The sequence below is a fragment of the Rhodnius prolixus genome, unplaced genomic scaffold (genome assembly GCF_049639745.1).
Source record: "Rhodnius prolixus isolate KJV_2025 unplaced genomic scaffold, Rpr scaffold_4, whole genome shotgun sequence".
Classification (NCBI taxonomy): Eukaryota; Metazoa; Arthropoda; class Insecta; order Hemiptera; family Reduviidae; genus Rhodnius; species Rhodnius prolixus.
Window position 1 is genome coordinate 23,459,372 of NW_027411614.1, and position 121,896 is coordinate 23,581,267.

The 121,896-nt window shown below is 32.3% G+C and overlaps 3 protein-coding genes across 9 annotated transcripts; 1 reads left to right on the plus strand and 2 right to left on the minus strand.

Annotated features, from left to right (window-relative positions):
* The first annotated feature begins 3,494 nt into the window (after nucleotides 1-3,494).
* Nucleotides 3,495-81,545, plus strand: kkv (hyaluronan synthase-like protein kkv). 3 transcript variants are annotated; one of them, XM_074132681.1, is made up of 23 exons: nucleotides 3,495-3,651; nucleotides 54,464-54,582; nucleotides 68,530-68,774; nucleotides 68,963-69,256; nucleotides 70,162-70,389; nucleotides 70,498-70,697; nucleotides 70,775-70,922; nucleotides 72,433-72,635; nucleotides 72,709-72,897; nucleotides 73,254-73,518; nucleotides 73,882-74,144; nucleotides 74,419-74,629; nucleotides 75,116-75,316; nucleotides 75,390-75,616; nucleotides 76,006-76,173; nucleotides 76,252-76,557; nucleotides 76,633-76,883; nucleotides 76,958-77,106; nucleotides 77,377-77,540; nucleotides 77,992-78,168; nucleotides 80,196-80,363; nucleotides 80,604-80,859; nucleotides 80,990-81,545. In XM_074132681.1, the coding sequence occupies exons 2-23, from the start codon at nucleotides 54,473-54,475 to the stop codon at nucleotides 81,283-81,285; spliced, it is 4,719 nt and encodes a 1,572-aa protein (XP_073988782.1). In that variant the 5' UTR covers nucleotides 3,495-3,651; nucleotides 54,464-54,472; the 3' UTR covers nucleotides 81,286-81,545. The 3 variants fall into 3 exon arrangements, with proteins under 3 accessions (XP_073988782.1, XP_073988783.1, XP_073988781.1); XM_074132682.1 differs by lacking the exons at nucleotides 3,495-3,651; nucleotides 77,992-78,168 and adding exons at nucleotides 39,295-39,454; nucleotides 78,321-78,497; XM_074132680.1 differs by lacking the exon at nucleotides 3,495-3,651 and adding an exon at nucleotides 39,297-39,454.
* A 2,908-nt stretch (nucleotides 81,546-84,453) lies between these two features.
* On the minus strand, nucleotides 84,454-93,274 carry rec (minichromosome maintenance 8 factor recombination-defective). Of its 2 annotated transcripts, XM_074132501.1 has the most exons (14): nucleotides 92,348-92,681; nucleotides 92,174-92,281; nucleotides 91,873-92,105; nucleotides 91,690-91,804; nucleotides 91,319-91,581; nucleotides 90,235-90,339; nucleotides 90,010-90,162; nucleotides 89,707-89,923; nucleotides 89,474-89,634; nucleotides 89,130-89,342; nucleotides 88,033-88,175; nucleotides 87,044-87,269; nucleotides 86,447-86,608; nucleotides 84,454-84,761 (listed from the first exon to the last, which is right to left on the minus strand). In XM_074132501.1, the coding sequence occupies exons 1-14, from the start codon at nucleotides 92,412-92,414 to the stop codon at nucleotides 84,564-84,566; spliced, it is 2,364 nt and encodes a 787-aa protein (XP_073988602.1). In that variant the 5' UTR covers nucleotides 92,415-92,681; the 3' UTR covers nucleotides 84,454-84,563. The 2 variants fall into 2 exon arrangements, with proteins under 2 accessions (XP_073988602.1, XP_073988603.1); XM_074132502.1 differs by lacking the exon at nucleotides 89,130-89,342 and having other exon boundaries at nucleotides 92,348-93,274.
* Nucleotides 93,275-95,086: 1,812 nt separating this feature from the next.
* mxt (Eukaryotic translation initiation factor mextil) lies at nucleotides 95,087-119,927 on the minus strand. Of its 4 annotated transcripts, XR_012459792.1 has the most exons (15): nucleotides 119,773-119,927; nucleotides 119,178-119,302; nucleotides 118,959-119,102; nucleotides 118,705-118,871; nucleotides 118,465-118,627; nucleotides 117,616-117,687; nucleotides 114,036-114,096; nucleotides 111,815-111,954; nucleotides 104,276-104,385; nucleotides 103,937-104,013; nucleotides 99,991-100,037; nucleotides 99,588-99,710; nucleotides 98,320-98,438; nucleotides 95,837-97,280; nucleotides 95,087-95,732 (listed from the first exon to the last, which is right to left on the minus strand). XR_012459792.1 is itself a non-coding variant. In XM_074132504.1 (14 exons), the coding sequence occupies exons 2-14, from the start codon at nucleotides 119,290-119,292 to the stop codon at nucleotides 95,625-95,627; spliced, it is 1,446 nt and encodes a 481-aa protein (XP_073988605.1). In that variant the 5' UTR covers nucleotides 119,293-119,302; nucleotides 119,773-119,927; the 3' UTR covers nucleotides 95,087-95,624. The 4 variants fall into 4 exon arrangements, 3 of the variants coding, with proteins under 3 accessions (XP_073988605.1, XP_073988606.1, XP_073988607.1); XM_074132504.1 differs by lacking the exon at nucleotides 95,837-97,280; XM_074132505.1 differs by lacking the exons at nucleotides 95,837-97,280; nucleotides 117,616-117,687.
* Nucleotides 119,928-121,896: the final 1,969 nt, after the last annotated feature.

A 121,896-nucleotide genomic window follows, 5' to 3' on the forward strand; every position in this document is an offset into this window, starting at 1 on the left:
ATCAGAAGTAGTAGAACGTGAAAATGTAATTTAATTTTGCCTAGTATTTAGATGAAAGTTAGCATTAAGGGATTGAGAACCAAATTAAATGTAGCAAAAATTACCTGAATTCTCCATTAACTACTAATTGTTAATTAATTTAAACTATTAATTATTAAAAACTATTGTAGCTTCACAAATACTATGGCCCCACAGAGGTTTCTTTAAACAAACAACCAATAATGTATCAATATCCATAACCTTTGAAAAATAACCTTTACAAATTGAGCGCGATGAGAGCGAAGAAATCAAACATGTCATAACGCTTCGCTCTACTCTTTATAGATAGCGTTGCTCTATCTTTGCTTTGCTCGCCACTATGCGCGGTCCCATATGTTTACTTGTGTTTGATTTCGCCGCTTTGCTCTTCGCTATCATCGCCGCTTTGCTCGCCGCTCCACTATGTTTCCAGCCTAAGGCGGCCATGACAGTTAATCCTAGATTCCAAAAATACTCAAGCTCAAGTGGGTGTAGGTATGTAACTGCAGCGAAGTCACTCGTCAAAAAAGGAAGATCAATATGCCGTACTATCGTGAACTATCTTGAAACTTGACAGAATGTATCTCAAAACCTAAGTTGGCAATCACTATTCGTGAATGTAGGTATTAGCTGTAGTTAATGAAACACGCATAAATGATGACGAATTCATCGATTGCTTTAATGATCACTTACGCGTTTAGTTTTCTGTGAGAGATGTCATTTCTGAAGGATTGAGTGAAGGAAATGGTAACTGTGCCGTTCTGTTCAGCCAAAATTCCCATGTTTTGACTGAGCTCTGTGACCCCATTTCGTACAGATCTGTCAGCAGCATGGACGGCACAAATAAAAGACTTCTTTCTTTTATTGAATCGTACAGATCCATTTTCAAACTAAAGAATTTGGACAACAAAAACTTCAGTAATAGTTAAAAATCTTTCCTTGAAGTTGAAGAGAATAATATTGAAAAAATCCGGATCTTCTGCCGAGAATGAGGGTTGCTGTAAGTCATATTTTGGCGGTTACTCACGCGTATGACTTATTTTTAATCATTGAAACTTTGGTGAACAATAATTTCAATTAAGTGATGTCCACCCGCGGAGATGGTAACTAAAGACATTTTCTTCTGTAATGCGCTATTCTTCAAACAGACATAGATCACCAGATATTCTCCTCAACCACCACTCTTTGGACTATATCTTGATTTTTCCCGCTCTTCCAGAACTAAAGCAATTGCCAACAATCGATGCCAATTAACAATCGATTGGTAAGGACAAAGAGACCCAAAGAGTCTATTTACTGGACGCACACCTTGCAGCGAATGAAATCGCATTTCTTAGAGAAAAAGCAAAGATATGAGTTCAAATGACGAAATCTCTATTCAAACCTATGCATTTTTTCGTTAGTTTCTTTGATTTACTTTATCGGAATATTTAATGGTTCAAAATTATTTCGTTACCTAAAATGAATGAATGAATTGTAATTCTGCAACAAAATTAAAATCTAGAATTAACTGAATTGTGTAGACTGCTATAACGCTAATGCAAAAACAACATTAAGTTAAAAAAATTATCAGGCACAATAACTTTTTATTTAATTTTTTGGAAATGTTCCTGTTGCACAAGATTTTCGCTCAAGTAATGCTTCACTTAACTTAGAACGCCTTCAGTATTTACACTCTATTTCTTACGTACAACCCATTTAGTTTATATAATATAATATAATATACTGTGAATATATTAGTTCATTAATTTAAATGTGAATATGTTCGTCCGTTTTGTCTGATATATTTTTTTCAAATAAAATTTCATGACTTCTTTTGCTTTATTGCTAGTAATTCTGAGGCAAATCACTGGTATCTGATTAAAAAGGCACAATTTGAAAGCTGCATACTTCAACAGTGTTCATCAAAAGTGTTATTATTATAGGTATACCCAATATCTCAATCAAATAATCCCCTTATGAATAATTATGAAATCAAAGCACTTGTAAATGTAACTCTTTGCGATTTGCCAGAAAAACTCCGGAAGTATAATCATTTTGGGTATGGCCAAAGATTTCTGCACAATACAACATTAAAAAAGATTTGAGACAGGAAAACCCTGTACATGCACTATATGCTATCTCTTCGTAACCGTAACATAAGAACTAACCCCAACTGTTCAATCTGTAACAGACTGACGCGATACTTGGATACGAACTGTAATAGACTACACTGGCAGGGGGGAAAACGGCCCTAGAGGGGTTTTTTCATGAACTGAAAGAAAAGTCTGAGGAGATTAATGAATAAAAAACAAAGAATATACCTACTTTTAAAGGACAAGTTCAATTTAGACATCCCACAGCTTCCCAACTTGTTCCATCTTTAAGTATCCTGGTACTTTCTTGATAGAAATGATAATGATGTGACTCCAGACTTAAGTGCCAGTAAACTGCTACAGGTATTGTAAACGCTATTTTCTAACAATTGTGCGGTTCAAAAATATGTCACAAGAAAGTTAAACTGTTTAAGAAAAACCTGTAATCAGATCTTTGGTGACATATTCTATTAGATTTGGGTGTTAATCAAAGAGAATATGAAGATTCTCCGGATAAGGGAAAGAAAATTACCAAGGAAGATACCCTCTCTGATTAAACTAGCAGCCAATCGAGATCACGGTTCCTCATGCCAGGATAATAAGAAATAATCAAACAAAAACGATAAATAATCAATAATGTGTGCTAATAACCTCGAATTCCAGGCACACAAAATAAAATAAAACATTGCAAAACTAGCTGAAATTAAATTCGAAATTGGCAAGCAAGTATGCATTCAAAATTCATTTTACAGACGTACGCATCGCGTTATGCAATAATAAAACGGAACATTACTTAAAATATTAATTGAAACTAGTCGAATTCAGGGATATAGTTCGTTTCAACGTTTCAATTATTGCTTATTCGAACCACTTCGTCAATAGTGTCCATAAAAGTAGTATAAAACTGCTCTGATTCCTTTGTGAAATCATAATTAAGAGATATTAATACAGTATGAACTACGAGTTGTTGATTTCAAAATGAAATTTTGACGAACTTCCGAAAGAGTTTCTCCTTTTAGAATTTTAGTTTAATAATCATAAAAAGACCAAATGTTATTAAAATACCAAAGTTGAATATTTTACTATCTAAAAATAATAATAACGTTATTATCTTTAGAAAGTTGTGGATGATAGTTATTGCGGTGATATTTTCTCGAAAATAACCTTGAAAGGAGCCAACGACTGGTCAAGCCTACCATTTGATTCATCACTCTGCTAAGAGATGTAGGATGTTTTTTTTTTTTATGACCACATCACAGAAGGCATCTGATGTCTGTCTGCCTTAAGGGGAAAGTACGTACTGAAGATAGGTGGGAGAGTTAAACTTCTTTTGTTAGAGTGGGACGTCCTCTCACTTGGTTAAGAAATCTCATTCTAGTCTTTGGTTGACTTTTGTCTAGTGACTTTGAATTTGTTCTCTTGTGGACCACGGGGAGGTTCTCAGTGTTTGGAGCCGCGGTGCGTGCTGATGTGCGACCATCAACATGATACTATTCGTTTAATTCTTCCAGTTATCAACACCTTAATATACCCGAGAGGCTGCAGACATATAACATAGGTATGTCGTGAATTGAATTTTTATTTTTATTGTATTCATTCATTTTACATCAGTAGTCGAAATTAAAAGTTAACTATTCTTTTTATTTTTTTATTAATTTTGTTTTAGTTATACTTGTATTTTAACTTTACTGAAGTTTTTAACTTCAATTATTAGTTTGCGAAAACTTCAAAAAAATTTGAATTACCTTTTATCTGAAGAACTATATGCATAAAAGTTCATTACAAATGTTTGTTCAAAAATTTATTCATAAAAAGTTTCATGAAAAAGAAAAATTTAGGTATAAGGTAAAAGAACAAGATACTAGATTAAACCTGATACCTCATAACTCTGTATTCAAAAGATAAAAATTGTATTCACATTATAAAGAAAAAAAGGTTTTATAAAACTTATATTAAACTTTTACTGTGAAAAAGCTTAGATTAAAGTTTGTGAAGAACCTAAAGTTTATTATAATAAAAGTATTAGAAGAACTCATATCAAAAAATCGTTTGAATACACCAAAATCTTTTAAAATGAACTTTTTCCAATACTTAAAAGACTTCTTCGTCTTCTAATATATATTTACACCACAATCTAGTAATACTAGGTAAGATTTCGTTTGAAAACTTTACATTCCTTGAATTTTAAACGAACAAGTTTTGATTTCTAATTTCCTATTTTATTTGGAGCAAAGATATACTACGTCCTGTACTAAATGAATGCATATGCATTTCTTAAATTTGATATAACTAAAAGTACGAGTATCTTCATTCCAACAACACAAAATCTACATACAAAAATAACAATAATACGAAAGGGAAATTGCGGTTAGCGAATTGGATTCCCACGCGGAAATCCCGGGTTCGAATCCAGCTGCTAACCCTTAGATTTTCTCTTCCTAGGCGCTTCTTACAGCTCATTGTCCGATGATGGACAGCAAGAGATTAGACTTTTTATTGTTCAAACGAAAATTATTCAACTTTACAAAGAAGTTAGGTATAAAAATAAAGAAACAAAATCTTACCTTTCTATAGTTAATGTTGCCCAATCATCTGTAGATATTACACAGAATAAAGCGACCTGTTTATCTCCCCACTTCCTCGCGTGAGAGAGCTTTTACCGTCATTCAATAAATAAAAATTATTATATTAAATATGTTACATTTAGTCAAAATATCTTTTTTAAGTAAGTTTAAACAAATATTTACCCAACTAAATAACTCTGTTAATACGTTAAAAGTTATTTAAAATACATTTAAAAACTTTTATTCAAATTTGGGTCGAATTCTTGGTGAAATAGAATTATCATTTTGATAAGTGGACTCGATGTTCTCTGGAGCTATTGATTGTTTGCTGATGATAAGTGAAAAAAAGTTACTCGGCATGAAAACAACATGGTTTATAAAAAAAAAAAAGCAGTATAAATTAAAAAATTAGTACTAATACGGCTAAGAAACGGTTACGAACTATAAATGTGGTACGTCATTAACATACATTTCCTGTAACGAAAAGAAAAGGCTGACCTCATTTCTCGTACCAGATGTTGCCGTCCGGAATCTTCTGGTATTTAAACACTTTCAGTTTCACTGCTCGCATCGCTCTTTATTAACAGTGAAATTACTTGTAAGTTGTTGCCCCACTCCAAAAAAGAAGTTTATTTGATCTAATTTATGTTAAAATTCTCATTTTTATGTTAGAGGCAACTTTATAAACTTTTTAAAACCTATAGGTTATCTCCCGAAGTATACGCTATTGGATTCCCCTTATTACCAAAAAATATTTTTTTAAAAAGTTCATATTGTATGCTTTTTATGGAATATGTCTTAAAAACAAAAATTAAGTATGCTTCTTTTAGTTTGTATTAAATATAATACACTCTTTAGAGCAGTGGTTCCCAACCTGTGGTCCGCGGACCACCAGTAGACCGCAAGAACTAAAATATGGTCCGCGAAAGACAACATTTTTAAAGTAATAACATATTTATTTGACATTCGGCCGCGTGTGCGGCGACGGCGCGGTGAGAGGGACGTAGAGCGCCTAAAAACAAATCCAGGAGTCGACTAAAAAGCAAATGATGATGTGCATATCGCTTTGAGTAATCTCATCAATTCCAGGATTATACTCAACATGTTAAGAAAATGCAAGCTCAAAAAGCACATTAATATAGCTGAAAACTTTCGCATTGTTTATTCTTCAAATCTAAAAGTAGTCTATTGTGATATTGAACCTTGTGGTCCTTGCTAACAACAAAAATATTAAAATGGTCCCTGTTCATAAAAAGGTTGGGAACCACAGCTTTAGAGTCCAAAATTCTTCTCGGATAACCGATGCTTTACATTATGATTGAATCATTTAGTACGAGCTAAACGATCAGCAACGATTCAACTAATATCTCATTTCATTTTGTTAACAATAATTTCATTCTTATCTCTTCTCAGGAATTCCTACAGGGCAAAACAATTCCTCTTTCAAATAAACGGCTACATATACTCGCACTCACAAATAATAATAATGTATCAAAAAATGATGTACCTGTGCCAACTGAATATCGGCTATTTTCACGATTACTTTCCAGTAGAGAGAGTAAAAACGAGCCATATTGTTTTTAAACAAAATTTAACCTTATAAACAAAAAATATACTTACAGCAAACGAAATCAGTACTTCATATCCTGGATTTGAATTTTACTTTCAGGGTGTCGACTTTCTTCAAGTTGGTACTGGTCAGGTTGGTTTTTTTTTTAAGAAGGCCCAAGGCCAGCTAACCAGCTGGGCTTTTAAAGAGAACAAGTTAGTTCTCATTTTCAAGTTAGTTTTTTTTTTTAAACCGTGCATTTCACTGAAATGTAGACTTTCAGAGAAGCCTATTCGAACCCATGCGAAGTTAACGGAAAAGGCCAGGAGCTAGTGGACGATCAATTGAATAATGAGGTACTTCCGGCTGATAAATTTCCTCGAAACTCTATTTTGAACCAAACATTTAACTCCTCTTAAGAATGGGATCGAACCTTACAGAAAAATGGCACTTTGAAAGGAATCTAACCGCGTTGTCTTTCAGAAATAAATTGGTTAGAGCAGTTTTTGAGGAAATCTTAAATCTTTTTCCTTTCGTTTCTTTGTGGCGTAATAAGTGACACTGATAACAGTGAACAGTAGAAGTAAACGAATGGACAAGTTATGCAGTGTTAGTCCAAAACATGGAACTATTAGTCACTCACTTCATTAGAGAGAAGATCACGAGGTCACTGTCCTGTAATACGTCTTGTTGGGTTACCAGGAAGGGTTCTAGAAGAAATATTTTGAGCTAAAGGATTTGTGTATGATTGCAGATTGAAGTGGAATTTCCTGTAACGTGTTTTGGCGGCTTGGATGATAAAAGAAATGTTAAGATCTGTATATATAGTCCGGTTTGAAACATAAAATGGAGCTTTTCCGTCTCAAAAAAATAAAAATTCAATTTGACCAAAACTTAATTTTCACGTACTCTGTTAGCAATTGAGCAAATTTGGAATTTCAACTCTACGATTGTTCTTTTTTTACATAATGAATACACATTCAGACACATCATATTCTGGCATCCATTTAATCCAATTGGAAGACTTCAAAGTGTGTATTTCTTTTCAAAATAAATACTTTATTGTAAAAACTGAATTTAAAAAATTTGAGATACTATAGTGCCACAGTTTGGTAAATACAAATCTATTTTTGTTGGGAAAAAAAGAAGCCGATCGTCTTGCTGATATGGTCTGTTTAATGTCCATTTTATTAAATACAGTTGCGCTGTTTGTAAGACACTTTCCCTGAGAAATGTGAACACTAATTATGTGCTCCATTACAGAACCATTGTTATATTCACTTTATATGAGAATCTAGCTGAGCTCTATCCAGTGCCCTCCTTTTATAACTTCAAATGCCGTTTTCTACTTTCCCCGATGAATCTCACAACTTCTAGCCATTATAATCAACTACTATTATCAAAATTCTTCACCGTTTTATTGTTTTCCATTGACTTCAGATGTATTAACCAGTCAATAACTATAATCCACAGGTTAACCATTAGGCTATTCCTAAAAGTTCATTTTGTTTGTATATTTTTTTATTTTCTCTTACATTTAGAAATATTTATTTAACAAGTGCGGAAAGTAGTACTTTTCCTCACACAAGGCAGGGTTTGCACGCACGAGCGAGCGAAGCGATGCGAGTGCAAGTGCAAATTGCCGAGTGTGAGGAAAATACTTTAAACTCGAGATAAATATTATATTTTTTCTGCAACCATTAGGGTTATTAACTATAAAAAAAAAAACTAAACAGGAATCACTAGAATCCATTTTAAATTTCTATAAGGTAACACTGTAACCTTTTTATCTGTTATAATTAAAAATATCTAATTATTTATTAAAATATTATTTTTATTTCTATATTCCTTTCAATTTTTATTTTATTTTTTAATATTCGTTTTTTAATTATTTAAATAAAATAAATTTAAATAAGCTTATTAAAGTTTTATAGAAAATATTTAATAACAAAACCTCTTATATCAAGGAAGCACAATAAAGTTTTTTCACTCACTAGTGAGGAAAGTGACACTAATGGGAATTTTTCCCCACTAGTGAGGTAAAGTTGGGCATTACACAGCTGATTTTAATTGAGTAATGAGAACATTCCTACATGGTTGCAGAAAAAGGTAATTTTTCTGTAAATATTTGTGTTTAGACCAAACCATTAAGAAAGAACATGTTTTAGCTAATGGTCTTTGTGTTTATAGACTTTCTTAGTGTGAACAGAATATCTGGAAAAAACAGGAAATTGCGAAAATTCAAACCCTCTCTCTAAGTGATCCTCTTTATCTGCCCATAATATCGTAAGATATCCATGTGCACTAAATCTTCTAAGCATTCCTCTCTCGAAATACACTAAACCTCGTATAGCTGAAAAATGCACACTGACCTAGGTATTATCTATTTTTGCAGCACCTTCATCACAATTCTTGCTCATCAAATTCTGTATAAATGACAGCCATTCAAAAATACTTGGCCAGCAATCCTACCAAAACATTTAGTTGCATCCTGTTCTAGGAAAGAAGAAAGTTAACGTCCCTCTGCCTGATACTCGCCATGAACTTTTCATCCTGGAAAAGAGCCATCGTACTTAGTAAATGCTGCACCACAACTCCTTCATCGTCTACTTCTTATAGTTGTCACAGATATTTTTTTTTTTGCGACGGAGACTGTTCGTTCAGGAGCACTGAACTTTTTCAATAATCGGGTAAAACCTAGTTGTACTAGTTTCCACAATTCCGCTCTTATAGTAGGCTGTTATTTCCCGCTACCAAAGATCATGGGTCTTGTATATTTTCGTATGAAAAGTCAATTGTGATTTTGCTACTGTTTTTACCTCGTATTTTCCAAGAAAAATAGAATTTCTAAAAAAGAAACGGTGAAAGTAAAATGTTTCGAAGACGGAATTGGAAATTGTGGTTATGAAAACCTCATCCTTCTTTTCAAGTTTGCATAGGATTTTGGTGCTAATCAAATCAAAAAGTGGCACTTTAAATTTCATTTTTCATACTTAACATTGCATTCACCTCTGTGAAGTCTGCGAAGTGAATGGCCTTACCAAACTGTGCTGTGCGGTGTCATCCTGCCGTATTCAAACAGCCATTACTTTTTTTCTAACCACTTACTGGAGAATCACCATTTATTTTGGGATAATTTTCCATTTTCCATGGTTTTCTTTAGGTTTTTAATCTTTATTTCTAAACTAAAATTACTCTGAAATCCACGACAAAATTCTCTCTTTCCTATCGCTTTTGTTAGAATCAGTTCAACGTTAACATCTAAATTTACGAAAATATTAAGGATTTTCAAAAAGTTCTGATCGCCATTATCTTAAAAGTAACTGTGAAGCAACAATGAATATAAATAGAAACACAATGCTATCATCACTTTTATTTGAAACTGTTTCACAGAAAAGTACATCTATTGCACTGCTACGATCTGAAAGAAGACGCTTAACCCAAATTTACAAATCCTCTAATAAACTATTACGGAACAAAAAAATTTTTGCTAGGATTTCTCGCAGAAAGCCTAAATATAAAAACGGAAATTTGTGAAAAAAATGTTCGATAATAGCTGCGTTTCTTATTAATCTTCTCCTCATTTTTATTGAACATTTAACTGCACCAGAACCACCAGAGCGTAAGCACATATAGAATGCTAATTGCTTATTACAATATATTATAAGAATCACTTTAAACATTCACGAAAAACTGGTACTGGGGAATACAATTATAAATTATATATCAGTAATTTATATTATATCAGAGCTAAAAATTGATTGGCAGGTAATTTTAAAGAAACTGCACCAACAATGGAAGTTTGAAATGTCGTAATCTATCGATGTGTAACGTATATATATCAGTGCAGAAGAAATAAAACTGGGCGTGTTATTGGGCTAGCCAGATCTTGTTTTGACTCGTGTAGGAGGAAGTAATATCTACAGAAGGTCTTACCAAAATAATTTAGGTTGTTGAATGTAATTTTAGACATTCACTACAGTTTGCATATCGATTTCACTGTATTACGATTACATATCGACCAAAATATTCAATCCTTTCAGAAGCTTTAAATGTAATTAAAATAAATAGTACTTAAAATGTAAATAAACTTCTCTCCAATGCAAATCAGTCGTTCAAATGAAGAACTATCTTAAAAATAATTCTTAAAAAAGACAACCTCAATTACAAATATAGCTAACTGTTTTAGGAATTCATGATTTTACTTGAAGTTAAGTTAAATGTGACTCCTACAGTCAACGCTACCATCAAATTCGTAGCTCTGTAATATCTGAATTCTACCAACGCATCCTGCAGAACTCTGTTGTTTCTTCTCAGAAATGATTCAAGTATTTATTAAAGTAGCTGTTATTTGAATAAAAGATGTTTATTGAACATTAATGGAGACTTCATGAGAAAATTCAGAAACTAATCTAGAAATACTCTCGACTTTTTATCCATATTTGCAGAAGGAGAACTTTAAACTGCAGGAATATAATTCTCAATACCTTCTAAACAGCACAAATTCAAAATTGAAAAGTAGATACATACATATAGCAAATTTTTATAATCAAAGTTCGACGCTACAACTTGGACTAGTGAAGTTTTAGAAAAAAAAGAACATGATTAAATTTGAGCAAAGAATTTATAACTTCGAAACTAGGAAAAGGCTATCTGGAGTATGGAACGAGAGCGAGTAACCGGCTCCCTTACAAGGACCATACCAGCCTAATCTATCCTAATAGACTCCTTAGTTTATTTAGTTATTGTAATGTTCTATCGTTTAAAAACTAGTGATTAATTCAAGTTATTTCATCCTAATGTTATTTCTACTAGCTCGATTTCTTATCCATCGATTAAATGTGAAGAATAATTTGAGAATCGTTTGGTTACAATAACACATCAAGCCAACAAATCATTAAATCGCCATGGATATTAGATGTTACATTTGTCCACTGTATGGAGGAAACGATTAAATTTTAGTCCCCAGATCGAGGGTTTAACAGAGTAGTTACTGAGTTCAGTTGTGTTGCAATCACTGTACTCGGAAACTTTAGCTGCTGTTGGATGTAAAGATGGGATTTCCCAGTTTTTCCGCGTAGAAAGTGGCGTCCGGCAGGGTTGCCTGCTAAGCCCACTGAATTTCTCGATTTTCTTGGATGAGTTGCCCATTTGTCTTGAAAGTGGTGTTCGTTTTTCAAATACTGTAATAAAGGTATTAATGTACGCAGACGATATCGTTTTGATCAGTGACAACCCGATTAAACTCCAAAGAAATATAAACATTCTAGATGCCTATTGTATGCAGTGGGGTTTAACAGTTAATTTAGAGAAATCCAAGATATTGGTATTCAGAAAAGGAGGGAGACTATCTTCTCGTGAGAAATGGTTTTACAGAGGGCAGAGGATAGATACTGTCAACAGATATAAGTATTTAGGTGTAGTTCTCACTCCTCGCCTCTGTTTTAATACTCATATCAGGGAAAAAGTGTCTTCTGCTAAAATGGCTCTTAACTCTGTTTGGTCGGGATTGCTCTCCCAAAACTTAGTTCCTGTTTCGCAAAAGTTCCAGCTTTTTAACTCTGTTTCTAGGTCAATTGCTTGCTATGCTGTACAGGTCTGGGGTTTCCTACGCTACGATGAATTAGAAAAATTATTACGTTTTTTTATAAAAAAAACTTTTTTGCTTACCGTCAATAACCCCAAATTTTATATTGTATTTAGAGACTGGTGTGGACTTGTTGGAGGTGTTTACCCTGAGACTGCATTTCAAATATTGTCTAAAAGTTTTGAATCTACCTGAGTACCGTCTTCCTAGAATACTTGCATTGGAAGTAATTAAACGTAAAGTATTCTGGTTTGAACACTGGATTAATCTTTTTGACAAATATACTGGTTTCTTCCCCTCAGTTGAGAATATGCATCTATGGAGTGGTCAGTTGCCTGTTCTGTTGGATACTGTTAGGCTGGCGCATCGGGAAGAGTGTGTAGAAAAAGCCAGATCGTCGTCAAAGTTTTTGTTCTATAAAAAACTAAACTTCTCGTTAAATCTTTTTTCTTTTGAGCGGGATTCCCAAGCCAACTCTTACCCATTAAAAGATCTTTGCTGGTTTTTTAAATTGAGAGGAGAGTTGTTGTTTTTAAACTGTACTCCTTGGGTCGAAAGGCAAATTGAACTCTGCTCTTTATGTAATTTGAAAGTCAGGGAGGATATTATGCATTTTTTGGCAGTGTGTCCCATACTGTCAGAATTTCGTACAAGGTATCTGGGTGCGTCTACCTTTTCTGAGGCTGAGATGGTCACTTTACTAAACTCTTTTAATAAAAATTTAATTATATTTGCTAGTGGTGCATGGCAGTACCGATATTTCCTTGTCCAAGAATTTAATTATTGAATTGCTGGAATATTGCATATTTCTGTTTTTTCTTGTTTTATTTTATATCACTTCATTGTAGTTAAATTATTTTGTTTTATTTTTTTGGCACTTTTTGATTTTAAGTATTCTTATCTTGTTTTATTTGTTAATAAGTATATATATACTGTGGCTACAAAAAGTATTTGCACACCTACGATTTTTGTTATTTCCAAAAGGCAAATGAAATAAATTATATCGTACTGTCTTATATCTTTTTATTAATCATTTTTGATACATATTTTATAGAAAAAATTATTTAATTATATTTATGTTTGCCAAAAAAAATTAAAAACTACATTTTAAAACACAAAAAGTATTTGCACACATCTTGATTCTATATAAAATTTAATAAAAAAATTAATTTTAATATTTAGTATTTAATCCCTGGGCTTCTATTATAGCCTTGAGTCTGTTAGGCATCGAACAAATTAATGGTTTAATATCATCAAGGCTTATTTTATCCCATTCCTCTAGTAAAGCCTTTTTCAGTGAATCTTTATTAGAAATTGTATGTTTTCGTATTCTAACGTGTAGCATTTGCCAAATATGTTCAATGATGTTCACATCTGGAGATTGAGGAGGTGTGTGAAGTCTCCTTGGCACATTATAGAGCATCCACTCCTCTGTAACTCTCGCTGTGTGTTTCGGATCATTGTCGTGTTGGAATAAAAATGAATTTTCCATACCCAACTTACGAACACTTTGGCCCAAATTTTGGCGCAGAATATCTACATACATTCGAGCATTCATATTTTTTTCAATAAACACAAGTTTACCCACACCTTTTGCAGAAACACAGCCCCAAACCATCACGTTGCCTCCCCCATGTTTCACTGTCGGAATTATATTTTGATTTTTAAATTCCTCATTTACCTTTCGCCAAACATATTGCCGGCCATCACTTCCAAAAATGTTATATTTACTTTCGTCAGTGAAGAGCACATTCTCCCAAAATTCTATTGACTTGCCTGAATATTTCTTTGCGAACTCTAGTCTTTTTTTTCTATTCTTCTCACTAATGAATGGCTTTTTCCTAGCAGTTCTACCGTAATAATTTGTCAAGTGCAAAACATTCCTTATAGTGCTTTCACTCACTCGCTGAGATGTTGTCGCGACCATATTCGCCAACTCGCCCGCACTTGTGAATGGATTGGCCCTTACCTGACGAACAATGCCTCTTCTTTGTCTTTCATTTAACACTTTAGGTCTACCGGTTCTTCGTTTATTTTCAATAGTTCCCCTATCTTCGTACCTTTTAATGATGTATCGCACCGTGGACATGTTCATATTTAAGATACTAGCGATTTGCCGATAACTTTTTTTGTTATTCCGCAATTTAATTACCTTAAAGCGAATTGTGTTTGAAATTTCTGCTGTTTTTGCCATGTTAATCTTGCTAACAACTGAATTGGAACCAAAACATAATTATTTCTAATTTAAAATTTTAAATCAACCTTTGAACGGATTTATTAATTAAACAAACAAGAATATTGTTTGGTGTGCAAATACTTTTTGTGTTTTAAAATGTAGTTTTTAATTTTTTTTGGCAAACATAAATATAATTAAATAATTTTTTCTATAAAATATGTATCTAAAATGACTAACAAAAAAATATAAGACAGTACGATATAATTTATTTCATTTGCCTTTTGGAAATAACAAAAATCGTAGGTGTGCAAATACTTTTTGTAGCCACTGTATTTGATATTTTGTGTAACCCCAACCTCCGGCTGACGGAATTTATTCCAAGCCGTACTTTGTATTCAAGAATTTTTGTTCATTTTCTTTTCTATCTCAATAAAAGTATATTATTATTATTATTATTATTATTATTATTACTGAGTTCAGTTTGGAAGGGAAATCGTCCGCTTTATTTTTACAAATAGCGAGCGTTAGCTAGACATCAGTGGCAACATGTTTGCAATAATTAGTTACAAAAAGAAATACTTTATTTATAAAAAACATGTGATAAATCTAGGGTATCCGGATATTATAACAATAAAATAAAAAAATAGTAAAATATAATAGAGATAAGATCGTAAAAAGGTAAAGTTGGTAGAACTTGTACAATCCAAATCCTTGTTCCTGTGTTAACTTAGCCGTATAATTGGACCTCACTTCTTGTTTTATCCCTTAAACATATCTTCACAATTCTTCAAAAATAATAAATAAAGTAATATACTTTATAATGTACTTATAAAGTATTTTACTTTATTAATTTAAAAAAAATAAGTTTATTTACTTATAATATAATATACTTCTACTGGACTTGATTGTTTGATTGTATTTTTGAAATGTTTTGTTTGTTCTCATTCATAATTATCTTCATCATTTCCGTTTTATTCACTAAAACTAAATTTTGGATTTTAAGGAAATAAACATCTTTTCTATCCATTCCATTTTGTATTCCATACGTACCAGTTTGGTTTTTAATTTTTTCTATTTAACCAAAAATTAAATAAATTTTTAAAAGTATAGCAACATTTGGATTAAAGTAATGCGAAATTAATTCTTTCCTTACAATTTTTAAGAAATTTTTATGAAAAATAGTTTTTTCAATTTTAGTTGCATCAGAACTTCCTTTTTGCACTTTCATATAATTTTACAGATTTTAAACGAATTCCCATCAGAAAAATATGTAGAATCAAAACTGCATTAATTTTAATACCATGATTAAATTTCATACTCATTGAATTTTCAGTATTGATTTCCGTAGTTATGCCCACACTTTAGAAATATAATAGCATTGAGAAGGAAGTTTATCCCACCTCACCCTAGTTGCTCAACCACAGGAATGGTTACAAAAATTATTAATTTAACAATATATAAAACAGTTATTTTGTTACAAATGTATAAATCAGAAATGAGTATATTATTGGTACAACATTCCCACTTCCTGGTGAATGGGTCCTTGAACTATCAGCTGGTAAAAGTGCTAGAAAACGGGTAATAAGTAAGCGCTGATATTTCACAATGTCTACTCCAAACTGTTCTGTGTACATTTCGTTTTTAATTCAGATGTTAAATGGTGTCTCAGAATTAAATTGAAAATAGCAAAGAAATATTTTTTGACTTGCGAATTATTGAAAAAAAGTAACATTGAAACAATAGAAAATAGATTAATTATTGCATTAAAATGAAGAAAAATCGTTTGAACCGTGTATTCGAAAAATTGCGGTAAAATGAAGAGAACATTTATACGTTCAATATCATTGAACTGTTCCCAAAATGAGTACCCTTGAGGTGATTTTTCAACTTCGGGAAGAGAAAAAAGTCATAAGGACTCAAGTCAGGCGAATAAGGAGGCTGAGGAGCCACAGGAATGTTTTTACTGGCCAAAAACTCGTTTATTGAAATTGCTGTGTGACAAGGTCCAAAAAAGCAAGGACGGCGAAGTCGAAGATCAAATTCATGCTGATTTGTTTCTTTGATATCAACGGAATCGTCCACAAAGAGTTTCTACTTCAAGGTCAAACGGTCAATCAACACTTTTACCGAGAGGTTCTTGAAAAACTTTGAAAAAGGATCATTCGTGTGAGACCAAACATGAAGAACAAGTGGGTGTAGCATCACGATAATGCTCCTTGTCACACAGCAATTTCAATAAACGAGTTTTTGGCCAGTGAAAACATTCCTGTGGCTCCTCAGCCTCCTTATTCGCCTGACTTGAGTCCTTGTGACTTTTTTCTCTTCCTGAAGTTGAAAAATCACCTCAAGGGAACTCATTCTGGAACAGTCGAAAACATTCAAACGGCTGTAACCAACCAGCTGAAGGCTATTCCAGTATCGGAGTTCGAGCACTGCTATGAGGAGTGGAAGAAACGTCTCCAGCGCTGTGTGGCTTCAGAAGGAAGTTATTTTGAAGGTGACAATATAGAATTGTAATTCTTCTTGAACAAAAAAATTTTTAAAAATCACTCATTACTTAATTTACAGACCTCGTATTGTCTCTAAATCCCACTGCTAAGAGCTGGAGAAGGATTTTCAATGTTGATGATGTCTTCTGTCAGGTTTTACACTAATTCAGTGAATTTATTATCTTCAGCTCCAGAGTTGGGCTGACAAGGATTCGTACATAACTGTATCCTTTCGATATCTGTGTGTGTATATGTAAAAGAAAGAGAGGCGTTTTTTTTAAAGATAGGCAACGTGGGCGTTTTACATTCCGTACATGGACAGCCTGTAGTTCACTAACCTCTGCATACGAATCACTTCTCAAGCAATGTAATGCGAGACATACCCCAGGCGATGTCTCTCTTAGCAATGCACAGAACGTACAATTCTTCATATTATAAGACACAAAGCATTTATTCAAGTCGATCGAATCTAAAAGAAAATTCTATTAATTTAAACAAAGTGTTTATTATTGATCTTCTTTGTTCTTTCAATTCGAACTATTGTGAACTTTATTTTAAATTAATTTAAATGGTTATTCAAATTAATGTTTAAACTTTGTCTATTGAAAGTTAAAACATTAATTGATTACTAGAGACGAGCAATGCATACCCAATGAGCATTCATTGATCCACTTTTAAAGATGGATGAAGTATACATCCGGTTCAGTTAGCATACTGTAAAGTTTTTCCCAAAAAAACTTTACTTACACAACTAATGCCTGCCACTAGTTATTAAATATGTGGGTTTGATTAAATAATAAAACTCGCTAAAGTTGTAAGTAATTACCTGATTTATTAACACGTTAACATTACTCACATTAACATTTACAAGCAACTAACGCTATTCATTACAGTCAGCATTTACAACAGTCACAACAGTTTACTGTTACTCACTTCGTAACGCCACAAAACTGTTCCACGACTGACCCCTGGTCCGCACTGCACCGAATTGCACTAGTCTCAGCTGCACTAACACAGCTCTACTCATCAACTGACTAATTGCCCAACTAGCTACCACTGAAGCACTCCGCAACACTGACTCTCTCAAAGACTTCACTAACAACTGATTAAAACTGCTTAAAAACTCTAAAAACTCCCTTCTCCAGCTGTGTCGGCCTCCTTTTAACTGCGTGCCTCCCTCCAACTGGGACTGCCCTCCTCCAACTCTCTGAGCATAAGTTTCCACGCCCTCCTGACGTTCATTGGCTGGAGAAAACATACTGCCACCACCCCAGCTGTGAGCCGCCTCCTCCCATTCTCTGTCTCTCTCCAACTCCGGCTGTCTCACTCTCACCTGTCAATCACTGGCTGGGAAACACATATGCCACCACCCCAACTGAGGCCTTTCTCTTAGCTGGCTTTTACACAGGTCACTAACTCCTTGAACAATCTAGCCCTTTCCTTTCTAGTTCAGGTATAGACCGGCCCTTTTGTCTACACAGTGGTGGCCTGTTACCGGCTTTAGTCACTTAACCCCTAGAACAATCTAGGCCTTTCTTTTCTGCCACAAGTAGATACCGCCCCTTTTGTTTATGCAGTGGCGGCCTGTCACTGACTTTGGTCGTTCAACCTCTAGAATAATCTAGGCCTTTCTTCTCCGCCCAGGTCAACTTCGTTACAATACTTTGAGAATTTGACACAGAATATACCTGTAGATTGATTTCTGAAAATAAAAATTTGAATTAAGATTTTTTTTAAAGATGTAATTTAAAATTTTTGAGATCTCTAACGTGAGAACTCACGCAAAAATTAACATAACGATAGGTTCTGTCAATAGAATAATCCAGCTTTCCCAAACTTAGGAGCAGGTTTAACCGTACTCTCTGCAGACAAGCTATGCAGGAGATAGCTAACAAGAAGGCTAGAGATGGAGGATTTTGGGAGGAAAAAGGATATTTTCTCTAATCTGTAGCTCTAAACTACAATCTTAGCTCTGTTTGCTATCATTTATTTGGGTTCGTCATCTTTCACCTAGTTCAGTATTGTTATTTAATTAAACTTATGTCCAGTTTAGTATATTTGTGTTTTCTTTAATTTATCTTAATATACAATAGTTTTAACTCCTGATTACCCAAATCATATCTTTATTTGTTCTTCTCTTTAACATTGGTTTTAGGCGGTAGTCCTGCTGGAATGGTTTTTTCACCTGGTGAAATCTCGTCTGAGCGCGCTTATAATACGTTTGAACACGGACCTAAGACTTGGATAGCGGTAAAACTGTAAGGTTAGAACCTTTTCACTCCCTAGAAAGTTCTACATCGGTTCTGCCGTTTCAGCTGAATCCAGAAACTTTGTCCTTGGATTAATGATATTCTTTGTAAACATTCCAGGTTTCTTTTTTGGCAATAGAGGCTGCTGCTTCTTCCCAAGTAAGTCTTCTGTTTTCTTTCCTCTTCATAATCTCAATGGAGCCTCTTGATCGTGCGCTCTAAAGAACTAAAACTTCAGTAACAGGTCACAGTTCAATTCCAGACAGATTCTTTCCCTCTTGGACTTGTTGAAAATATTCCTCCAGAGAAAACACTAATCTTCCAAAGTATTTAATTCTTGAGCCTTAATTAAATTCAAAATCCTACAGAAAATGTAAGTTGGAGGTAATTTTTTGTTTTCATTCTAATTTTTACAGACTTCTTTTTATCCTTCCTTTTGTTTGGAGGAATCCCGTCTTGAGACTTTTAGACATTCTTCTGGTTCTGAAAGCCTCTCCATTTAATTTTGAATTTATGCCACCATGTTCTAAAAGAACTTAAAAGCATTAATCTTGTCCAACCTTTCGCCGGCGACACTGTCTCTACTCTTCTATTCCTCTCCTACCATTCCTAAAGTTGTTAGTTGATTAAAGTCTTATTCTCTTGAATCTTTCAAAGATTTTCTCACATTTTAAAACATGAAATGACGTAGCTAATAGATTTAGCAGGATTATCTCAGCGAGGAAAAGTGTTTTTTCGTCCAGGAACATAAAACTTGTGGGAAAGAGGAGTAGAGGAAATAAAACTACTTAAATTTAACGAGTTATTAAATTCGAATTTCCTTAGCTATTTTTTTTATCAAGATTTTATTTGACTGCAATCATTTTGTACCGCTACAATTGTCAATTAGGTGTATTAAGTTTAACTATATTTTTATTACAAATTGTCCTTAAGCAGTTTGTCGAATAGAAACATGTAATTATCTTTAGCAAGACATTTATGATTAAGGCCTTGCAAAGGTCACATTTATAGTAGAATTTGTACATTTACTTCCGCCGTGTTGAAAGCTTAATTCAACTTAATTTTTGTCTCATTTCCTCTAATAATAACCAATAGCCCACCTGAATAGAAATGACTTTAGTATAACTTATCTGCAAATACAAGATCGCAACCCCATCACCTTCATAATTAATGAGATTTATGGTATATTTTAGAATGTATTGACTACTACAGAATCTAAAGCTGTTTGATAAACGTTTCAATGAATCTCGCACGCACCGCCGATTCGTCACTATAATTCATAGTTTTTAATCAAAACTTTTTCCAAATTTAAAATGAAAGCAAACCATTTAACAAGTCAATAAACTTCAAATTAAAATATTCAACCAGCCGCAACATTTTTCAAACCTTGTAAAGAAAAGTTAGCTCTATAAATAATGTAAATTACAATGTTCCAATTATAATAGGTAGCTAAATATAGAAAGTAAAGTAAAGCCGGTTTTCGAATTCCTTCTAATTTCAAACCTCTATATCACTCTTCGTATTGTTCAGAATTCAATTGTAGAGAAATGTCTGCTCTATAACTGGTATGAATAGCAATGTTTTAGTCATAATAGTTACTGAGATATAGAATGTTAAATTTTGGTAGTTTTTCAAGTCGATCAAATTTCAAACCTCTACATCTCTCTTTGTTTTACTCCGATCTTAATGAACTCTTTACCGAATTGAAGAGAGAAGTCTGCTGTATAACTGGTATGAATAGCAATGTTTTAGTCATAATAGTTACTGAGATATAGAATGTTAAATTTTGGTAGTTTTTCAAGTCGATCAAATTTCAAACCTCTACATCTCTCTTTGTTTTACTCCGATCTTAATGAACTCTTTACCGAATTGAAGAGAGAAGTCTGCTGTACAACTGGTATGAATAGCAATGTTTTAGTCATAATAGTTACTGAGATATAGAATGTTAAATTTTGGTAGTTTTTCAAGTCGATCAAATTTCAAACCTCTACATCTTTCTTCGTATTGTTCAGAATTCAATTGTAGAGAAATGTCTGCTCTATAACTGGTATGAATAGCAATGTTTTAGTCATAATAGTTACTGAGATATAGAATGTTAAATTTTGGTAGTTTTTCAAGTCGATCAAATTTCAAACCTCTACATCTCTCTTTGTTTTACTCCGATCTTAATGAACTCTTTACCGAATTGAAGAGAGAAGTCTGCTGTATAACTGGTATGAATAGCAATGTTTTAGTCATAATAGTTACTGAGATATAGAATGTTAAATTTTGGTAGTTTTTCAAGTCGATCAAATTTCAAACCTCTACATCTCTCTTTGTTTTACTCCGATCTTAATGAACTCTTTACCGAATTGAAGAGAGAAGTCTGCTGTACAACTGGTATGAATAGCAATGTTTTAGTCATAATAGTTACTGAGATATAGAATGTTAAATTTTGGTAGTTTTTCAAGTCGATCAAATTTCAAACCTCTACATCTCTCTTCGTATTGTTCAGAATTCAATTGTAGAGAAATGTCTGCTCTATAACTGGTATGAATAGCAATGTTTTAGTCATAATAGTTCCTGAGATATAGAATGTTAAATTTTGGTAGTTTTTCAAGTCGATCAAATTTCAAACCTCTACATCTCTCTTTGTTTTACTCCGATCTTAATGAACTCTTTACCGAATTGAAGAGAGAAGTCTGCTGTATAACTGGTATGAATAGCAATGTTTTAGTCATAATAGTTACTGAGATATAGAATGTTAAATTTTGGTAGTTTTTCAAGTCGATCAAATTTCAAACCTCTACATCTCTCTTTGTTTTACTCCGATCTTAATGAACTCTTTACCGAATTGAAGAGAGAAGTCTGCTGTATAACTGGTATGAATAGCAATGTTTTAGTCATAATAGTTACTGAGATATAGAATGTTAAATTTTGGTAGTTTTTCAAGTCGATCAAATTTCAAACCTCTACATCTCTCTTTGTTTTACTCCGATCTTAATGAACTCTTTACCGAATTGAAGAGAGAAGTCTGCTGTATAACTGGTATGAATAGCAATGTTTTAGTCATAATAGTTACTGAGATATAGAATGTTAAATTTTGGTAGTTTTTCAAGTCGATCAAATTTCAAACCTCTACATCTCTCTTTGTTTTACTCCGATCTTAATGAACTCTTTACCGAATTGAAGAGAGAAGTCTGCTGTATAACTGGTATGAATAGCAATGTTTTAGTCATAATAGTTACTGAGATATAGAATGTTAAATTTTGGTAGTTTTTCAAGTCGATCAAATTTCAAACCTCTACATCTCTCTTTGTTTTACTCCGATCTTAATGAACTCTTTACCGAATTGAAGAGAGAAGTCTGCTGTATAACTGGTATAAATAGCAATGTTTTGGCGATAACAGGTATTGAGATATTGAAAATTAAATTTTAGAGGTTTTGTAAATCGGTCAAATTTCAAACTTCTATATCTCTCTTTGTATTGTTCCGATTTTAATGAATTCTTCATCAAACTGGAGAGAAAAGTCTGCTATATAACTGGTATAAATAGCAATGTTTTATTGTTAATAGTTATTGAGATATAGAAGGTTTAATTTTAGAGGTTTTATAAGTCGTCAAATTTCAGTTCCAGTTCAATGCAAAACATAAAAACTGAAGTAGGTAAATTCAATATATTTTTAAATAATTATCTCTGGTACAATAAGAATGATGTATTTCTGAATTGTAGGCTTACATCATGTTGTGGATGTTGTGCAACTTAGTTTATCACTTAGAAAATATAAATGGCAACCATGACTTTACCAGTTGAAATGTTAAATGTTCAAACTATATGTAAATAATATTCTTGGTAATTAAAAAGCTATTTGCGCTTTAAAAAAAAAACTAAATTTGTCTAAATTAAGCTAATTAAGATCTAATAATTGCAGAAAGTGAAAGTGACGCAGTTTTATAACAATTTTGTTTACTACTGAATAGCATTGGAAGAACTTGAAAATGAACAGTGAACAGTAACTGTTTAACAGTCTTAACTCTAACTAAATTACAGTAATATTATATTGCGGCGAAAGAGGTGTAAAAAAAATGAAGCTTTTTAAGCCGAACGCTTTTGTTTATAAAACTTATTTTGTTTTGACATTTTTTAAGAAACTAGGTAGAATACGGTAATTTGTTTTATTTGAGGTCGGCAATCTTCTAAGTATATAATTAAGAATAAAATATAAACAATGTCCTTTCATTAAGGTGTTTCTGGGTAAGGTAGTGTATTGTTTACATAGGTGATCAGGTCGAACCGAGAGAGATGTAGGAAGGTCGTTCTTCCATTGTGTCAACCAAGAAAGGACAAGATACTGCTTCTGACACAAACAAACTTTCTCCAATTCATCGTCTTGCTCTAGACTTTCCCAACGGTCTACTACTTTCGTACAGGTATAAAAGGAAAAAAAGAGAGATAAAATTATTGGAATCTAGCTGAGATTGTTAGCTCATAATATTCACTTCCTTTTAACACGTTGACTACCAACTATGAGATATTTCGTAGGTTGTTTACTTGCCTACAACGCCAATTTAAGTTTTTGGTAATATAATATGATTAAATTAAATTGGCTTCTTAGACCGGAATCCTGAAAAGTTCCGTGGCAGTCTACGTGTTAAAAATATTTTTTGTTCCTCAATCTGATTGTAATGGAAGAAGTGAGTAGTTCAGTGCTTAGAGATGGCGACTCCAAACCAGAGATCCTGGGTTTAATTCAGCTGCCTGTCTGCAAAGTTTCTTTGTCTAGGAGCCTGCTACAGCTAGCTCACTGTCCGAGAAACGAGAGAACATTTTACGGAGTCAATGGTACTCTCAAATGTCGGCGCCGCGCTAATAACATTAGATGGCGCGCCTTAAATTTAAAGAAGACAAAACAACAACGCAAATACCTTTTTCCGGCCTCAAGATCTCATACATAATTGTTTTTTTTAAAACTCTATTCAATTTACAACTGACTATTGGCAACAAGTAAATATGGTAGCGTATAATATATAAACAAAATTAATTGAAGGAATTGAATGAGGGCCATCCAACGATCATGAATCGGCTAACATAGTATACCGGTTGAAGTGAATTCGAAGAAAAAAAGGTATTTTTAGGTCAGTGTGGATAGTTTGATTGCTAACTTAGAAAGGAGCGTTGACGATGGTGCGTAGTGTTCTCGATTGAAGGGATAGGGTACGGTTGTGATTGGAGCGTTTTGCAGTACTGTCCAGTTTTCCGCGATATATATAAATGAAAAAATAATAACTAGGGTGCAGTTTAATATTAATTACGACCAAAAAATTGAAATAAAAATTAAAAATGTCAGCACTTCCTGTTGAAGAAATGTTGCAGGAAGCGACCTAAGTTTATGAATAATTAAATCATTAACAGCAACAAAAGCGGTTTGCCTTTTGTACAGGGATTTACTCCACCAATCTGTAATTATAAATTTGATTAACTCATTCAAATATTTTTTTGTTTAATAAAAAGTTATCACTTAGCTATAAAACAGATCAATTCTTACAGGAATAACCCAATAGTTAATGTTATGAGATCATTGCTATTTAGTTAGTACATGACTACGAAAAATGGGTCTCAAGCAGACGGTTTTTATTGTCATAATTTAATTTATTGTTGTATTTGTCTTGCTTAATAAATCTAAAGTATAACACTATATTAAGTAATCTATATTATTACAGGTCTGAAATGTTAGTATTTATGTTGATATTATTGGACGAAAATCCATAACTAGAAGTAAGATTTTGCAGTTTGGATTTCTCATATTTTCACGAATTCCTCAAAAGAACTCTTGGACCGATTTTATTTTAAATTCATTTACTATTTACTCTCTCAAATTCATTTATTAATTTTATAAAAACATTTTTTTCAGAAATGAGTTCAATTACATTATTTATTCTAAAGTATCTAAAAAAAAACTTGCCAGTTTCCTCATAACTTACAAAAAAGTAAAAACTGTCTTATTTTATTTAAATTAATCTAAATATTTCATAATGTTACCAATAAAAGATTCTTCTATGTTTAATTTATAAGCGGAATCAGTTAACTTAAAATTGTTATTGATTCTCTTCCGCTTTAAATGAAAAGGAAGTACTACGAGGTGTGTTCAAAAAGTAACGGGAATTTTCGTTTTTTGAAAAAAATATTTATTTATTCATCTACATTAATATTGTCGCCTTCAAAGTAGTCCCCTTCGCATACAATACACTTGTGCCAGCGCTTTTTCCAATCCTCGAAACACTTCTGAAACTCGATCTTTGTGATAGCTTTCAGCTCTTTCAGCGATTCGCTTTTAATGTCATCTATGCTTGTAAAACGACGGCCTTTTAATGTTCTCTTTATGTTTGGAAATAGAAAAAAGTCACATGAAGCCATGTCTGGCGAATATGGAGGCTGGGGCATCGTTAAAGTTTACGAATTCACGAACAAGCAATGAAGTGTGAGCAGGTGCATTATCGTGGTGCAAAATCCATGAATTGTTTTGCCACAAATCCGGGCGTTTTTTTCGGATTGCTTCACGCAAACGGCGTTGAACTTGTAGGTAGTACTCCTTATTGATTGTTTGACCTTGTGGCAAGAATTCATGATGCACTATGCCATTAAAATTGAAGAACACAGTGAGCATAACCTTCACATTCGACCGCACTTGTCGAGCCTTTTTCGGTCTTGGCGATCCAGAATGCCTCCACTGGGACGATTGAGCCTTAGTTTCGACATCATATCCGTAAACCCATGTTTCGTCACCTGTTATAACACGTTTCAGTAGATCCGCATCGTTGTCGACTTCATTGAGTGACTCTTGAGCAACTTCCATTCTCCGCTGTTTTTGTTCGAAATTCAACAATTTTGGAACAAATTTTGCTGCCACACGTTTCATACCCAAAACATCCGAAAAAATTTCATGGCATGAGCCAATTGATATGGCAACATCATCAGCGACTTCTCTGATTGTGATTCGGCGATCGTTCATAACCATTTCTTTCACTTTTTTCACGTTTTCATCGGTTGTTGATGTGCTTGGACGTCCAGGTCGTTCGTCATCTTCAACGTTTTCGCGGCCATCTTGGAAACGCTTATACCACTCGTAAATCCTTGTTTTACTCATAGCAGACTCACCATATGCCTTTATTAACATTTCACACACTTTATTTCATTTTTTACGCAAAATTTAATACAAATTCTTTGATCCATTTTTTTTAACAAACAAAAATCGCCAAGCTCGAAAAACACGTCTAACCTTAACGGCTGCCACTTAAGAAGTAAACAATGAATATTACTGAAAATTTTATCGTACTTCAGGGGCATGTGTACCAACATAATAAAAAAAAAAATTTACAATCAGACTCTCCAAACCCGCGAAATTTAAAAATTCCCGTTACTTTTTGAACACACCTCGTATTTACACTCAAGTAAGAAACGCTACAAATCACTCAAACCTAATTACTGTTTAGATCTTTTTATCAAAGTCTGTTGAATTTTAAGAATATTTACAATTAAAAGAAAGGAAATCTAACAAATCTGATTTTAAAACACATACATGCACACGTGCATAAAAATATAAGAAAAGATTAGAATATTTATCATAAAAATTTGATCATATCTTTATCTTTTGTAACAATCTCCTGAATGTTTCTGAGAAAACTTAAAAAGTAATAAAACTTTGACTTTGGACATTTCTTAAAATCAATAAATACAATCTGAAATCTTGTTTATCTTTTCTAATTAGGTATTATCTAACTTTTAAATATTTACATCTAAACAGGTTTTTCTTTAATGTTAGATAAGGAGATGTACTTTTGTTTTTTTCCTAGGTCAAGTGTGAACTATTAGGCAACTCTATTGTCTAGAACAATTGCATACCTTTGTGTTGTCTGTAAATTCGGCAATAAGATACCATAAGATATGTAACTGTACCTAATTTGAAGTGATGGTGAAGTGAGATTATATTTCAAGATATTTCCGAAATGTTTAAACATAATCTAGAAGCCAAGAGAAATATGGACACCTGGAGCGAACAGTTATATGACTTTTTCGTTTTGCAAATTAAATAAGAATATCTTTCTAACTTTGAATTTGTGACGAGGAAAAAAAAAACCATAAAAAACCTTGCATTACCGCTATTATAACTTCTGGTAATATTAAATTGCTTTTAGGAACAATTCACAAGTAATGTGACCGTGTATTACACTTGAAAAACTCGAAAAGGAAGGTTATTCTACCTCTCATGAAAGACTGCCGTAAGGAGTGCTATAAGCATTCTAAGATTCGAGAACATTTTGAGTCATTTTCCAAAAAGTCCAAAAAGAAAAAAGAAAACCATTTCAGTGAAGTAACACTACCGGTTACTAATTTTTTTCCTTACGACCATTACTGGCTTCCATGTTGACCTCAATATGAAATAATAAATTTGAACTTTGTTTACATGTTAAACATAGAAAAATTTTCCTCGCTACACAAAAACCATTCCAGGTAACCACAAAACTAATATTTCTGTTTAAAAGTTGAAAAATCCCTACTAACTTCTTTTTATTTTCTACAAAAATTCCTTGTGGATACAATGGTTCCCTTATTGGATGGTAAATGTTTACACTATAATAACAACCGTTCCATTAGAGAAACACAATCACACCAACAATTACTCTACTCCTATTATGTAGATCCACTCAATCTAAGAATTAAATATTAAAAATAAAACCTTCAAATATGATCATGGCCTCCTAATTTTAAATTTAACCACTTACAGAGTGAAAGAAAGTAACAAATTTTCAATAATTTTTGAGATCAAAATAAATTTATAGAATTTACAAAAAAAAAAATACACTTTGATCTTAGCCAAAAGGCCGAGAAGTGAAAAAAAAAAAATTGGTTAGGTCGAACTTATGGGTGGAGTCGGACAGTAGGGTGTAGTTTACAGAGCATTTTTGTCAGTCAGGGGTGAGTAATTATTACTCTCTCGGGGTGATGCATATAAGTACTTGGTACTCCATGCAATATCCGTCTCTGGTATCTTGAGTATACTGTTCGTTTCGATAATACAACCAACCGAAGTACGTAATTACTTACGGTTGTAGAGCCTGCCTTTCCACCAGGACCTAACAATTTGTAAGCATGAACCTTAATCTATATAAATGATACAATTTAGAAAATTATCTTCTCGGGAAGGTAGAATTTGAAATCATAATATATATTTTGAAATTTACAATAGAATTTTCTGTAAATCATAAAAGTTAAAATTTATAATAAATACCATCTTACCATAAATGTTTTAAACCTTATTTCACACAGTTGTGTCACTTACAAAACAAAATTAATATTTGTCTATATTTTATCGATTATTAAAGTTAGTTTATTTGAAATAGATTCAAGCAAAAGATATTTTATAATTAATCAATTCATTTCTATTTTGGCTTCTTCCACAGAAATTTACGCTTCACCCCCTGAAATAGCTTTAGAGCACCCAGTATAGTAATAATAGCCCATTTGTAATAGCTCTAAGCGGATTATCAGGAAAAAAAAAATACTAATATATAGACAAAATAGGTAAGAAATTAATTTTTAAAAAAAAATTCAATTTTTTTAAATTGGTATTTATTTGTGGTATTTATTACTTCCTTTATCGGACTTTACCTAGAATAATAACTTTTAAATACTCAATAATGTTTTTGCTATTTAACATGAGAAGTCGAAGTATTAAGTATTTCTTAACCCATGATTACCGAGCTATTTAGTACCTCGTTTCGCCACTGCGGGGTGTTCTAGACCTTTGCTCTGTTGAATAACTACTACAGACATAAAAATACAAATATTAATATTAAAGCGAATACAAAAATTGCTTAAATCCACTCGATGGGTTACTTTCGTACACCACATTTAAATATTTAATAGTATACTGTGATTTCATAGAAAAATTAAGCAGTTACGTTGGACATACACAGAAATTAAATTCTTTTTATTTCAGTGCGAATTGTGGTGTAATTACAATATTTTTTTTATGTAAAACTTGCTTAATTGTTAATCAATTGTAATATCATTCACTACGTGAGATTTGAAAATGAAGATTGTCCACTTCAATCCACTGAAGATCGTCTAGTTACCCAAGTGTTTTTGGTTCTAATAACTCAAGTCCAAAGACAATTCTTATTAGAAAAAAAAAAATCACTCGATAATCACTCTTTTGTCCACCAATTTTGTAAATTCGGATTTATTAGGGATGTAATATTTGTCTAGCATTTTGTCCAAAGGAGATAGGAGGATTCATGACATTTGTCCGATTTTGGCGGAATATAGGTTCAAGTGTTTTAGGACAAATAAACTGGTTAAATCAGTACCTGAATCGTATCTGAAAAAGGGCTAAACTAACGTGAGTTGTAAATATTATTATAGTATAACTATGTCAGGTCCGTCAGGTAGATACAGATTGTTTTTAATAAACGTGTTCAACTACTGATTAAATTAACGTTAAAATGTAATTTTAATTTTGTTTTTCTTTTATTTATTTTTTCTTATTCCTATATTTCTTTCGTTTTAATTAAATATTACGGACAGGTAACTAGAACTCTTGGCAGGCAGTGTATCACCATTCCTCATATTATTATTTTTTTTTTTTGCGCATCAACAGCTGAGGTTATTAGCGCTCGGAGCTTTTTTCAGTGCACTGCCGGCCCCGGACAGTGTTCTCTCGTTACAGACAACACTGTCCATCACCGGACAGTGAGCTGTAAGAAGCTTCTAGGAAGAGAAAATCTAAGGGTTAGCAGCTGGATTCGAACCCGGGACCTCCGCGTGGGAATCGAGTACGCTAACCACATAGCTAATCCCTCCCCTCATTCCTCATATTGTTTTTTAAAATATTAGTGTGCATTTTATCTACGTATATTATTCTAACTAAAACATTTTCTATTCCATTAATCTTCCTAGCATAGCTTTGGTGTTGCAATCGCCTGCAGAAATGCGATTTCTCTGCCAAATAGAGATAATTTACTGGAACCTAGATGAAAAAGATAAAACTAAAAGTTCAGAGGACTTTTTATCAAATAGAGGAACAAATCTTGTTTTATTGAGGGTAACAAAGTTCACATACACTGGCTTTTTACCAATGAAGAAGAGCAACTAGCTGAAGATCTTTCTTGATTTGAGTAAACTAATGAATATTTTTAAATATTGAGATATTTGGCTGAACGGAAGTGATTTTACTAGAAATATTTAACAATGTTTTCAAAAATGTTACTTTAACATGTTGAAGTCAATTATTTATTAGTACAATATGTAAGTTTTAAGAAAAGGTTATAACTTAACCTGGGTAAGAGAAAGATTCACACCAGATTTGTGTTCTGCAAACGGCTTCAGCGCATTCTGGTGATTTGAAGTACAAGTAAGCGGATTTAACATCATTTGAAACATGAATATATGTATAGATGTATAGATGTTTAAAATAAAACTTATAGATTTTCTTATAAGCCATTAGGAAACAAAGTTTAAAGGGAATCTTTAAAAAGATTAATATTTATTGAGTAATGTGGTAATTTCGATAGACGATTCTGGCTAAAACCATTTGTGCCATCCTCAGTTGGTTTTTAAAGTAAATATCAAATTTCAACTTAATGTTAATTTTCGTTTTTGAGTGTCTGGACTCAGCAGAAACCAGAACAGTTATTTGGCTTTAAGAAAATTAAATATAACATTACTAAGGTTGTAGCAATAATTGAGTTAAATTGAGTTTGATGGCGCTGAAAATTAAAAGCTCTCCTCCTGGGTGGTCCTCAAGTATTGAAGATGTTCATTCGTTTTCCCTCGATCCTGAGTGATTGTTTGATACAGGAGATGCTTCTCCCAACAATGCCTTACAAACAGATAAAAAAAAAAGAAAAAAAAAAACTGAATGTAAGGTCATCCGTCCAATGATTCTATTATTTTGTCCATTTCAACGTGTACATCCACCTTTTGTGTGTAGGTTCCATCGATGGTAAAGTGATCAAGCTATTGTTCTTATTTCATTTCATTGTCCAGCCAGAGACCGTCTAGCCTCCCAGCTAGAGATATTAGGAGCAATAGAAGAAAGGCTATTATGGATTTGCTAATGATGACGAAATGGATATTCTAGTTATAAAAATGACATTTCTGGGTGAATATAAAGTTTTATTCATTTTAATGAATGCGTGTTCCATGTTTAATGAAGTATATCAAACGTAAAATTCGGCAAAGTTAAATAGAGAAAACTGGTGACTTCAAATTCGGTGTCCATGGCGAGGACATTTTCTCTTCCTTAAAAGACAATTATTGAATTCGATTTGCACTCTCTGACCTAAAAGTTCACCGCCTTTTTCAAGAAATTTCACTTTCTGCACATTTCAAATAGCTTTCATCCTATATTCTTCTTGACCAACCCAACCTTCTACTACGTCGGCGACGGCTTTATAATTTACTTGAGACGGAAGTGGAATAATTCATTGAATAAATTTGATTTGATTTATTGAAGAATCACCTTCAATGAATCCACTCGCGATAGAGATACCATTCTTTTTCCAAGGTGTTTCCCTAACCAGGGTTCCTTGCGCCACCCACCTTTAGTCCACCCTTCTCTATTCTGAGCGTCGCTTTTGCATAGACTTCGCGCTATCATTTACCTGCGCGAGCCAGGTATTCATAGGCCTTCCACTTCTTTGTCTGCCAGCAGGTTGCCAACAGAGAGCCTTTTTTTTGGGAGGCGCGTATCGCTCATACGAAGAACATGTCCAAACCACAACACCCTTCTTTCATCCACCCTATTCAGTATGGTTTTATCTATACCGACGGCTTCCCTTACAACCATATTTGGGACTCTATCGAAGATTGTTTTCCTTAAACATCTCCTCCAGAATCCCATTTCTGTCGAAATTAAGGGTGTTGCGCTCTTTAGTTGTCAATGTCCACGCCTCGGATCCATACAGTATTAGGCTTTCTACGAGGGAAGTGTAGATTTGGTGCTTAGTGGGAATGCTCAAAGCGCGGTTCCAGATGAAGCATCCGCGTCGCTGATCTTCCCTTTATCACCTTATCTTTAACGTCCTCAGAACACCTACCATCTTTACTCAGAATGGATCCAAGGTACCTGACACTAGAGCTATCCTTAATTTTCTCACCACCGTCTAACACTAAACTAGGTGTATGTGGTTGGCCTATCACAGGATATTCGCATTTATTTATATTTATTTCTAGGCCCCATTTTGGACATTCTTCCATAAGCTTGCTAATCATATAACTGGCATCCTCCTCGTCTTGCGCGACAATGACCAAGTCATCCGCGTAGCTCAATGAAAAGTTTTTAAATGAAAGTAACAGATCCACATATAACTTATGCAACTAACAAACCATCTTTAAAAGAGCCGTTTTTGAGAAAATAAAACAAAATAAAAAATACGGAAGTATGTTTAGTATAATGGTTCTATCGCTGGACCAAATTTGACCAAAACGTATTGAGGCATTTAAAAGATATATAAATTGTTAACTTACTACAAATTTTCTATTTTTAATAAAGGTGGAGACGTACGTATAGTCAACACACACCAGACTAACTTGTAAAAAAAACAAACCTTTTTTGGACAAAGCGAATTTCAAAATGGATATTTTCACTGTAATCTCAAACTCTAAAGTCTGCACGATTACAATATCTTTTTTTTTTTTGAGAAATTCTTCTTCCTGTTTTATAAATTCTATAAATTATTCTTTAATATTTATCGATTAAAAAAGTGTGGTCAGGTTTGAAGTGCTGGATAATATTTCTGTTTTCAACGCATGTTTTTTTGATATGAAGCCTGAATTGGAAAATGAGCTAAAGTCAAATTGTTTACAACAAACTGATTAACCTTCCTCCGATTGTTGACAGTCTAAAACCGGTCAGTGATACAAAAATAAAGTCTCACTGATTACGATCTGTAAAAATACAATTCCTTGTTTTGTAAGATGTTATAGAAAGTCAAAGCCTAAGGTTTTTTGTTAAATTAGATCCCTTCATTTAATTAATTTCTCTTATTTAGGATTAATTTTCACCCTTTTTATAATTGTTAGTTAGGCGGAGGTTATCATATAAATTGAAATTCCAGAAGTGTAAAGCTGTAAGCTTTTGAATAAAGTGTCTTTGTTTTATAACAAAAAAGTATAAATTAATATTTACACCTTTTCTTGTTTTTAAATTCATTTTAGTTTAGACCAATTTTTTTTTTTTTTTTAATCTTCTATTGGAATTTACTACTGCAACGGTTGTTGAAACAAGCAAATATGGTACCTGATGAAAAAATAAAAGAAAATACGTGAAAATCACGAGTGGAGAAGGCACCCAGTGGTGTCACTCCAGTAACGTGCTTTACTATACTGCTCTCACGATAAGAGTAGATCACGAGGCCATCTTCTCTTCAATCTCCTTACTAAGGATTATCTGGTAATGTGGAGGAAGATAGGTGTTCTATGAGAGGGTTAGGATGAGCTGCTGTAGAGGAATGAAATTTGAGAAAACGAGTTAGTTAGCAAGATCTGTAATGAAAGGGATTTTGAGGTCATTATGGATAGTGAGATTAGATACATAGAACGGAGCGTTAAGAAGTTTTGCGAAGTATTTTTAACTGTAATATCTGGAGGTGTAGAGAGTTGGAACGCTTGCTTAGTCGATCCCCATAATTCGATGCCATATGACCAAATAGGTCGCAGGAACAGTAGATATAAGAGTCTTTTGTTACAACAAATTTAACGCAGTTAGTTTATACATTTCTTGCTAGTTTACTGCCTGGAACTAGTAAGAAAAGTTAGTTGTGAATTCTCATTCAATTATCACACTTGTTGGTGCAATAACTGAACCAGAGTAAATTTAACAATTGTTTTATAAACAAAACAATTGTTAATAAACTGTTTAAGAACAATATCTTAGTTATAAACATGCGTAACAGTTTTTTCCTGCTAATGCTTTGTGCGAATTGAGGAAATTGGCCAGAAAGCAAGAAATAGATGTTTCCTATTTTCAAAATAGTTGATTTATCTTATTATACATTAACTTACAATTCGTTGTAAACACAATCAATGGTGAAATTAGTTGTTTTTTATATATAAAAGAAAGAATGAAATGTCGGAAGTGCTCTTACTATTTCTTTAGTTTTCTGTCCATCAAATGATTGTTCAAGAGCTATTTGTAGCGAAGTAGTTTCTGCCATCTTATTTGTAAGTTGTATAACCATGTTTTCACCTAGAGTTAGCTCTATAAATCTGTGTGTCTATCTCTTACATCTGGATAAACTCGTGATGTTTGCACGCACATTCAGACTTCATGCATTCTCGCACGTGTACTTTTTGTCTAGATTTAGTTCTCACGCGCGTTCATCTCTCCAGCCATCGCACACATAATAACAGAAACTTGCCACACACCACACTGTGTTTGTACATTAATTCGTAATTGTCTACTTTCCCCACATTATCCTTATTATCTTCATTATTTGTAATTCGTACAGATAATGGCAATAAAACAATAAATTAATAGCTTTGATGCTGAACAGCTAGGAATAATGAGATCTACAATTCCAGGCGAATGAATTGTAATAACTAGAGATTGAACATAATTGTTATATTGTGGGCACAATCTTTCTTTAAATTCAAATATCTTTTCCACAGAATAATTCTACTTTCTAATCGTTGACCACGATTCTCTGGACGTTCTTCTAACCACGAAAAAGAAGATTTTTCCAATCTTTATTGAATTTCCACTGTGAAAAGAGGACTACCAAGACTATAATATTCAGCCCTGCCCTAAAGAATGTATATTTGTGATTGAAAACCAGTTCATTCGCTGAATTTAGGCCAGAATTCCGATTTTTTTTTCTACTGTTTTTTGAACTTACACTTCGAAAAATGGACGACCTAGTTTGTTACATCTAGTCCTGCCCCAGTAAATGTAAATGTCTTTATCTAAATCTTCCCAGCCGAATGAGGTGCATTTATGAAATGAGTATAAATAGAAAAGTTGTGCTAACACAAAAAACATATTGTATACTTGCACATTTCACACTAGTGTACCTTATACTTATAAATTTGGTCAAAGAGACATTAACCACCCTCATGTTTTTTTAGAGAACTTAAAGACAACAATCTAAGCGAACAGATCAAAATGCATTCAAGAGTGCCTTCATCTTCTGACTGCACAGGAGAAAGGAGAAATAGAAGAGGCTGAAGATCTATAAAAGATGAATAAAGCCAAAAAGATTGGGCATTTTCTTTTTTTACCCAAATATTGTTAACTGCAAGCCAACACTAGTTAGAAATATCCATTATGTTGTTATTTTTCCAATCCTCAGAAAAGAATGATTAATGTATAAACTAAAATAAACCAACACATACACAAATAAACTTTTCCTTCATCATAGCGTGGTTTTTCATGAACACTCGGATCTATTTCGGCTTTCTATCCGCCATTGAGATAGTGTATCAGTTTTGAGCTGAAAATGTTGAGTTTTACTCGCAGGTTTTTGTTACAATTAGGTATACAGGGTGTATACGGAGGAGTGGTCGAAACTTCGGGAGGTGATTCAGCAGCTCAAATGCAACAAAAAATATTCTCTTTACTTTGGCCCGACTCTCAATAGTGTCCAAGATATTTGAATTTTTAACTTTTCCGACCATACTCGCGTTTATCACCATAAAAACGGCCGTAACTTTTCTATCCTTTATCCTACAACAAATCTGCTTATTCCAAACGAAAGAGCATTAAATTTCCTATAAATTTGCTTGGAACAGAGCCTCAAAACGATTCTTATAACAATGAAATTTTTACTTAAATATCTAAAAATTTCGTTCTCGATGATTTCTGTTAAAATTTTCATCTGCATTTTCTCAATGATTAATGAATCAAGGAATCACATAATTTCAGAAAAAGTGGCGCATTTATTGAGCTTCAAGATCATATGGAGTTTTTTGGTTTTTAATAAAACCCTACCCCGAACAGAGGGGTGTAAATGCAGAAAACTGGGATTTTGCGTAACCGACTTTTCACTACTAATTTACTCGAATGTCAATTTTTGGAGAAGGAACAAAAAGAAAAGTAACCATTTTAGTTTTTAACCATTATTATTTAATAAAACGGAAGTAAAAAATAAAGTAGCAATAAAACGCAGTAGTTGACTACAATTGTTTCTGCAACTTATTTGAATGACCTAATGGAGGTTTTTTTAATCAAAATTAATTAATAATCATTCAAAAATAAAATGGTTATTTTCTTTTTGTTCCTTCTCCAAAAATTGATTAGTTTTGAATTACTATTAATTAACTTTGATGTAAAAAAAATCTCCATTATGTCGTTAAAATATGTTGCACAAACAATTGTAGTCAAGAAACTAAAAATTTGCCACAATTCTTTCCCACTTCTTTGTTTGAATAGTTCGAACGATTTTTGTAGCAATTTTAACTAGGCACCTGCCTATTGTACTTTTTCACTTCTGTGTTTTATTGCTACTTTATTTTTTACTTCCGTTTTATAAAATAATAATTGTTCTAAACTAAAATGGTTACTAAAATGGTAAAAATTGATATTTGAGTAAATTAGTAATGAAAAGTCAGTTCGCAAAATCCCAGTTTTCTGCATTTATACCCCTCTGTTCGGGGTAGGGTTTTATTAAAAACCAAAAAACTCCATATGATCTTGAAGCTCAATAAATGCGCAACTATTTCTGAAATTATGTGATTCCTTGATTCATTAACCATTGAGAAAATGCAGTTGAAAATTTTAACAGAAATCATCGAGAACGAATTTTTTAGATATTCAAGTAAAAATTTCATTGTTATAAGAATCGTTTTGAGGCTCTGTACCAAGCATATTTATAGAAAATTTAATGCTCTTTCGTTTGAAATAAGCAGATTTGTTGTAGGGTAAAGGATAAAAATGTTACGGCCGTTTTTATGGCGAAAAACGCGAATATCGACGGAAAAGTTAAAAATGCAAATATCTTGGACACTATTGAGAATCGGGCCAAAGTGAAGAGAATATTTTTTGTTGCATTTGAGCTGCTAAATCACCTCCCGAAGTTTCGACCACTCCTCCGTATACACCCTGTATACCTAATTGTAACAAAAACCTGAGAGTGGAACTCAACATTTTCAGCTCAAAACTGATACACTATCTCAATGGCGGATAGAAAGCCGAAATAGATCCGAGTGTTCATGAAAAACCACGCTATGATGAAGGAAAAGTTTATTTGTGTATGTGTTGGTTTATTTTAGTTTATACATTAATCAAGTTTCGACCACTCCTTCGTATACACCCTGTATAGTGACAAAATAGTCCAAGGATGGCATTTAATAATAAATAATGTGGTATTAATGCAATTAGTTGAACGTATACCTAATATAAACTGTTATCCCGAAAATTAGATATACTTAATAGATAATAGGTAGTAATAAAGTAATTATCTGCATGTGCAAAATACTAGAACTAAGATCTAAGATCAATCTGTGGACAACTATCACTCAGAAAATTTACATTAATTAAGAGTTAATAGTAGATAAAACAATTTTGTTTAAAAAATATATATACATTTTTTAATAAATATTTAACTTAAACAAATTCTGAAAAAATGTAGATTCTACAAAAATTTTCCCGTTACGTTTTTATTATTCACGTGTATCTTTCTTAACCACGCATTAAAGTTCCTTTTTTTACAGATGAAATGAACGAAATCTATCTGACGATAAATAATTTGAAGAAGTATGCAAGAGCATGAGTTTAAGCCCATATTATTTTTAAATAGGTATTGATTTTTGGATCTGATTAAAGATAAGGTTCTATTTCTTAAATAAGTTTGCAAAAAGAAAAATCCATATCCTAAAATACGAGGTGTGGCTATTAAATAACAAGACTATTGCTGTAAAACATTTTATTTTAAATTTATACATAATTAGTTATGATCACCTTTAATATACACCCCACTCCTATCCCACAACGCTCCATGCGAATTTACCATCGTTCGAAACAGTGCTGGAAGTCGCGTGCATGACGCGTGCCGCTTTTTCTTTCACAGCTTCAGTGGACTGAAATCGTGCTCCTTTTAATGCAGATTTGACTTTGGGGAACAGATAAAAGTCACATGGGGCCAGGTCAGGCGAATAAGGCGGATGGCCTAAAACTGGGATGTTGTACTTGGCTAGAATCGACAGACAATGCAGTGTGTGCCGGCGCGTTGTCTTGTTGGTGAACCCATGACTTGTTCTTCCACAAAACGGGTAGTTTTTTCCTTACTCTTTCACGAAGTTGAGCAAGCACATCACGGTAGTAATGTTGATTAATTATAATCGATATTTTCATCCGTTTTAGACGTGGAAGGGCGACCCGGGCGCTCATCATCTCCGACGTCTTCTCGGCCATCTTGGAAACGTTTGAACCGCTCAAAAACTCACGCACGTGATTAATATTCATCGCCATAAACTTCTTTTAATAAAAGATAAGTTTCAGTAGCGGTTTTACCAAGTTTCATGTGAAATTTCACGAGAATTCGTTGCTCTACTACATGTGTAGTATCATGTTTTCGGCAAAACGAAACTAACACCTCTTACACAAACGACGGTTCCGGTCAAACAGATTTCTCTACAAACACTTGAGACGGCTGCAATCGAAAGAGAAGGCTTTACGCTGCACAGCTGTCGGTCGTTAGGATATGGCACATGCATAGTTCTTCTGTAGCAACATCAGTCTCGTTATTTAATAGCCACACCTCATATTAGTAACCTCAATTGCGTCTTTAATAAAAAGTCTTACTTTTCTATACTTTTTTGTGGAAAAAAGCTTCAAGGGACTTTATTTTAAAAAAATGTGGTTGTTGAAGATATCTTTCATTTTATCCACCAGTGCGTGCGAGTTTATCTTTAACCTATTTCGGATTATCAACCATCATTCAAGATTGATTCATCCTTAGTTAGAACCACTAATAATGTTAGTGTCATACGCTATTCTTGCATACATCACATGCCTACATCATACACACTTCCTTCAATTAATTAGTGAAAATGAGGATCTGGTACATCGTCACCTATCGCTAAATCATTACTTCTCCCTATATCATCCGTCCAATCCTCTGTTTTGTTCAAAAAATTGATACGATCCCAATAATTCCACTCACTGGGAGTAAGAGAAAGTAACTAGATACTAAGTAGTAATTCTAAGGTGAAAGACAAGGGGTAATTGTTATTAACTATTTCCCAGTTTACTGCGTTAATTATTTAAATTATTTTTTCCTAGCACGTGAACTTTCACCTTTTACAGAAATATTCGTGTGGGGTATTTGGTTTAGCTAACACGTGATGTCAAGGTCGTCTTTGAGAAATAAAGGATCTTTCCAGGAAGAAGGAAGTAGTACTAATTCAACAACTTAATAATAATTAAAACTATACCTCCCACCCTTTTTCCCCAATACTAAACGCAAGTTGCCCAAACTATTGTCTATCAGTATACGACAAGAAACAATTCTGGAGTTGAACAACACCCTGTTGCCTCAGTGGTCCAGTTTCCCCACCTAGCAACCACCTTGGGCCCCTCCCCGCTAGCCTATTTGTGGATTAGTGGTACGGCCGATGGTGAAAGGGGTCTTTCAGTTAACTCCAGTCGTGTACGTGACATGTGAAAGTGACCATGGACTGATACCCCACAGCAAATACTCATTTTAGTATACACATTCAGGATTTGTACCGTGGATGAAGATGTCCTAATAGTTAGGTATTATTAAATCAGGTAATTGGCCGACATCTATATTTCAAATTTCTTTATTTAATAAGTTAAGACTAACTTTTATTCTGCATTGAATGATTCCATCTGGTACAAGGTATCAATATTTCTCTTGTAAGGTATTAAAGTATTAGCCAGAAGAAATTAAATAAAATTAAGATAACATTTGAATAAATTGTCCGAGGGTACCCACAAATCTAATCTTGATTAGTTACAAGATAAAGATCCAAATTGTCGAAAACTAAAGATCTCTATTTAGAAGATTTGGTATTTAACTGGTTTTGAAAATTAACCATTGTGAGTATAGTTACTTTAGAGACTAATAAAAAATACTTTTTGAAGCCTGGGGGAGCATTAGCCGAGAACTCCCCGGCCATAGGCTAGTTTACTGGTTACTGGAACGCTGAAATGGATAAAACTTGAAATGAAATACTTACATTTGGACAGCTTTTTCATCGATGGACTATTTTTTAAAGACAGTTTCTAAGGCATAATTAATCAGTGGTAATTTAAATTTATTAATTGAATTTTTAAATCGTGCAAATATTTAATTAGTTTGCATTCTACATTCCTTATGCAGTCAATTCGTAATATCCATTGTGGCACTGTTCTTAACATGTGACAGAATGGCTTTACTTTCCTAGTAGCTCATTATACAAAATTATTGACTCTGTCTGTTATTGATACAAGACTGGTTAATTTTTCCTTACAGATTGAATTATAGTAGAACATTTTTCTGTTTTTTTACAATTACTTCTCCTGTAGGCTGATATTAAGTATAATTGTTTTGATAAAATGCAACCATCTTCACTTTAAAAAAACCTTTATTTTCTAAAACGTTTCAGATTAACCCAGTCCATACTCAGTTTTTTCATAATTTATAACTGTTAGTCAAGAATAACTACACATTTAAATTAACCTGAAACATTTACAACTCAAAGAAAATGCACCCACATTATCTCCTCTTATGTTCCGTTTGGTTGAGCGGTTATCCTACAAGTGGAAAATGTAAAAGCGATATTTCAAGTTGAATGTATAATTAAACCGGATGTCCAACAGACTTCTGTAAGTTCTTAGGCAGTTGCCAAAGAGATTCCTTAGAACTTGGACCTATATTAGAGATATTACCTTGATTAGAAATTTTTGCTCAGGAAATGTGACATAGCTCTTCCAAAATTTTTTGTAATGAACAATTATAGGTAATTTGAAGTTATGTTTTTAAAAATAATTCTGTGTTTTAAGACTTGAGTGATCTTTCTTTAGTTTATATCATTTGAATTTTAGACACAGTTAACTTCAGAAATCGATTCCTTGGGTCTCAGGTCCGCTAAACGTTTATCTCCGATAAAAATCCAAGAAAAACAAATCTTTAAAATTGTAATACTCTCGCTAAGAAGATTAAGATAGTCTATATATTTTGTTCTCACCAGGTTTTGTGGGCACATTGATCTCAATCAGAATATTCTGTCAGACAGCCACTAGTCTATTTGATCTTGATATAAATAAAAATATAACCGAACGTCAGTAATAATTATTGGTAAGGTTCGATATGCTAACTTTTCGATATTTTATATCTTCTCCAAGCATATAGATGTCGGGCGTGTTCAAAATGTGTTCGTTGGAGCTACAACAAATATAATCTAGTGGCTTTTAACATGCATAGATTCAATTCGCACAATATCTACGATATGTGCTTTGTAAAATATTTATTTTATTTTTACTTATTTATAGCAGAACCTCTCAAATAATTTTCAAATAAATATACCAAACTTAAATTTATTGTAATTTAATGAGGCACATACACAACTTGTATGACATGACGTAATACATATTTCTAATTTGTAATTATGAGAAATAAACACAAATATAATTTAAATCGTATTACTATTTGAAATTGGTTTTATTGTTAATAATCTGAATAAAGAACAATTATTAAAATAAATAGCACAAAGAAGAAAAAGAACAAGTTGGATGATGACATTTAATCCGCTATTCTCTGTTGTTCACTAGAGTGGGGAAATACTCTTTTATTTGGTTTATTTTGTATCAGTACGGTTACATGTGGCCAAGGTTGATCACTTCTCCAAGTGGCTTGGTAACAGGATATCGCTTTATATCTGTCTTTTCTACAACAATATATCCAAAGGGTTGCAGCTTACCTTGAAATAAAGTAACTGTCGCCAGTTCTGAACGAGTATTAACGTTTCTAAAAATCAATTCTATCCTCTATTTACCAGTAAAGATTATTTTTTATTAAGTGTATCTATCTGTTATCTGTTGTTGGGTTTATTTCTATTTTAAGAAAAAGAGAATCTGATTACGTTTTGATTAAAATAACAATTACTGGTCAAGAAACAAAAATCTCAGCTACTCAAACGTGATTGCGTTCAGTACCACTCACGACAGTGAGATTTCTATCAAAACCGTAAGAACGACCAGCTGAAGAAAAACAGAAACTTAAATTGCAACTGAAAAAATAAAAAACAGTTAAGCCTATGAACTATTTTATTTTAAAATATCACATACATAAAAAATATGAGCTGGATAATATCTTTGATTTTATCTATCATAGCTCGCATTTTTATTGTTTACTTGATCGAATTCAGTCTTTCATTCATTATTAGAGGGTAGATTTATCACTTTGGTAATTGATTTCGACTTCACTTAAGTTTCCGTCTCGCACTACACTCGCTGATCGATCGTGATGTAGGTGATGTTGATAACAGCCGCCTTGATATAGAATAAAGGTAGCTAACAATTAAAACCTCAGGAGGGTTTAATTTTGTATTTAATTAATAAGACTTAAGGGATAAATAGAATGAAGGAATAGAATATTTAAAGAAATTGGTATTTTTTTTAGGTATTTTGTATAATTACTTAAACAATTACGAAAATAGTATTATTACTTCAAAATCCTAACATACTTTACAATTTTCACCATTCTATTGTACCTAATAAAGTTCTTTGATGTGAATATTTAACCAGCAAATTTATACTAGTTATTTTAGGAGTTGTCGTGTAGATATCATTTCTCCGTAATTTTTTTGTTTAAGCTTTCTCTATTTTTCAGATTTTTGTGGTATGAAAATGGGTACATCATTACAAATTAAAGAGTTTTCATTAATTTTATTATTTCATTTTTTACATTATTGGTGATTCTCAACATTTCCCAGCTCGAATCTTAGAGATAACACGCACAATTATAAATTCTGGATTGCCCAAATTGTATCGAGTTCCAGTACTTCCCGTTAGACATATTTTCAGCTCTTCTTGAATTGTCTGATAAAGTATTTTCTTCATGAAACACAGGAAGTATAATTTCAATGACAAAACTCATAAGAAGTTAGTTTTTGTACTTTCAACTTGTAAAATAATTTAGATACTTTTTATTTTGTATTAAAAAATTAGTTTTTTAAGAGAAAAAAAAGAGAAAATATTAAAAGAGAGGCACAAGAGGGAGGAATGCAGTAACGGGGCGAGGCGACCTTGGGGTACCGCTTGCAAGGTCGATAACTGTAATAGCCTTCGCATTTAGAATTGTCTGGGAGCTAAACTCTTTGTTTCCTTCAGAAACCGCGCCAATTACACAGAATGGATAGAAAGCGCAAGAGTTATTATGGAGAATAGCAAAGAATGAATGAGTTGTGGAGATTAGAACGAGCAAAGAATATCACTCGAGACTACAAAAAATTAGCATGGAATTGATTAGTACTGAAATCCAGCATCAAAAGACGAATAACAGCATTTAGAAGACTCGGAATAATCTCTTTCTAGTATCGCTTTTTCACGTAACCGGAAATGACGAAAAGTTTTATTGATTATTGATAAAATAAATGTAGTATAAATAACTCTAGGTTATGGATGACCAAACATTTCGGTTAGATTACAATAATTAATTTAATTGTGCGTATTTAGAAAGCAGAACCGGATCAATACCCGAACAATTCCGGTAAATGATATATAACCACAGTTATTTGTGCATTTTAAAATTATGAATATCCTTCTAAACAATGACTACCTTACATAGTCCTGTTGAGAAGGCGCAGGTGTTGGGGTAGTGGTTAACAAGCGTGGATTTGAAAGTGGGAGGTGCCCAGTTCGAATACCGCGTCTAGTTACATTTTATTTAATTTGTAAAATTTTAATAGCAAAGAATGTGCTTCCGATCTGTCCACGCACTCCTAATTTGGTAGATCGACCAAAAGCCTTGTCAGAAAAATAGACGATTACTTTACTTACTTACTACTTCTGCTAGGAATTTTTAAAGTTCTTCATTGCAAATTTTTGAACTACGAGGGTCGTTTGAAAAGTCCGTGCAAAGTCAGAGAGATAGCACCACTGGCGCGTATCGAGGTTATGTTTAGTTAGTAGCATCTCTTGGAAGAACACACACCAAGTTTCAGCCAGATCGGTCTATTTCTTTGTGTTTGGCATTCGTTTGAATCGAGGAAGTCGAGTGATTTTCAAAAAATGGACGAAAAAGAATTTCGTGTGTTGATTAAACACTACTTTATGAAAGGCAAAACGCCTCAGGAGACTAAAGAGAAGCTTGATAAACATTATGGTGACTCTGCACCTTCGATTAGAACAGTTTATAAGTGGTTTCAAAATTTTCGGAGTGGCCATATGGGCACAAGTGACGCTGAACGTTCTGGACGCCCTGTTGAGGTTACTACTCCAGAAATCATTGATAAAATCCATGATATGGTGATGGATGACAGAAGAGTGAAGGTGCGTGAAATTGCTAGTGCTGTGGGCATCTCGAATGAACGGGTACATAATATTTTGCATCAACATTTGGACATGACAAAGCTATCCGCAAGATGGGTGCCGCGATTGCTCACGCTTGACCAAAAACGAAATCGTGTGAAGTGTTGCAAGGACAGTTTGCAGCTGTTCCAGAAGAATCCGCAGGACTTTAAGTGTCGTTTCGTCACTGTGGATGAAACATGGATACATCACTACACTCCTGAGACCAAAGAACAATCTAAACAATGGGTTACCAAGGGGGAATCTGCGCCAAAAAAGGCGAAGACCGTTCCTTCGGCCGGAAAGATTATGGCGACTGTCTTTTGGGATTCGCAAGGAATAATCCTCATCGACTATCTGGAAAAGGGTAAAACTATTACAGGTGCATATTATTCATCGTTATTGGACCGTTTGAAAACCGAACTGCAAGAAAAACGCCCACGATTGGCCCAGAAAAAAGTCCTTTTCCATCACGACAACGCATCAGCTCACACCTCAGCAGTTGTGGTCGCAAAATTAATGGAAATAGGGTTCCAACTCGTTTCACATCCCCCCTATTCTCCAGACTTGGCTCCCTCGGACTACTATTTGATCCCCAATATGAAGAAATGGCTGGCGGGAAAAAGATTTTATTCAAACGAGGAGGTGATTGCAGAAACGAATGGCTATTTTTCAGACTTGGACAAATCCTATTATTCGGAAGGGATCAACAAACTAGAGCAGCGTTGGACGAAGTGTATAAGCCTAAAAGGAGACTATGTTGAAAAATAAAAAAGGTTTACCCCAAAAAATTAAGTAGTTTTTATTTTTGCACGGACTTTTCAAACGACCCTCGTATTCTTTGCTAAACCAAAGTGTGAAAGTAAATAAAGTCGAAGTATCTTCATCCCATATTCATTGTTTTACCTCCGACGATGGCCGGAATTGCGAAATCGGCCAGGGATAGAATAAAAGTGCTTGCTTAGACGGATAAAATGAAAGACAAAGATAGGCTTTCTTTTTGAGTTGAGGTGAATACAAGCTCATACACGCACTCACATACAAATTTTGAAAAACTTTTTATTCAAATTGCGGGGGATTTAAAAGCAGATATTTTCGGCGAGAACGCAAATCAGAATATCTGCACGTTCGTAATACCTTTAGAGTAACAGAAAGTACAAAATATTTACTTACACAACAGAATAAAAAAATGTGCACTATTTTTTAAACAAATTCTTATACCATAAAATCATGTTTTTTTAGGTTTCTTTGTCAAAATTCGTAGGCCTGGAAATCATTGGGGGTAATTCCGAGTTATTATTCTCTTTTTAACGTTGATTTAAACATAATTGTGAAATAATCAATTATTTTACTGGTTACTGTCGAAATGTGCGTATGTTTATTTCTGTTTCTGTCATTTCCTGTCTTATTACACCACATCTCAGGATAGTTCACTAATTATAAATTCCAAATCACGATAATTTTTACATAAAATTGCAGCAATATGTTTGTCTTAAAGCTGTACAAGCAACAATTATCACTTCTATTTATCATGAACAATATATTTGTTTACATATTTCTGTTTAATGTTAGATCCATCTCCAGGAAAAATGACGACCAGCTAATCTCTTACTAAAATCTTACAAGGAAGTTCTAGTTGCGTTATCTTTCTAGAGTTGGGCATTCCTTGAGTGGCTTGACCACAGAAGTTCATGACTCATACAAATGAGTTTAAAGGTTTCCTACCTACGTATTTTCAAGGTGACGCTTAGCTCATAACTTTCCGTTGTGATATTCCTTTGTTGATTTCATTAATCTGAAATAGTTTCAACCACCTGTATGTGATTAATAAGATCGAATGTAGGACTGAATTTCTATTTGAAGGTGATTAGCTGACTGAAAGATAATACTTTATGAAATAGATTATTCCGTATTTTGTAATTCTCTTGTAAGCATGCAAATTTAGTCTACAACTTATAAGGGAAACATATTTCCCCCTAAAATTAGATTTTTGTTTTACTTATTTGTTTAGTAATTTACCATCTGTATACATGTACACAATGAGTAAATATGAGATATGATGAGCTGGTGCGGGAAGAGCAGGAGGAGAGAAACTACCCAATGGTAGCACTCTCTATAAGAGAGAGGAGAATGTGAGGAGGAGAGATGAGTGATAGGAGAATAATGGCGTTTAGTTCTTTAGACTACAAGGAAGTCGCGGGGCCACTGGCGATTCAGTCGGCGAGGAGTATTAGGAATGTCAGAGGAAGCGAGAGACAGTACAAGAGGATTAGAGCTAGTCGAGAGAGTAGTATGAAATTTTTAGTATTTAGTCTTGGCGAGTTGGTCTATAAAGAGAATGTTGAGGTCGTTGTGAAGAGTGAGGTTAGTCACCGTAGAAAGGAGCGTCAGCTATCTGTCGGAGGAGTTTTGACTGAAATGTTTGTACTGTCCGTATGTTTGTTGGTTTGGCTGAACCCCACAGCTCTAGTCCGTAGGTCCACATAGGTTTGAGAATAGTGTTGTATTCATTCTAAAATTAGATTAAGAGTTCTTCTGTCAGATGAGGTGGTAATAAGTGATAGTAATTAAATGTAACTCAGAATGTTTGGAGGTTCAAAAAATTTTTTTCATATCCAACGCCTTTATCAGTGAATAGTAGTAAAGATAGTCTGTGTGTGTGTTCATACGAGATTTTCGCTACATTCACTAATTCAACTGCAATTGCATAATAAATTTGCAACGTGCCCCTAAGATAGTAGAAATAAACTGCAACAAAAAGAACAGAAAAAATATTTTTAGAAAAAAATTTGAAGCGAACATTCATAAGGAGCATTCTCTTATTGCAATTAGCGAAATGCAGTTTGCCTTGAAACTTAAAATTTGAAGGGAAAATAAATTGCAAATAACTATAGCACTGAACAGAAAAGCGACAATTCCACTCAAGCAATTCCCTTCAAAATACATAAGAAACACTTAAAAGGAGAGTAATTTTCTCCTCCCCAACAAGGAGAATTTTTCTCGGAATAAAAAATGCAATAGGGGACAGATTTTTTAAAGAAAATTGTTGAAGAAATTTTCCAAAAAATATCTCACCCCACACTAGACTAAAAAAAACAGAACTAAACAGACGCTATCGACTACTTAAAAGACTCTTAGACGACAGATCAAAACTCTCTCTGGACAACAAAAGACTGATTTATACTTCTATTTTGAAACCCATCTGGGCATATGGAATAGAGCTGTGGGGTTCAACCAAATGCACAAATCTCAAAGGATTCAATCTCTACAATCTAAAATACTTCGAACTATTGTACACGCTCCATTTTATGTCTCCAACCTGACCTTACACACTGACCTTAACATTCCTTTTGTCACATATGTTGCTAAAAACTCTACTTCAGCCTGCAATGCCATATAAATCCTCTAGCTCAAAATCTTTCTTCAAGAACTCTTCCTCTGACAACCCGACAAGAGACAGTGAAAAGACACAGCGTTAAGAGACAGTGGCCTCACTTCTCAAGTGAAGAGATTGACTAACAGTCTAATGTTTTGGAGTGTTACCACTGGGTAACTTCTCCACTTGTTTGCTTCATTTGTTACTCTGTTATCATTGTTACTTATAGCGCCAACGCGCTGATTGTAGCAAAAATAAACGCAAAAAATAAAATATCTCAAAAACTCAAAAAACCCTCTCAGTAATGTGGCATTTCTGGTTGATTGATTTTGATGGAGATTTCCCACGTTGCATTACCAACCGTAAGAAATAACAGTACTGACGTTTGAACGTCAGTGTCAGAAATAACATTGTGATGAGTTTTACTGTAAAAATCCTATTGCCAAAGCCATTATTAAAATAAAAGAATGACCTAATTACAAAAAAAAAGAAAAGTTCAAGGTTAGAGAAGTGAGAAGAGGGTCACATGTTAGCCAATGTTACACCTGGAGCCATGAATGTTCTTTGCTTTTGTGATGGTTTTCGGGAAGGATTACCTGGATACGGCTGCCTAAGCTAATTGCTACCGTGTGCAAGGATAAATTCCTTGTTTGTTTCTCGCAGATTTTACTTAATTTGATGATATAAAAAAATAAAATGTACAGAAATAAATAAACCGCATAACCTGCTCAGTTGTTGGACGTGAAACCTCCCTGAAAAGATGAACATTAATTTACTTTTTATTTACGTGTATCCAGCAAAAATAAATTTTAGACAGTTCGTCATGTTACTAAACTATTTTGAAACTATTTTTCAGGGGATCTCCAAAAAGTTTATTTACAGCAATAAATTAATTAATTTCAAATTTCAAAAATTTTGACAATCTATCTTAATATTACAGTCGAGCCTCTTATAAAGGATACTCTCACTAGCGACCACCTCCATTTACAGACAGTTTTTGGATTTCCCCGTTTTACTCCTATACACTTTCTATATAAAAGAACCTCCGTCTAACGGACACTCTACATAGCGACCTCGGACATTGATTTTGGGGAACGGATTATATGTTTCACCTCCCACCAACGACCACCTTATTCTTAAAAGTTCGTTTGATGCGGCGATAGAAAGAATTATCCCCCTCTCAAGTTTTTGTTTTTTTCTAGTTTTTCCTAAAGTTTCCTATATAAACCCATACTTCTTGTACCATTTTAATCATTTTTCAATATAACTTTGGACGAACAATATTATTTTTTCCGATATGTCTCTCAAACGAAAGTGGTTAACTTTAGAAGAGAAAATAAATGTGTTGGAAGATTTTGCAAAAAACAAATCGAGCAATCGTCAACTTGCCGTAAGGTTTGTTTATTTTTCTAATAATAGATGTTAGTATGATGATAATTTTACCATAAATTATTATTGTTGTGAATAAATGTGATGATTATTATAAAAATTATTAAATAAGTCAATAATATGTAGTTTTTTGATAAATTTTTTGGATAATTAAGAAAAATTTGATGCATATCATGTAGCTAAATAATTATACAATTATGCACGTTTTTAAATCTATTAATAACAAACAATTTTTAAATAGATGTTTGGAAAAAAAACCCATATTTTTTCATCATGAAACTTGCCTAACTCCTCCAAACAGCGGCCACTTTGCTTTCCCCCGCCAGTGTCCGATATTGAGAGGTTCGACTGTATTTCGCCTTAGAAACTAAATGAGAATTTAGAATTAAGTAAAAATAAATACGACTACATTATATCGACGAATAAGATCAATATCATGACTTACATTGAAATCAACGCGGTCAATACGTTTACTTTTAATGTCTCACGTTAGCTTTATTGAGTTCATGAGAAACTATAGCCGCAATTCACAGCTACCTCCCATCTATTAGTTACTGTTTTTCCTTTGGTTATTTTGGATCTTTAATGCTCACAATACCAGCACCGCATGTGCTGGGAAAATTGCAACATTATTCTTTTTCGGTGTTTCCTTTTAAAACATTATTTTGTCCATGTACTAATCAGTATAAACTCAAGGCCATAACATTTATTTCTTTACAATTTTCTGTCAATTTTAGTGCTGTGTTAATCACTAGTGAATGTAAATATAACGCCACAATTACACATATTTCCGTTAAACTACGAAAACACGCTGAAGATGGATGACTCATTCAGTGGTTAAACTTACTAGTTCGGTCATAGAATTAATTTTCTTTCTTTTCACTTTTGGTAGAAGGCTTTTCAAATTGTTTTATTACTTTAATGAAAGCCTTTTCAATTTCCAAACTTCTGCTATTCCTTAATTACCATTTTGCAAATTATTTCTTTTTAAACAGTAGTTTGAATGATGGTTATGGTTTTTTCGACCGTTGTTGATAGATGATTTTTGGTGAATATCGAGGTGCGGTCTTAAATAAAACAACTTTTTTTGCTTTATACCAACGTTTCGGTAATTTTTACTACCTTCTTCAGGGTATTATAAAAAAAAAGTTTGTGAAGTTTAATGTAGAGCTACGAGTATATCATCATTACTGTTGATGATATACTCGTAGCTCTACATTAAACTTCACAAACTTTTTTTATAATACCCTGAAGAAGGTAGTCAAAATTACCGAAACGTTGGTATAAAGCCAAAAAGTTGTTTTTTATTTAAGACCGCACCTCGATATTCACAAAAAATAGTTTGAATCTTATTCTATTCAGTAATACCTCTGCTCGTTTAGTGTTCTTTTCACTAATCAATAGAATAGTAGTGGCTCCTAGAAAGATTACTACTTCTGGATTTGAATCCAGGACCTCCTGCATACTAGTCTACATCACACTAACTGAATAGTCCCTTCCAAAGAATGAAATTAATGATTCCCAACTGTTTGGGTTTTGCAAAACAGGTAATTCTAGCTCATCTTACACTCCTATACACTAATAATCCAAACTTGCTAACGTCTTGTCGCATTAGTAAAAGCTGTATAAGCCTATTTAGATCTGGGAAAGTGTAAGGCTTCGCCTCTCCCTACACACGAATAAAAATAACAATACTACGCAGGCGAGGATGTCTACCTGGACAATGTCATAATATTCACTCCTGCAATGAATTCTTTTGTCTTTCTAATCACCATACCTTTCCCTCAGGTTCTCACATCTTACAGACAGCGAAGTATGACATTCCAAAAAAAAAATAAAAAGTTCAAGGTACAATAGTGTCCTTCATTAGTAGGACCACGTCACTAGTATACTCTACGTCATAACTCAGTCTTTCACTCTCTGCTATTCGAATAGAATTCACTAGTTAATAGAGCTTGAAGCCAATAGAACTTGTTGATATTTTGAGTGTGAATAACGGAATTTTAAAAATATATCAGTAAACAATGAAATTTAACAATTGAGTGTAAATTTTGAACTATATTTGTTAAGATCTCCGCTCTTGTGTGCGCTTTTCCTTCTTTTACTTCTAGTAAGAGCAATTATGGTGAGCGAGTCAAATTGTTGAAATAAAGTATTCTCTAGATCAGGGATGGCGAACCTTTTTGAGACGTGGGTCAAATTTTGTTCATTTTTTTTTTTTTTTAGTACTAGCTCTTGGATCACTAATGCCCATTTGTACAAGAGTTAAGTTTAAAAATTTTAAACTGAATATTTGCAAAACTAAACATCTTTAAAATTCAGTTGGCTTAACGGGTAAAACGGGATGAAACAAGTGCTATGGAAGTCTCTTTTTACAAACATAACTGAACAAAATCTTACAAAAGTGTATTTTATCTGAAGAAAAATCTAAATACGGTTATTTGCTTTGGGTTGTCGATTTTTTTAACAAACAAAATATGAGTAAAATTATATATTTTATTTGATATTTTGTAAACACTTTTGCTTTATTTCAAATTCTACAAAAGCATTTGTCGTCATTTGCGTTTTAGAACTGTAATGAACAAACTAAAGGTTATAGATAGCATTTAAATTGCTTTTGTGTTTGAAAAAATAAAGGTAGAATATAAATTATCCACATAATTAGAAAATTTAAATCAACCCGCTTAAAGAAACAAATGGTTGCCTAGTAATTGGGGGTCAGTGAAAAAGCTTGCGCGGGCCATCACTGCTCTAAATCCTACGTATTGTGGCCCCAAAATTCAATCAAAAGTGCGATTTACTGATGCGATTCTTTGGTTTTGATTGATTCTTTTTCTGGGCAAATTAAAATTACAAAATTTCAGAGAGTTCTTAGCACTGAGCAACAATGGGAACGTCTTTTGGAGTTTGCCCTCCAATTGTAACAAGCTGTTTATACTCGTAAAGCACATTTAAGCCATTTGTAACGTAAGATACTGAGACAAAATCAAAGAAGCAACAAATCCAAAACCGCAACAAATTCAATGTCTCCCTTCTGAATTTTAGATAATCAATTGAATAAAAAATAATGATAATAGCAGTAAACTATTACTGTTCAGGTTAGAGCCCCCATAAACCATCAGTTTAATAACAGAATAAGAGATTGCCATTCCCAGAGTTTGATTTACATAGAGTAAAAACTCTGTAAGTACGTTGACTTCCAATTTGCGAATTTCAGTCCTATACCGAGCAATCGGAACTAGATGGATTGTAGGAAATAGTTTCGCACCATTTAATTATATACACTTAAGTCCTCTTTCAAATAAATTTAAGTGGGGGAAGCTCAGCTTTCTAAACAATTAAATCAAACCAACTCTAAACTTGTGTTCTAGTCAAAACCATGGACAAGTAGACAGTCATTTTAGTTGTTCTCCATTACGATCAATGTTAGTATTAAGTATTAACTATTATGCCTATAAATAATATGTATATTATTGGTGTCAAATCTGGGCGATATTCTACCTCTTACCGTTTAGATCATTTAAGATTGTGGTCTAAACAGCTTTCCCTGAATTATTTTCCTCATTTTAACCACAAAGGTTTTGTTATTGCTTGCTCAGACATTTTATTTACTCTTGAGTATTGTTTTATTTTAACGTGGGGACAATATGCCCACGGACCCACACAAAAAAAATAGTATTTTATGTTGGGCTGCCAGACGTCGTATGGCCGAAGTAGCCATTGACCGTGAAGGCGAGGGTAAAAAAAAAAATTTTAACAAATTATTTAAGAATGCTTGGATCCAAAATGCTAGATAAAATCCAAGGATTTGCTTGTTTATTCTGAAAAATTCAGGGGGATTTTCATCTTTCTTCTAGAGATAAAATATTATTTTTTGAGTAGAAAATCCTGATGCCCATTGACATTGTTCTAGATCAGGGGTCGGCAACCCGCGGCTCGCGAGCCGCATGCGGCTCTTTTATCCAAATTTTGTGGCTCTTCAGCCTGCCCAAAATATATTGTATTTTTCAATTTTATTGAAACAAATGAAAATTTCATTTATTAAAGTAAAGATATTTTTTCAAAAAGAATTTTAAATGTGATAGGTTAGAAATTGAATAGAATTATATTAAAATACAGTACGTAATATACAGGACTGCCGCCATTTTCATTCAAACACAGGTTTAGTTATTATTTATTTGTTTATTTACTTTGCAATATGTGAAAATAAATATATAAAAACATTTAAATGTTATTGAATGTCATAAAACAATAATTTGTGAATACAAAATGATCTACAGAGTTGTTCACACTACCATCCCTGCGGCTCTTGGTAAGATTTATTAAAATTATTTAAGGAGAAATGGCTCTCTACTTAAAATAGGTTGCCGATCCCTGTTCTAGATGATTCATTTTCATTAGGTGTTCTTTCAGTTTTGTTGACTTCACACTGCCGTAAATTTTTTTTTTGCGTTCATTTATGCTACAATCAGCGCGTTAGCGCTATAAGTAACAATGATACAATAGATTAGTAAATGATAAGGTAACGAGTGGAGAAGTTACCCAGTGGTAACACACCAAAACATTGTATGGTTAATCACTCTCTTCTCTTGAGAGGAGATCACGAGGCCACCACTGTCTTTTAAGACGTCTTGTCGGGTTGTCAAGAAAAGTTCTAGAAGATTTATATGTCAACAAGATTTTGAGCTAGAGGATTTATATGAGATTGCAGGCTGAAGTGGAATTTTCTGTATCGTGTTTTAGCAACTTGGGTGACAAAAGGAATGTTAAGGTCAGTGTGTATAGTCAGGTTGGATACATAAAATGGAGCGTTTACGATAGTTCGAAGTATTTTAGATTGTAGCGATTGAATCCTTTGGAGATTGGAGCGTTTGGTTGGAGCTCTATTCCATACGCCCAGATGGGTTTCAAAATAGAAGTATAAATCAGCCTTTTGTTGTCCAGAGAGAGTTTTGATCTGTCGTCTAAGAGTCTTTTAAGTAGTCGATAGCGTCTGTTTAGTTCTGTTCTTTTAAGTCTAGTGTAGGGGTTAAAAAAAAAAAAAAAACATATATATGTAAAAAAAATAAATAAATCAACACAATTCCTCAACGTTTCACCAATCAGAGAAATCAGAAATTACCTATAACTGAGAATAAACATTTTTATATAGCAAATAAATGATTTGCAACAAGCGAATATGTTAACTTGAAATTGAAATGGTAGGGAAGTGAAGTCTCGCAGTGATGGCTGTTACACTGCAGCAAGTGATAGTACGGCCGCTGATGTACCAAACATACCATCACTTAACAAAGTAAAACTGTAGGATGCAAACATCCATGCCGAAAGAAAGGCGATTGTAAAAACGATACTTCACTTAAAAATCTATATCCAAAAAAGGCATTTTGAAACTATAAATGAGGATTATATTAATCGGATATTCATCTGGTTCATGAAAATTAACTTGAATCTAACGTAATAACAGATTCGTTAGAGTATTAAAGCCCTTTTTTCTGCTGCAGGCTCCCGTGATGACGTCAATGAGGCCGCATTTCAACGTCCCTCAGCCGACGAACGATGCTAGCGATGACAACACGGACGATGAAAGCACCCCACTTACACACGATCTCTATGGCGGCAGGTAAGTTCGACTGCCCTTTTATTTTATCGTTTTATTCTATCATTATTAATTAAATCATGCATTTACTGATGAATGCGTTTTTTAATTCGGATTTCCGGCTTTTTTAAGGAAACTTCCAAGTTTTCCTCGGTATCTTATAGCAAATTAGTTTCTCTTTTCTCATACTTCTTTTTGTAGAATTCTGTCAGAGAAGAAACAGTGAATCAATCGTGAATTTCTTTGATTTTCTACAGATCAGATGCCATTCCTCAAAGAGCTTATTGCCATATTTTATTATTATTTAAGGCGCAACATCTTAAGACAATGGCGCCACCAGCCTGCTCATAACAGAGCCCAAATGGGACAGCGCTCTCGAGCTTGCCGCAAACAGCATGATTCGATTCATGATATTGATTAGATTTATTGAGTTAAGCGAACAATTTTGTTGAGCCAAATACAGTTCACTAAGTTATCACGAGAAGAACTCTGAAACTCCTTCTGGCGATAAACTTATACAAACAGCAAAAAACCGCGACATAACGGTGAAACATGAAACTAATGTTTTTTAACAAAAAAAATAACAATAACCTGTTCTCTATTATGGCATGTCCCATAGCATCAAAATTCGACTATTAACCCCATAAACTGCAATAAAACCTCGAAGCGTTGATAAAATATTGCCACTTCCTTCAAGAAGTCCCCTTTTTGTTCAATTATAGGTCGTGCTCACAAAGAAATAAGTTTTAATTTATACTTAAAGTTTGGAAAACAAAATACTCTAAAAGCGGTGACATCATTAATGCAAACTGAACGCTTGTTAGAAGTTAAATGCTAATTTATTAATTTCATTTTTTGGGTTCCAGAGAGTTATTAAACAGTAATTTTTCATCTACTGTTCCGAGAGGTGCATCTATATTCATCAATAGGTGCATTAAAATAATAGCGAAACAGTTAAATTTGCACTTATTCCTTAATCTGGTATAGAAACTTCATTTTGAGTTTGACGGAATACAACCTTAATGGAGAGTCTTCCAAGTGGTATTCAACGCCGATATAAAACTTTCTGTACTGCATCAGAAAGAATTATTGGTTGCCCAATAGGTGTAGCATTTCACCTCGATTTCCTCAAAGATGGCGCAAACTGCCCAATTGATGGTAGTGCCAACAGCTTCTTAAACATCGATTTTAAAACATTTTGAGAAGACACTGAGATTAAAAGCTTAATAAATAGTACCATATATGGTATTCTATTGTTTTAAATTAAATCATATATTTACTAATGAATGCGTTTTTTAATTCGGTTTTCCGGCTTTTTTAAGGAAACTTCCAAGTTTTCCTCGGTATCTTACAGCAAATTAGTTTCTCTTCTTCTTTATGGATTGCTGTCAATCGAGAAGAAACAGTGGATCAATCGTGAATTTCTTTGATTTTCCACAGAACAGATGCCATTCCTCAAAGAGCTTATTGCCACCTGAGTGGAATGTACCCCTCAATTTGTCATAAAACAACCCAGCTTCTTGCGTTGGATGGTAGCCAAAATGAAGGCCATCTGCCCGTGCCTCCAATACAGGGGCTTTGGCCCCAGTCCGACCAAGCAATCTGCAATTTCGGCCTTATTAGGTTGTCCATCCAACTAATGTTACTTTCTTGTGGATACCTTCACTAATTCCTATAACTTCTTTTTTTGTTCGGCAATTTTCCACCGTCTTAGCGGTCTTCCTCAGCTGCGCATATTTCAGTAACGTGACTCATCTGCTCTGCCATATCTTCTGAACGGCTTTCAGAACGTGCTGTTCTCTTTGAATGGTTTTTTATAAATTGGTTGACCAATATAACTCAAAATGTGAAATTGCAGAACGTTCGAATTTGACACTTTAAATTGTGCCATCATGGGAACAGGAGCTTTTGGAAAAAATAAACTATCCAAAAGTGCCACTTAACTAAATTAAGTTTTAATTAGTAAAAGTAGTAGTAAAGTAATCGCCTATTTTTTTAGGCGGGGCTTAACGTCCAACTACCAATTAGGTGTCGTGGACGGAGGCGACTAGTAAACATACTTTACTGTAAATTTCTTTTATTAACCATTAAATAAAATCCAAGGCCTAAAGACCGGGAATCGTACCCAGTACCACAATTTAAGTTTTAATTATTAGGAGAATATTATCTTGAATAGGACTCCAAAGATTGGTAGAATAAGTAACTAATTCAGTTTCACATAATTTGGTCTGCAATAAGCAAAATTGTTATTCACAAAAATAGCTGTAAATAAAATTTATGTAAAGAAATATTCAACTAGAATTGTGTTCGTGTTTGTGTAGAGTAGATAAGAAATGCACAGCCTGGTTGATCAGGACCAGTTTACCTTGATATTAACTTCATACTGGACACATGACTCCCACTCTACTAACATGAACTTTAAAACAGTATTCTGGACTACCAAAAACGTTACAGCCGCATTTACTTTCTTCACTCAGTTTTTAAGTTTTATAAATATTAAAAAGTAATCCAGAATAAAAATCTGGCTTGGTCACTCACACGACTTTCTCTTACAAGAATCCATGGCCGTAAGTTCCATCGAATCTTGATTTTTTTTATAATCTCGAAACCTTTTTTTACGTGTTACCTTCCGTGTAACGGCCGTCCAATAAAATTTCTTGAAAACAATTCAAAAGTTCTTTATCTGACTGTGGGAAGGCAATAAGAGTTTCAAAAATTCAAATTTTAGCAAAGAATATTAAGAAAATCTTACTGATGAGGTATAGAAACTGAAATGGAACAGTAGAGAGAAGTCCACTGATCGCCTCCTCGGAAAGTATCGAATAGAAAGGTTCCTTCTACAAGAGTTGTAACTAAATTCCAAATTTAATATACATAATCAGGTGAAAACTAAAAAAGCGGCTCACAATATTCGCCCTTTCTTGCAAAATTGGAATTTTATAGCTCAAGTAATCCTGTGCTCTACAGAAAATGGCGCTTTAGAACCGGAATCTCTAAGTACTAAAAGTGCTTAAATTTTACCACCTCCAAAAAAAATGTTACACTTAAAAGTTTTTAATCTCCGTGCTCATTATCGACTTCAGAGCCACGTAGTGTCGTTACCAAAGTGCCAGTTAACGGAAGTCATATCTATGAAAGCATTATGATTCAATATCTGAGACTAAGACCGATATGAAGTGTACAAAATTGCGAAACCTGCGCTACAAAAATGGCAGACAGATTACAGTAATGGTAATAAAGGGAGATTCTATAAAACTATGGCAGATCAGTTACCTAGACAACCATGGTTTAAGGTAACTGACACTAATAAATGGGTTGTTGTAGACAATAAGCAGGCTGAGAGAGCGAACCACGCGGTGTGTGGATCTTATCTTCACAGGATCAACAAAAGGTCCTCTACTCTTTGCGTAGATTGCAATGAGGAGAAGGATTTCAAACGTATAATAATGATATGTCCACGTTATGTGGTAGAAAGGAAACGAATGTTTGACGACATATACAGGTATTTAGATGCACCATTTCGCTAAGAAGACATAATATTCTCCACCAACATCTGTGTGCTTAAATCTATAGCAGAGCTAGTAAAGAAATATAAATGTATGTAAAAGTTATAGCCGATTAGAATGAAGAAATGGAAGAATGGAAGAAAATGATTAGAGAAGGATTACGTGATTTTAATTTCGGTTAAGCTATAAGGATGGCAGGAATATAGAGTACTGATCTATCCATTAGCTGCAGTTTATGTAAATAGTTGTATATAGTAGAGGGATGAATGAGTGAAGCGATTGTATTTATAAGTAAGAATGGAGAGTGAGTGATGTTCTAGTGATGAGCACCTAGACGATGCTGGCTGTATGGCGAAAGCCAATGCCAAAAAATAACCAAAAAAAAAAAAAAAATCTGAGACTAGATGAAAATCCACACAGTTTTAAATGAAAGAAAACAATCTTGCTAACAATCAATGATCTGTCTAATGCATTAACAATGCGTTAAACAAAATATTTTTCTAAAAGTGAACGGCACAACTCGATTGAAATAAGCAACACAGAAAATCGCCACCGCATAAATAGCAAGAGAAACAATAGCCCCAAGCAGTTCAGTTTAATAAAGAAAACTTAAATTACATTATTACTACTTTCTATATTTGTCAAGGCTTTATCCATAATGAAAATTTGCTGTCACAAATACAGTTTATGATTTTAAAAAATATCTAAATATTAACATATTAATTTGTGAATCTATATTCAATTCAAGAGTTTATTTTATGCAAAGAAAGGTCAGGCCTATTTTATGTATGTTTATAATGCCATCTTTGTTTATACCTACCAAAATCTGTTCAGGTGACATTTTAAAAGTTGAAATTTGAGTGTATAATTATGTGAGTTGTTTGGAAATATTATTAAAATTAATTGTATATTTCTCGATTGAGAATGGAAAGTTTTTGTGTACAGGTTACTCACTGGGCTCTCCTTTCTACGGTCCTTCTCTTAGTGAGAGATAGCAGTAATTCAATTAAATTTCCAAAAGTGAAATGTGAAGATCAGGCGAAGAGCAACGAATCTAAAACTAGAATTCAAAAATAAAAATATATAAATTATATACATATATAAAAAAAAATCAACGTAGACGGAGTTATGATGCGGTTGTCGAGGTCGAAATGTTAAAAGAGATTTTCCTAACAATTTCTAAGTTTTTCATAGAGTTTGTACACAAATATAAGATAATGAAAACCAGTTCTTATAAATTCGAGGGCTTTGCCTTCAGAAGAGAGAATTTAAATTCAACCTTTATTTATTAACGCTGTGTCAATCTGTCTAGCCATCATAATTGTTATCTAGCTTTATGTTTCTATGTTTGAATTGCTCGTACTACACTAGTCATTAAATAGTTATTTTAAAGTGTTATTAAAGTTTATACTTCTAATTCCTTAGTAAATAATTGATTTCCATATTTCAATTATAGAAAATCAACCAAACATCAAACTACAAATAATAATAATAATATAGTTTAAAGAATTCAACTTTTTCTAAAGACAAACCAAAAAATTAAACAAGCTACCAACTTTCGATATGTTTAGGCAATAATGCAATTTAAAACTAATAACCAATTATTCTTTGAATTAAATTAGAATTCAAAGTAAAACAAGTAATAAGTTTCAGAAAGAAAAGATAAACAAAATTATTTTAAAAAAAGGTATACAATAATTTCTAAACAAAAGATAGTAAAGAAAAAACTACAACAGACTGAGCTTAAAAACATAGTACACACTTGAACTTATTAACAGAAAAACAAAAAAATAATGCTTATTATTATTCAATGTTGTTGCTGGCAATAACGTTTGGTTGAAATTTATCTCCAGAATTTCCGTTCAGCGAATTATAACCTGCACAATTAAACTGCTGTGGATTCTTTGTTTATATTTTGTATCTTCCGCTTCCACGTACAACAATTTTTTCTTAAAGTGTTTACAAGTGTGTTGTAAAGTGTGTTGCCGTTAAATCAAGATGGATTAATAAATATTATTAATTTTATTATATTATATTATTATTTTAAATGAATACTTTGAAGTATATCACTTATAAATAATTTCGCCATAATTTTATTTCTTCACATCATACCATAAGCCGTTAGTATATTTTTTTGATATTTATTATTTTATTATTAGCTCTGAATCCTGTTATTCTACGTTTTCTCTATTGTCCATCTGTACATTCTGTATTGTAAATCTACAATATAGTCTGTATCAATTATTTTCTTAAATTTGATGCGTTAACGTAACCAGCTCCTTTCAGACGGATTTTCGCTAACCGTATCCTTCATTTGTAACATTTTCACCTGTGTATTAATACTTTGTATAACTAAATAACGGTAAATTAACTCATTAAATTCTAGAATGAATTGCCGAATGCCAAAATGAATTTATGTTAACCTTTCTTGTGCATTTATATTCGTTAGAGGTGTTTGTATAGTGGTTATCAATCATGGCTTATCCTCAAGTGGAAGATTCCCAGTTGGGATTCCGCTTGTAGCCTATTGGTTAACAACAACAAAAAATTAATAATTATGTACTTGCCCTTGTCCACGACACCTAATTTGTTAGTAGGGCGTTAAACCCAGCCTTACAAGCGACTTCTTTACGTAACTTATTCATCAAGATAGACGGTTGAAAAGCGGAACAATTTTTAAGTATTTCAACATTACAAGTCAGTTCATCAAGATAAAAAAAAAAAAAAATACTAAACATTGTTCTGTTAAGTTGGAATTATTTATTCAAGGTATTTGTACTTATTTATTACCTTTCAAAACTATGTTCTCTTTAAGTAGAATCGTTATAACACTGTACAGATATTAAGCGAACTAACCGACACATTACAGTATACAAGCAAGAAACCGTGGCAGAGAAATGACACTATAAATCTGTTCTTGTGGTTGTGAAATCGAAACAGTGAAATGACCTCCATCCTTTCAACTATTACAAACTTTCTGACTAGTAATATTATTTTGTTGAAATATTTCAGATACTTCATATCTTAAATCTTAATAAATATTTGAATGCTATATTTCTAAAATAATCTAGGAGTTTAATGTGTGGTAAGTTGTTGCAATTAATTTCCTATGTTTTTTGGTTTTTAAATAACCTCTACGGATTCACTTTATGTCCTGCACATAAGTGTAATTTTCGTTACATCTATTTTTCAAAATATGGATCATAATCAACATCTCAGAATCACATTAGTAAATTTCGAGTTATAATTTTAAATATATTTGTTTGTAAAAACTAGCATTCAACATCAATATAATTGTGTACAATTTTAATTAAATTTGACACTAGATGTTTGTCGTTTGTTTTTGATGGAGTTTTGGAAGAGCTTAGAGTAAAATACCAATCAAAACACTAATATCTTTTCGAATGTTTATGGTTTTTTGGAGTTTCGTCAAGCTTTAAAGCTCACCTTTAGGACGTTATAAAGTAGGTACAAAATACAATGAGAAAAAACAAAAAATAATGTTTATAACCATACTCAGTGTCTTCAAAGAACAAGATTATTCTCATTTTTTTCTCCATCCGAATGGTAGCTGACCAATCTATCAAATAAACTGACTCTTTAGCACGCCAGACCCATTGTCCACTTACCAGATCCACGTATTTATACTTTCTGTTTTGAAAAACTATCGACATTGACCCAGTTTAAGAAAAAAAATGCCATGGTACATTCTGAAAATTATGGTTCTTAAGGAAGAATCACCAACTCTTTATAGAAATGAATAATAAATAATTAAATTGGATACAACACTAGACAGCACTTTTACAAAAATATTCTTGCATTTCTAATCTCTCAAGTTCTGTTTTAGATTATTGTAACGAAAATCGTCTAGCCTAGCGTGCGTCTGGCTTGCCTCGCTTTTAATGACACTGTTCTCCCGTTTTTGGACGACAACTGCCTACCAACAAAACCTTCCTTACTAAAATGGAACTCATGCCCAGAAAAGAGAGACTAATCAATATGGCAGTGATATTTTCTCGCAGCTGGAAAAGCTACAAGAAAGATGAGTCAGATAAGAAAGGATAACGACTGAAGGTCGTTAGTGAAAGTAACATATGAGGTCAGAAGACCCGTTCACATTTTTATTAGTTACTATACTAACACGAAGAACATGGTTCCCCCACCCAATGGCGTAGTCTGGTAGTAAACCTCGCCTTTTCATTTTCATAGATTATTTCATAGTGTTCGGCGATTTAAAAAGTTCAACATAAATACTGAGATTACAGACTAGCCCAGGTCAACAATTGCACAAGCGAACTATGCTTATACCTTTAACTCGCCAGCTAATACCGTGTATGTTTGATTTTATGTAAGACTATTTCTCAACACCTAAAGAAAGGCAATGTTTTCTTATGCTCTCCTAATAGTGTAAATATAGGTAGAATTAAAACGGAAAGCTTACTATGGAACACATACTTAATTCATTGTAACATTGTTCACAGTCTAATTCAGTAGTGTAGAAATTGTTTATTATAATTGTTTGACCTAATTAATTAATCTTTGCTCTGGCGCTTTTCAGCTCCAGCAATGAGGAATATTGTTTATTTAAATTGGAATATTTCAATCGTTTCAAGTTGAACTTATCAATATTTTTAGATTTTTTTTAGATTTAAAAAGACGGGGCGGGACCCTATCCCCACGGCACCGCAGCCACAAGAGGCTTATTGTGCCTTTCCCTTAAGTCTAATAGGTGAAACCTCCTGTTCTAAAAAGGTCGAGAGCTTTCCCTACTAGTTCCTTCCCAGACCAGGGAAGAGGTAATTCTGAAGGAAGAGAGGGCCTTCAGTGCCGCTTGACTGTCCGAAAAAGATGTTTCTAAGATCCATACGCAGATTTTCCCCAGCGCAAGCTTTAATGGCAAAAACCTCGACCTGAAAGACGGTGGCATATCTCCCAAGAGCACTCTCAATGAGTACCTTAGGTTTAGCCCCATACACTCCAGCTCCGGTCCCGCAGGCCATCTTGGAGCCATCCGTAAACCACATGACCCCTCCACTCAGTCCTCGATCTAAGGATCACCTGAAACGGAGTCTAGAAACTGTATCTAGGACAGACACTGTCACCAACCATGCCTAAGACCGGCAAAGGGTCAACCTTTTCTGTAATATTCATAGGCCCAATGGAGGAGCTAATGGGCGTCCATTGTCCATTTCTCACTAGTCTGTGCGCACCATCCCTTGCCTCCGCTTTATGAAAATCCACAAGTTTGTATTAAATCAGTGAGTTAACTGTCGTAAACAAAACAATACCTTATTAGAGCGAAACATTCTGTTCAATCAGTGAATTAATAATTACCTTTCACTTATCGATAGATAATTTCTTAATAAAAATAATATTTAATGCAAAGGCGTTCTTATATTTTCATGTCAAACTCATCCTAACGAGATCAAGTATAAACAGAAACGGATTAACTGTCCTTTCTCTGAAACAGAAAACGAATGACCAAATGGAACAGAGATAAGTTAGTTATCTTATTCGAAATTGAAAATGAGCCTTCAGCTGCAATCCAGGTTAACCTCAACCTTGAGGTTATTAATATCGGGTGTGGCACTCACACGTCTATTTTAGAAGAGAAAATTGTAAATGCATTTTCTAAGTTCTATTTTTTTTTTAAATTCCTCCATTTTTTAAATTTTTACTGTCTATTAGTTGCCATCAATAAAATATTCTGTATAATTATTTCATATTTTTATTTAATTTATATTTTTAAGATTCATTCCGGCACCTGATTTTAAGCCTTCTTTATTCCGATTATTCATAGTATTTTGAGTAATATTTCTGAGTTTATTATTGAATTTCTTAGTCTTCATTTCATATCTTCTTCAAGCTTTCAGGGTTCAAGAATGTTTAGTACATTTATTGTAACAGGATTCGAAAACTTCGAAAATGATGATTGAAAACTACATGAAGCTTCACTTGATGTTTCAAATCGTCAATGAGACCAATTTCTTGCACCAGGTTAATTTATTTTTTAAAACCACTGGAAGTAGACAGTAATTTTTAAATGTACTGTATAGACTTGAAGAGATTCAAATCATCGTTCAGTTCACATTAAGTGGGAAGAAAGTCTTTTAATTTAATCATTATTTGATACCCAACGTTACTCACAGAACTTTTGTGGTTTTTAGCAAAATAATAAACTGTTCCAAAAATATATACGTATATGTATATATTTTTCTCAGCAATTATCTGTTGCAATAAGGAAATAATGTAGAAACTGGTCCTACTCGTGACCCTTGTTGCTGTATTTCAATAACTCGTTATATTTTTATTATAAAAAAAAATGTTCCAAGGTCGCCCACGCCTATAACGGATAAACTGTAATATGTACTTCCCACTGAAATAATTATTGTTTACAGACTTTAATTATTAACATTTGACGAGAAAACCCGAGGAACTATGCAGGTCTGTACACGAAAAATATGCATACGTAAATATACATTAAAAAAACAAAACAAAAATTAATAGAGGCTCAAACCTAGGAGTTCTTGATCACGAGACAAAACGTTTTTGGCCACAATCAACCAACAAAAGTTCGTCTTAATTTGTAAAAAAAAAATGCTGACCATTTTCTAGAAAACCACATTACCTAAATGATTTCGAAAATAGGGCCTGATCGCAATACTTTTCTAGAAAGAGAAAATAAGAAGATATTTGCAAATATTCTAAGCAACCAGTCTTTAAAACCGGTTCCTTCTGAATCGTACACTATCACATCTAAATCCAAATTCAGGCAGCGGAAATGCGACTTTTGAAACGAATCAAGGAAAAAAATTACTGTCAGAAATGTCATAATTAAAGGAAACTTCGAGATATAACCGAGAAAAAGAAAGTCAGAGAAAATAGACTCATATTGGGGCGATATTTAATGAAGATTGAAGAGTGGAAGATTAGTCAAGTTTACTTTTGAGGTAAAGATATGGAGACACCATTGCAAAAGACGCATGGAAAGACATGATTAAGGTTATTGAAAGGTTCTGTATTAAAAGACAACCCTGCATTCAAAAGATAAGCAGAATAACAGCCCGAGTTTTTACCGATAAGTTTTGGCGCAAGAAGAAGAGCCTATGATTTGCTCCCTATTTTAAGTTTTGAGCTGTTAGTTTCTATGGAAAATAGTAAGAATATTCATACAAACTTTCTCCAATACAAGGAAAACAATTCAAATTCTTGCAATAACGCGCTGCTTCTTAACAAATTACACCGCTACTTTCCCAACGGATATCAGTTGTTCTAGTTCTAAGAATCAAGACGGGGTGGGATGTGCAATGATTGATCTTTCCGCTGACGTCATCTCCATACTCAATGTTAGTCTCCGATATTAAAAATTATGCAAAAACGGAGTGCTATACAGAATGGCAGCGGATCTACGAATTGTCAAAGGCGAGAAAAAGCCAATTTTACACAGCCATACAATCTAGTGTCCCCAAAAGACCTTGGTTTTACAGATATAAAAACTACAATTTAGGAAGTTAGTTAGCAGGGTCATTAGAATGAGGTTTACCACAATTATTCACCGCACCATCTAGCCAGGATTGGTGTGGAAACAACTCACCAGTGTTCCTCTACTTCTGGAATAATAGCAGACGCCAACCATCTAATCCTGGAATGTGCTAATAATACTAAAGGAAGAGAACGATTGTGGAGGGCAGTTCTAGGGACTGGATGTCCGTTACCTGCCAATTTAAATACTATTCTGGCAGCTGATGATGGCAGCATTTACACAGAGCTCTTTGAGTTCATAACAAACAACAAGATATATTCTAATATATCTAATAATAACAAGGTTATTGACTAAATTAGTTCAATCCCATAGAATAAGAATTCTACAGGACAGGGAAAAGTTGAAGGAAACTTTATCAATGTTCCATTCGTTTACTGTCAGAGAAAGGTAAATCCGTTCCTTTTATGGTTGATCTCGTTAAGATGAGTTGTTACATGAGAATTTAAAAAACGCACTGGCGTTAAATTTCATTGCATCAATAAATTTTAAAACAATAACTACTACTTTAATTAAAATCAAAATAAGTAACTAATTGAACTAATGAAAGTGTGATAAGTTGCGTAATTAAAATTAAGATGCCTTTACAAATAGTTGGTAAAACTATTTGTATTAAATTACAAAAATAAAATGAAACAACTACTTCTTTTAAATTGAATTGGGCCATTCCAACTAACTGAACTGTTCCGTTAAGCCCGGAAATACGTGCTGAGCATATGAAAACGTTCTACGACATAGTTTATTTTATTTTCAGCAGTTTTACCAAAATACTTCCAACAATTTTAAATAAACAATGACTTATTTCACTTAATAGCAAGACTAATAGAACAAATCACCGCTTACCTGAGCATTAAAGCAGTTCTATGAATATTTTCTCTTTCTCTTACACCTCGATTTGCTTCTATTATTTCTCATTAGAAGTAAGTATTGTTATCGGGCAGTTTTTCTATGTTGAGATGCCAAAAGTAGGAAAAAATGGCTGACCCTCTGAAGTGCCAATTCAGTTTAATGAAATTAATTCACCATAATTCTAAAATTTAAAACAGAATCATCTTCTGAGTTAATTAATGCAATCCACCTAACTTTGCGTCTCAAAAGAAGTCCCAAGGGCGTAATTCCTTCTGATGTGCAGAGATTCCACCCTGGCAAAGATGTAAACATCTTTTAGAAGAAGGAAAAAAAAAAAACGTTTCAGTCTTGTAACCTTCCACAACAGTTCTAAGAGAAAGATTGTTTCTCATCAGCTTTCAGTTTTCCTCTTTAAATCAATTTAATGTTCCCCAAATCTTCAGCAATTCGCTTAAATCTTTTGTTCCGGATGTTGCGATTGTGGTGGTTGAAAATGACTGATCATTAGGTTTGAAAGATAAATCGCCGTTGTTGTAACAGGATTTCAGTCTTGAATGACTCAGATTGTACCTGGTGTACAAGCGTGCAAGGATTATGGTTGTGTACGTGTGAGATAGACACATAACGAGTGCGAAAGAAGTATGTTGTAACAGACAATGTTGGTCACGCGTTCCTTCCAGAGCGCTGTAAGGCAGCTTGGAAACTTTCACTATACACTATTTTCCTTTTAAACTTTTAGTTTTAATTAAATTCTTTATGTTACACACAAAAATCTTTTAAAGTCCTAAAAAAGTAGCCATTTTTGAACTTGTCAATTAACCTGTTATATCTGATAGCTATTCATTCTGCTCATTATTTTATCGACAGACTTAGAAACAAATGAATAAAACTATTTGAATAAAAACATTTGTTGAATAAGTCTTGTAAACATTAGCCATCTTTGACCATCTTTATTTGAATTCCACCTTTCAGTAAAAGCATTAAACTGAAGATGTGAGCATAACCAACTTGATTTTTTTTATTTTAGATTGATTTATTATTTGAGCTTTTCAAGTTTGTTTGCTCCAAGTTGTTCGGATGTACATAAGATAGAGTACAGACATCGGCTGAAAAAAGTTACGCTTTTAAAGCATTGGAGAATTAGCCTGCAATTGTTTCTAATATCATCCTTAATTTGAACTGCAAATTGTCCATGATAGAATTTCTCAAGTATACAATATTTACATTACTATTCTGAAACTGTTGATAAGTGCAATACAGATGAGAATGTTGAAAATGTAATCAATCATATCTAGCAGGAAATACTATGACTTCAAACAAAAATTTCGTCAAGCCTTTTAAAGTCTGTATTTGGGACCGGTAGGCTTGGAGGCATGAATCCCCAGTTGTGGGAGAATCAATGTGGTACACGAATACAGAGGAGGGTATGTGAGCGGGAGTGTACGGGGCGAAGTCGAAACATAGTTTTTCGGTTATCCTAGGAAAACTAGCTACAGTTTATTTATAATTATTATTTTTATAATAATAGTCTGTAACGAGGGAAGGGATTAGCTATTAGGTTAGCATACTGGACTCCCACGCGGAGGTCCCGGGTTCGAATCCAGCTGCTGACCCTTAGATTTTCTCTTCCTACGAGCTTCTTACAGCTCACTGTCCGGTGATGGACAGTGTTGTCTGTAACGAGAGAACACTGTCTGGAGGCCGGCAGTGCATTGAAAAAAGCACCGGGCGCCAATAACCTTAGATGTTGACGCACCTTAAATCATAAAAAAAAAAATAATAATATTAGTCTGTAACGAGAGAACACTGTCCGGAGGCCGGCGGTGCACTGAAAAAAGCTCCGGGCGCCAATAACCTTAGATGTTTACGCGCCTTAATTAAAAAAATAATTTTTATTATTATTATTATAATAATATAAATAATACAAATAGTTCTCAGTCTATAATTTAGGTTTATAATTAGGCTTTAGCATTTTATTTTACCTTTTAGAGGTTAGAGGATATAAGGTAAACAAAGCGAAAGGTCTGTTAAATAAAATGCACATGTACTAAAAAATGTCTTTCAATTATGTTTCAGCACAAGAACTGTACAAGAAACAAAAGGATGGGATGTGTTCAGAGTGTTACCACCCAAGGTGGACTCTGGTTCTATGGAAAACCAGGCATGCTTGGAGTTCACAGTGAAGATACTAAAGGTGATAGCCTATTTGGTGACGTTTGTCATTGTGCTAACTTCAGGCGTGGTGGCCAAAGGAGCTGTATTTTTTATGTCCTCGCAGATAAGGCCGGATAGAGTAGTACCTTATTGTAACAAAGATCTAGGTTAGTATAAAATAATTAGGATCAATTTTTTATATATTCTTTTTAGTTATTAATAGTGAGTCTACAATTAAATTCAAATTGTAATTTTAATTTACTCTAATTATGAGAGAAGCGAAAGTGAATTTTAATTAAAGAAGTAATAAATAATCCTCTGTGTAGTGTTTAAAATATTTTTAATTTTATTTTAGGTAGAGATAAACAATTTGTGGTGAACCTGCCGGCGGAAGAGCGAGTTGCTTGGACCTGGTGTCTTTTGATTGCTTTTGCCGTACCAGAAGTTGGCACTCTTATACGTTCTTTGAGAATATGTATATTTAAATCATGGAAAAGGCCACCGTTTAACGACTTTTTATTCATTCTTATAATGGAAACCTTACATGTAGCTGGGTTAGCCTCTCTAGTGCTGCTCATCTTGCCAGAACTAGATGTAGTCAAAGGGGCTATGCTAACAAATTGTGTTTGCTTCGTTCCCGCAGTACTGAGTGAGTAAACCTAATTTTATTTAATGTGTGCCGCAGGTGGACGCGTGGCAAGCGTGTCATTTTGCACTTGGACTTTAATACAATGTTCCCAGGTTGTTTCTAGCGAAATATCTGGGATGAACACAGCTCCAAACTGGAGAAAGCTCAAAATAAAAACATTTTCAAGAATCAGTCAATATTTATTTCTATTGTAAATATAGATTTATTAACTGCTCCTTATTTTTATTTGTCACTAAAGAGAATATTAACACTGTTTCAACACAGTTTTAATTATGACTGACTCTTTTGCGATCGTACTCATTTTATTTTGAGTTTCAGAGGGTTAAATAAGAAATATATTTCTAAACTTTTGATTCGAACTCTTTTTCATGTTTACATGAAAGATGGAAAGATGATTCCAGGTCAATTCCTGTAGCATCAATCATTTTTTTTTAACGTTATAATGAGAACTTTAATCAGTGGCATTAGCTGCGAGGGTATGTTTGAAACATACAGATACAAATCAGATTTAAATCTTCTTTAATCTAGAAGTTTTTCAAGATGGACAGTACTAATATGGGGTACCATTGCTATCTAGCAAATATTATGAGCAACATCAGCATTCATATAATTGCATTTTAATTGTATTGATATTTTCAAAGAGATAATTCTGTTTTATAGATGTTCTTAAGGATTCCAGTATTACTTATTCCCTAATGACATATACTTCTTGCCAAAGAGTCTAAAATAAAATCACCTACACTATTAGTAAAAGTTCAAAGGTTCATGGAAATTCTCTTTGCAGTAATTTAATCAGTATATTTATTAAAATATGTTTTGCACATCCACATCTAATTTGGTAGTTGGCCGTAAAGCCTGAAGTACTTTAATTTTTGTGTAGCTTATTTCATGGAACTATTTTACAGGTCTCGTTTCAAGAAACACTAAGGGTTGTACCAGCAGAAGTGAAAAGACTGAAGTATACATGAAAGCAATGGTGGATGTTGTAGCAATTGCTTCACAAGCAACTGGATTCGTAGTTTGGCCAATACTTGAAGGCTCACACAGGCCAAATTTATGGTTGATTCCAGCTACTTTATTTTGTTTATCTTGTGGCTGGTGGGAGAACTATGTCTCTAAACATTCAGTATTTGGTAAGCGATATATTTCCCAAAACTGTGAACGCCGAGTAATAAATCATGGCTTAAAATTACTTTCAAACTCAAAAAATATTATTATTACTTTTCCTTTTTCTTTCACAGTTTTCATGAGGCCTCTTTGGAAAGTAAAAGAACGTTTAAAGAGAACAAGATACTTCACCTACATATTTATGTCTGTTTGGAAGATTAGTGGTTTTTTAATTTTCACTCTTTTAATTAGAATGTATCGAGGAGAAAGTGTAAATCATTTTTTCACATTACTTAGCAAAGGGTTTTCTCAGCATAAAATAAGAATTACAGAGGTTTTTTTTTTTTTGTTAATTTTACATTAATATTATTTTCAATTGATTGTAATTTAACGGAATTATCTAAATTCCAGATAAAACCAACTTACGCTGGCACAAGTTTACCAGATTTAGCCGATGTGATACCAACTGGAGAGATTATTGATATTGATGCAGAATACAACACAGCTCTTTATGTTTTATTCATACAAATATCAGCAGCATATCTCTGTTATATATTTGGTAAATAATATTATTGTGAGCCTACTGTTTTTGGTTCTATTTTTAAATGGACCGCTTTAACACCAAATGAGTCAGCCAACTTATTTATATAAATAAAAGTTCCTTTAAATTTAGGTTTAAACAAATTACTACTCTTGGTTTTGGAGGGGGTCAAAATGGGATAAATGTTCCTTGGAAGCTTAATGATTTCAATCGAGTTTAGGCTGTAAGCTGTCAATTTACATACTTTGGTTATTAATTTTATTAATGTTAGGAGAAAAAACATGTTAAGCTTTTACCTTCGATTGTTAGGGATTTAAACATAATTATTATCATGAATAAGGACAAAAGCTTTATTTTTCTATTTAAAAAAAAATGGTTTTAAAGCTTTTTAATGCTGTTCAAAGTTGTAATAATCAACAAAAAGAAATCTTTGAAGAAACTGTTAGTAGAAATGGTAGCCTTTGTGCAAAGGCAGTCCATTAATATTTATTCAGTGTGTCTACACATTTTTGTCTCATTTAAAAATACTAGCTACTTTAGTGGATTACTTTATTAGTGTTCCTATTGCCGCATAAAATTAACTTTTGGGTGTGTGTTTTCGTTTAATATTATGTGACCATAACACTGTTGATTATTAGTCCGAATATCGTACACATCAAAAAGATTAATTTTTAGACAAATATAAGACATTCATTATATAAGCATGCTAACAAGATTTCGAATCGTAATCTGCAATTAAAGCTTTCACTTTTTGGATGGAAACAGCCCTTTTAATGGCATGGATTTTATTTTAAAACCCTGAAAATAAACTGCGCGTCTAAGGAACAGGGGCGGCTAACAATCAAATAAACAATAAATTCATTGCTAATATTATTTGCCTAACTTGAGAAAGTTGGCCGTTTCGTGCTCAAAATTTCTTTCCTTCCGAATATTTTTTACTTCTTCTTTTGTGTTACACTTACAGTATTTTTTATTTTTCTCCTTAAGAATATTTGTGCGGGATTCGGTTAAATTGATGAATCTTTGCGTAAATAAAATTATAATCATACGATGTGTGTATGTACGATTTTATCATAATTTTTTCATTATGATTTCAGACAATTCGGTTTGACCTATAGATAGATATAAAACCATTCAGACGAATTAGTTTGACTCGTCAAGAAATTTTTACTTTTATTTCTCCTATTGAAAATAATTTGAGCACTAATCTGGTAAAAGGTTTTTGAACACTGATTTAAAGTTCACAATGACAAAAATCTCACTTTTATCTTTAATTTTATTTAAAGAAAATGTGTCTGTACAATTTATTGAAAAGTCACTAAAAATTCTGCCCTACTAAATTTTTACGTGTGCGCAACTTTGACAGAATTGTGCCTTATATATTACTTATCAATATTGTCAATTTTCCTTACCGATACTTCATTAAATGAAGGAAATTTCACTACTTTGGAAATATAAAATGTACTATTATTCTTGATTTGAAATCTGTTTTCCATTGCCTTAAAAAGAATTTCATTTAATTTTTCAGGAAAGTTTGCTTGTAAAATCGTCATCCAAGGTTTCAGTTATGCATTTCCAGTAAATCTGACAATTCCAGTCACAATTTCCCTGTTAATTGCTCTCTGTGGTCTAAGGCATGATGATCCATGTTTTTTTCACAACATCATACCTGACTATTTGTTCCTAGAATCTCCACCAGTTTATTTTTTAAATGATTTCATAACGAAACAGGTAAGTATCTTCAAGGAGATTCTTAGATATATGTTGAAGTACATAAAATTAATTACTCCTTAATTGATTTCAGCACGCTTGGATCTGGTTGTTATGGCTCTTATCTCAGACTTGGATCACACTTCATATTTGGACTCCTAAATGTGAACGTCTAGCAACGACTGAAAAATTATTTGTACTTCCTATGTACGATTCCTTGTTAATTGACCAATCCTTAGGGTTAAATAGAAGAAAAGATGATGAAAAGGATGTTAAAACTGAAGTAAGATTCAAATATTCGTATTAAAAATTGTTCTTTCACTTAAATGATTTTTAATAACGGTCTCTTTTATTGCTGTAAAAGGAAGTAATTCAGTTTACCAAACTTCAATATGAATAATGCTTTCATTTTTTTAGGAAAAGTTTTCTTGAAATATTTATTTTAAAGGTTCCCGGGGATACCTATATTGCCTTAAGTTTAAAAAGTTTGTAATTTGTTGTATTATTCCTTGGCATTTTAGTATTTAAAAAAGATTGAGTAAAAGTTCCTGCAAGTTAGTTTGCTTTACGTCCGATTTTATTTTATTTTACCTTCTAAGCTAGTTATATTACTTATATTTTAATATATTATCTTCGTAGGAACTTGCTGAAAGGGAGAAAGATCCGGATGAGTATTATGAAACAATATCAGTACATACAGACGCAAGTAGTACTACTCCAAAAACTGTAAAGAAGTCCGACAGTATAACAAGAATATATGCCTGCGCAACTATGTGGCACGAAACGCAAGATGAAATGATGGAAATGTTGAAATCTATTCTGAGGATGGATGAAGATCAATGTGCAAGAAGAGTTGCACAGAAATATTTAAGAGTGGTCGATCCAGATTATTATGAATTTGAAAGTATGTTTAGTTAGAATCCTAATATCATTTTAAATTTTACAATAATTCTTTCTTTCTCTTATTACGTGTTAGTAGAAGTAGTTAAGCTCCTCTTTAAAACGTCAGTACGATTAATCTGTTATAGAATTTCTGTATTATATTTACATGTTCGGGTTTTAACCAATATTGCCCCTTTTTTTATTGACCATACTTCCCTGCTTACCTGTGACTTTCTTGTCAGATACCAACAGAGTTTTCTTTCGACTTAGTATACACTTTAGTACTTTATATATTTTAATCTGTCTCATTAGTTTGGAACTTTTTTAGAGATCGATAGATTTCATAGGTTCTGAGAACTGATCAGATTTTTTTTCTCTATCTTAGCACACATATTCTTTGATGATGCCTATGAAATTAGCGATGTAAATGACGACTGGTCTCAAGTGAATAGATTCGTAAAATTGTTGGTTTCTACGTTGGATGAAGCAGCTAGCCATGTACATGAAACTCACATAAGAATTAGACCACCAGTGAAATATCCAACTCCATATGGTGGAAGGCTTGTTTGGACATTGCCGGGAAAGACCAAAATGATTGCTCATCTTAAAGACAAATCTAAAATACGACACAGAAAACGATGGAGCCAGGTAATTTTCTTTTTATGGAAATAGTCGTTCTATTTTATATTTTCTTCTTTCAAGTTGAATATAACTGCTTATTTTTCATTTTATTTTTTTAAAAGAAAAGATAAATATGTTAAATTTCAAAGCCTAATTAGAGAATTGATCAAAGAAATGATGGGTTTCTTTCAAGTTAATCTACTATACAATCAGATCTACCTTGTTAGATTGAAAGTGTAGATGCTACTAATATGGGCTTAGAAATTTCCATGTTTAATGACTTTCCTTTTGTATTTAATAGGTGATGTACATGTACTACTTGCTTGGGCACAGACTAATGGAGCTGCCAATATCCGTTGAAAGAAAGGAAGTTATGGCTGAAAATACATATCTTTTAACTCTCGATGGTGATATTGATTTCCAACCTCATGCTGTAAGATTATTAATAGATCTGATGAAAAAGAATAGAAATCTTGGAGCAGCTTGCGGACGTATTCACCCTGTAGGATCGGGTGCGTTGCATACCTACTATAGTTATCTACAAATCCTACAGTTGTTAAGGCAACTCCCTAACTTAATTTTGAGCAAAATATTAAAATATTAATTGTTAACGGAGTAAACGACTATCGTCGGCTAACCAAATTTACTAATCATTTCTTGTATTAACTAATAAAAGACACCTAGGTTAAGACAGCAATCAGATTTAGTAGACGGTAAACATGGCTGACCCAAATTTTGTTGAGTTGCCGAGAAATACAGCTTACTAACCAATCAGTCAGACGTTTTCCTTCAATTTAATCAACCCATCTTTCGCTAAACAAACTCACTTTGTCTACAAATGAGATAACAATATTAGTCAAAATATTTTTTATCATTTGTTTATTTTAAAAAAGTAAACTTTCTAAGTGCGTTTAATGAAATAAAAGTTCCCAACATGCCGAACTTTGCTGTCAGCACCTTAAATATCCATAATATTTGAGAAAAACTCTCTCTTCCAGGCCCAATGGTGTGGTATCAAATGTTTGAATACGCTATTGGCCATTGGCTGCAGAAAGCTACGGAACATATGATTGGCTGTGTACTTTGTAGTCCTGGTTGTTTTTCACTCTTCAGGGGAAAAGCATTGATGGATGATAATGTCATGAAGAAGTATACAATCAAATCAAATGAAGCAAGACATTACGTCCAGTATGATCAAGGTAAAACATTATAAAAATATATAAAAATTAATGGCGTGAGATCTTTTCTTTAAAATGGTTTGTTTCTTAATAGGAGAAGATCGTTGGTTGTGCACGTTACTGCTACAGAGAGGATACAGAGTTGAATATTCGGCTGCTAGTGATGCTTATACGCATTGTCCTGAAGGATTTAATGAGTTTTATAATCAACGTCGTCGTTGGGTGCCTTCTACCATGGCAAATATTATGGATCTTCTTATGGACTATAAGGCGACTATAAAGATTAATGACAATATTTCTCTTCCTTATATTTGGTATCAAGTATGTAAATTCTTTAGTAAAATTTCCAAGTTTATAACTTATAAATTGTTTTCATCAAATAAAACAATTTAGATTTTTGTAATTTGCTATTTGTGTTAGTTAACGAGAGTTAGCTTATTAAAGTCATGAATTTAAAATTGTTGAATGATATTTTAAAAACTACAATAAATTTTTCTTTGATAAAAGAAATGCATAAAAATTATTTTCTTATCGGCAGACAGTCAATTAAAAAAATAATTTAGCGCGGCTATGAGCCGATAAGTTAAATTTAAAAGTTGTTTAAAGCAACTGTAGTTCAAACTAGACCTGATGTATTGCGGTTTTTTATAACTCAAAAGAATTTATTTGATTTAGTTTGTTCTTATTATTTGTTTAACATATTATTTTAGTTTATGTTGATGGGTGGCACGATCCTGGGTCCAGGAACAATATTCCTTATGTTGGTTGGAGCTTTTGTGGCCGCTTTTAAAATTGACAATTGGACTAGTTTTTATTACAATATCATTCCCATCATGTTCTTTATGTTAGTTTGCTTCACTTGTAAAGCTAATATTCAGGTAACTAAGTGATCATATACACCATAAATTATTATTATTATTATTTCTTAAATCTTAAATAATTTGTTCTATGTTCAGTTATTTGTAGCCCAATTGCTATCTACAGCGTATGCCTTAATCATGATGGCAGTAATCGTAGGTACAGCTCTTCAGCTTGGTGAGGACGGTGCAGGATCTCCTTCAGCAATATTTTTAATGGCTATGACGGGTTCGATGTTTATAGCGGCTTGTCTTCATCCTCAAGAATTTTGGTGTATTGTTCCAGGAGCAATATATCTTCTCTCAATCCCTTGCATGTACCTCCTTCTTATCCTTTATTCTATTATAAATTTAAACGTAGTTTCCTGGGGTACTCGAGAAGTTCAAACTAAAAAGACCAAAAAGGTAAACAGAAAATTAAAAATACTATAAATAAACTCAAAATTTTGTGTTCAATTTAGTAAAGGAAATATTTTTAAGGAATTGGAAGAAGAAAGGAAAGAAGCAGAAGAAGCAAAGAAAAATGCGAGGCAAAAGTCTCTTCTAGGATTTCTTCAGAATGGAGGCCCCGCACCTGGTGATAACGAAGAAGGCTCAATTGAATTTTCACTTGCTGGTTTATTTCGTTGTATGTTCTGCACTTACCCTAAAGCTATTGATGAAAAGCAACAACTAGTAAGAATAGCCGAGTCTTTAGAAGTTCTTGAAAAACGAATGGAAGGAATTGAAAAGTAAAATAAAAATATTTTATAATTTTAGACAACATTGTAAGTAAGATTTACTCAAAATATTATTTACTAATTAGGACAATAGATCCACATTCACATCACCACCCAAATAATAATCGCAAGCGAACTGCTTCTGCAAGTAGCAAAGACCATAATCTTGCCGCTCTATCAGAAGATCCAGCAGAAGAAGACCAGCACAGTGATGACAGCGATACAGTTTCCACAGGTATCAAATTAGCCAATTAAATTTAACGAAAAAAAGAGGGCAAGTTTTTCTTATAAAAATGAAAATAAAATAAAAAATACGTGCTTTCGCATCCTCGGACCTGCGGTAGTTGGACGTTAAACTCGCCAGGAAAAATGGGCATTATTACTAGTAATACTTAAGACTTCTTTTTCGAAAAGTACAGTCTAAACTATAAAAATATAAATTTAGAATACATTAATATTCTTAAATGTAAAAACAAAATATTTGATAAGCATAATCATCTTGTAGGTGAACCAAAGGTTGAACGAAATGACGACATAAATCCATTTTGGATTGAAGACAAAGAGTTGAAGAAAGGGCCTGTAGCCTTCTTGTCAGCTAATGAAGTTGCATTCTGGAAGGATCTTCTTGACAAATACCTGTTTCCAATAGATGATGATAAAAATGAAAGGGTAAAATGCTTCATTATGAAAATCTCATGCAAGAAAATCAACACTTAAATTTTTCTAAGTATTTTTTCCTTTTTTATAATCGTGAGGCTAATTTCCCTCTAACAATATTCAGCATTGAATTCAATCTTTAAAGATAATGATAAAATTTAAAATCTCAAATATAAAAAAAAAATTCATGCCAGTTAAAAAAAACTGATTTTATTTTAAATAAATATTACTAAAAAGGCATATTTTAACGCATTGATTAGAACATTTATATTGTAATATGAGAAATATCAATACAAAGTTTAAAATTATTTTAGCTTAAATTAATTAGAAGTATATTCAGTTTAGTACGATAAAGAAACGGTATAACTACTAATTGACAAAATGAAAATGTTATTTTGATTGATGAAGATCGTCAATGAACGCCAAAAGGTGTCACACGTTTCGACAGATCTGTGTGTTTTAGGCTCGTATAGCAAAGGATCTTATTGAACTACGCAACTCATCGGTATTTGCCTTCTTCATGATGAATGCATTATTTGTTCTCATCGTTTTCTTGCTCCAACTGAACAAGGGACTATTGCATGTGAAATGGCCATTTGGTGTGAAGACAAATATAACTTATGATGAGGTGACACAAGAGGTGAGAGGAAAAGGTGCGCTCCGAGGACTGGGCAAAGCCAATCGTAACCTATTTTTTCACGTTGTCTTCCCCACCAGGCTGGCCACCCTTGTCCTCGGAGACTCACTGTCTTTTTATAAACTTTTGCCTTTGGTACTTTCTTCTGTTTACAGGCAAGAATCGCCGCAGATCTCATAGAGCTGCGAAACAAATCAGTCTTTGCTTTCTTCATGATGAACGCTTTATTTGTTCTTATCGTGTTCTTGCTTCAACTAAATAAGGACAGCATACACGTCGAGTGGCCTTTCGGGGTCAAGACTAATATTACTTATGTGGAAGAAACCGCTGAGGTATCCACAGTTGTTGATGTTTGATGCTCGAGCATGGCTCTGAAATAAGAACATCTATTTGGGGTTTATGTGAATATCTATCTAATGTGGCGGATATCAATAACTCACTTTTACTATACACTTCCTATTAAACTAAAAAGATAAAAGAAAAAAAAATAGACAAAAAAGAGAATGGACCAATAAAAACATGCTATTCACACCCTTTTCTTCACTGGTACTCATTAAAAAAAAACACTCTAACATTTAGTCGTTGAAAATTAAGTGAAAACTGACTGACTACCATGACTGCAATAACACGAAGCTAATATGTAAATACGATACCAAGAAAAACGAGTATTCTGCATTCAAAAAAATTCTTCTTCGGCAATATCTCCAAATAGAGAAAATGAGTTTTGAACCTCCTTTTTCCGGAAAATAATAAATAAATATTGTTAGTGGTTTTATTTTTAGTGCACAAATTTAAAGTCTAAGCGAATTAAAGATGCAGTCCCATTTCGCTCAGTTACATTAGCGAACACTAAGAATTAACTTTTAATCTATCTCAAAAAGTCAAATTTTCCCCAATTGCGTTTGCTTGTAAAGTGTACGAAATACTACTGACAGAGATCGAAACAATTTAAATCCCACTTTCCTTTCACCAATTCTTGCAACTGCACAAAATCATTAGCAAAAATGATTTTGCATATTCAGTTCCAAATAAATACAGAAAAAAAAAAAATGAATAATGGGAATGCAAAACAATTTGATATACCTACACAATTCAATTACATTTCACAGAGCACAAGAGAATGAAGCATGGATTTGTACAAAATTAACACTCATTAATGCCAAAACTAAAAATCAAAACAGCTGTGGCAGTTTCATTTTATTTTTTTCTTAAATACACCCTTTTTCTCAGATTATTTGTTTTTTTTTCTCGATTCTACATTAAATTGACCTTTATTTTCATAAATCATTATCATTCTTAACCGTTTCATATTCATTCAGTTCTTATCATTATATTTCTATTATTTCCCCCCCCTTTTCATCTACAATTATCATTGTTCATTTATCCATAAAACAAATTTCAGGAAGAAGAAGAAATGTGCCACAACTTCGGCTAGTGAATGATTTATAATATTAATTTTCTATTTATTATATTTTTATGCGATATTTTTATGTTGCTAATACATTAGTAACATTGGTGCTTGGTATCCGAACAGTCACGTTCGATTTTATTTTTTATTTTTATTGTGACTAACTGTGTATATAACAATGAATTAATTTAAATTATATTATTTATTTATTGTTTTAATTAATATCTACATCATTAGTAGATATTATAATGTATAAATATTTATTAGTTTTAATTTATTTTAACATGATGATGTATATTTGCCTTAAATGTACAAAGTTATATATAATGTATGATAATTATTGGATACGCATGGGTGATTAGTTTTATTAATGCACTTTTTTTTTTGTCAACAAAAGTTTGTATATATAGAAAAGAGTTAGATTAAATCTTATTATAGAGTAATTCCAAAAATCAGTTTTTACCTTAGAAATTTATTGCAAGATTATTTTGTTCAATATTAAAAGTAAAGTCATACTTTTTTTATCATACATAATATATCTAGTGTTTAACTTCATGAAATCTATATTAATGTTATAAACTTGTTATTTCTGCTTCCTCACGTCGATAACTTTATTTCTTAGGTACTTATTTCAAAGGAGTATCTACAATTGGAGCCTATTGGTTTAGTATTTGTATTCTTTTTTGCATTAATCATCATAATCCAGTTTACTGCCATGTTGTTCCACCGTTTTGGAACTATTTCACACATTTTGGCTTCAACAGAACTGAATTGGTGTTGTAGTAAGAAGGTAAATATTTGTTTTGAAAATCCAATTCATTATTATTTCTTTTTACTTTAACATCGTACTTTCTAGTATAACATTTGGTAAGAAATACTTAATAAAAATAAATTTTATCAAGATTCCACTTGAATGGAAATTTGGGAATCGGAGGTTCGAGAATTACAGTAAAAGATGTGTGATTCTTCACACAATATTTTTCTCCTATATTTCCTCAATAACTAAATTAATCTTAATTACTAATTCCAGGTCGAAGAGATGTCTCAAGATACTTTGCTAGATAAGCAAGCCGTGGATATTGTCCGGCATCTTCAGCGACTTAAAGGTATCAATGGAGATTATGACAATGATTCTGGTTCCAGTGCTGACAGAGTTGGGCGCAGGCGTACTATTTATAATCTTGAAAAACAGCGACAAAAGACCAGAACTATTGGCACGCTGGACGTTGCCTTTAGAAAACGATTCTTACAAATGAAGATAGAAGATGGGGAGGATGCCGAACATGGTATTAATTTCTTAAAAAAATTATTTATTTTTGCAAAAATTTTGTGAATATACACTTGTAACTATAGAATGCAAATGCGATGATATATATTTTTCATTATTTCCTCCTTAATTTGAATTTATTTTTTAAGGAACTCCGGTACTTGGACGGAAACTAACTATGAGAAGAGAAGTAAGAGAAGCGTTAGAAGTTCGAAGACGTTCCTTGCAGGCTGAAAGAAGGAAGTCTCAAATGCAAACATTAGGTGCTCACAATAATATTGCAAGAGGGCAGCGAATATCAAATGCAGGTTCACACGTTAAAGACCTGTTTGAAGGACATAATCCTGCTTATGAACCAGGAGATGATGAGACAAATTCGTTAAGATTGACTAATGTAGCAAGAAACTGGGCTGAATTAGAATTAAATGGGAATGCACACTTATGATTGGAGGGGAATGAAGGAAGTTAAAAACTGTCTTTCTGATGTTTTCGTAATCTTGAGTTTGTTTCGTTTGAATTAAATTCATACTGCCAATGTCCGTTCTAAGCTAGTGCAATAAATTATGTATATAATTTTATATTTATTTTTTGCGCAACGACTTTGTTAAGTTAATATAAACTTGCTCAAAGGTTACGTGAAATTACTTTTATTAATTGTGACTATTTGACTACTATTTTAAATTTTGAATAAGTATAATATGAGAATTTGATAATAAAAACAAGATTGCGAGCATTTAACAATTGTGATATTTTGCAATAAATTTTTTTAATTGTTATTCTACTAGTATTAGAAACTGAATAAATACACATTGCCCATTTCTATTTCAGTATAGATTTCATCATCCAGACCATTCTTTTCTACCGCTAAGTGGAGGAGGAGGTAGCTTATAGTTTAGGCAGATACACTAGAGTCCTACTCTTTCTTTTCCAACTTTTAATATCCTAATAAAAGAAGATGAATGATGAAATGAAAATTCAGGTGATGAAACCTATACGCATCCCACGCTGAACCTTAACCAGCATGTTTGAGTGGAGCTCAATTTTCAAACAATGGTTCCATAAATACCCTCTTAAATCATCATTGACTCAGCCAACAAGCTATGTATATTGTTTGAGAAAATGTGTACTAATCTGCAGTACAGCATGTGTACTAATAGCAGTTGTGAAAATAAAGTTTTAACAAACTATCAATTTGCAGCTATTAAAGGCCACAGATTTACTAAATGAGACTATAGAAGAAGCTTTACCGTACCATGACTTATTTTTAGAAAATATTACGAATAAATGTTTTACAGCACAGCATATTCAAAGAGCAAATTAAGTTTAAATCTAAGGAGTCTTTTTTTAAAATATATTTTGTAAACTGTTAATTAATTTAGGACATTTCGTCATAAACCATATTTTTGCGTCCCCTGTAAAGCACTTAAACTAAATATCAAATTCGAACTTACTTCGAATTTCATTTACAAGTTATGCTGCCCATACGCACACCAATTTTGAGGGGCCTCAAAACAAATATTTCCTGCAAAAACTCCGTCTAAAATTTGCAATAATGTAACTTCCATCACTTACTTGTAATGCCTACTTTTTTCCAACTACCAAATTAGGTTTTGTTGATTGTGGTCACATACTTTACTATTGAATTCTTATATTAACCATTAAATAAAATCCAAGGCCTACTAGACCCATTACCCATTACCACAAAACATCTTGCGCTGTGCGTGCGTCGCCTCTTATCACTCGACTACCTTGTTCTTATTGAGGAGTTACAGAAAACAAAAAATACATAACTTAGGCGTAATAAAGCACAAGATTTTCTCACAATTTCAAGTTTTTGATTCAAAAGAACATTTTAACACACCTCCAATAGCGATATACAATTTTTCCAAGAAAAATCATTCAAATAATATTTATGATCTAAGTGGGAAATATTGAGTATTTTAAACTATCTCAGATAAGTGAAAAATCCTTTCAGTCGTTTTCCTATATTTGAAATTTTGTACCAACAGGTAATTTTATCAAGAAACATTTCAAGAAGAACCCGCTTTTTAAAACACAGAGTAATAAATTGTCTTGAGATGGTACTTCAGAGGGAAGAATACCATTTCCTCTCCTAAGAGTTCATTTAATCGTATTGTCCTGAACAAAATTTTCAAATAAAGGATGCAGACTAATACTAGTGTAATGAGATAAAAGTTTTTTACAAACATTGTTAGAGCTATCTTAATGAATCTCTAAAAAAAAAAGGAGAATAACCTATTCAGTATAATAATACTTCCAGTTGTGAAAATTACATCTACAGGGTATAATTGCAAAAGCAGCACTAAAAAATGGCAGACAGATTACAATAATGGTGATAAAGGTAGATTCTATAAAACTATGGCAGATCAGTTACCTAGACAACCATGGTTTAAGGGAACTGTCACTAATAAATGGGTTGTTACGACAATAAGCAGGCTGAGAGCGAACCACGCGGTGTGCGGATCGTATCTACACAGGATCAACAAAAGGTCCTCTCCTCTTTGCGTAGATTGCAATGAGGAGGAGGATTTCAAACATGTAATAATGATATGTCCACGTTATGTGGTAGAAAGGAAACGAATGTTTGACGACATATACAGGTATTTAGATGCACCATTTCGCTACGAAGACATTATATTCTCCACCAACATTTATGTGCTTAAGTCGATAGCAGAGCTAGCAATGAAATATGAATGTATTTAAAAGCTATAGCCGAATTAGAATGAATGGGAGAAAATGCTTAGAGAAGGATTACGTGATTTTAATTTTGGTTAAGCTATAAGGATGGCAGGAGCACAGAGTGCTGCTCCATCCATTAGCAGTAGTTTATGTAAATAGCGGTATATAGTAGAATGATGAATGTGTGAAGCGAATGTATTTGTAGGTAAGAATGGAGAGTGAGTGATATTCTAGTGATAAGCACCTAGACAATGCTGGCTGTATGGCGGAAGCCAATGCCAAAAAAAACAAAAAAAAAATTACATCTATCTAGGAAACTTAGTAGCAACACATTCAACCCTCTTTTATATAAAAAGTGGGAGACAGAACAGTAGCCCTTTAAAAGAAGCCTATCCAACCCCTCACAGAAGTGGCCTTTATCGAAATTTCCCTAGAAAATGTTTCAAAAGAAAGAGGTACTTTCACTTTTCAGTAAAATGGTACTTTAGTCAGTTCCCCTGGTAGAACCAAATTCAGCTTTCTATGATTTTTATTATTTGAGATATTTTGTTCTCTCACTTACATATTTTTTCATAAAACTACTTTTTCGTAAACAAGGAACCTCAAAAAGTACTGTATATTTTCTTTGAAAACACGTAATGGAAAATTTGTCATGAGCGCAACAGTTTCCTTACCTAGTAAGAGAAGTAATTAAAAAAAAAAGAAGTCTGTTTGAACACCACACGACATTCTTTTGCTACTATTTTGAAGGTTATAACGACAAATGCCGTGAGATATAATAAATTCATAACAAAATTATACGGTTTGTAAAACACTACAATGAAATGTAACAAACTTAGGAAGCATAACCCAATCCCTCGCCAAAATTGACTGTAAAACAAATTTGTAAAGGAATATGTTTAAAATAACGAAATTAATCAATATTTATATAATTATACACTTTAAATTAAGATGTGAAATCATATTTCAAATTTAAAACTACAATTTTTAAAACAATGCCATAAAATCTTTATTTAAAACGAGTTATACAGTCAACAATTTGTATTGATTTGAAGACTTTTTAATAATAAATCCCTGAGTATTTAAAATCTCAATGAAGGAAGTGAAATCGGTAACTTGCAAATTCATTATTGAACATAATTCTTTCATTTCATCAATATAGAATGTGTTTTTATTTTCTAGCTGAGCTCGTCTTTGCAGCGCTGATATGAATCGTTTACCCTTGAACAAAATAATTCTTAAAATGTTACAAGATACTAGAGAAATACAGTGGCGCCCAAAAGTATTTGCACAAGTGAATTATTTCCTATTTCTAAATGAGTACACGAAATAGGATCCCAAAACTTTTATCATTATAATCTTTAGTTCAAATTATGTACATTTAATAACAAAAAGAGAAAAAACATTAACATGTAAATTAGTATTTCACAAACTAAAAAAAAATTGACCGTTCAAAAGTATTTGCACAACCTAGAAGGAATATGTTCATATTGACTAATTTTAATTATATTCACTAGAAAAGTCTAATTTAAAGTTGTTATTTGTCATTTTTCATTTTCCATTGTCATTTGTTTATATTATGTACCAGTCTTAATAGAGCATGGCATCAAATCAGTCGAATTATCTCTCACAACCCGAGAAAAATCGTTTTTTTTAAAAGAAATATGGTGAAAACCTACCAGGAAATCGGAAAAATTTTGAATTGTGCTTTCCCACAGTGCAGTACGTAATTAAAGGATACGAGGAAATGGGGAAATGCTTAAATAAACCAAGAAAAGGTCGACCAAAAATTGTAACGGCAAGAGAATGTCGGAACATTATCCATGAGGCAACAATAAATCCATCATCGAGTGCTTGACAATTGGTTGAAAAGGTGGAAACGACTTCTCAAAAGTGTGTAAGCGTTACTACTGTAAAAAGAGTGCTTAATCAAGCTGATTTATAAGGGAGCGTTCCTAGGAGCAAACCATTCATAAAGAACTCAACCGGAGGAAGAGGCTCGAATTCGCCAAAACCTGTTAAACATGCCTATAGAATTTTGGTAAATGTACTACTTAGTGATGAAAGCAAGTTTAATGTTTTTGGAAGCGATGGTAAGAAACAAACTTGGCAAAGGCCAAATCAAGAACTGAAAATATTGCATGTTAGACCAACTGTCAAACATGGTAGAGTGCTTGTTATGGTATGGGGATGTGTGGCGTGCAGCGAAGTCGGCAAAGTGGTACAGATTCATGGCAATATGACAGCAGATGGCTATGTGAGTATATTGCGCGACAACTTAAAGAGCAGAGCTGAGAATTTGGGCACACAAAGCTCCTTAATCTTTCAAAAGGCTAATGATCCAAAACATTCAGCTAAGAAAACAAAAGCGTGGCTACTGCAGAACGTTCTCATAAGACTGCATACACTCCCCGCAATCCCCTGACTGAAACCTAATTGAAATGTGTGGAGTATTCTGGAGCAGAAGATGCGCAAACACGCCATTAAGAACAAGGACCGTCTGGTTGAGGTTTTACTCGAAGAATGGGAAAAACTTGATTCCAATCTTAAAAAACTTGGTTTATTCAATCCCTAGAAGACTTCAGGCCTTAATTGAAGCCAAGGAACTTCATACTAAGTACTAAAATTAAAATTCTGACATCTTATTTGCAAAATAAATTTGTTGTGCAAATACTTTTGAACTGTCAATTTTTTTTAGTTTGTGAAATACTAATTTACATGTTAATGTTTTTTCTCTTTTTGTTATTAAATGTACATAATTTGAACTAAAGATTGTAATGATAAAAGTTTTGGGATCCTATTTCGTGTACTCATTTAGAAATAGGAAATAATTCACTTGTGCAAATACTTTTGGGCGCCACTGTATGTAGCAAGTACAATGACTTAGAATACTCCATATGGCTTACCTTAGAGGCTTGGCTCATTCCTGAACCATTATGTGACCGCTTGAAATCCATAACTCCTTTACCATCATCATAAATGTCAATTAAAGTCAATTTCATCAACTCTACCACATCGTTAGCATCTTCTTCTGTGGCTTCTTCTCTTAACTCCACCTTGGCACGAGCCTAAAATAATTATTTTCTTTTCTGATAGTCCTTTATATTTTCATATTTTAAATTTTATCGGCGCCACGTTTGTAGAATTTGGAAAAATGTTCATAAGCGATTGTTTGACCGGAGCATGCATATGATAAATATACGCCTTTCGGTATCAGAGCCAATCCTAAACTTAGATGACATTAATACACACAGTAAAGAGGGTTAATTTGGCACATTATTAAGTGGTAAGTATTTCAACCGTCACTAAAATTTTATTCTAACCGGTTTCGGATTGCCACCCACCTTCAGAGTCAGAATTATTATGTTTATCATAGGTACCCACTAATTAGAACATATCCTCCAGTTCTGTCTGTTAAGATTAATGTGTGAGAAACAGCTTAATAAGATGAAAATAAATTGAAAAAAAAACAAAACAAAAAAGCAAAGAGTAAACCAAATTACCTCGGTGAGCCTGATCATAGATTCAAGCTGTCTAGTAGTGACTGGAGTACTCTCTTTATCTCTATGCTGCATTCGCAATTCGAGATAGAACTTTTGAAGTATCTTTCCAGCCTTTTCGCTGAGTTTTGGCGTAGGTACATATTTTCGAACATAAGCAATATATTTCCTTAGAAGTTCTTGCGGTACTAAATCAATATTCTCTCCTGGCCGGATTTTCAATCTTTCCCTAAAAAAGAAAAACGAAAGTATTATTTCAGGAAGGAAAACAAAAGAAAAATGATGTGATATTCTCTTGCTTCAATATTACAATTTTATTTATTAACATTTCATTAAAAAAATTTTGATTAAGATTTGTGACCAAACTGTATGTATTGTCTCATAGCACTTCTCTTATTTTCCAAAGAGACAACATTATATAAACAAACGAAATTCTAGAACTCTCACCAAAAATAATTTTGTGCAAAAATGTTTCGCATTATTATTAAAAGTTCATATCTAGCTGGTAGTACCACAGGTTTAGAGACACGAGGTGAACATGTTTTGCGAAAAGAATATTTAAAACATAACAATCTAAATATTATAGTAAAATAGCTTTATCATGCTTTAAACTTACTTAATTGCATATAGCTGACAGAAACACACATTGTTCTGAAATTAATCTTTGAAATTAATCTGCTAGGCAAAAAATGTAAAAAATGCAGTGATATTGATCAAAATAAAAACACACACTTTTATAAGTGTTCAAGACGATTTATAAGTGTATAAGACGAGTTAAAATCTATAAATCGACAGAGCTGTATTCGTGAAAATCGCGAAAAACAATCAATGACTTCTGGTAATCGGACTTTGACTTTAATCCAAAAGCTTCTTGGTACATGTTCGCAATTTCAAGACTTTGGGCTAATTCGTTTTTGAGACATTCTAATCACAAGGAACTCTTAAAACATGTATGCCAAAAAGAATGCAGAAGTGAAGAAAATTATACTTACACGAGAGAAATATTTTGTCTTTCTTGTGTATTTTCAAAATCGGAACTAACTGAAGAAGAAAGTGCAGATCTGAGATACATTTTCATTTTTTTTGGACCTGCATGTAAAGCCATAACATGTTCTGATAGTAGACTATCCAGGTACTGTAAAAGAATAATTTAATCATTGTTAAATACAAAATATGAATGAAGAACAATACTCGTATTAAAGGCTGCTTTAAATTAAATATTTCGTTCTTTAATATTGTAATCTGCTGTAAATTTGTTCTAAGATTACTAAAAAAAGGAGTCTATCCTTCAGTTTTCTTAAAAGTAGTTTTTACAAAACAATTATATTTCAATGTGCTGCCTTCTAAACCGAATAATTAATAAAATAACCATTATTTTATTTTCTTCCAATTTCAAAGAACCAACACTTTTTTCATTGTAAAAAATCAAGAAAACTTGAAAAAGCTTAAATTAAGCGTCAATAATTCCACACTAAGAATGTATCGAAAAATTACTCCTTCAAGTGGGATTTCCACTACAGAATAAGTAGATGTTATAGGGATGGCTATGAAGCCAAATTCACTGGCAACATAAACTCTTTGAAGTACGCCAAGGTCCTTTGCTTGTCTTTAGGAAGAAATTGTCCGAGAAATGCACCATTTGTTAAACTGTGAGCAAGTATGGTTATAACTGCATGCAATTGTATGGGGTGAGCTAGTATAAAAAGAGTTTTCTAGTGAGAAAGCTAAATCCAAATCTCATCCCGAAGGTTTTAAGTTTTCGTTCCAGAATTGCAGTTGGGAATAATAAATGTGTTTATCGTACAACGATATCCTCACAATCGTTACGATCCTCCAAGAACTCGCTAATTAAATTCCCTTTTTGAAGAAAGAAAGTACACGTCTACTAGAAATAGATATCTTCCGAATGTGCATGCGCCATTAAAAATAGAGACCTTTCATCCTCTCTTCAAGAAAATGAGATTTTTATGAGACACTTTTCTTTTTGGGCAGGGCTGTAGAGAGCAAAAGAACTTCTTGCCTCTATTCCTATCCAAGAGTATTTTCCGACCAGATGGTAAAGTGAACATGAAAATAATGTTTTACATACCGCATTCGGCTTATCAAGTAAGATGAAGACGAGATCAAATCTAGAAAGAAGAGGTGCAGACATTCTTAGATTCTCAATGAGTGATTTTGTTCTATTGTAATGACCACCAGCCGGATTAGCTGCAGCGATGATAGTGGAATGTGCTGGCAAAGAACAAACTACTCCTCCCTTGGCTACACTCATCCTCTCTTGTTCCATAGCTTCTAGAAGAGCCTCAAAAAAAGAAACTTACACACTCACACCCAAAGTATTAAAGGAGCATTGTTTTTAATAAAAAATTCTTCTTTATTGTTTTGTTTTAGGTATTTTAATATAGTATTTTGATAAGAATAAAAATTATATACCTGATGTTGAGAAGTCATTTTGTCAAATTCATCAATGCAGCATACCCCATGATTGGCAAGAACAAGGGCTCCAGCTTCTAATGCAAAGTCACCTCCTTGTTCTTTTGTTAAAGTAACTGTCAAACCGGAAGAGGACGTTGTATTTCCGCATACATATACACCTTCACAACACAATAATAATAGTTAATAAAAAAAACTCTGCAAATTATCCCGCAAAAAGTAAAAAATTCTACCTCTTGGAGCAACTGATGCACACGCATGTAACATATGGGATTTTCCCAATCCAGGATCTCCAACAATAAGCACATGAATATTAGGTCTTCTGCCAGCACCCTGAGCGCCACCAACTAATGACAGAAGCACTCCAGCTTTCACCGCCTCATGTCCGTACACCGTAGGACATACAGAATTTACTAAAAGGCGAAAAAGTTCCTGTTCTTCATGAAGTTCCTGCAATTGTTTTAAAGCGAGATATTTAGTGTATTAAAAAGTTGTACAATAATGTATCTTGTTCGTGTTTGTTTTTAAAAAAGTACCTGTATGGCATAATAATCTTTTAAAGAGAATTCTACATTATTCTGGCCTAATCTTCCTCCTGAACCTTTACTTGTAACAATAGATACACCTTCTATATAAAGTATAAATAAATTTGCTGTTTTTTTACGTTGGTTTTCTTCACTACTGTTCACCTATTGTACAATAAGTACTTAGTAATAATCATTTTTCAAGAGATTTCATTTTTAATTTAATGAATTTCTCACCTTCACTATTCCTGTAACTGTTACATTGTCTCCAGGACAACAAACATCTACTAAATCGTCAGTTAATTCAATTTCAATAGTTCTTGGCACTCTTCCTCCATCAACCTTTAATTTAATTATAAAAAAAAAAAAATGAATAAGATTAATTGGATATATCTGAAATAACAATGAGGTGTACAAAAGAAAACAAAGAAAAAAAAACTTGTACCTACTATAGAAGTTCCTTAAACACTAAGTAAATAAACCACCCTTTATGCAGTATGCCCTCTTTAAATAGCCTGTTCTATTATGATTTTTGTAATTATTTTAATAAAGATCATTATTAATTTTACATCCTACTTTAAAAAAAAAAAAAAACAGCTGAACTTACAAACGTTACATTTGAAATGAAAGAGAAAGAAGATCTTAATCAACTTACGGCTCGGCTTTAGTTTAGAAATTTTATAACGGAGATGCGACCGTAGTAAGAAAAGCAAGTTATGGACGGTTGTCATGTGATTGTCGTTGACTGATCTTTGTAGAAAACTATCGCGCTAACCTAAGTACTCGAGCAATTACTTTCTGGTAAGATGGAAAGGTTCTAGCCAAATATTTTAGGTTGGAGCTGCTGTTCGTTTTATGATTATGGGATGATGGACTTACCAAAACTTCCTTGGGGAAATTAAATTAACCCGGCATTATTCAATGGAAAATCGTGAACATATTTTCAACATGATCGCTTGGAGGATGAAAGACCCACCACACTTCGTTTAAACTATCATTTGTTCAATCCATGCTAAATTTTCTAAAGTTCAAACCGAAGCTCTAATTGGAGCGCAAGGGTTCTACCTAAGATTGGTACCTTCGAACATTTAAAAAAGAACATTTTACAAAAAAAAAAGTTGGGTTATCCATTTTTATATATCCTATTAAATTTCTACTTCCACAGTAAAGTCAAGTAAAGTAATCGCCTATTTTTTCAGGCGGGGCTTAACGTCCAACTACCATTTACTACTTCCACAGTAAAAAAATTAGTGTTGTAGCTTAAATTCTAAACCATGATAGAAGAGCAAATTTATTTGATATCTCCCTTGTTCATGCATACCCTATTATCGCTGTCTCCAACAGATTCTTGTATTTTTATAACTTGAAAATTCCTTGTGATAGTAAGATGAGAAGAGCACAGAGGAGCAAAATTACGAGATTTACATTCGTTTGAAATACATGATTTTGGTAAGGAGTAAACGCCGTCTTTCTGAATAACTGTTTGTGGCCGACGGCAAGAAGTGCAAGCAAATCCCATTCGGACACACAGCAGTTTGGCTGGACCTACGCGTATCACAGTTCCTTTCACAGTTACAAGTTTACCTGCAACGAATAAATAATATTTGATTATTTTTTGTTATTTTCCACTTAAAACAGTAAGCTCGTCAAGAAAAATTATTATTACTGATTACAATCAGTCTAAGGGCTCACCAAATAAGCCAGCTTTAATATCTTTAAGTGGCACAACTGGTTCAAAATTAATTAATCTTATTCTAATGGCTGGGAACTCTGCATTTGGATCATAACCATCCAATTTGCATGCTACCTACGTTGGAAAATTAAATCATTAATGAGACACAAATGAGTAAATAATTAAAAATACAAGTTATTTACCTGATGAAGGGCTAATCCTAAGCAATTTATGGTGTGAGATGGATTGTCTCTAATATCATCAGGGAATGATGGCCATTCTTTCAACAATGCCTCATCGTTAAGAAGTATTTTCGAATCTAATCTATAATACTTATGTTCCTCCAATTCGCTTAATTTCAAGGATTTTATTATCGTGCTGAAGAAGTTTTCAGCCACTCTAGTTCTAAATGTTGTTTGTGATATTGACTCATATACTGCATAAAAAGGTTGTAATTAAGAAATTCACTTATATTAAGCCATTAATACTAAAACTTTTTTTTACCTTCATCAGGAAAATAATGATTCCATCCTTTATACGGTATTCTGTCAATATCAGGTTCATTTGAAACTGGATTGTAGATAACATCCTCTTCATTAATAACTGTCGGGACTATTTGAAAATAATTATTAATTTAATAGTTCAACAAAAAACTCGAAAATGAATTGTTATTCTTACCCTTCTTTTTCATAAACCAAGGGCGACCCCTGTAGCTGCCTCTACCTCCACGTTTAGATGTTGCCATAGGAAGTGTTCACTTATGATAAAGAACACTCCAGAAGTTTTTTTAAATAAGAATAGTAGAAAATTAATTGATTACTCCCTGCTAAGCTAATGAGGCTGAATTAATAAGATAAATACGTGAAAGATCACGTTTGAAACGTACATTTAACTATGAAACAATTTTAAAAAAGAGCGCAGTTTACAAGCACATATAACAAGCAAGTAACCTTCCCTTATTATCTGTGATTTTATCCATCACAGCAGACGTAACCATAGTTTCAACCTTCTTTTATTCTTCTTTGTTCTTTGATATTGAGAGTGCTCTGTGCTTTAGAAATTGAGTGGAATCCGACAACTGTCAAGTTCAGTTTAGATTAAATGTTTACTCTTCCCAAATTTCATGACAAATAATTGGCGTTTAAATTGGTTCAAACTACTCATTAATTCCGCCCAAAATTTTCATATAATCTCATTTGCAATTCTTTCTTTAGCCCTAAACTGGAAAAAGTTAAAGGGGCTTAGAGAGCATCGTTGACATTATCCAACGCAGCATCTGTAAATTTGTTTGATATGCGTAAAAATTGAGAATATTCGAGTTTTTCACTATCTGATAATTAATTTTAAAGAACTTTCTTCCGCTTAAGTACCACCAGTGACATAGCAATTCCTACAGTGATCAAAAAAAGTATTCATACACTAAGTTTGCTTACTTTATCTACTGAGCTTTTGTTTCTAGGATGACTACATTTTAAGCACTGAAATTGAAGAAAATAACAATTAATTAAATGCTCTCTTTTTCTTTTATAAACGTAAAGAATTGATTAAAAATCAGAAAAATAATTCATTGTATGCAAAATAAATATTCATACACTCAGTTTTAATGTTATAACTAACGCAAAACTAAAGACCTAATATTTTTTATGCAATCCCTTTGCATTTATTATTGCCTGAAGCCTCTTTGGCATAGATTCCACCAGGTTTAGTGTCTCTTGAAATGTTATTTCTGCCCATGATTTTTTTAAATTAGTCATGACCTCTTTTCTTGGAAAAACATTTCAATTTTCGAATTTTCCGCTCCAAATACTAAATTTGGATTTTTTTAAACCATAAATTTTCAATAGGGTTTATACCCGGAGACTGTGGAGGGGTGAAAAATTGTTTCTGGGCATTATGAAGCAGCCATTCCTTCGGTTTATGTATACTTTTTTTGACCACTGTAATTTTTATACTGACGTGTTGTGAATGATGCAATGCTGACATTATTTCCATTCATTTTTAACATCATTTTATGAAAAGGAAGCACCAGAAAAACTAAATTTAAAGCATGTTCTAATAATCTTCTCTACCTAAATATCATTCCATGTTTATCGGATTAAAAATTAAAAAGCTGGAAAGAAGCATCAAAAATTTATTCATCAAAATGGAAAATAAAAATACGAAAAAATTAAAGCAAGCTGGGTCTAAATCATGCAATAAAGAATTGCGGCAGAAGAGAAGCTTCATGCTTGCACAAATAAGCTTACAAAGAAGAGCATGGATATTACCATCGGTAAATCGAAATTATTGAAGGTATTAAAGGAGGAAAAAAAATCGGTTGACAGTAAATTGACCTAAGATTAAGAAGGTCTCGTTTTAAATATTTAGGAGGAAAAACGAATGGATACCAAAGCTACTAAAATGGCAGTGTATCGTATCGTTACTGAGTCATCCTGGTTAACCAGGTAGGGAACATGCTCGGTGAAGAAATTCATCGGGAAGTTGTTTGAAGAATGTAGTTGAGGTTTGCGTTTTAGAACAATAGATAAATAAAATCGGGATACAATACCTCTCAAAATTCGAGGGTAAGAGGAACGGTAGGAATTAGAAGTACAAAAAATTGCAGGTAAGAGCTAACAATAAGTAGTCAGCAGTGGGGGATAAGCGACTTCTAAATGAAGTTTAAAAAGCTGGAATTCCGAGGAAAGAAAATTACTGGCTACAAAGCTTCCTAAAATAAACTGATATAGCAGACGATTTATATATACAGGCAGAAATAAAAAATCTATCGAGAATAAGGATATGGCCCTTATCATATGGGCAATTGTAACCTGATTGTAGGCACCAGAAAAAATAAGTTGTTTAATGCTGCATACCCATAGAACAATAAAATTTATTAATTTAGAAGTGCACTTTAAAGTTAAAAAAAATAAGTAGAATAAATTATGGTTAATACAAAATTGCAGCTCCTCGTTTGATTTAAACAAACTTAGGCGATTGTTCTATAAGACCAGTTCACTGCTTTGTACTATCTTTAATTATTATTGCAAGGCTAAACTTGTCTAAAACCCGCTGTAGTTGAGAATACTTTGAAGTATTCTTTGCGGATCTTCCTCCAATTTATTGCTAATAATATATGTTTTATACTTGTTAAACACTTATAAACATTATTTATTATGTATGCTTAAAAGTAGACCTTTTCTTTTTTTTATAATTTGAACTATTGGATGGAGCTCCTGAAAAAATGCTAATGTCTAACGTTTCATTTGTCATAAATGAGTCCTTACCACTGCATTTACAAACTTAGTATTTCAAGTAAATGACTCAAGTAAAACAAATCTTTTTAGTGCCAAAATTAGAATTTGTAAAAACAAAGAAAAGAGTTTAGTTAACACTTCTCCTTTTAGACATAAGAAAACTTAACAAAAATGGCTGGAATAACTTCAACATACATAAATTTATTTTAACAAACGTATAATAAAAGTTGTAGACATAACAAAACAATATAAAATTCAAGAAAATGATAATAAATAAATAAATATTAACAATTAAATGTAAAAGATGTAGGTAATATTGTGATAATGGTTTTTCACGTAAAAGAAAATGTGAAAAGGTACAATTAGAAATTAATATTGTGAAATATATCATAAATATTTAAGCAGACTAAAATAAAATATGCAATAAATGATGCTAAAAAGTTTCAAAATATTTAATTTAAATTTTATTTTCTCAAAAATTTAAATTTGTATAGTTTCTACTGTTGCCTCAAATTTTCTTTATACGAACCTAGGCAAAAAAAAGAGGAAAGTTTGCACTAATTACAAATTAAGCAAATCGTTCGGAATTTGAAGATATAAAATGCTCTTTTTATACTTTGCCTTAAAATGCCAATTAATAAACGAATAAAGGTCAACTGAATTACACTGAAAAATAAATCAACAATTGGTTTAGGTATGATAAAAATGTTACAATTTCATTATTCAGAATCGTAACAATCTAAGTTTGCATCGATAATTGGTAGTGGCTTCCCTTCGCTTTCAAGCCACTTTTTTGAATATAATTCAGCATTGAAATAAGATGTACCCTGAAAACAAATTTCGTCAGTATGAGGAAAGTAAAACAATCTTTGAAAGTTGCTTTCAAAACTTATAACTCATAAATCAGTTATTTAATTAGTAAATTGTTTACCTTTAATAAATAATGCAAAAAATTATTATCCATGGATCAAGCAAGCTCCTAAACCTCAAGCCAAAATGCATTACAATGACTAGAATATTATTGAGTGTTTATTGCGCTAAATATGAGCTTAATGGTTTCAGAATAAACAAGCTATGTAAGTATTGGAGAAGTTATTCTATTAAACACAAGCATTAACAAAGAAATTATTTCAACAAAAAATCACAAGACAGTATTCACAGAATACCGATTGTCCTTGCTACAATTATCTAAATGTAGTGCTGAGCAAGTTTTTGTATCAATTCGGCTAATGATATTTTCATGAATCATTAAATTAAGTTTTTTCGATAGTTGAAAGCGAAAGTAAAACTCAGGTTATCTAATTACTTATGCTCGAACTCGGATTCGTAACTGATAAGATGAAAATGGAAAGTAGGTAGGTTTTATTTATGTTCTTAAACAGGGAGGATTATTTTTTGTTTCTAAAGATAATCTCAAGAGAATGTATGTAATTAATAATGAAGTAACTATCAAAAGTGCCTATTAGTTATGCCAAAACAACTAATTCTGAGCGTCCCAAGATTAAACACTGAGTATGTCAGCGTTAGATGGCACACAGGCAATGAATCTTTGCTCCTACAGAAGTGACTAGCCTATTTCCCCCCTGCTACTTGTCGAACCTGATATTACAAGTAAAAAAAAAAAGCTGATCTCAGTTAAGAATAAAGAAGTTGCAGAACAGAAAATGAGTTATGGTTTCACTAAAATTAAAGTCTCACACTGTTTTCTGATGAAGTTCAAATCGTTATCTTGATTTCCTTCCCAGCAAAAAAAAAAAAAAAAAATCCCAACCAAACCAAACTCATTTCATTGGTAACGAGAGAGCACATTTTCTGGCACTACGTTTTTAGATGTCAAAACAAACATCCCTAACATTGGTCATCATGCTTGTTGCATAACTTAAACGAGTTAAAGATTTGGACTGAAGCACCGACTGGAAGTCCTGACTTGTAGGTTTATGTTTCTCACCACTACCACCATTAACCTCTCCCCCCGAACATGCAGCCTCTTCACTTAGTGTAACTTTCTTAAAATAAAATAAAATAAATAAAAAAGATGTTTACTTGGTTGCTAGAGAAGAACATTGAACAAAAATCAAGCACAATATTGTTTGCGATACCTTTAATAAAAATACTTATTTATTAGTAAATAAATACCTAAAATTAATTTTATAAATGAACTTTATTAATTAAAAAAAGTTTAAAGAAGTAAAATGCTAATTTAATGTTATTTAGATAGAAATTTTTTTGAGGTTGTATATATTTATCCTCTGGTTTAAACTTTCTTTTTAACTATAGAAATATTTGACATTAAAATAATCCAACAGCACGCCACTTTCTTCTAATTTTACATCACTTGTTATTAGGATTCCATTTGTTTTAGTTACACACCGACACTGGAAGTCAAATTTTAATTAATTCATTTATCAAGAAAGAAAATTTATCTCCCTAATTTCGGCGAAAAGAGTAGTTAAGAATAGCGACGAAAAAAACACAGATATAAAAATACGTTTACAATAACACTGATAATAAAAAATATCCTGACAGACAGTACCCTACTTTTTTAATTTTTGCAGTATAATTTGTACTAATGTAAGCAGTATTGTTGCAATTATTATTAATGAAAACTCCTTACAATATTAACATTAAATTCTTTCTTTTCTAGTACAAAAAATTTCGTATTCTGAAAATGATATTCCATTAAAATGAAGATGCACCAAAACGATATGCAGGCACAAATTTATGCAACCAAGCTTTGTATATCCGACAATATTTCCGCAAATGTGGTTTACTCCAAAACTTGTACTCCATTTCTAATTAGAGCACTATTGGAATCCATTTTCTTCTCTCCTGATCTAAACTTTTCTTACAATATGTTCTAACGATTCTTATCACAAAAAAAAAAAAAAAAAAAAAAAATTAAAACAATAATTAGAACATATCCGAACAAATATTCTTATGCATGAGGTCTGAACATCTGTAATCTTGTACCTTATCAGCTTATCTAACAACCATAATAAAAATGATACGATGAAATCTGCAATTATTTAAGAATGATCGAAAATAACAATAAGGAGAAATAAACAATATTTATTTTATGAATAAATGATCCCAAGATTAAATTTAATTCAAATCTTTCTCTTAATTTAATTAAAATCACCACCAAATCCAAACCTTTTGTAAACATTCAATACCATGCTTGTAATTATGTTAGAATTAAACAAACACCAATCCCATACCAACACTTACATTATCAAAAAGTTAGGGTTAACAAAACAATAACGGCAATATTAAAGCATTTATTGCGATATAAAAACTGATTTCTTTTAACTATCACAAAAGAAAGCATGAGAAATCAAACTAAAAGTTTATCTGCTTAACACTAGTAATTTTAGGTAATTTTACAATATTACTTATTAATTCATAGTTACCCACCTGTTTAACTATGTTTGGATATGTTAAGCAAACTTTGTCCCATTTAGGTGGGGGTTTTATGGCTGAATTACAACATGATAGATCCAAAAGAAAATCTCTCGTATACTGAGTAATTCTAACTGAAATATAATTGTAAAAATATAATTAGAATGGGAACATACCAAAACTGTTAAATGAAAATCATATTCCAGTATAATTTCAACGTACATTTAAAAATGGAAACTAAATAATAAACTAAAACATTCGAATGGAAAATAAATCTGAACATTAAGAAAAAAAATGGTAATATGGAACTATTGTAATCCACAGGCCAACTCTAAACCCCATCATACACATACTCCCTAATTTGAAATCTTGTAGACGCCCTCATTCTGTGAGCAAAGCCTGTCATATATAGAGTTTCGTAACGGATTTCTTTTGTAGCCGCTCAATACCAAATATATAAACTACCCCTAAAGTAAAACCGAAACAAGAAATAAATAAATATCAAAGAAACAGAAAACTTCAAGACTAGTTTACTTTAAATTATTGTGGGCTTAGAATTATCCGTTGTCCTGACAATTAGCCACTCATTTCTTGCCAAGACCATTTAAGAGATTCTAGATCTCTAGCTTTCTGGAATGGAGATGCAATTTATAAATTATGTTGACTTTTGAGTTAACAATTTAGAGCTAAAGAATGGAATACTCATATCCTCTCAACAAATATTTCTGATTAAAACAGAATATTATTTTTTTCCTAAAAATTTTACCATAATCTCTCAAAAATTCAACTCCAACCAAAGAGAAAAATTCAATCCCTCGAACTTTGAAATTAAATTTTCTTTAAAAATTCTAAGTCAAAATCAAAATTGTATCGGGCATGCGCTGTTGCGGTTCAAAGGCAACCGATTTTCTGCTGACAGTGCTGATCATTAACTTCGTTAAGTGTACTAAGACTCAAACATTTGAGAGCCAAATTATATTACGTGCTTAATGGTTTAAATGCGCTTGAGATAGTTCAATAAATAGTTCAAAGTGAGTCAAGTACTGTTACTATGGAATTCAGCACGATATTTCACTTTTATCCCAATAACCATCCTACCAACAATATGAATAAGAATTCTGTAGTCTAATTTCAAAATCTAATTTTAAAATAAGAAGAAATTAAGAAAAAAAAGTATTTGTAAATAACAAAATAAGATAAATAATCATATAATGTTTTTACAGTCAACAAAACACGTACATTCAATTTTTGTAGAAATATATAGACTAAGAAAAAAATCTCACCTGATGACCTTTTCTGCAAAACACATTTATTCTCATAGTTGTCTGCTTTTATCGATTCGTTCTTATGTTCGTTTGCTGGTTCGGGATCATTACAAATTATATCTAATTCAGCAGCAGGTGGTTCTAAAAATATCGTATAAGAATTTTTATCCAATAATTGAAGCTCATAATATAAATTGACTTTACTAGCTAAAGATTCTTGTTAAAATTAAAAAAAAAAATTCTTTAAAATACAACTAAGATGAAATCTTAATTTCAGATATCAATGCAATTTATAAACATTGAGATAAAATGTAAACATGTATTTTCAATGTATTTTTGATATAAACTTAGAATCTAAAGTGAGGTAAAATGGAATACCTATTTAAATTAATTAGAAAATTAAAAATTATTAATTAATTACCTGCAACAAAGGAGGAGCCTACTTTATTGTTTATTTGATCAGGTACTCTGAAACAATCAAATCAACAAAAAATGGATGAAAGTATGAACACTTTCTTGTCTCCTTGTTAATTTAAAATCATATTTTGCACAAATTTGAAATTTAATGTCAAAATTTTGTAAAATAAAGAAGTAAGCCTGGCAAAAAGCATTCCCTACAATCGATTTTTTTCGGTTTATGTTCGATAAAGAAGTTACTAATTACATCATATAATTGGAACATCGAAGATACAATAAATTAATTTGAAATATAAAAAAAAAAATAATTGGCTCTATTTTGAGAAAATTATTCTTTAGATTATTAGTTATGGTTGCTTGACTTTGCCCAAAACCGTAAATGACCCTCCTGATGGTGCGCAAGCGAAAAATACAATTAATTTTTCTACGGCTTTCAAAATTTCATTGGTACTGACTAACACAATTTCTACAAATCTTTTTTTTTATCCTTCCGCGAAGACCAAACATACATTATCGGTGAAGACACAATAATGGAAACAATACAATCTAGGAAGAAAATAACTCAGTGGTTAGTATATTACCAAGCGGAGATCTCAGGTTCAAGACAACTTGCCCTTAGTTTCTTCCTCCTAGAATCATTTTACAACTTACTATTCGGTGATTAGCAAGAGAATACTGTCCGGAAATTGGCACTGCGCTGAGAAAGCACCAAGTAACTTTTTTTGCCAAGTATGAAATAACTTGTTGGTATTAAAACTGTCCGGTAGGACAGTTGTATAAGGGTTGACCATCAAAAACTGCACGAAAAAGTGTAACGTTGAAAAACACCCAACTTTGACAATTTTTTTCTATTTTTCTATAAAAGATAAAATTCCCAAATTTTCTTTAAATCTTACTCCAAATTCTCCTTTATAACTATAATTTTTTTGCAACCACCCAGATCTAATAGGTTTCGAGAAAAAAGTTGCCGAAAATGAGCAAAAACGGCTTTTTCAAAAAATGTTCTTGTTCTTGTTCTTCTTCTTGTTCTTGTTCTTGTTGTTACCTTTTTTGTAAACAACGTAGCGCCTAAACGCGTGAACCGATTTTCATGAATGAGGTGTCATTCGATTCGGAACTTTATGTAGATGTGCCTTTTGGGGGTCTCGGCCCTGTACATCGAATGGGAGAGGAGTTAGCCCCCTTTATGTAAGGCCCCCTCCAAAATTATTATTACTAATTACTCTGTAAATCTTGGCCCTATTTTGATAAAATTTGGTAGGATGATAGGGTTAGGGCTCCCCTACCTAACAATAGAGCGACGATCTGCTCTTACACTTGTTAAGGGGAAGTATAGCAATCGTTTCAAATTATCGACACGTGAACCGATTTTCATGAATGGAGTGTCAATCGAATCGAAATTTTGTACAGATTTGTACTTTAAAAGTCTCGACGCTATGCCTCATAAGGAGGGGAGTTTGCCCCACCCAAATAAGGCCCTTTCTAAAACTATTATTACCAATATTTCTACAAAGCTTAACCCGATTTTGATAAAATTTAGCACGAAGAAGTGATTAAAGCTCCTCTACGTGGCTGTGAAGTGCCATCATGCTCTTACACCTACTAAGAGGAAGTACTGCAATCGTTAAAATTATCAATGAGTGAACCGATTTACATCAATGAATTGTCGTTCGATTCAAAATCTTTGCCTTTTAGAAAGAAGTACTGTAATCGCAGTTTATTTTTCTTGCTCCTCTTAAAAGGAAGTACTGAAATCGCAGTTTAATTTTGCTATTTACGTACAAATACCTTCCTATTTTATATAAAAAGGCTTTCTCAAAAAAATTGTTATTGAGGATGGTTTGGGGACCGCAACTATAACCATTCTTTAAAAAGATCTCTCCAGTGGTAGTTACGGTTCCGATTTAACACCTTATCAGGTTATAATGATAGAATAGCTTATTCCAAATTTTAAAAAAATCCAATCTGTAAAGCAGATATGTAACTTTGCTAATAGACAAAAAGGAAAATCTGTCCAAAAGGTACAAAAATCTCCTTAACAAAAACTTACAGTTTAAAAAGTTAAGTATAAGGGTTGATTAAACGCCAAAAGGTACACAAATCAGCAAGTACCCAACATTTCATTAATACTTCATTGATATTATTTAAGTAATTTTACCGCATTAATTTTCATTAATATTTTTTAAGAATTTATTAGATGTCACATACCCTTATGCTGGCCAGTTCATTCATAATAGTTATAATTGTGATAAAATGTATATTATATCTTCGTATAAATAGGTACTTTATTTTAACTCTATTCCAAATTATTCTTCTGATTCTGAAGTTGTCACATATACATGCATGTTAAATTAGAAAAAGACAAATTTAGAGTCGGCCACTGTTTAAATTTGAATCACGGAGGATTTAAAGCAATATTTCAGTCTTGAATTCGTCTTACCGAAATATTCGTGAGGACAAATAACACACAGTTAATAACAAGTAGATTATTCAACATTATTTATTCATTTCTCAATTGTAATTTAATTTAGTTCCCCTAATTTTACTTATGGTAAAATACTGGAATAATTAGCTGTCCTAAAAATATGCATATCTTATTTATTTTATATTACATATACACAACATTATGGGAAGAACACCTAGATGGAGAATGTAATTGAAGAAAACTATATTATTTGCGATAAAGCCAGATAATTATTACCTATTATTATAAACGTTTGACTACTTCATACAATAACAATTACTTTAATCGAAGAATGAACTTAAACCGACGTTTTTTATGTAAAAATAAAAATAAATAAAATCATAGATGTATGTTGGTGTAAGCAATTTTTAAAAAAGTTTATGAATTTTTTAGCCTCATATTTTTTTATTTTTTATAACGTTTTCTTTTTCACCAGTGATTAATAGTTTGATTATTATAGATAAATAGATATTACAGTCAATCTAAGTTAAATGGTGTGCTACTTGAACAAATATTTTGTAGATGAAAATGGCCAGCATAAGGGTATGTGACATCTAATAAATTCTTAAAAAATATTAATGAAAATTAATGCGGTAAAATTACTTAAATAATATCAATGAAGTATTAATGAAATGTTGGGTACTTGCTGATTTGTGTACCTTTTGGCGTTTAATCAACCCTTATACTTAACTTTTTAAACTGTAAGTTTTTGTTAAGGAGATTTTTAAATAAGTAGTAAACTCGATACCTCTTAAGAGAGATTATTTAGCTGCAGCTTTGAAGTCCATCTAAAAGCAACTTTCCTGTGAAAACTTTTCATAGAAGTGATAGGACTGTTCTAGGATCACACATACATACACAAGTTTCTGCTATATATTTTGAATTAAATTCGTTTGTACTATTAAGAATTTCAAGGCTGCACTCAATGTGATTTATTTTATCTCATTGTGCAAATAAATCCCTTATTCAGTTATCACTTGTTTCATTCAGAGAAAGGTAAAACATTCAATTTCGGCTATTTGTAGATACAGTTTAAAACTTTCATGCTATGAGCTTAAAGCAATTCTTATTAATATTTGCAGTTTGGAAGCCATCACAATAATCACTTCATAGTGAAGTCTAACCACTTTCCTTTCCAAGAAGAGCTCTTAATCGAACTTTCCAAGAAAATGTTACAAGTTAAAGTAAAAACAAATATGCAACTAATACACTAAGTTCAAGGAAAATATTTGGAGCAAATTCACAACTAAACCCTAAAATAAATGTAAAAATTAATTCATGTAATCCAATTTTGGTAAAAACATAACTGTGGCATCTAAAGCTAAATATCAAATTTTATTCTGTGCAATTTTTTTTGTTAATAAGTTGCAGTAAATATACACTGTAGATATACATATGTAAACTCAACATCTATAATAACCTGCACAATTACAATTACCTTCTCTTACTGGTAGAGTAAACCAAATTAAAGCTTTTATGTACTTACTGAGTTTCTTTAGAAATGAACTTCACTGTATCCTGACCTGTATTCTTGGCTGCAGTTTCTAAGATAAGTTTGGCCCACTAAAATTTAAAAATAATTTTAGTCACACTAAATTTAAAAAACTTTCAATTATTTGAAGAAAAGGCACTTTGTTTGATAATGCTCTCATACTGTTAAGGTATGATGATTTATAAACCAGAAATAACAATATATTAAAAGATAACATTAAATAAAATTAACAATAATTTTTAAAAGAATTTAAAATTAAAGGTCCCAAAAGATTTACTGCAGTGATATAATTATTATAGACTTTATCAAATAAATTATAATCATTAAATGTACCTTTAACCAGTCATGATCGTCACTTGAAAGTCTAATTGTTTTGCCTGCGACTACCACAGAGTGGCGGTACTGCCATACTTCTCTACCATAATTCGGGCTGTTTGTTTTTCCTGTTCATTTTTTAAATAATATTAAAATATTATTCTCTCCCTCTCACATACACACACATACACAACTCTTACCTAAGAATTGGTGAGCTATTTAATATATTCAAAAAAACTTTATTACTATTAATTTCAGTTGGACAAGAGCAGTCAGGCTCGAGCAGTCACAGTGAACGGACGTTTATTTGTGTGAGCTATTTGATTTGGTTTTTAAGTAGTTTGAAGTGTAGATTTTATAGTTTTTCTCTATCTAAAAGTTAGGTGATCTATTGTGGAAGTATTTAACTATAAAAAAGTGAGTTCTTATAATTTATTTTGAATAAAAAAAGGAAAGTAAAGCTGATTTAAAATGGAAAAAACTAGTAATAATGCATTGGCTCAACAAAGTCAAAGTACATACGATAGAAGTATTGAAGATCGTAGTGTAGAGCGGTGTGGAGGGGGCTCTGATAGTATCAATAATGTATTAGCAAATCTTCAAGCTCAATTGTCACGTATTGGATCAGATATAAGTAGTCTAAGATCCGAAGTAAGTTCGGCTAAAAACGAAAATAAAAGTGTCATAAAGGCTGTTTCAAATTGTGAAGAAACTTTAAAGCAACAAATTATAGAAATGAAAAGAAATCTGATTGATAACAACAAGGAAATATTGGCAGTTAAAAAGGAGAACTTGTCTCTGAAAGGTGAATGTACCAATTTAAATTCTAAAATAAATCAGATGCAGCAATTGTTTTATTTTAATGGTATTAGAATCCTAAATATCCCAGTCACCGAAAATGAAAATTTGTTAGATATAATCTCAAAACTGAGTGAAGTGATACAGTTTAATCTTAATAAAGACTTTATAGCTACATGTTTTAGATTGAACAGACGAAACGATAGCAATCCCCCTCCTATTATTCTAAAATTTATGAAGAATCACGATAAAATTGAATTTTTGAGATTAAAAAAATTGAAACATGATGTACTCAATTCAAATCTATTTTCTGATGTTTCTCCAAATAAAAAAATTTTCATAACTGAAAATATGTCCCCGCATTATGCGAAGTTATATAATATGTCAAGAGAATTGGTACGAAATAACGTTTTGCGATATGCATGGTTTAGAAATAATAAGTTGTTTGTCAGAGTTAAAGAGAATTCTCCTTCTCATATTATTGACAATACCGAAGACCTCAGTAAAATTACTGAACAATGTTTTACGGGCGATGATCATTCCGAATATGAAGAGATTGACACCGATTCATCCGTGAGAAGTGGTCAAATTCTGAAGTCTGGAAAAAAGAGGAAAGTTAAGGTGTTTTCAAGAACTCGACCACAAGCTGGCTCTATTCAGCGGTTTTTTCGACCCTCAGAACAAAGCGCACAAGAAGAGAGGAAATAGGGAAGAGAGAATAAAGGATCCAGCATTTTTGGTAAATAGTGTAAAAATCGGTTATTGGAATTGTAATGGTTATAATAATAGTATTGTTTCTATGAATAATGAGGAATTTGAATTGATTAATCAGTTAGATATTTTATGTTTATGTGAAACTTGGCTCGCAACTACGAAATTTTATTTGCCTAAAGCATTGGATATATTTGATGTAATTTCAACACCGGCCACTAGAGAGCAATCTATTGGTAGACCAAGTGGTGGATTAATGATATTTTTAAAGAGATCTGTAGTTACAAACATTGAGGTTCTAAGTTCAACTAGCTGGTGGATGTTTATTAAAGTAAAAATTAATCATGAATCATATATTATAGTTAGTGTTTATTGGAAACCCAATGTCGATAGTTCTATTATAGATTTATTTAAACAAGAGCTTACCGATCTTTATTTAAATAATATGAATACAAAATTTATTGTAGGCGGTGACTTTAATTGTAGGATTTCTTCTTTGAACTCGTTTGATGAGGATGTAATGTTTGAAAATTCAAAACTTAGTGGAATAAGAGAATCTTATGATAAAGTGCTTAATAAAAAAGGTGAAAGATTATTAAAAATAATGGAAGATGTGGGCTTTATAGTTTGTAATGGCAGATTTAATAAGGATCTCCCAGCTAGATTCACATTCATTGGTAAGTTAGGTTGTAGTGTAATAGATTTAATTTGGATAAATTCTTTATTAATTAATGCTTGCTTAGAATTTGAAGTTAAATTTGTGTCTGCCCATTCTGATCACCTTTTAATAGTTTTATATCTGGATATTAATGTTGGTAATAATGTAGTTGATAGCAGTTTGTATGTTAGTGATAGATATAATTTGTTAACAAAATTTAATAGAAATGAAGCAAATTTTTTCCAATTTCATGGGTTTGTAAATGAATCTCCTTCTATATATTTTCACAGTGATTCCACGGATGAATTGTATGAGAACTTTGTGAATATAATTAACATGGGTATGGAGAAGAGTGGGATTATTAAATCTTCTATTGTCGATGTCACTAAGAAAAAAACTTCAAATAAACCCTGGTTTAATGGGAATTGTTACAGGGCTAATAAAGAAGTAAAAGAGTGCTACAAGAAAGCCAAAAAATCTCACTTTATCGGGGACAGGTTAACTGATTTTCTTAAAGCTAAACAAAATTTTAGGAAAATAATAAATTCCTCCAAAACAAATTATTTTGAAACTCAAAAGCTTAAATTAAATAATATTAATAATAGTAAGGATTTTTGGGAGACCATTAAAAGTCTTAGGGGATCCAGTCGAATAATTAACCACATTTCTCTTAAAGAATGGGAAAAGTTTATAAGAAATATCCAGGTTCTTCCAGTTTCGCCAGAAATTAAATATTTTACAGTGTCACATCAGGAATTGGACGCTCCCATAACAATAGAAGATTTAATGCTAAGTATCAAAATGAGCAAAACCAATAAGGCCCCGGGTTGTGATAGCATTATAAATGAATCCCTCAAATACTTGCCTTCAAAATGGACACATTATTTGTTGAATATTTTTAATAAAATTTTAGAAGAAGAAAGTATACCGAATAGTTGGGGAAAGATAAAGTTAAAGATGCTCTTCAAGAAAGGTGATCCTTCCGATCCCCTCAATTATAGAGGTATTTCATTAATTAACTCCGTAGTTAAAATATTTACGCAAATTATTTACAATAGGCTGAGTAAATGGGCACAAGATCAAATGCTGCTCCCAGAGGAGCAAATGGGGTTTCGACCGGGAAGGGGGTGTAGAGATGCCATTTTTACTCTTTCTGCAACGATTAATCTACAATTGAGATTAAAAAGGAGAAAAGTTTTTTGTATTTTTGTAGATTTCCGCCGGGCGTTTGACTCTGTGTCACACCCAAAATTGTGGGCAAAATTGCACTCATTTGGATTTGATGGTAAGTGCATGAGGAGTATTCGAGATCTTTATGAGAAGGCTTACTTTAAGGTTGATATTGGTGGATGGACCTCAAATGAAATTAAAGTTAGCCAGGGGGTTCTCCAAGGGGATAAATTGAGCCCGCTCTTATTTGCGCTCTTCATTTCAGATATTACTGAATATTTTGAGAGGAACGGTGCGAAGGGTTTAAGCATAAGCTCGGATAGAGAGATAAATCTCCTTCTCTATGCGGACGATTTAGTAATTTTAGCCTGGTCATGGTCGGATGCTCAAAAGAAATTGAACATTTTGGAGAAGTATTGTAGTGAAAATTTGTTGGAAGTAAATATCTCTAAAACTATGGTAGTCCCCTTTCACAGAGGTAAGCTGGGTAATCTGCATGATTTTTGTTACAATAAATGTAAACTGCCACTGACAAATTCCTTTAATTATTTAGGTGTAACCTTCGCATCTTCAGCCAAGTTTAGAAAAGCTGCTGATACATTGCACTGTAGAGGAATGATGGCTATTCCCCAAGTGAGAAAATTGATTTACATGGGGAAACCGGAGACCTGGGAAAGCAGATGTCGCCTATTTGATGCCCTTGTTAGGAGCATTGTGTTGTACTGTTGCGAGATATGGGCGCTTAATTATGTGGAAAAAATTGAGAGGGTACAATTATATTTTTTTAAATCTCTCTTTTTACTCTCGCGCTCTACTCCTGACTATTATGTCAGATTGGAAATGGGGAGAAATCATATTCAGGTACAAGTCTTTAAGCAGGCTCTCTCCTGGTGGCTACATATCTTGGAAATGGAGGAAAACCGATTGCCAAATATTTGCTACAAAAGATTGTGTGAATTTTCTTATAATAATAATATTCCTTTCAATTGGGTTGATTCTCTTAAGAACTTTCTATATACTATCGGTGCTATGGATATTTGGGACTCACAGAATTCTAATCTTATAAAAAGTGAAATGAATAACTTAGTAATTAAAATGAATAATCACTTACATAGCCGGGACATAGAGAAGGTAATAAATTCTCAATATAACCCTCTATATAGAGTAATATGTAATTACAATTTGAAAAACCCAATTTTACAAATTAAATGTAATCTAACATTTTTACAGTTTGTTATTCAATTAAGATTGGCGGGAGAGAAATATATCAGATTCTATATAAAAGATAAAAAGTATGTATTTAACTCTGCAGATGTTTGCCCATTGTGTATGAGAGAGACTGATAACTTAATACATTTTTATTTATGCTGTAGATTGTATGCTGATTTACGAACCAAATATATTAACAAACATATTGGAGATCATTTACAATTCCCACCTGAAGTGAAATGGGAAAAGCTATTGATGGTTGAATCCTTCCAGAAAATTAAGGATTTATTTATTTATACTAAGGATTGCTTAAAACTGAGAAATGATTATTTAAACCAGCAGTCGATTGTATAAATAGGGTTTTGAAAAGTTTATTTCTAATGGATGGGCAATTTTTTTTTTTTTTTTTTTTTTTTTTTTTTTTTTTTTTTTTTTTTTTTTTTTTTTGGTAATTCTATCACTATTTTTATTTTTATATATATATTTTTTATTAGTACTATTATTTTTATTTTTATTTTATAGTTTATTTTTTATTTTATAATATTTTTATTAGTTTTTCAGATACTTTCTCTGAATCCTCTAAGGATATTTATCATGGATAGTTTCTCATCAAGTATTTTGTTTATTTATATTTTGTTTTATTCTGCATATGTAATAATTTGCATTTCTAAAAGAGAGAAATAATTTAAGTTAAAAGATTTCCATTAAATAAATATTATTATTTTTATTTTTATATACATACATTAATACTTTGTACTTTTATATTATATTTTTCATAAGCTATATAATATTAATCTTTTTATGTAAGTTTTTTTTTTTTTTTTGAATATTTTATGTAATCTCTGTTCAAGCAAGACTCCTTGTCATAAGTATGCATTTACTTTAGACAAATAAATAAATAAATAAAAAAAATAAAGTTGGACAAGAGCACTCATAGGGCAAGAAGGAATGAACAGGCAGATACCCTGGCGAAATATACGGCAATACATACTGTTTTAAAAGAAAGACCCACTAATACCATCTTACATATCTTTACAAAACATCAGAAGAGCGCATCGTATGTGAAATAGGATGAACATTGGGGAACTTCACAGAGACGTACAAGTGTATTTGAACTGAAAGCCCAGATTACAAAGTAACCCAAATACTAGCTGACCATGGGAAGTTTAGAGAGTATCTGGCCCGTTTTGGTCACTTGGACTTCGCTAGTTGTCTGTTACTATAGCAATACTTCCCCTCAACAGATGAAAGAGCAGAAATGCGCTCTTAAATTCAACAGGGAAGCTCTAATCCCTTCATTCTGTCAAATTTGATCAAAATCAGATAACATTTACTGTTATTGGTGAAAATAGTTTTAGAGGGTGCCAGACATAAGTGGGGTTAACTCCCCTCCCTTTAAATGTACACAGCATCGAGACCCCCCCCCCCCAAAAAGGCACATCTAAATGAAATTCCGAATCGAATGAAACCTGATTCATAAAAATAGGTCCGTGCTTTTGGTGCTATGTTGGTTAGAAAAAAATTAACCACAAGAATAAGAACAATTTTTTGAAAATACCGTTTTTGCTCATTTTTGACAACTCAAAATCTATTAAATTTAAATAGATTTGCCCTAAATTATAAGGAAAATTTGGGAATTTTATCATTTATAGAAAAAGAAAAAAAAATTGTCAAAGTTAGGTGTTTTTCAACGTTACGTTTTTTCGCGCACTTTTTGATATACAGGGTGACCAGGTTATATGCTCACCCAATTTTTTTTTTAAACGGCGGGAAATTTCGAAAAAATAGAAAACACGTATTTAATCATTTTTAGTCTGAAGTTTTAGTTTAGACATTGAACTGAAATTTGTTTTTCATATTTTTAATTACCATAACTTTTGAAAAACTTAACCGATTTAAAAAAAATGTATGTATTTGGTTGTTTTTTTTAGGAGCTCAAGTACTATAAAAATATGCAAACTAAAAAATATAATGTTCCGTTTGAAAAAAAAGTTGGATGCTGTATCTCGGGAAATTGGGGTTTTAAAAATGGACCATCAATGAAAATAAACCAGACTAAAAATGATTAAACACGTGTTTTCTATTTTTTTTCGAAATTTCCCGCCTTTTTAAAAAAAGTGGGTGGAGCATATAACTCTGGTCACCCTGCTGTATATTAGGCGCCAAAATAATCGAGCTAAAATGTTTTGTGGTTCTGGGTTCAATTCTACGCCTGCGCTTTGGATTTTATTTAATGGTTATTATGAAAATGTAATAGTAAAGCATGATTGCTAGTCGCCCCCTTTCGCGACCCCTAATTTGGTACTTGGATGTAAAGACCGCCAAAAAAAAAAAATCTTTACTTTTTTATATTATATAAAATTTATTTTTCAAGAAAATTAACGTATGTTGGAAAAAATAAGCATTTCAAGGGAATGGGGCATAATTTCATTGAACTAAAAAAAAATTACTCAGAGCTTGTTGACTAGAGAACCAAAACTCGCTAAAATATTACAATTATGAAAATATAAAAGTTCAAATTGACTTTGGCAGAACCAGTTCTTAGCGATGTTATTTGCAAGTTAAGAAAATGGTCTTTCTGGTGAAAGCACTATCTGCTTTTCTCCTTCTGAGCTGCCAACAGAATTACACCAATTTGTGTTCTTTCCAGAAAACTCTAATCAAATATTCTGGTGGAATCCATTTTGTAAGAAAGGTGTGTGGAACAAGATAGGTTTTGTCTATTCAAAGAAAATAAACATTCGAGAATGTGGAATCAATTTTCCTCTTTCGCTTTCCACGGAAAGGTAAACATGGGAGGTTAAATTATTTACTGAGCTTTGCAATAATCTTCTATCTTTTCAAATATTTCTTAAAAGTGAACTATTGGTGAGTAGAGAAATTACAGAACTACAAAACAGAGAACTCCTACAGTACATAGAATTTATAAGATTTTGCAAACAAAACACATTCCTACATTCGCTATAGCGTTTCCAATTTAAGGTTTTTAATAAAGAAAAGAAATATCCTACCAGTGCTATTAGCTGCTATAGGTGTACTGTCATCTGAAGCGCTGCTATTTAAACTTGAATTTGAACCAATATCTTTCTCCATTTCGCGTATTGGTGAGGCATTTCTTTTAATAGTCTCTTCTATTAACTGTTTTGCATAACTGGAAAAGATTTAGTTTTATTAGGAATTTTATATTTAAAAACAAACATTTTAAACCCCTGTAGATTTAGATTTGTAAGAAAATGGCTATAAGGGCCAAATCCTATGAGACCTAAAAAATTTGTAGTAAAAGAAACCTCATACAAGAGAAATGATTAGCTTACTGATACTAAGCCTGAGTTTGGGACTCAACCAATTAACTACTCTTTAAATTTTAGGATTATCATCTGTAATGAAAAACACTCTTTAGAAAGCTTTCGAGAAGGCTAAAGGCACAATGAGCACTGATGTTAAGAACCCATCAAACAAATAAAAATACCAAGGTGACATATTTTTCAATGTTTTAACTCCCTCAGTTGATGATAAATTGTTCTTTAACTTCCAAATTTTATAAATATTTAATTGCCTTCAATACTATTATATAATTGAGTAACATAAAGAATATTGCAGAAAATAGTTGTCCAAAGTTATTACAAAAATTAATATTCTCTAAAAAAAAAAAAATTAATAATACCTACTTAGAAAAGAAAATGGTGTACCAAAAATATAAAGGCACGCGATGTTACTCCAACCGCACTGTAAAATAAAAAAAAACTCAACTGTTCGAAAAATTCTCATTTGGGCGGGAAATTACGATTGGCATTTCATCAAAGCGCAACAAAATCTATCCCCCCTCCAAAAAAAACACTAGTGGATCACGTGCTAAAAAAATGAATCTAGTTTCTGATGGAGAAAAAAGCGCGCCTTGTTACTCTCAGTCATGCCAAGTTAAAGGAAATGAGGAATTAAATAAGAAAATAGTGAAGGCAGCGCCGGAGGTTGTTCGCAACACTTCTTTTTTTTCAAAGCTCGATGGCATAATGAGTATAATAAATTTGGCTATAAAAAATATTTTTTTGTAATACGAAATGCATATTTTTGGCAAAGGTACATAGCGTTTAAGCTATACAATGATTCAAATGCAAAAGTGAAAAATAAAATCAATAAAATATAATAATTACGTAATAAAATACGAGAATAGTGTAGTCCAATACTTTCTTTTATAAATAGTAAAAAAAAAAAGAAGCAAAATGAAGTTATCATTACAGATATTTTCTCTTCCCAGGACCTACTTAGAGCTCACTGTTAGGTGATAAAACAGTGTTGTCTTCAACGAGAAAGCTCCTCAAACGTTAACGCGCCTTTAAAATAAAATATTATTGACATTCCACTAATTTTTATTTTTAATTCTTGAAAAAACTGGTGACATTTGAATAAGAATCAAAAAATGCTTTATCAAATTCACTCGATGAAAACTGGATTTCAGGGCATACAATTAATAAATATCATAATTTAAAAACTCACCATTAATTCCAATGTTGACTGAAAGCCAATCAAAAAAATTAACCAGTGTCAAATCGTTAAGATTTTATACAGCCAACAGATTTATTGAACAAAATTAATTTTGAATATTAACAGATATTTTCAAATGAAGCATATAAAGTTCAGAATAAATAAGAAACGGTTCGATCAACCTATATTCAAAAGAAAGAAATATTGTTCAACTTCTTTTAAACACAAAATAACTTCACCACTAGCCCATTAGACAATTCTTCTTTCCAAAACTACTATTCTTTCGACAACTCTATAAACTTTGCAAATATGACTTAGAATTATTTGTTTCTACGAATGTTTTTTTAAAATAATAACTATTTCCATCATTAAAGATTTTTAATAAATTACCATTCTGGAGAAATGTTCAGATTCCTAGAAAACGTGGTTTGTTCCTTTTAGATTTATTTTATAGAACTGGATAATTAGAACAACAGTAGGATATAAACATTTATCACACACATGGATTGTATTCAAGAGACATAATAAAAGTCCATACAAGTTCTGTAAGTTGTGTCTTTCTTTCAAGGAAGTTGTGAAATAATACTTGAGATAGCTTTTCATTTGAGTAACTAATAATAACGAAAATCTTATCAAGATGTTAAATGACTGAACATCTTCGTAAAATTTAAACTTTACAATTTTTAAATACTTCAACAAAAATGAATAACTACTATAACAAAATATCTTAAAAAAATGAATAATACTTACTCTACTTTTTCTCCTTCTGGACCAGTTATCTGGACATTTCTTTCTTTGGCACCAGGACTAACTATAATGTACACAAAAATTAAAACGATGATTTTTTTTTTCAAAAATAGGATTCAGATTGTAGAATGCTTTTAACATTCGGGTAGTGTATAAATTCTTAAATTATTTCAATGTTACATTTTTTTAAAAATTGAAATAAATTAGTTGGCGCTAAGCAGAATTAACGTGAAAACGCTAAAGTGCGAATTTCATGAATGAAATAACTACTTATTTTTATTTAAGAATTAGGTAAATAATAAAAAATAAAGATTTGACAAATAAATGAAATATAAAATAAAGCACAAATACGAAAAAGCGTGTATGTACAGTGAAAATCTTCCTACTAAAAATAATAATAATGATAATGATAATAAAAAAATGCACTGTAAAAAGCTCCGGGCGCCAATAACCTGAGATGTTGACGCGCCTTAAATAATGATTAATGAATAATAATAATAAATCCAGCTGCTGGCCCTTAGATTTTCTCTTCCTAGGAGCTTCTTGACAGCTGACACTGTCATTTGATAGACAGTGTTGTCTGTGAAAAGAGTACAAGAAGGCCGGCAGTCCACTAAAAAAAAAAAAAAGCTCCGGGCACCAATGACCTCAGATGTTGACGCGCCTTAAAAAAAAAAAGGGCCTAGCTCTGTGCAGGGTGACTGAGATAGTGAGAGAAAACAGAATTTCGACAACACTTCAATTTAAAACTTCAGTATTTTAGAAAGTTAGATTGAAAAATAGTATTCAGTATTTTAGATCGAAAAATAGTTGCAAACCAAAATTTATAATTTTTATATAGTGTTAATAATGAATCACAAAGTCTTTTTGTTTAAATTTAGGTACAACTCGATGAAAAACCACTTATATTGCCGAATTATTTCCCTAGAAATGAGTCTATGGTTTCTTAAAAATTTCAACTATTTAATTTAAGATTTATCAAACTAGAATAATTCGAAAAACATTTATCTGATAGTTGACTACTTCATGCAAAATAATAGGAGCGTTTATTGTACAAGTTGAATATCAATTAAGAAGATTCAATTACTCAAGACCATTTCAATTTTTTTTTCTCAAATGTAATAAAACGTATTAATGAATTACGGCTGATTATATAAACAGGTGCACCAATGAAGTATATATAAAAAAAACAAACAAACATTGTATTCAATAAATAACTAACGTTTAAAAGTACAAAAACATTCAAAAAAGAAATGTTTGTTAAATGAAGAAAGTGCCGAAAACAATAAAAATCGCAATAATTAGAAATGCAAAAATAAGTCAATAATAAAAATGTTAAATCATAAATTCATTCGATCATAACAATCAATCATGCAAAACATGGTTCAAAATTAGTTCTAAGTGAAAAGCTTATTTAAATGAATTGCAGAACATTAATCTTCATTTTCCTAAATTAATTACATGCATTTTTAAACAAATGCTTGAAATTGTATTAAGAAATAATTCTTAATCGTTTAATAGGCGAAGGAAGTTATAAATGTTCATCAAAAAAAGTTGCTGATGTAGATTTTCAAAAGAAAATCTTTCTCATTGTGAATTATTGCACAGTAGTTGCTTGATTTAATAATGATATCCGTTCAAGAGAAAAAGTAAAGTAATCGCCTATTTTTTTCAGGCAGGGCTTAACGTTCAACTACCAATTAGGTAACATGGGCAGGTTACTTTACTGTAAACATGTTTTCAGACAAATAAAAAGTAATTAAGTAGAACTGGGGATCTCCTAATTATAAAGCCACGCTCATAACCACTAGTCCAACATCCGTAGTTATATAATTTGGGAGAGTAAGTTATGTAATTATTTTCCAAACTGCCAGGTTTGTAGTTCTTAAACGCGTGTGTCATCGCTAATTGGGAATTTGAGTTCTAGGGGTTTCAATTTAATTTCTGTTTAGATCATCAAATTTGGTAGCCATTTTCGGAAACTGTTTCTGTGAGCAGTTTAGTGAATCGTTCTCCTTGCACTTCGGATTCTATTACAAACCATTTTGGGATTTTCTTGGTACAGTCAACTAACAATTAGCCATTGTAATAGACCCAAAACACTCAGACAGAATAAGTTCCCTTTGAAGGCAATACTCTACCTGGTTGTTCTCAGATTAAGTAAAGAAGAGAACGGAAAGAAGGTGTAGCCCTGAACACTAGGTCCTCTCTTTGGAACCTTTTCAGAGATGAAATGATTAAGTAATAAAATTATTAGAAATTTTTATTCTCGAGTACCAAGAGAAATGTTGCTGGAATCCACTCTCATTGGTAGTCTAGTATTAAGAAGCATAGCGATAGTACGCGATAATTTTCTCTGGGAAGAATTGAAAAGGAAAAAGGTCACTGATCACCTTGGTGTGTGGCAAAGATCTGTCTAGGTAACGATCATGCCTCAACCTGAGTAAAAATAAAAGGGATCTTGGGGACTCAGAAAGCAAATGAACAAGCTAGGACTGAGACGCGACAGCAATTACGAATTCTATAGAAGAAAAGATGAAATTCTAATACATCTTCAGACAGTCAGCGATGTCACTATCTAAATTAGATTTGACACCTAGAAAGTTTCTAGGTGGTGGAAGATGACATATTCTCACTGGAACCAAGGATTATCCAATTACAAAAAAATACAATCAGAGAGTTGCTGAGTATTCTACAATTTAATCTGAAAAATCACGGATCTACAACATTTGAACACCACATTCTTGAAAGATCAGAAGAGAAAAATCCAAATATATTCACGTCTGTCAAACTAGTAAATCCGTAGATAAATCTGTATGTTAAGTAATAAACTAGAAGATGTGTGATCTTCATAGCCAATCTGTTCTTCAGGTAAATCTATTCTGATTCTAAATTTCTATGTAATTGCAACGTTATGTACAACTTTGTTTCTTTCCATCCAAAATTTAAATTGATATCATATCTTCTTACAAAAGATGTATCAGTTATTTCCAATTTTCTTTTTTAAATTCAGAAAGCAATATAAAAGTTGCTTAATCAATCTTTTCACCAATAATAATAGTAGCTGCTTGTTTTAGGGCTGCGTCTATTGCTTTTGATTGCGACGTGAGAATATTTAACAAAGTTAAAACAAGTATCCTATGTTTCAACAAGTTCTGTTTCAACAAGACTCTCTTTTGCCAAGCCGATTTATGGACAGCTATTTTCTGTAGCAGCTATGCATCGATATTTTATTCTAGGAAATAAATTAAATTATATTTTTTAGAAATGCTAGCTACAATTTAAACGATTGAACCCTAAGAAATTTGAGTCTCAAATTTAAAGCTGGAATTTCTTGTGTTTTGCAGTTAATACACAATATAAAGTATATTTAATTTTTCGTTTGTTAAAGAATTATTAAAAAGTTTCATTTAAAAAGCTCATGTTAATAATCAATACATGTATATGTTAAAAAATATCTATCAATAATCAAGCATGGGATGCACGTAATGAAGCATAATATTATCGCCAACATTTTAAAGGCATGAATACAAAAAAAATTATATTCTATCAAAACTTTTTTGCGAAATTGAGGTGATTTTACCTCTTTGGAAAGAGATGACAGTTTCACTCAGTTCTTCGATCATATGCACCCTTCTTCCTTTGATTCCCATCACTATTAAAACCGAATTTAAAAATAGTTTCTAAATTATTTACATTAATAGGAATGTTAATCAAATTTCTATATTGTTTTTACATGGAATAATTATCTTAATATATATGTATTTATGTCTATAATTAAAACTATGTAAGTATATATATATGCCACATTTTTCATAGTTCGTTTGAATTTATTTTCCTGAAAAGGAATTAATCGATTATAAATTATCACATAATACAATTAAAAAATTAACAGTGGTTTACAAAATAAAATCAAAGAAATCGACTTTAAATAAAAAAATAAAATGTCTTCACTTCGGTACTGCATATATATGGGTTTATTAACAGGTACATGTAAATATATTAGCTAATTAACATCACAAACTACCTATTACTTTTAGTATTCAGTATACTAAAAAATTATAACTATCAGTTTGTATATGATCTAACTTTGTAGCATAAAATATCAAATCAATTATAGATACTACATTTATAATAAAAAAAACTTATGGACCTCAAAACCCGTGTAAATCACCTAATCACAAAATCCTGTTATAGTCTGTTGGCATTACTGTCAACAAAATGAGTGAATAATTTTCTCATTGACCACCCCGGAATTTGTAGGCCTGTGTTTGCTAATATGTATGTATTAATTTTTTGGCATTATTCTTCAATTCAGGGTACACATTATACCAATTGGTCAGTTTTTAAAAATTGTTTAATATTAATTATAAAAAATAAAAATTGTATTTTTATTTAACAATATAACTAAAGCAAGTTAATAACTCCTTACCTTTACCGGAATCAGAATTACGAATTACTACTTCGTCTCTGTAGTAGTTTTTGCCAGGTACTTTGGTTGGTGAGCTGTATTTTCCAGATGACTTGATAATTTCACCAGGGCTAAGAATTGTAGCAGCATTACTCACCGGGGAGGCGTCAAAACCGTCATTTACCTGAAACAAACGTAAGCAGTTTTTGATAATTATAAAATGAAGGATAAGTGATAAAGAAGTAAAATCACTGAACTTACTTCAGGAATGCTGCATCTCGTCAGATAGTATGCGTTGACTGAAGCGCATACTGTCCACTGCATAGCTCGTAACTCTATTAAATTTAAGAGGGTTATTCTAACCCCAAAGTCAACACCATCATCCTTGCTTCCGTTTCTAAAGTGACCGAACGCTTTATCTAACTTATCTGTAAAGAAATCCAAAGTTACTTAAGTAATGCACTTATTGCATTATCAGAAAAGAAGAGGAATTCTATAATTACACTACTTTTTACCTTTGTAACTTTCCTCCAATCTTTGGCCAAAGATTTTCATTTTCGATAGTAATGTTGACGTGTAATACGCAATTTCATCAGACAGAGATTTTCTTGAAATAGCTGATGAAACTGCATCTAGAAGCAGTAGAATGTCTTCTACCGCTGGCATTTCAAATGAAAGTTAAAGATTTAACAAAGTTAGTGCATAATAAAAATATTTCAATATATAATACTTACACGCAACAGATATTTGGCCCGGAACTTCTGAGGTTGGATGTCTGGTTGTGGGCATGATTTTTAGAGGCTTGGGTTTTTCGATTTTTTTCACAGCCTTGGTGCTTCTTGTGGTCATGATCCTAGACCTAAAAAGAATTGATTGGTTAATAAAATTGATAATTTTAAATGTTTAAATCACAGATTATCTTAGAAAGTTAAATGTTTAACAATGCCAAACATAACTTATTTATGCGAGTATTAACCCTTTAACTAAAACTCATCACAAAACACTGATAACATACTCAGTTCTGCGATCAGCAGTATGTGTGTGCTAAATGAATTCAGATTTTATTATTTAAGTAAACCATGGTTGAAATATTATACTTTGAACCATTCTGATCCTGACAATAAATACGATATTTATTACTATCAACATTACAATAATCTTACTGTAATTATAAACATCAAAACAAAGGCTTAAAAGTAGGAAAACATTTAAATTTCTTTGGAAACGTTTCTTGAATAAGAAATATAAATGTATAATCAACTGCATGATAATTGTTGATTCACACAATTTCTCAATGGACATTTTATAGCTTAAGCCTTAACCACATACCTTAAATACTTCTCTCTTAAGAAATAATTCTGATGGCGAGGTTTCACTCACATTCTAGGTTACGATGAAACCTACCTACTTTCGTAGCATATTCTTATTTTCCCTAATCACGGACGTTTTTTCTAAATATATTATAAATATACATCAAAGCAATTGATTTTTTTATAAAGTATACACGAATTAAAAAATAATACTCAAGTTCAGTTTAACTCGTGATATCTTGAAATAAGACATATGTGCACCAGGCCCTTCCCTGGCAAATTTATTTAAAAATAATATGTCACTAATAAAGATTTGTACAATAAAATCAGTTATTCAATTGAATGAGTTGGATTTAAATATTAGTATTAAGTTCAAAATATTCTAGATGGAGAAAGCAATGATTTAAAAAAATTATTAATAGAAATAATCAACAGGCTTCTATAATTTTTTTTAAATATTATATTAGTTCAAATTCCTTCAAATTTCACGACTAATTTATACAGAGACTCGTAGTTGATGTGTAAATACAATAAACTCATTAAATAATAATCAATAAACTCTTTAAGAAACGGAAATATAACATTTGAATAAAAATTAAATTGTCCTGCTTTCTTGATACTGATATTACTGGAAACAAAAATTCGAATTTCTATTAATCTTGCCCTGTTTATCACAAAAAAAGTTATTTTTAATTAATGCTGTTATCAAAGCATTTACTCAACAAGAAAGAATAGCTTTCTAGGTTTTTTTTTTTCTGCTTGTAAATTTAGCCAGATTTTGGGGCGTTTTTTCTCACTGCCTCTGAACAATATTTCACTTTATCATTACAACAAAAATGCACATGAAAATCCATTATAATTGTCGTATGATGATCCCATAATGCATTGGCGAAATACATTAAAGGAGGATTTTTTCAAAGGAACTTTCTTAGCAATGGCAATTAACTAATGGAACAGTGCGATGGCGATGCGATGTTCAAATTCCTTCAAATTTCACAACTAATTTATAGAGAGACTTATAGTTGATGTGCAAATACGATAAATTCAATAAATCTATAATTAATAAACTCTTTAAGAAACGGAGAGAATAAAAATTAAATTGTCCTGCTATCTTGATACTGATTTTAAAGAACGATGCTATGTTTATTTGGCTTAGGGAAAGAGTTAAAAACCAATTTAAAATTTGCTCTTTATTTTAATACATCTGAACAATCATCTCACACAAACCCACCAAAAAATAAAAATAAAAAAGATATTTAGATTTGGTCTGAATTTATATATGTAACAGCAGAATATGAAAATAAAAATTCCATACAGTTAATCAAGTAAGAAGCAATGAAGTATATTTATAATTAAGCATGCTTTATATTAAAATATATAAAGTAAAGTATTTGCCAATTTTTCCAGGCGGGCTTAACGTCCAACTACCAATTAGGTGTCATGGACGGGGGCGACTAGCAAACACTTTACTGTAAATGTCTTTTATTAACCATTAAATAAAATCCAAGGCCTAAGACCGGGAATCGAACCCAATACCACAATACAAATTAACTTTACAGGTCTCGCCTTTAACCGTGACGCCTAATATTAAAATATATATTTGTGGTATTTTATCTAATATATCACCTAACGTAAATGGAACGGACAAGCTCGGTGATAAGCGTATTTTGGTTTCCAACACGGCAGTGCGCTTAAAAAGGCTCCAGGCGCCAATGACCTTAAATGATGACGCGCCTTAAATAAGTTTAAAAAAATATCAAACGTAATTAAGTTTCTGTATCTGTATAATTAGTTAAGTACATAATTAATGAATGCCACACCTAAAAATATGCATTCTTATTTATTTTGTTTTATTATAATAACAAATAGAGGGAAGATCTAGAAATGACATACGAGGGTCGTTTGAAAAGTCCGTGCAAAGTCAGAGAGATAGCACCACTGGCGCGTATCGAGGTTATGTTTAGTTAGTAGCATCTCTTGGAAGAACACACACCAAGTATCAGCCAGATCGGTCTATTTCTTTGTGTTTGGCATTCGTTTGAATCGAGGAAGTCGAGTGATTTTCAAAAAATGGACGAAAAAGAATTTCGTGTGTTGATTAAACACTACTTTATGAAAGGCAAAACGCCTCAGGAGACTAAAG

Bases quoted from the DNA above. Each gene is read 5' to 3' on its own strand.
- kkv (XM_074132681.1), top strand. From the start codon at position 54,473: ATGACGTCAATGAGGCCGCATTTCAACGTCCCTCAGCCGACGAACGAT. The intron at 76,174-76,251 runs GTAACTAAGTGA...TTCTATGTTCAG, and splicing joins CTTGTAAAGCTAATATTCAG to TTATTTGTAGCCCAATTGCT. The intron at 80,364-80,603 runs GTAAATATTTGT...TACTAATTCCAG, and splicing joins ATTGGTGTTGTAGTAAGAAG to GTCGAAGAGATGTCTCAAGA.
- mxt (XM_074132504.1), bottom strand. From the start codon at position 119,292: ATGACCACAAGAAGCACCAAGGCTGTGAAAAAAATCGAAAAACCCAAG. The intron at 119,103-119,177 runs GTAAGTATTATA...TTGAAATGCCAG, and splicing joins GGGCCAAATATCTGTTGCGT to CGGTAGAAGACATTCTACTG. The intron at 104,014-104,275 runs GTACATTTAATG...TTTAAATTTTAG, and splicing joins ACGATCATGACTGGTTAAAG to TGGGCCAAACTTATCTTAGA.
- rec (XM_074132501.1), bottom strand. From the start codon at position 92,414: ATGGCAACATCTAAACGTGGAGGTAGAGGCAGCTACAGGGGTCGCCCT. The intron at 91,805-91,872 runs GTAAATAACTTG...TTTCCAACGTAG, and splicing joins TAGGATTAGCCCTTCATCAG to GTAGCATGCAAATTGGATGG. The intron at 89,343-89,473 runs GTATATAATTTT...TCTTTTTTTGAG, and splicing joins AAATGACTTCTCAACATCAG to GCTCTTCTAGAAGCTATGGA.